The sequence below is a fragment of the Trichosurus vulpecula genome, chromosome 7 (assembly GCF_011100635.1).
Source record: "Trichosurus vulpecula isolate mTriVul1 chromosome 7, mTriVul1.pri, whole genome shotgun sequence".
NCBI classification, from domain to species: domain Eukaryota; kingdom Metazoa; phylum Chordata; class Mammalia; order Diprotodontia; family Phalangeridae; genus Trichosurus; species Trichosurus vulpecula.
Genome location: NC_050579.1, coordinates 273,207,336 through 273,351,027, shown reverse-complemented (window position 1 = coordinate 273,351,027; position 143,692 = coordinate 273,207,336). Strand labels below are relative to the sequence as shown.

At 45.6% G+C, this 143,692-nt stretch overlaps 3 protein-coding genes across 12 annotated transcripts in view; all 3 read right to left on the bottom strand.

Moving 5' to 3' along the window:
* PPARD (peroxisome proliferator activated receptor delta) overlaps nucleotides 1–58,449 on the bottom strand; it is a 64,652-nt gene extending 6,203 nt beyond the window's left edge. For 2 of the 9 annotated variants that reach the window (XM_036767877.1, XM_036767878.1), the window contains exons 1-3: nucleotides 58,355–58,439; nucleotides 9,291–9,521; nucleotides 1,584–1,735 (exon numbers count right to left, since the gene is read on the bottom strand). In XM_036767877.1, the coding sequence (XP_036623772.1) occupies nucleotides 1,584–1,735; nucleotides 9,291–9,420 (282 nt within the window). In that variant the 5' untranslated portion in view covers nucleotides 9,421–9,521; nucleotides 58,355–58,439. Of the gene's footprint in view, nucleotides 1–1,583; nucleotides 1,736–6,930; nucleotides 6,986–9,290; nucleotides 9,522–9,738; nucleotides 9,816–12,644; nucleotides 12,717–20,205; nucleotides 20,403–49,936; nucleotides 50,021–58,316 lie in introns of those variants that run through there. The other 7 variants (XM_036767879.1, XM_036767873.1, XM_036767874.1 and 4 more) reach the window with 7 other exon arrangements.
* A 7,803-nt stretch (nucleotides 58,450–66,252) lies between these two features.
* On the bottom strand, nucleotides 66,253–107,964 carry DEF6 (DEF6 guanine nucleotide exchange factor). The gene is made up of 11 exons (XM_036766110.1): nucleotides 107,750–107,964; nucleotides 96,446–96,586; nucleotides 95,621–95,806; nucleotides 76,786–77,013; nucleotides 76,547–76,693; nucleotides 74,619–74,727; nucleotides 73,620–73,918; nucleotides 70,915–71,081; nucleotides 68,675–68,873; nucleotides 67,219–67,309; nucleotides 66,253–66,843 (listed from the first exon to the last, which is right to left on the bottom strand). The coding sequence occupies exons 1-11, from the start codon at nucleotides 107,936–107,938 to the stop codon at nucleotides 66,617–66,619; spliced, it is 1,983 nt and encodes a 660-aa protein (XP_036622005.1). The 5' UTR covers nucleotides 107,939–107,964; the 3' UTR covers nucleotides 66,253–66,616.
* A 1,238-nt stretch (nucleotides 107,965–109,202) lies between these two features.
* ZNF76 (zinc finger protein 76) lies at nucleotides 109,203–140,518 on the bottom strand. 2 transcript variants are annotated; one of them, XM_036769151.1, is made up of 15 exons: nucleotides 140,406–140,518; nucleotides 129,527–129,696; nucleotides 120,198–120,278; nucleotides 119,955–120,032; nucleotides 119,276–119,475; nucleotides 118,119–118,187; nucleotides 117,655–117,771; nucleotides 115,703–115,778; nucleotides 114,686–114,811; nucleotides 114,236–114,415; nucleotides 113,114–113,347; nucleotides 112,814–112,974; nucleotides 111,597–111,758; nucleotides 111,060–111,173; nucleotides 109,203–110,104 (listed from the first exon to the last, which is right to left on the bottom strand). In XM_036769151.1, exons 2-15 carry the CDS (start codon nucleotides 129,597–129,599, stop codon nucleotides 110,000–110,002), a joined length of 1,776 nt encoding a protein of 591 aa, XP_036625046.1. In that variant the 5' UTR covers nucleotides 129,600–129,696; nucleotides 140,406–140,518; the 3' UTR covers nucleotides 109,203–109,999. The 2 variants fall into 2 exon arrangements, with proteins under 2 accessions (XP_036625046.1, XP_036625047.1); XM_036769152.1 differs by having other exon boundaries at nucleotides 140,277–140,460.
* Between the last annotated feature and the right edge of the window lie 3,174 nt (nucleotides 140,519–143,692).

The following is a 143,692-nucleotide window of genomic DNA, read 5'->3' as shown; positions in this document are numbered from 1 at the left end:
GACTCCCGGACTGCTAGCTGGTCAGTCCCCAGTCTCAGCCTTGTGCTCTGCCAGACTGGTCTGCTGAACTCTGGATTTTCATTTGTTACATTTGCCCTCTCCTTCCGAGCCCCAGCTCAGGTAACCGATGCTCTACAAAGCCACCCTCATTTCTCCCATCCCTTTTACTTTAACTTTTTTTTCAATTATTTTTTTTTCATTTACAACACTGTTCCACAAGTTTTTGAGTAACAAATTTTCTCCCCCTCCCTGTCCTCTCCCCACCAAGACGGCATGTAATCTGATACAGATTCTACATATACCCTCACATTAAACTTCTTTTCCCAATAATCAAATTGTAAAAAATTACAACCAATGAGATGAACCATGAGAAAGATGTGACAAAACCAAAAATAAAATTAAAAAAAGGGAGAGCAAATAGTTTGTCTGCATCTGCATTCTTTCTCTGGATGTGGAGCGCCTTTTCCATCACGAGTCTTTTGGAGATGTCTATCAAAGGCAGTCATCACAGAAGCAGTGTGTCTGTGGTTGTGTACAATATTCTCCTGGTTCTTTAACTTTTTCCTTAATGCTTGTTTGGGCCACACTCAAAGGCTCTGAGAGCACAGTTCTGGGCTTCTCTCTGCCCTCCTCGTATTCTACACAGTATTATATGTATCATACATGTCTCAAATCCTTTTCATCTTTATACTCCCAGCACCTACCATGGTGCCTGATACTGAATGTCTGCTGAATTGAACTGAATAAAATAGGTTCGATGAAAATGCTATGCCTGCCAGTGGCATGAACAGAAACATGAAATTTGTACAAGTTTTGAAATAGGGAAGAAAACTGGTTAGGATTTTGTTCTGTTTCTGGAGGGGGAAAATGGAATGGAAGAAAAAAAATTAAGGGTAATATATAAAATGCTTATTTTTAAAATCCCTTACAGTTCCAATTTACTTGGTTAATTTAGGAACACAAAGACGTATCATATTTAACTTGAGTCGCACATAAATGCGGTACGTTTAGTTTGTAAAAATCTCAGGAAAATGGAAACACATTTTCCTCCCTTTTGAGGGAAGGGGAAGGGATAAAAATAGGGCAGGCCTCAGAAAAGAACACTCCTAATTCTTTCCAACTTTTTCCAGGCTTTCAGATTTTTAGGCCGAAGAAGTCCAACTGAGTCACTAGCTCAGCAAGGGGGTCCCTGATGACATCTCTGCTGTCATTTCAGGTGAGGTCCCAAGGGGGGCGCTGGAAGCCCAGAAGGAGGCCAAAGGGAAAGGTCATAGAGGAAGGGACTGCCCGTGCCAAGGATGGCCAGCAGAGGGCAAGAAAAGGAGAACAGAGCTATCCTCGGCCCCTTCCCCTCCAGTGGGCTCCGCACCCACCTTCAGGAACGTTTGGCCCAGAGCTATAATCTTGAATCTGCCAACAGAACCTGGCAGGGTGTCCAGGGGTGCTACAGTCGGGATGAGGGCTGCATGAAGTGCAGGCAAAAGCCAGCAGCCGTCGGAGCCCCCCAGGCCGCTTGCTCTTTAATGACCCCCACCCTGTTTCTTCAACTGCTCCACTGGTAGGGTCTGAGCTCCCGGCCATACCTTGCAGCCCTCACACGCGTGAACGCCATAGTGGAACCCCGACGCCTTGTCCCCACAGACCCGGCATTCCATGTTAAGACTCCCGGAGGAAGCTCCATCACAGCCCATCTGGAGTTGATCCGACAGAGAAGGCGAGGAGCTCTGAGAGAGGTCTAAAATGGCAGGACACAAAACACACTGTTCATACCCTGCCAGCGTGGGCCTCCAAGGATGACTGATGCCCAGGACTAGGTTGTGACCCAGCGGGTGGGGGATGTTCCACTGCCTGCCTCATACAGCTGGTTTGGAGGGATAGGGGTTCTGTTGGAAGTGGTTGGTTCTGTTTGGGGAGGACGGGGGAGAGCTTTCAGACAAGGGCCCTGTTCCAGTGCCTCAGCTGCACGCGATCCTTAGAAAGTGGCTACTCCTTGTTTGGGGACGTGTGGCTTGCTTTCTGCAAGCCAGAGTCTGGTGGGGAAAGTCAGAGTCACATGGGCTACAGGGTTTGGGGAAAGAAAGATGACAACAGGCTGCAGGCTTTGCCTGCCTGCCCATGGGCTGTTTGGGGGCACACGACTCCTGTCTGCTGCTTAAATCAAATTAAACCCTATACCACAAGGAGTCCGCTAACAGCGTCTCTCATTCTCTGGCTGGGGCATTTCTAGTCAAGAGGCCCCTGCTTATCATCACAGGACCACAGCAAGCGAGTGCTGGGAGGAGCCTTAGAGATCATCTGCCTAAACTACCTTATTTTACTATATTTTTTACAGATAGGTCCACACAGCAGTTTATCCACTCAAGAGTGTGACACACTCCATCTGTAGGTGATAGACATGTGTGTCTCAATTCCACAGATGACGTGTGTGTGTAAGATTATCAACTATCTTTTTCTTTAGAATATTTTTTTGTTGCTGCCATAGTCAACTTCAAGTCTTACTTTATGGACCGTACAGAGCTTCTCCACCTTTGGCTGCAAAGTATATGTAATCAGTATGGTATACTGACCACAAGCGTGGTGACGTTCATGTGCAGAGTTGCCTTTTGGGTTGTTAAAAAGTGTTTGCTATGACCAGTGAGTTATCTTGACAAGATCCTATTGGTCTCTGCCCCGCTTCATTTTGTACTCCAAGGCCAAGCTTGCCTCTTACTCCAATTATCTTTTAATTTCCTAATTTAGGAATGTGACATCTTTTTTGGGTGTTATTTCTACATGTTGTAGGTCTTCAGCTTTGGCCCTTTTAGCATCGTGGTTGGAGCATAGATTTGGTTATTGTGACGGTGAATGGTCTTGTCTTGGATTTGAACAGATATTCTGCTTTTCTCACCCTTTCATGTATTCTTGGGCTCAAAGATCCCTGTAGACCGTGACTACGGCTATGAAGGAAGAAAGAAAAGCTATGGCAAGTCTGGAAAGCATGTTAAAAAGCAGAGACATCACTTTGCCCACAAAGATCCAGAGTCAAAGCTATAGTTTTTCCAGTAGCAGTGTATCGCTGAGTTGGACTGTAAGAAGAGCTCAGCATCACAGAACCAATGCTTTTGAATTGTGGGGCCAGAGAAGACAATTGAGAGTCTCTTTGTTCAGCAGGTATATAAGAAGGTTTACATTCACTTTTTGACAGTCTCTGAACAGCAGGGAGGTCAAATCGCTCACTACTTTAAAAAAAAATTAATTCAGGCTATTTACTGGAAGGTCAAATACTGAAGCTGAAGTTTAAATACTTTGGCCACATAATGAGAAGAGAGACTCACTGGAAAAGACCCTGCTGTTGAGAAAGACTGAAGGCTTGAAAAGGGGACAGCAGAAGATGAGATGGAAACAATGAATGAACATGAACTTGGGACAGACTTTAGGAGAAAATGGAAGACAGGAGGGTCACAAAGAGTAGGTCATGACTGAACGTCATCATCAACTACCTTATCTTACAGAGGAGGTAGCTGAGGTCCAGAGAGGAGAAGCAGTGGCAGGCTGACACCAGAACTGGGGTCTCCTGACTGCAGAACTTCACTCAGGAATCGGCAAGCTTCTAATTCTTTCCTACCACCCACAGTGGTTAATTAGAAGGGGCATGATACGCATCTACCCGTGTTTCTTCTTCCATCAGACGACTCATCTTGTCCAGAATGCTTATTAGCACCTGCCTAGGAAGCTAGCCAGCTGCGTGCACAGGTCTGTGTCAGTGTGCCATGCCACAAAGCCTACTCTAAGAACTCTGCAGCTGAAGATAAGGAGCTCTCCCCCAGCTTTTCCCCAGGATTAGATCCTCCTTGGATCCGCTCCACTCCTTGCTGCTTTAGTCCTGCTTACCTTGCGTTAGAGACCAACGAAGTAGAAAGGGGGCTGAGTATGACTGAGAAGGACGGGGAGACCCCAAGGGGCTCTTAGTATCTCAGTTCCCAGCCAGCTGCCCAGATATTGGTGGGAAGGCTGGATAAGATACAAAGGGGGCATTTCACACCATCATCAAAGGGGCCAGCAGTAATCTAAACTGGATCCTCAGAGCTTTTAGACAGAGATGGTCCCTGGTGCTAAATCTTGTTAGATGCTGTGAGAATCAAGAGAAGCCTGTAGTGATGTCTGACGGAGAGTGCCATGTTTATATTTCATTCTGTGAGGGTTTTACTTGAGGTGTGTTTTGGCCTTCTCTGAGAAGCTGGGGGAGGGATGGGAAGGAGGAGTCCGATGCATTTTCTGAAGAAAGGTTATTTCCATTCTCTCTTTAGTCACTGACCAAGCTTTACTGTTTATGTTGCATTGACAATGGAATCCCATTCTAACACTCCAAGAGATCTACGATCTCACCTGTGTGGACACTCCCTTCAACAATACAGATCCCAGCCCAACCAGGCTCACTTATTCTGTGAGATTCTTATCCCAGCCATAAATCTGCTGGGGCCCCTCTCTCATTCCTTTGACATCACCTTGATATTACATAGATACCAGTGGAGAACTCAGGCAGAAAGTAAATTAATTGCTACTGGCTTCTAAGTAATGACAAAAATAGAATCATTATTCCCGTGTGTGTGTGTGTGTTGTGTGTATTGTGGGAGGAAAGGCACTGAGGCATCAGGCTCTGGGTGTCCTTGAACTGTGACACCATTGGTATGGCTAACCTTGGTCCAGATTAACTTCTGCTTGGATGGTCGATTCTCAAGATTCTTCACCACCACCTAATCCTTAGCACTGCTGCCTTGAAAAATGGTCTCTGCCTCACGATGCTCATGCTAGATTTGGTCTGTTAAGCACAAGGAAAGAAGGATGGATTTGGAATTGGAGTCCCAGGGTTTGAGGTCCCCAATCTGCCCCTCACTTGACCTGTATAACCTTGGATAACTAGCTTTTCTGGCAAATGCAAAATGAGATCAGATAAGTCTAAGGTTGTTTCCAGCTCTAAATGCACAAGCTCTGCTGCTCAGCAGTAACAGTGCCTGCCACACAGCACATGCTAAACAAGGCCTGGATGACTTATCTATGAGCCTTCATCACTCTGCCCCCTCCTCTTCCTCTCCTCTCTGGCAGCTAGGTGGCACAGTGGGTAGAGCACCAGGCCTAGAGCAAGGAAGACTTGAATTCAAATCAGCCTCAGAACCAGCTCTGTGACCCTGGACAAGTCACTTGACTGCCTCAGTTTCTTCATCTCTAAAATGAGCTGGAACCCATATGAGGTCACAAAAGCTGGACACAATTGAAAAACGGCTGACCAACACTCTCCTGTCCATTTAATTTGCGTTTAATCAAAGAAAGCCATACAACCTCTTCTTCCTGCGAGTGTGCAGCGCTACCGCCCAAAGCGCCAATGTTCCGGACAGAGCGCTGGGCTGGGGAGACCTGGGTTCTCTGCAGCCAGCTAGCTTTGTGGGCTGGCAAGTCCCCTCCCTTTTAAGACTTCTGTTAGATGGGACACATCAAGCACGATACAAATGTCAACTAGCTTCCTTCTCTATGAAATGAGGGATCTTTAAAGCCCCTCAATCCTGACATTCCTCTACACCTAAGTTTTAATAATACCGGCAATAGTACTAGAAGCGACATAGTTCCTACTGTGTTCCAGGCACTGTGCTAAATGCTTTATAAATACTGTCTCGTAATCCTCACGACGACCCTGGGAGGTAGGCGTTATGATCCCCAGAGGTTAAGTGACTTGCCTACGGTCACATAGCCAGTGAGTATCTGAGGCCACATTTGAACTCGGGTCTTCTTAACTCCAGGCCCCAAACTCTATCCACTGAACCATCCAGCCACCATATCTCATATCCTTGAGCCTGTCATGTCTGCCTCCTACTACTTCTAAAGATCCTACCTCTACAAGGAAGCCTTCTCTAACTGAAACAGCAGAATTTACTGTAGCCTGGAATGTCCTCAGATAATGCATGAACTCCTCTGAGTTAATTGTGAACGTAAATGAGTCACCTCATAAACAGCCGGGTCTTACATGGCAAGGGTAAGCACGCAGCTACTTACTATGCCCTTTAATTGATGTATTTGTTTAATATACTCCTAATTATCTCTCTCCCCATCAGAGATGGGAGGGTTGTTTATTGTCGTAGCTTGGGAGTATGGACAGGGAATTCCTGCGTTTGTCTTGCTTTGTACAACCTCACATCCAAAGGCACCGAATAAAGGCTTTTGAGACTGAGCTCAGGTCAGAACACATCTCTACCAGTATATATAGCTGGATTACAGAAAAGTATCTTTCCATTACCTGGGGTCTTTAAACCAGACAGACAGGGCTCCACTTTAGCTTGGGGGTTAAGGGGTGGGGAAAGGAATCGCAGAGGGTCACCTGTACCTCTTCAAACTCAGGTTTAAGCTGTTGAAAATATTCATCCACAAAAAACTTTAGAGCTGGAAGGGACTACCTTGTTTTGGGAAGAAACAGAGGCTCATAAAAGGTTCATACAAATATAAATCCTCACCAATTAGTTCTGAAGGTTCTTTATCCCTGCTAGCAGACAATACTTCCCCATGCTGGAGCTGCTCTGGAAAGCCCCTTTTGTTTCTTACAGTCAGCAGATTATGCTTCAGCTACGTGCGGGCCTGGAAAGGCCATTTTGAGCCCTTCTGGCAAGGAGGGTAGTGGTGTGTGGGATAGAATAATCACCACACCAGAAATGGGGCAGATGGGGGAGATCTATAATAAAGGTAGTGATATACAAGGGAGAGGCTTGAGACAACGGGCTCTGAATCCCCAATAATGGGATGGGAAGGGTTAGGGTATAGATGTTTTCACAACCAAGGAGGCAGGACAACGGAGTCATTAGAAGAGAGAGTTGACAGTTCCTGCCAGTAGCCCAATGAGGGTAACAGCCTATCTCTTAGTCTGAGGCTGCCTGTAAGTAACTTATAAAAAGCAGAGGAATCCCTCACCTCTAGAATGGTGTTCTAGGCTGGCCCTTACGCCATAGCTGTAGCACTGATTGGGCTAGAATGAGAAAGCAGAGCCAGCTGAGACCTTTTAGCAGCAACAAAGGTGAGCCCTGGGCTAGTTATCTCAGTGGCTTTCCCCGTGTGTGTCCCTGGGAAAAGTCCTGAGCACTAAACTATGCTAGGGCTGCCTGGGGCACAGAGATCTGGGCAAAGCTGACTACGTGACAACATAAATGAGTTACATTCTTAACATTTTTTGAGCCCTCCTTATGCCTGAAAGGCCAAGGGACTAAATTAAAGAGAGGGGAGAGGGCTAAACAGTCAGATAGAACTGTGCTGGTTAAAGCCTGTAGGGTAACTGAGATTCTCTTTTGCATTGTCTTTTTACTGTACAATAAACACCTTCCTGTCTCTGTTCTGGACCAAAGAAAACTTTCAACCTGTGCCTGTCCCATTTCACTATTAATTCATTAATAAACAAGAATTTATTAAATTCACGGTACTGTAGGAGTAAGCAAGAAAGAAAGCATGGCCCAGGGTGGCATGTGACTCTCCCTATCCCAGTGGCCACCTGAAGGCACACTCATTGTCAGGGCTCTCAGCCTCCAGTTGTGACTTAGCCTAGCTTTCTGGCCTTCTCTTCCCCACCATTGCCAGCTCCAGCACAAACATGCCACTTTGACTCACAAGTGGCAAGTCTGTCTTTTAATTTAAGACCTAAGGGTGGTGGGCAGCATTCCCACTTGGGTGCCAGTGTGAACCGGAAGTGACACACCTCTGGACACCAGCTACTGTTTGCCTGAGCACAAATGAAGATGAACATGGCAAGCTCTAGGCAAAATTGCAAACGCAGATGAATTCGGTAGCCCTGGCTCCTATTTTCGATTCCTTCTTCTCCTGAGGAGGCATGCTGTCTGTAGATTACTCCAGGGCCACAATGTCTTCTGGCTTTCTAGCCTACTCCTCTTTATCAAATGAGGGAAGACTTGATTGTAGTCAGTAACATCTGGCCTGAAAGCCATTCACCAGCCCAATTTGTCCTGAAAAGACTTATCTAATTGTGAAATGAAAGGCTTACTGCTCCTCAGTTAAAGGAATTTAAGGAATCAGCCAACAGGTTGGAGCAGGGGGCTTGTCTTTGCCCTTGCAATCCAACTAGGCCTAAGACTAGCCACTCTTTGGTCACTTGGGGATAACTGGGATGAGAGGTACCAGACTGGGAGGAAGCCAAATGCCATTTCTACTCACCTGGGAAGCAGGAGCTGTTACACTCGATGACTCTCTATCCCTGGGGACATGCCAGATGTGAAGAGAAGTCTGCTCCACTTGGAACAGGTCCTCCTGACTGGGGGGCCGCCCTATCTTCTCATCCCTATGCTCGAAGACTCTCAATGACAGGAATCTAGAACTCATCCTAAACTGTTCTCCCCTCTTGTGCCCCCCCACCAATGGCCAGGATGTTCTATACCTGTTCACAAGTGAATGGTGATCAAATTGTCACCTTCCTTCCCCTCACCCTAGGACCTCAAGCAATCCCTAAATGGTAGAGTTCACAGTTCCTGCTACTTCAGCACCTTGGGGAGGAGGGCAAAAAGCAGGTGGATGTGGGACCATCTGGTGGCCAGGAGAGTGGCAACAGAAAGGAATGGCAGGAGAGGAATGAATGAAGGCATAGGGAATTTTTGGCCAGGAGTACTAGGGGGAAGGGCAGCCTGAGAGGCGAGTGAACTGCAACTAAGAATCACTGTCTTTTAATTTAACTGATGTTGTATCTCTAAGGATTAAATCGCAAGGTACTGCATCAGGGAGAACAAGACTGACACTGATCACAAGGTCTAGAGAAAGAAGGTAAAAAGAGAAAAGCAGTTGGTTTGGCTATGGGAGAATGGTACTGGATCACAGCCGCAGACCCGCACCTCTGAACATCCACGCACAACTGTCACGCTGCAATACCAGAGTTACCAATGTGTCAGATTAGCTGCTAGAAATTTTATTGTTATTTGATTATAACAATAAACTCTTCTCATGCACAGGGTCATCCTATGACCTTACTAAAGCAGCCCAGCTGTCCACTGACAACTTTTAAAAGAGCATCCATTGGTAGTACACACAGAAAGTGTTCAGGAAAGTCCAATAGCTAGAAATCTTCTCTCTGAGGTCTTCTTGAGCGGGGGCAGAAGGACAGAGCCAGGTTACCAGGCTCCTGGAACTGATTTCTGGAAATGTCCAAATGTTCCAGGCAGTGGAAAACTTGGTGGTAGGGCAAAGTGGCCTGACCCCTTGTTGTCCCCATCCCACTACGGCTCCCTTCCCTGCCTCTGGTTCATCTGTTGCCTAGGTTCTAGCCTCCTCCCCCTTACCTGAATAGCTGCTGGAAGGAAGTGAACTCTCCTGTCCCTCACTTTGGTCTGGAGCTCCTTCTGCCACTGCCACTTCCTTTTTCTCCTCCTTTTCCCTGATCTCAGGTACTTCCTTTTGTAGCTGCTCCATGGTTGATCACCCCTCAGTGCCACGCCTGCCGGCCCTGTCATAGTTCTGGCATCATCTGTATCTGTTCACAGGCGGACCTCTACAGGGGGCTTCCTGTTAGCCTGGGGAGAAGAAAAAGGGGAACAAGGTTACCAGAAGCCGGGCCGGGGTACGGGAGAGAGCCAAGGGTCCATTCTCAGTGGGTAGTGTCCTGAGAAACAGGGTAGATGGCTCAGGAAGAACAAAGACAAACCTCTTGCTCTTACTAAGGCATAAGAAAAAGCAGGACTAGACAGTCTTCTCAAACTTAGCCCTATGGTTACCACTCCTTCCACTCACACTGTCATTTCTGCCTGCTGATGGTTGAACTGGGGGCTGTGGGATTTAGGACGGCTTCTCTCCTGCCTCTCGAAGCACCTTGCCCATCCATCCACATGGGAATGTCAGGTGTCTACAGAGTTCAGTTCACGCTGAAAGTCAAAGCCTCTTGGAATCATTTGTTTGCCAGGGATCAAGGGCAGGCATTTCAAAGGATGAATGCAGGACTTCCTGAGAAGAATTTGTGGGATTCAAGGTCATGATAATTATTTCAATCTATTTAATATCTATTTTTTAAGTTCGGAAGGCTACCTGGAAACAAATAACACTGTTGTTACAACTAGCCTGTGAGGAAGGCAATATAAGCATTGTTATCCCCATCTGATAGGTGAGAAAAAAATGTGAGAGTCAGAATTTCAACCCAAGTCTCTCCTAACACCAACTCCAGTGTTTCTTCCACTTCACTATGCTCTCTCTCCATTTGGATACTCAACAAGATAGGAAGTTCAAGTTTCTCAAGGAGGAACCTACTGAACAAGTACCATTGACAGACATTGCTCTGAAACCAGGAGAGGGGGAGAAAGAAAGAGAGAGAGAGAAAGGGGGGGGGGAGAGGGAGGAAGAGGGAGGGAGAGAGAGACAGACAGAGAGGTACGTGTGTGTGTGTGTGTGTGTGTGTGTGTGTGTGTGTGTGTGTGTACAGTTCTCATAATAAAAAGAATGAAAAGAATGGAGAATACTGTTAGGTGCAAATTGATAGCTGCAAAACTGATCAGGATGGTGATAGGTGGTTATTTCTGTGGAATCTAGAAAAAGCTAGAGAACAAGAACTTAGCAGTTCATACTATACCGTCCAATACTTAATTTTTATCTCTTCTAAAGACGGCTCTTTGGTTTACTCACAACAACCCTGTGAGGCGAGTAGTCCAAGTGCTATGACCTTTTTTACAGAACTGAGAAAAAGAAAAGACGACTTGCCTACGTCATACAGCTAAATATTAGAACTAAAATTTGAACTCAAATCTTTCTGAATCTGAGGAAATTTGGGACAAAGGTATTAGGTCATTAGAAAGGTGTACTCCACAGTGGGGCTGTGTAGTTCATTAGATTTTATCATAGTTTAAATGATATATCCCTCAAGACCATCCGACATCCTTTTGTTCTGATTTCTCGATGGTTATATAGCTTTCTAATTACTAATTTAGTTTCCCAAGTAAATATCTTGATACTAGAGAAGGGACACACTGAATAGCAGGCTTGGGTATACTGGTTCCTGCAAAGTTTCACTCCCCACTTTCACTTTATTTCTCTTTTATTTGTAATTTTTTATACTCCCCACTTACAACCACCACCGCTTCAATAAATTAGTAAACTGGCTTTATGATTTATAACAAAGTTTCTTGCGAGTGTGGCTGGTGTGAATCAGCATCAGCCCAGGTGAAGCTAGATTTTCTGAACCTGCAAAGCTGAGAGTCAGACTTCAGGACAGTGATAACCCTGAGGTTCAGCTACTCCCAACAAAGTCCATTCTACAAAAACCATTACCCATCTTTAGGTTAGGAGGTCTAGACCAGAGCGTCGAACTCAAATAGAAACAAAACCCTGTGGGCCACACAATGATTTAGAAAACCACAAATTAACATGATATCTATGTTGCATTGTAGTTTTATTTCCTAATTACATTTTAATCTGGTTCAAGTCTAACTCTGGAGTTTTGCCCATCACATGAGTTTGATACCCGCTGGCCTAGATGACCTTGCTAGAGTACTGAGTATATCAGGCAAGAACATCTTTTAAAATTCATGTTTAGCAGTTTTAATCTGATCTGAGATTATTCTGAAAAGAAACTAAAGAACCAGAAAGAACTGGGATGATGCGACCTTTGAGCTGCCTTGGGTGGGATGGACTGGAAGTGGGAGAAGCCCCTGAGAAAGCTGTTGCAATATCCAGGTGTGAGGTAATTAGAGTATAAACTTGGGCAGTGGTTGTAGAATTGGAGAGGACCGATCTGAGAAATGTAATGAGGAAGAAGAAAACTGACAGGCACAGGCAGCAGCCTGGATGTGGGGCATGAACAAAAAACTACTTACAACGCCGCCTGACACATGGCTCCAAGTTAATGTGAGGCAGGGGCCACAGGGAAAGTGAAGCTGGGATGAGAGTAGAAATAATCACCTGGGCTCCAGATCATTTCAGTGTTAGGGGCTGGCAAGCATCTAAGTGGAAATGCCTGGTACACAGGTGAGGAAAATGGGCTGGGCAAAAAGACTGAACAGGTGACAACAAACTAAGTAAATGAAGTCCAGGAGGACACAGGTGGTGGAGGGGGATGGAAATCAAGACTCCCACCCAGGACGTGGCCTCATGAGGCAGTCACAGTTAAAAGACAGGAGCTCCCATTCTGAGGAATCACAAAGTGTCTTGTAAACACCAGTTTGCTATACATTTTAGGGCCATGGCTCAATCTATGGGCTCTGTGGTGGGAAACCAGTGCAGATCTGGCTCCTGGAGTGGTTCTGGGGCTTCTAGCTAAGAGTTTCAGCTCAGTGTCAGGACCGTGAAAGCCTGTTTTCCTCTCCAGATGTGGGTGTTTGTTCCAGCTGTGCTTCCTTGAAGTCTCTAGCACAACTGGGGAGATGGCTTAAGTCTGGGGGACAAAAACCCACAGACCTCGGGTTGCTTAAAACCTATATTTAACTGTCATGTTGCAACCAGTGTCTGGGTTTTGCCAAAGCTATTCGTTTTTATGTTGTCTTTATCGCTGCTCCACCAATGTCCACACAAATGAAGTGCACAATCTCACCCATGTCTCTAGCTTACTGACCCTAGACAAAGTCCCTCAAACTACCCAGCAACCAGATCCAAAGCCATACTCCCTCTCCCACAACTGAACCCCTCCCTCCACTTCCTCTCCTCAGCACACTCACCAAAAATACCAGGCCCTTGCACAAGCTTCGGCATAGCATGACTGAAAAGCCTCGGTCGCTGCTGCCTCCCACGAGGGCTCAGCACTGACTACACCTCCATTCTGCTTCGAGTTTCTACGCCCTCTCCCTGCCCCATAGCACCACTTGGTAGTCTGGTATCTCCTGATCGTGCAAGCCACACCCCCAGCGGCGGCTCCCTCCCTCCCTCAGAGTCAGCACAGGCCTGGGAGGACAGGCTGAGGGCTACCAGGCAGCCTGTCAGAACAGAGAGTGAGTTCTCCAAGGAAGGAATTTCCTGCAAAACAAACTCCCAGGCTGCCCCATTCCCCAAATACAATGAGGAATGAGAAGAACCATTGCTCTGGCCCAAGCTTCTGCCTCGCCTTTGCTTATGTTATTCTCTATGCCTAGAATTTCTCCCTGTTTCCTACCCCCTTCCCTTCTGTCCCCTAGTCAAATTAATCTTTAAAGTCCCATTCTTTAAAATTCTGAGAAATTAATTATTTCTCTCATTTAGTAACCATTAAATCAGTAATTTCCCTTTTTCTACTTCCTCATCCAGAAATCAACCAGTGTGGGATATCTCCTTGGAGATTTACCCAGGCCAAGATCTAATCAGACAGTAAAAGAAATTCTAAGTTTGAGCTAATGAGTGTACTCCTGCTCATTGTGTTGCTCTGACAGGTCTGGGAAAATGTTGATTCTCTCTATTATCAAGGCAGGTAATACGGAAATTGATGTCTCTTTGACCAAGATTGGGGTGACCTAAGTCACCAAGATTGCCCACCTCCCATTGTGTAAACCAATCAGAGTCGATCAGGCACCCCTTGGGAACACCTACTCTTCAAAGGGCATATAAACTGCGAGCCCACTGCCATTTGGTCTAAGAGAGACTGCCAAATGACCATCCTTTTAATAATAATGTGCTGGCCTTATTAATAAAATTATTAAATTACCCAGGAACTATGTCTCTCGAACATTTTTAATCGCCACAAAATCCCAACCTCTCCTAAAACCCTTTCTCTGACCCACTGTTGGCAATAACCTTCCTCCTCTTGGACCTCACACAGAATTGTTTATATAATATTTTGTATTATTTTTATTACAATTACATATAACATGTCACATCCCTCTATTAAACTCTAAGATCCTTGAGGGAAGGACTTGATTTTATCTAAACTCTGTATCTCCTTAAAGCCTAGCACAGCATTCCACATACAGGATGCACTCAATGTCTAATGAAATGACCTTCTAATCTTCTGAATGCTGCGAAGGCAGATAAAGGTCATAGACACAGCTCCTCTTATGCTACAGAGAGAAGGTGAAAAGATTCTCTTCCTCGTCCCTCATTACATTCCACCTTGGATCCACCCTCTACCCCCATCTCCCAAATTAGGCTGTAAGCTCCTTGAGGGCAAGTAGTATAGTTTTTCATACATCGCTTAATCCTGCCTCAGAGGTTTATAACCTAAGAGACAGTAAGAAAGTTGCAAACATTCTGGATTTCAGTTTCCACATCTGTAAAATAAGGGAGTTGGACTGGCTGACCAGGCCCCTTCAAGCTCTGTATCTAAGATCCTATAAATTGCTAAAGCCTAACCTGAGGGGCACCAGTGCCAGAGAAAGTAAGTAAACACAGATGTGCAAGCACACCGACAAACAAGGAGGAGAACATACAGCCAATGGCAGAGCTGGCCACCTCCATTCAGGGCCAGTGGGCCTCACCTGGGGCAGCTCAGTACCTCCCTGCATCTGGCACACCCAAAACTGTGAAGCACCAGCAGAGCGTCCCAGCTCAGGGGCAGACCGCAGACATAAGCAGAGTATAGCCTGAGCCTGCTATGGGGAGGGAGGCCAGGGATGAATGAATGCAAGGAGATAGCGACACAGTGCGTCAGCATTACAGGTCCTGCCAAAACCTGTCCCAAGGTTTCCGGGGAAGGGACTCTACCCCCAGGCACTGGGTTGGGGTTGGCTAGAGCAGTGTTAGGCCTGGGCCTTTCCAGTACTAAAAGTCTGAGGAGGGTTTGGAAGTCATGGAAGAATGGAATAAGCTTCAGGTTCTCATGGGGATGGTTTAGTACCAAGGACTGAGCACCTATCACATGTAAGGCCTTATGGGATGGCGCTGGGGAGGAACACACAAAGGAAGGCTGTGTGGAGAAGGCAGGAGAGAGATGAACTGGACCTCCAAGGATACACAGAATATCAATCCAGGGACAAGTGTGAAGGGCATTCAAGGCAGGAGGGGCAGCAGCTGGAATGGCACTGAGATAGATAAACTCATGTCATATTTTAACATCAGCCAAAAGATCTGTTTGGCTAGAAGGGAGAGTGTGTTAGGAGAGTAGTGAGAGGTAGACTGGATCAGGAAGAAGCATATGGTCTGAGCCAGTTTTGTGTCATAGGGTCAGAAGCAAGGATACCTTTTAAGTCTAGAATTAATTAAATTCATATTTATTAAGTGCCGACTACTTGCAAGATTCTAGGTCAGGCACTTGAGAGTACAAAGATGAAATAAGACAAAGTTCAAGGCGCTTATAACTAAAACTGGATGAAGGATAAGATATGCACCAAAATTAAGGCAAGGCACAATGCAAAGACCAAAGAAGTCCAGACAGTACTAAGAGAAAGGTGAGGAGCGAGACATCACTTGCAGCTGAGGGCTGGGGATAAAGAAAAGTCTTCATGGAAATGGCAACAGAGGTAGGCCCTGAGGACAGGGAAGGACTTTATCAGATGGTGAATGGATGGTCCAGGTGGCAGCAACACAATGTGTGAAAAAAGGAGGATGAGCCAAAACTGGAACTGAAGGTGGGAGCCAGTCTGCGGAGGGCCTCGAGTGCCAGGATCAGTCATTTATGCCATGTTCAGTAGTCAATGGGAGTCAAAGTTTCTGATTACAAAGGTAACGTAAAATAGCAGCACTGTGATGGGAATACTATCATGGGCACCGCCAAGCTGCCAACCCACTGTCGATCCAATTAGGGAGGCAGAAACGACAACACGCTTCAGGGGTGGCTGGGAGGTAGGAGGAGGACTTCCGCTTCACAAATGAAGGTATTTTCATGCCGGGCTGGCATTCAGCGCTTGCTTATCCTAGCCGTGTGCAACAGCTGATATTTAAGTGTACAACCTGATGACGGTGTTTTTACACATGGCATTTCATTCAATCCCCACACTCTTGTGAAAAATGAATTGCATTTTAAAGGGGAAACCAAGGCTCAGGGAGCTAAAGTCACTGCTCCTGGTTATAAGGAGTCAGGGCTGTGACTCGAACCCAGGTCTCTCTTGGCCGCTGCCTCTCTGGATGGATGCTCAAGTCAAGGACTTCACCTCAGGTGACCCAGGAAATGAAAGATTCCTTATCTCCCTATCAGTTGAGGTAACCAGTCAGGAATCTGCCGTCCAGAGCAGAGCTTCTCTTTTGGAGTAGGGTCCCAATTCTCCTTCCCTGCATAAGTTACTCTCCACTACCTCCCCTTGAAGTGGACTTGGTCACTGTCACTATCTTCCTTAGCCCAGCCCAGCTCAGTGGGTGACCTTCAAGCTTTGGTGAAAAGATGAAGGGAGGGGTGGCTATTGCTCTCCTAGGAGAGGGCGCCACCCTGATATTCCCACAGTCTCTCTCTTCCTTTCACCCTCTTTCTTTCAATCATTAATCCACGAGGCCGGACCCAGCGGTGTCCATCTAAGAAACATGTCCTAGTTTTTCCAGGCCAATGACTCTCGAGTGCTCTCGTCTCTACGTGCCAAAACAAGTCAACATCCTGCCGTCTCATCAGAGGCACAAGGTGCCTGTGACCTTTCTACATTCAGGATGAATCCATACCAATGTGGTTACATAACGATTCGCAATATCCTGGAAGCTTATGCTGTGTCATACTCAAAGTAAATCCAAAGAGGATGCGGGAGATGAGAAGATTTAGAGCTGGAATGATCCTCTAACCATTTTACAGACGAAAAACTCCAGGCCCGGTGAGGGAAAGTAGAGGGAACTCACAAGTTTCTACTGTCAAACCTAGTTCTGGACAAAAATCCCCTCTACAACCCAGATGACAAGTGGTCACCTAGCCTCTGGAAGACCTTCAATGAGGAGGAAGCCTTTTCCACTTTAGGAAATTTTCCCCTAAATTTGGCTCTTTTCCAACTTTTCCTCATTGCTCCTCCATGTGACAGTTCCTCAGATGCCTGGAGACAGCTATCAGTCTCTTCCTTCCTCCAATTCTTCTCTTTTTCAAGCTAAATACCTGCAGTTCTTTCATCTGATGCTCACATGGCATGGACTCACAGCCATTCACCACCTGGCTTCCTTTTACAACACATTCTCCCATTTTCCAGCTTACCAAAGTCCTTCCTAAACGCTGGCGCCCAGAACTGAACATGATCCTCCACTTGTGTGTGGTCTGACCAGGGTAAAGTACAGTGGGGCCAACAGCTCTGCCTCGCTCAATGCAGCCCAAGATCACACTGGCATTTTTGGTTTTTCTATCACAATGCTGGAACCTGCAGTCCACTAAACCCCAGATCTTCTTTTTCAGACAGACTGCTGTTCGTACCTACCTTTGCCATCCTGTACTTGTGAAGTTATTTGTTTGTTTTTTGACCCAAGTTAAAGGGTCGAGGAATTAAAAGTGTGAGGAAAAGATAAAGAAATCGGAGTATTTTAGCTCCTTATAATTAAATTCTATTTTACTGGCTTCAGCCTAATGTTCTGGCCTTTCCAGATGTTTTGGGATCCCAGTTCTGTCATCGTGTCCTAACTATTCTTCCCAACTTTGCGTCAATAGCAAATCTGGTCAAGATGGAGTCCATGCCTTTATACAAATATTGATAAAAATGCGAAACATTACAGGGCTGAACAGATCCGTGGGCTACTCCACTGAAGGTCTCCTTCTAAGATGACATGGAATGACTAAATACCATTCTCTGAGTCTAAATCCAAGGAAGCCTCTGGCTTTCTGTGACCCACTTACTCCTCGTTTGCCCTGAGCAGTGAGTAAGTTGGAGGATGGACACTGAGCAGGCTCCCACAACCTATTCTGGGGAAGGAGTCAGTAGCTCCCAGTTAGAAGTGATGTTGGAACTGAAAATAAAATTGAATTTGAAAAAATAATAACAGATTATATTAATAATATATTATTGTATATAATATTATGAACATAAAATAATTTAATATAATTAATACAATATATAGTAACAAATTGAAAAAATAATAAAAAATAATTTTAAAAAAGAAGTGATACTATTTTTGAGGCTTTGGCAAACCAAAGAGAGCTCTGCAGGCTGTGAAAGGCGGAGGGGATGAGGATTCTGTCAGGAGACTGGTGAGGCTGGCCCAGGATATACTGAGCTGAGGAATCCTGGGTGCCCGTGAGGCAAGAGCCCCACACTTGGAGCCAGTATTTGGTTGGGAGAGAAGAGACATTGCTCTTGGCTCAGAAGGAGGCTCACTGGCTGTACCACTAGGAAGTAGAGTATAGAACATCTTAAGGGAAGAAGAAACAATCCAGCCCACATTGGGGAAACCATACCACAAAAGTACCAAACCCAAAACTAAATGGCGATGCTCTAAGAACGGCATGGAGCTGTTAAGAATATCAGGAAAAGGTGGTAGAGAGCTCAGGAAGAGAAGAAAGACAGCTGCCTTCAGGGTTTGAGACAGGAAGAGGACTCAGTATAATTACCTAGAGGCCTGGAACAGTACAGACTTTGGAAGCAATGCTCTGACTCTACTCCCAGGAAAAGCTAGGCTGAGGGGCAGTGGGGACAAACTCTGAAGAGAGATCCCTTTGAGTCCTTTTCCTGCACATTAAGGAGTCATTCAGGTTTTCTGTTATCCTTGGCTTTCAGTTCCCAGAATGCTCAGAAAGGCAAGGCCAACTGAGGGGCAAAGTGACTAACTACCTGCCACCTTTACTCACTGACCTGAAAAAGGAAGATGGAAGCAGGAGCCCCAGAAAAATCTGCCATTAGAATGAGGGGAAGAAGAGAGGAAAAATCATTAGATAGAGGGATAACCGTACAACGGAACAAGCCTGAAGCTGGGCTGCCAGTCAGACATAAAAAGTGGAGACTGCATGATGTTGGGGACAGAACACTAGGGTTCTAGTCTCAACTTTGCCACTATGTGTTCCTAGGCAAATCACTTCCCATCTCTGGGCCTCAGTTTCCCCATCTGTAAAATGATGAGATTTGAGTGGATGGTTTTGGGTTCATGCCATGGAAGGACATGAAGATGTTTAGCCTTAAGAGGAGAAGGCTCCCGGAGACGAGTACCCAGGGGCTTTCATGAAGAAGGAGGATTTGTTTTTGTTCTCTTTCACCTCAGAGGACAGTACCATGATCTACAGAAAGAGGCAAATTTAGGTCTAATGTCAGGAAAACTCCCTAACACTGAGGGCTAACCAAAAGCGGAACGGAATGCCTCAGGAGGGAGTGGGCTTCCTCTCACTGGAGGACCCACTTGTGTGCTGTAGGGAGAATTTGTTTTCACAAAGGGTTGGGCCAACATGGCCGGTGACGTCCCTTCTAACTCTGAATTTCTGTGACTTAGTCTCTGAAGTTCCTTCTAGTTCCACCATTCGTAATTCTAATCTCCCAGAATTTTTTTAAAAAAAGCATTTATCATGTTTTGAAGGCTATGGCACCCAGACAGCCCACTGTTTTCCCCATGTTCCCCTAGAGCCTCTGATACACTGAATGGAGATCCAGTTTTATCTGGATTTTAAATTCCCAGAGGCTGAAGATATTAGCAGAGTTAAGTGGACTCAGAACTGGCAGATTCTTTTATATTATGTTCCAACCTATGACACCTCCCCTTCTACAGAAAAGGCTTTTTCTTAGATGGTTTAGCTAAGTCCTTCATTATTTGCTCTTCTCTGGACTTCATAAAGGGCTTCTTTTTTTCGCCTATCTGATGTACTTACATAACATTGTACATTATTGCTATCTGTCTCAACAGTGTCTTATCCTTCTATTAGAGGGTTGAGATCAGATCTTAATCTAAACTTTGGATTTCCCCCAGTACCCGCTCTGCACAGAGTAGGCACTTAATAAATACTGGCTGAGTATGGAGGTAGCATTTAAGCTGCGTGACTATATTTGCTTACTGAAAGTTCAGTTCTCCCTGGAGTCAGGGATATGGACTGAATAACGTAAGATCCCCCCCCCCCCAAGCAACCCACTAGCTCAGAATCATCCATCCGCCTCATTCTTCAAGTCACAACCCTCCCTCCCCTCAAATTACATCACATCCCTTAAGATTTTCCAAGAAGCCAGCCCATTACCAACCTAAACCAACCAGTGAGTAAAATGCAGGAGGGGTGATGGCAGTGGGGGTTGCTTCTCTTCCCTAAGATAATATAAAACCACTCTCTTGATATACTGACAAATATCTGGGAAACAGAGATCACAACTTGAAAACCTTCCATGGGAGAGTCAATTAGCATGGTAGGTTTAGCCAGAAACTGCCTGCCACCGAAGCAGTGACAATTAGAGTATTTCTGAACTCCTTCCACAATGACCCCTTCATGCCCATTCAGCGCTTCTGAACACTTACCTGAGCACAGAGGGTTAGAGCACATGCTGCTTCCACTTCTGTGGCATTTACAAACTCATCTCCCAGGGTGTGAGGCAGGCAAATTCTGAGTGTGGGGCCTCATCCTTGTTAACAATAACAGCAAAAACATAATCTGATATTTAAGGTTACACACATCACATCCCTAGGGCTCTGCAACTACACTATGAGGTAGGTATCATTAATTCCATTTTACAGATAAAGAAGCTGAGGATCAGAGAAATGCAATGATTTGTCTAAACTCACACAGCTGCTCAATGTCAAAGGCACAATCTGAACCATCTTCCTGATTCCGAATCCTGGGCTCTGTCCACTATGTCACGTTACCTCTTTATGGGGGTGGGGTACAGCAGGAAGTTGGGGAGCCCATCATTGGTTACTTACCAATCAGTGAAATGTGAAGGGAGAGGACAAAGAGCAAGGCCCCAAGAGCGGACAGGATTACTGAGAGGAACTGCAGTCCTCTGACCACCACCCCCCCCCGCCCCAACAGATCATGAATGGGGACTTAGGTTACAAATGGGAAAACATCAGTACTTCCTGACTTCCAGGAAAAGGGACAGGATAGGAGACGAGCCAAGAGCCAAAGCAGGATTACTACGACAGAGGGCGCACAACAGCGCTTCAAACAAAGAAAATGGCTCAATAATTCAAGGTCCTGGGACAGTGAGGCAAAGACCGAGAGTTTGGGGGGCTCATTTGTCCACGGGATTTCCTCACTAGGAGGAAACTGATCTCACCAGTCCATTGTAAAAAGCAGCTAAGAAATACAACTTGAAGCAAGGTCGTCAACATATATTGCCATAAAAATGCTGGGGACAAGGAAGGGAGGTGGGGAGTATTGAGGAAGCAGAGAGAAACAATCTCTCCAACATGAGGTGGAAGATTTATTGCGAGGGACACACCATAGGAATCAACCTGACAGCAGGTAATGAGGAAGAAGTCAAGTTCCTGCCTTCAAGGAGGGTACAACCCTGAGGAAGAACAGGTTGCACTGGCCTATCCTTCTAGCCTCCTGAGACCTGGTGACCATGATACAAGGCAGTATAGAGTGCTCTACGTACACTGGTGTTGGAAGGGAGAGGTGGCTATCTTCTCTGTAAAGGCTTTGTGAACAAGGTGGTAACTGGGCCAGTCTTCAAAAATATGTAGAATCTTGATGGAGATGGGTAACTCCAAGGAAAAGAAATGGTTTGAGAAAAGAGAAAGAGATGAGAATATGCAAGACATATTCAGAGAACAATGGTGAGGCGAGGTAGACTAGAGACAGGACTAGATTTCCAAGTTAAGTAAAAGCCTTTATTCTGCTGGCAATATGGAGTCTCTGAAGGGAGGGACAGATAATATTGGTATTTTAGGAATCAGTTAAGACCAACTATCAAGTAATAAAGGCCTCAAATAAGCTGGAGATAGTGGAAATGGGTAGGTGTAATTAAGGAATAATTTTTTCAGACTATCAGGGATAAGAAAAAAGGAAAAGAAAAAGAAATTACCCCATAATTTCAAGCCCTGGGGATCAGAATAGCAGAGCCATTGAAAGAAATATGGAAGTCATGAGAAAAAGCAGGCTTAAGAGGAAGGGTGGTGAGTTCAGTTTTAGACATGCTGGGTATGAGGTGCCAGTATGGCATCCAGGTAGAAATATCTAGCAGGCAGACTGGTACTTAAGATAGAGGTAAATTGTGGCTAAAGATTTGGGAGTCATCTCAACAGTGGTGATAGGTGAAACCACAGGAATAAATAGGATGTCCAAATTAAGAGTGTGGCAATAAAGAAAAGAGCTCCATGGGCCAAACTTTAAAGAACACCTACATATTTAAGAAGTGTGAAGGACAAGAGTCAGCAAAAGAAAGCAAAGGAACACTCAAAGAAGAGGGAGAACCATGATCACATCATAGAAACCAATGGAAAAGAAAGTCTCCAGAAGTGAGGGGCTGGTCAAGTGTCTTCGGGGAAGCATCCTCACATACAGGCTCTTAAGCTCTAAATCGTAGTTAGGGCATGTTCAGTACCCGTGCAGGGGTAACTTATTTCTTTTAAGGCTCCCAGAACACTTTATTGGCATTCATTCATGAACATTAACGTTACAAATGGGGTCACATCATACAACCCAGGAGCTGAAATGGAACATGGTCAATCCAGCCTCTCTCGCAATGCAAGAACCTTTTCCATATCACCTCTGATGGGCAGTTATTAGGCCTCTGCCTGAAAATGTCCAAGGATAGAAGGCTCCCTACTGCCCACAGTGGGAGAACTCTAATTGTGGGAAGTGTTCCCTTCTACTAACCAAAGTGTGCCTAACTTTTATCCTCTGGCCCTAAGGCTTTCCTTTTGTTGATAATCTCTTCCCAATTCTGTCATCCCAATGTTTTTGCTATCCTTCCCAGCTGTGTGCTATTCCCTAACCATGTACTTTTGTTTTTGACAAAGCCATTGGTGACAATGTTGAAAAAGACAAATCTAAGGACAGAGCCTTGCAAAAGGCCATTGTTTTTCAGGCAGAACTGGCCGATCGATTCTGAATCCACTGTCTACACTTCACCATCTTGGCTACAGTACCTTCACTTCGGCTTCACTGCTGACGACAGAAGCACTTTTCAAACCGTAATGCACTGTACAAGTGTGAACTACTACTGTTATTCTCTGTCTACAGCATTCCTGCCTTCCTTCCTATAAAGAAGAGAAAAGATTGTGTGACATAGCGGAAAAAAAAACAATTCAGCTGGGAGATTTGGTTTCTAGCCATGGCTGTCATTAATCTATTTGCTGCACTTGACTCTAGGTGAGTCCTGGGGCCTCAGTTTCCCTTCAGCCAGAAGCTGTGATTTTCCCCTACTGACAACATGACTTTGTGTTTTTTCGTAAGAATTTATAACTCCGGGGCAGCTAGGCGGCGCAGTGAGTAGAGCACCAGCCCTGGAGTCAGGAGTTCAAATCCAACTTCAGACACTTGACACACTTACTAGCTGTGTGACCTTGGGCAAGTCACTTAACCCCAATTGCCCTGCCTTCCCCCCTAAAAAAAAAAAGAATTTATAACCTCCCATCATATGGTATAGTTACTTGTGAACAGTCAATGACAGCACAGCATAGTACAAAAAGCACCAGGCTTGGAGTCAATAGAGGGTTTCCAGTTCTGGCTCTGACACATTAAAGCTTTGGGAACACAGGTGGGTCATTTAACCCAAGACTCAGTCTTCTCACCTGAAAAATGGGAATGACACTATTTATACGATTTACCTTTCAGAGTCATTACAAGAAAAGAAGCAATAAACCTGCAAATGCTGTTTAAACCTGAGTTATTACCTTAACAAATTCTGAACCAAAAAAGGACATTAGAGGATCTCATCTCGTCTAATCCTCTCATTTTTAGATGAAGTGTCTGAAAAGAGTTTTTAATCTCTCCATTATAAGAATGGTTTTGTTCATCTTTGTATCATCCTCAGAGTCCCTAGCACAGCACCTTGTATATGAGCTGAATTCAGAACAGTATTCCTGAAGCTCACATGGGAGAAGGCAGACCATGAATTAAGGACAAATATTTACAATACGATGGAAAATTCTGCCCTACTTTAGGAGCTGATAGATTTTCAAAAACATTTTAATGTTGGTTTTCAGTTCTTTCATTTCCACGCTGGCCTTCTCCTGGGTTGATTTTTAAGGTCCTAGATAGAGATCTTGGTCTACAAATATTTGAAAAACATAAACTCCCAAGGAAAGAAAGGGAAAACTAGGGTGGTGCAAAAGAGTAAAAGAACAAAGAAAACAGGATTTAATGGAGTCAAAGAAAGGGCAGTCTGAAATCAAGGAGGCTTCTTCATTGCACAGGCTGGGGTGGCTTTTGAGAGTGGAAAATTGCATATCCTTTTCAGAGATGGTTGATGTGTTTTGGTGGTTTTGCTGAACTGCTTTTTTTCCCCCTCTCAATTTTTGTTAAAAGGCTTCCTTTTACTGAGAAGAGGGGGAGCAAGGGGACATATTTGGAAATAAATTGATGTTAAAGAAAAAAGAATCAATAAAAAAAATGATAAGAATTCAGTCATGAAAAAAATCTCCAGGAGTCCTAACAGAATCAGGACACCACATGGTCTCCTAGCACAAGTCATATTTAAGTGACATTGAACTCAGTAGCTACTGGCATTTACACAGGTCTGACAACAGCGACTGAGGAGCAGCTGGCATACCTATTCAGTGACAGTGCTGGTAATTAAACCGGTGATCTCATTCTGAGGCTCCCAGAATCACAGAACAGAAAGGAGGAGGAACACTTAAGCTAATATGGACCAACTGGTGAAACTTGAAGTAATGAAGTGACTTAATGATGACAAGCCTGAAAATTTTGCCCAGTTTGGTAAAGAGTCTTTCTTACACATACCCTTCCCCAATCTCTTAATCACCAAGGTAAAAGAAAAAAACTTAAGACGTCTTGAGGAACTGCTGGTGTTTGCTGAATATTTAGAGAAAGCATTCAGTTTGTGCTTAAATACACATTTTCTCTTTAGGGCTCTGTTACTCCCCAAAGATACTTCATTCCTTAAGTCCCACACTATCTTCAAAATGACTACCCACTTTGCCGTCCAGAGCAACCACAGCTCAGCCACACCCACCTGCCCAGTAACCAAGGACACAAATGGTACAGAAAAAGCCAGAACGGAATGGCAACAGGTCTCTGAAAGAGATGAATGGGAACACCTCGTTTCGTCTCACTTCCTGAGAGCTGGACTGTAACACGGAGCACAGCACGCTCGCAATAGCTGCTTCCTTGTCCCAGGGCACACTCTGCTCCCCAACTGGGACCCTGGCTCTTGGCCTTTTAGAAAAAGCCAGGAATTCCAATCCTTTTCCTGGATGTCTATGAGGAATGACTGACCAGATAATTAAGGACTGAGAAAGCAGCTCAATCACCTTTAAAATGGCTTGCAAAGGAGCATTAAAACCTTCCAGGCCAGCTACTCCTCTCACTCTTCCTACCCACTAAGCTAACCTTCCACTACACAGGGACACCTGAGAATGAAGCCAGGATCTCTTCTGGCCAGTCACCTAGATAAGGACCTTGCTGTGAGGAAGAGTTAACAAGTATCTAATTTCTAAGGCAGAAACAACCAGCTGTGTAGAAGGCTGCTGCAGCTGAGCCAAACCCGATGCTGTCCTCCAGAATCCTGTCTCCCACATAAATGACTTTGGTGCAGTTATCTCAAGAGCTCTCCTCTGAAGAATCCCTGCTGAGGAGTCCTTTCAGCACCCACCAGGAAGTACTTCCCACCCACAGTAACCTGGCTGCCTAGCTCAGTTCTGAGGTTCTCTTCCCCTCCCAGTCCTCCTTGGCATACAGGTTGAGTGGGTACCTTTCTCCATTCAGGCTGCCCTCCTGGGTCGACAAAGCCAAGTCTGAGATTCCTTGGGCTGTGTCCCAAGCACTACAGGGCTTAGCTACAGTTTGAGGAGGTGCTTTCTAACACTTCCCTGTCTGGGCTGGGCCGGGCACTGGCATATTGACAATTCACCTTTGTAACACAGACAGCCGAGTAATTTATTCCAAAGATGGCCGGAGAAAATATGATCTGCCTGAAGAGGCTAGCAGCTTCCTAGAGGGGCCAGTGACAGAAAACTGAAAGACAGCTTTTTTCTCTTCCCGTTTATCAGATGAATTTCACATGGTCAGTGCTATTCTTCTTGGTTTCGAAGTATAGAAAATGTATAACAGTCAAAGTGTGGGAGGAGATAAGCTAATTTATAAAAATGTAAGCCCATGAAAGTACTATCAGATACTTGTAGATCTGTGTGCTTCCAACAAGGTATTTAACATTTTTCCCCTTCTGGAAAAAGTCTAATAAGAGTTAATAATTGTGACATGTCACAAGCTGCTTCTCAGATATTAACAATAGTTATACAAGCACTGCGTATGCCCTCTTCCTTCCTCCCACTCCATAAGCCACTCCTTCAACAGCTCTTCAATTTTACCATTAGGCAAAGTGTGGTGGACATAGCTGGGGCCTAGACTTGGGAGTCCAGTTTTTAGTCTAAGGTTGACAAATGAACTCAAATGATGAAATGATTCCTTCCTAAACTTGTCCCCCCAAAAAGTCAGTGAAAAGGCTCTTATAATATCCACATGTACAAAAGACAGTAAATGCTGGAGCTGTATTTAACCCAGGCCTGCTATCATTAAATCCAGCTATCTTTCCTCTACTTTGTGTTGCTTCCCTCTTTACAAATATTTAAACATAAGAGAGTTGTAATTTTAACAATGACTTCTGTGCTAAAGCAGTTAAAAAAAAAAAGACATCCTCAAGTACATACCCACAAGAACTAATGAACGAAGAAAGCAGAGCCAGGAAAACAAGAATCTAAGTTAATGCTAAAAGACAAAAGAATTCAGACCAAATGCAATGATTTCAGATGACTAATGGCTGAAACACATTTCTTTGTGCTGCTTCCTCTATGCCTACAAACACACCCATGTGTCCCACACCTTATCCACACATCCTCACTAGCTACCATTATTCTATATCTTTCTCAATCATGGATAAACTTGAGAAAACCACCTTCAATCAGTGTCTCCACTTTCCTCACTCTCTTAACTCTCTGTAATTGGCTTCCATTCTCATCATAAAACTGCTTTCTCCAAAGTTACCGGTGATCTCTTAACTGCCAGATCTATAGGCTTTTTCTCAAACCTCATCCTGCTTGATCTCTCTGGAACCTTTAATGATGGTAATAACCCTTTTCTCCAGGATACTGTCTTTTCTCTAGGTTTTGGTGGCAGTACTCTATTTAATTTGATTTTCACCTCTTTCTAGGCCCTATTCTTTTTTCTATGCTACTCTGCTTGGTGAAACAATTAGCTCCCTTTGATTCAATTCTCTCTATGCTGGTGATTCCCAGATCTACTTATCCAGCACTAAACTCTTTCCTATTCTCCACACGCACATCACCAACTGCCTACTGACATCTCAACCTGGGCATCACTATACACATCTTACACTCAACATCTCCAAAACAACTCATTATCTCTTCCTCAAAATCTTCCTCTCTTCCTAACTTCCCTATTACTGTCAAGGACACTGCCATCGTGCCAGTCGGCTAGGCTCATCAACTAGGTGTCATTTTCCACTTTCACATCCCCCCATCCTATCAGCTGCCAAGTCCCATTCTACCTTCTTAACATCTCTTGTAAATGCTCTCTGCTTTCTTCTGACAATGACCCCACCCTGAAGGCCTAGTCTGGTGTGGGGAACCTGTAGCCTTGAGGTCACATACGGCCCTCTAAGAGGCCCTCAAGTGTGGCCCTTGGACTGAATCTGTATAACTTGGACTCAGTCAAAATGCCACACCCAAGGACCTAGAAGGCCACAGGTTCCCCACCCCTGGCCCAGTACTTCATGACTTCACACCTGAACTATTGCAATGGTCTCGGGTTGGTCTCCTTGACTCACAAAGCTCTCCCCACTCCAGTCTCCCTTCCACTCAACTATCAAACCATATCATGTCACTGCCCCTATTCAATAAATTTGAGTGACTCCCTATTATCTCCAGAATTAACTACAAAACCCTCATTTTGACTTTTAAAGCTCTTCATAATATGGTCCTTTCTTATCTTTCCAGTCTCCTTACAACTTCTCCTTCTGTATCTGCTCTACAATCCAGTGGCACTGGCCTCTCTGCTATTATTCACAAAAGATACCCCATTCTGAGACTATTTTCACTGGCTGTCTCCCCCATACCTAGGAGGCTCTTCCAATTTGTTTCTACCTCTTGGCTTCCTTCAGGCCTCAATTAAAATCCCACTTTCTGCAAGAAGCACTTCCTGGTCTCCCCTGAAGCTAGTGCCTTCCCCCTGAGATTTTCTCCAGTTTATCCTACATATATAAATTATTTGTTCATAATTATTTGCATACTGTCCTCCCCATTAGACTGTAAGCTTCTTGAGGGCAGGGACTATTCTTGCCTTTCTTAATACCCAAAACATAGCACAGTACCTGGCACATAGTAGATGCTTAATCGATATTTGCTGACTTAACTTGATTCAGGAAGGAAACAAAGTGTTTGCTGGATGAAATAGTTTCCAGGCTTTTTTGGTCTTAGAGTGGTGACTGATTTACATAATTTCTTAGGAAACAGGAATAGCCTATATCAGTGCCTGTTCTTTCCCACTTTCTGTTGTTTGATGTCATTTCCCATTTTGGGGGGTTAATAGCTCATTTAAAGGAGGGCTGACAAGAGCTGCCTTTTCCATGCCGCCTCTCCTTTTCATCTCACTCTTCTAATTTGGTATTAATTTTGATCTCTGCTCTAACAGCTCAATGGCACACAGAAAGCCGAGTCAGAAATGATCTCCACATTGGTAACCACTTGTTTCCATATCATCTATCTCGGTTTTTTTGTCATACCAGTCATGTTCACCAAGTCCAACACCTTTCCACTTTGTGAATAATGTATTCATGAACTGTGAAGAGGCTTCTGGAGTAATCTTTGGTCTCCTTCATTCTTTTTTTTTTTTTGGAGGGGGGAAGGCAGGGCAATGGGGGTTAAGTGACTTGTCCAAGGTCACACAGCTAGTAAGTGTGTCAAGTGTCTGAGGCCACATTTGAACTCAGGTCCTCCTGACTCCAGGGCCGGTGCTCTACTCCCTGCACCACCTAACTGCCCCAGTCTCCTTCATTCTTTATTCCTGAACCATGTTATCCAACATATTTTTTGCCGTCCCCCACCATGTTCCAGTCCAGTCTCCACTAAGCTGTTTAACTGATCTTCCTAAAGCACAAATCTGACCATGTCAGCCCCTTTTCAATAAACCTGCAAGATAAAATATAAAATCCTTTGGCTTTCAAAGACCTTTATAACCCGGCCCTTTCTACCTTTCCAGTCTCCTTATACCTCACCCCCCTCCACATACTCTGTGATCCAGTGACACTGGCCTTGAACACCACAGTCCACGTGTGGCTATCCCCTATGCCTGGAACTCTCTCTGTCTTCACCTCCACCTCTTGGCTTCCTTTAAGTCTCAGCTATGTCTCACCTTCTTCACGAAGCCTGTCTCTCTCCTAAGCCCCTCTGAGACCATCCCCAATCTAAACTGTATGTATCTTGTTTGTACATAGCTCTTTGTATATGTTTTGTTTCCTCTATTGGATGGTGAGCTCCTTGAGAGGAGGGGTTGCTTCCCCCCCACCCCCCCTTATTTTTATACCCACTGCTTAGCCTGGTACCTGGCATAAGGCATTGCATAGTGAATGCTTGCTGACTTGACTGAACTTACGCTGAAGTCAGATGGTGTTACACTTATGTTGACTTAACTGGAGAATCTGAACTAGCTCTTTGGAGAATTTCTCTACCTCCTCACCTTCTGCCACGGATATTAGCGCCTCAGCTACAATTACATTATTCATGATGACCTCGTTAGTCATTTTCACCAGGGTCGCTGTAATACAAAATGACTAAATGGTCCAAACAAGTATTTTTTGTTGCCTTTAGACATACCATAAAACCAACTCCTTCAACTCTGTCATTTGACCCTCGAAGAGCCTGTAAGCCACCCTCTGTGACTTCTTTTTGACCTTACGTTTTATTTATAGTGAAAATGAGAAGATTAATACGATTCAATTTTTCAGGATGTGTATCTCACAAGCATGAAATCAATTCAATTAAAGCTTACAGATCGTCTGAAAACTATGATGCTGAACACCCTCTTGGTCCTCTTCTGCCATTCTACCAATGCTGCTGCAGAAGGGGAAGGGGACCATAGAGGTCCGAGAACCGTTTTGTATTTTCCTCTGTTTCATCAATCGCAGCGGTCAAAGACTTCATCAGTGACCAGTCTCTCTTCACTTGGCTAGGCCGGTTATTACACTGTTCCCCACCCCACCGCCTTCCCCCACTACTAGGAATATGCTTAAGAGTATGTGTGATCAGGAAAAGAGAGGCTTCAGAGGCGAGAGACAGCTCTGATGTTGCACTGGAAACGATGAACTATGAAGAGAATCAGATGAATTCCCCCAGTGTATTGGGTCAGATTTGTGAACAAGTTTCACATGAGACAAGGAGTGGATGGGCTGTGATCAATACTGAAATATACTGTATGAGATAGTATATGGTTGTGTCTGTTATTTTTGTATGACAAAATAAAAGAAACATTTAAAGGAAAGTACCACAGAGGGAAAATATTTGTGAAAAACCTAACTGATAAAGTTTGCTGTCCAAAACACATGTAGAACTGGTGCAATTACATAAGGTCAGTACTTAGATTTCACCCGTCAAGGAGTCAAAGGAAACGAGCCAATAAATTACATAGGAGTAAATGTCTCTTAGAAAAATGTTCAGCCTCATTAAAGTTTAAAGAAATGCAAATTATCACAACAATACGGCACTGTAATTAAGAGGCAAAAACAAACCAAAACCCAATGTTGGCAGGATTTATGGAAATGGATACTCTTATTCACTGCTGGTACCAGAGCAAGTTTGTTTAGTCTTCCTGGAGAACTATTTGGCAATACGAAATAAGATAAATTAAATTTGGGGCAAATAACCCCAAAGAAGCAAAAATGAGTTTGTTCAAATGTTCATATCAGCACCATCTAGAATTTCTAAAAAATTAAGAACTCAAGTGCCCAACATTAGGGTAGTGGTCAAGCAAATAACAGTATAAACAAAATACAGTACTACGTATGAAGTGTGTGAACTACGCTGATAAACTCATAAATGTATATGAAAGTATTAATTGAATAGTACATCTATAAATGATCGCAGCTTTATAAGATGCATATGTGTACATTACACAAAATTGTAAGAGAATTTGGAACATCGAGAGATTAATATTCGTTATATTCTCTTTTGTTTTTGCTTCATCCCAATTTTTAAAAATAATGAATAACAATAACGAGTGAGAAATAAAGTCTTTTTTCATGTCACTGGTTTTCCCTGGGCTCTGTTAATCCACTTTAGCTTTTAGTTTTTTTCTTAAACAAGGGCTAGCTAGGCTGTACAGTTTTTAAAGTTTCCTCCAGTTCTGAAGCCTATAACTCTATGATATTTATTTTAAGGATGAGGAAATAAAGGCCCAAAGAGGTTAACTAACTTACCCAAGGTCAAACACAGAGTGACCAAGTCGCCTGACTCCTGGTGTAGTGATCTTTTCACTGTATCAATGAGAAAGTTAGGTGAGCACCCCTGGTGCCCCTACTAACTTCCTACCTAGGTTTCACTTGGCTGAGATCTTTGTACTTCTTTATGGAGCTCAAAAGTAAATGGTACCGTGGAACTCACAACAGGACCGGAGTCCCAATAACCACCCAGGACAAGTTGGAAAGGGGTCACTGGCTATACCCTGAGTGAATGCTTACCCAGTCTGTGGAAGGGATGACACAGGGTATGTCAGTCTGAGAGAGGAACAGAGGCCAGGGAGAAAGAACCTGTAGATCAGGGAGAAAGGATCCCAGTTGAAACACTACTAAGTTGGCTTCAGTTTTTACTGATATTAAATCAACCCTAAAGAAAGCTGTAGCACGTGCAAGAGGCTTTCCATGGCATAGGCCCAGGCCCAGGTGCAGCCCCCTAAAAGCCAGACTCATTGCAAAAGACACCAAGGCAGAATTTCAACATGAGATACTGGCTATGAAAACAGGTTATTAGCTCATAGGGAGCATACCGCTGTGGGACCTGGCTGGGAGCAGCAACTAACAGAGTTGCAAGTGATGCGACTCTGTCTGCTAGTTTAATGAACCAAATACCAGGAGGGATTAATCTGGGAGTCCAAGAACATACAACAAAGCTCCTAGAATGCAGTCTGTTTCCCGATCGTAAACAGTGTGGCCAGGAACATATCTCTGCCGTTCAGATGGAGGGACTGGAATGGAATATAAATACAGAAGAGGCAAAACACTGATAATGCCGTGCCTCCCAAAAGCAACCGATTCCCCAGCAAGGTTCCCTGAACAAAAATGACATATAACCTTCCACTCTTCCCCAAGGTTTCACACTACAGAGGTTTAGAGCTTGTTGAAGGCCAAGAAATTAATAGAAAGGAACATCTAACAAAGTGGAAGAAAGAAGAGACTAACTGGGGAAGCACACGCAAACCAGTACCTCTCTTGCTAACTAACATAGCTGCCCATCATGGACTGTCAGGGCGACTCAGGTCCAAGTGTAACAACTGTCCCTTCCCCCAGAGTGAGATCAGTGTGCAGGGCTCCTGAGAACATATAGAAGGGCAGAACTCTCAACCTGCTAGTCTGAGTCTGGGTGGCACCATTTCAAACAGCTCCCTCTGTTAGTCTTAGTATTTTTCAGGAGACAAACCAGTGGGAACTGCTTCCCCCCTCCTACTCTGCGAGGAGTAGCATGAGTTTAGACATACTCCTAACTAACACTTTTGGCTGAGAGTAGGAAATAGATTAAGAGACACTTAATTCAACCAGGTTTTAAGGAAGACAAGATCCCTGCCCTAAAGCTTACAGTCTGGTTGGGCAAATACAACTAGGATGTACAAAAAAGAGTAAACCGACAATAAAATTGGTGCAATGGAAAGAGAAACAGTTTTGGCATTAAAAGACCTGGATCATCATTTATTGGCTTTTGTTAGTCTTGAGCTTTGGGGCTAGAAAGGACCTGAGCTATGATCTAGCTTATGAGCCTGGGGCCCAGAGGCAGAAGGTAACTTGCCCAAGTCACACAGGGAACAAGTGACAGTGGACTCTTGATTAAGTCTCTTAATTTCTCGGGGTGACATACATAACACATTAAAACTCCAATGCTTAGTCAGTTCATCTTCAAAAGGAATATTTACACTATCTACCTCGTGAGGTTGTAGGAGGATTCAATGAGACATTTGTAAAAGACTTAGCAACTTAAGAGTTCTATATAAATATGAGGCCTCATTATTATTATTACTAATAACCTTAATAATATATTATTTAGGGCCAAGCAAGCGGTCCAGTTAGGATAGCTAGGTGGTGCAGTGGACAGAGCTATGGGCCTGGAGTCAGGCAGACCTATGTAAATCTTTTTCTGTTCTTCTTTGTACATGAAAATGTTCATTTACTGGTGTTTGTCAAGTTCAGCACAAAAAAAACCAAAAATTACTTTTTAAAAATAGTAAGAACATTGTACTTGGAGGCAGAAGCTCCAGATTTAAGTCCCAGTTCTACAGGATTACTGGCATGTGCAGCGCAGTGACCGGCAGCAAGTGTCATCAGCTTTTTTGAGCCTCCCATGGATAATGATCATAGCTTGACTATCTATTCTATTACTCCAGCTGTTACTAATCTCCCCTTCCCTTAGATCTCCTATAGCATTTAGTCTGCCCCACAAAATTTAGCAACTGTTCTGAAATGTACAGACTTGTGAAAGTTGGCTGGGGCACTGAGGAGTTAAGTGACTTGCCCAAGATGTCACAGCCAGTCTAGATGGCTATTTTCCTCAACTAGGTTATAAGAATCTTGAATATAGCCACCTACAACATGTAGTAGAGAGCTGATCACGCATGATAAATGCTCAATAAATTATAAGGGACAGTTTGATGTTACCTAATCAATCCTACCTGGTTTCCCTCAAAGGAGGTATGCACGGGCATTCTGTTTTTCTTACAAAGACTAAATATTTTTAAGAGAATCTCAAACTGAAAACAGGAGAAAAGGAGGAGAAACATCCTAGCTCCATTTGCTATTGATTTAGAGGCTGTCTGCTCCTCTTTTTTTTGGCTAGTGAAATCTCAGTGGGTTGAGTACTGTTTACTCCCACCCTTCACCCAATTCAAAGTGTTGGGCACCTACACACAATACCCAGAATGAAACTGCTGAAACCCATAGTTCCTTTAAAGGCAGACCTTTTCTTCGCTAAGGCACCCACTCAGTCTGTTGATACTGCCAACTACCAAAGTAGTTTTGCTTTTGGCCTTATTCTCAAATTAAAGGCTCTAGTTTGCCTACTGGGAGCTAAAATCAGCTTGCGCTGGGCTTTTTGGCACTAAGGAAGGTCAGATTTCTGAACAAAAAGAAGGATCATGTGATTTTTGAGGCCAGAAGTCACTTGAATGTGGCACTTCTTCTAGTACTCATTGGGGAGGCTGGGGTTTCTACAGGCTTTTGGCATTCTTGGTGGGAAGCAACTGGGTGGCGGGGAGGGGGTAGAGAAGAGATTTCTCTTTCTCTGACACTGGGAGGCTCTGTGAGAATGCAGAGCCAGGATAAGAACTCTAGTGCTCTTGATTTGGGAGGCTGGATCCTTATCTACCACATCATCCTGTTTCTCTCCAATGCTTTTTCCACAAAACCAAGTTACTATCCAACCCATGAAGACATTAGATCTCCCCACAGTCTATTCAAGAGAATTCCAACTCCCTAGCCAAATGCTTCCTCCTAACTAAAGATCTAAGCTCACTAAAGCCTCTGAGCTCTTCAAAAGAAGAAGGTGTTTGAGGAACTAACATTATTCAGGGACTTATATAACTTTTCTTTCTCAAAGAGAAAAAAAACCCCTACACAGCCAGCCTAATCATAGTAACTTTCGTAAGGAACCTGTCACAGTGACAGGACGCGATAAACCATGAGGTAGCACCTCAAACCTCTATTCTAATGGTACTGCTCTGGTGTGAGAAGTGCCTGGGATGTGGTAATGACAATTCTTAAAAACCTGCGGTGTACCTGGCCTCAAGGTCCATGTCATGAGTGCTATCTAGAGTGCAGGACACACTGAACCAAAAAGACTCTTTCCCACGTGTATCCATTTGGTTAAGCAGATAGAAATCCTAAGGCAGAGAGAATGAAAACAGGAAATGGAAGTGAAAGGGTGTGCGGGTGTATACATACACATATATGCAAACACACACATATGTTTGAGAGCTCTTCCTGCCCCCAAGACACAGAGAAACACAGACACGTGCGCGTGTGCGTGAGCGCGCGCGCGCACACACACACACACACACACACACAAAACGTTGCCAAACCCTGGTCTTGAAATCCAACCCTAACTACAAGGTACATCTAAGTTAAAAAGAAAAATTAAAAGTCTCTCTAGACCACCAAAATCTCAGTGAGGACCCAGAACATTAATTTTAAAAATAAGCACCACACAACTCTTTTTGAAAGGAAGGGGAGCTGCATTGTGAAATCCAACAGCAGGTGTCACAACTCCCAAAAGATTGAGAGTCCCTGCCCTGGAGAGACCCAAGTTCCTAGTTCTGGGGCAAGAGTTCACTCCAGGTCTTTGACTTTTTATTGGGCAGCAATTCTTTTCTATGGGCTCCTGGCACCTCTGCCCAGGTGGGAAGATTTGAAAAGCAGTCATAATGAAGGTACCATAAGTTTTCCCATAGAGGGGTTTACGAAAATGAGTCAGCAATTCAGACTCAGACTCTTAGAACCGGAAAGGAAGAAGTGAAGTCCACAGAGGTTCCTGTAAGCAATTCTTTGTTTCTAATTTTTAAAAATGAACAACCTTCAGAAGAAAGAATTCTGAGGGAATGAAAAGTTCCATTCTGAGAAGGAAATAATTTTCTTCATAATATTTTACTAGCACGAAGTATCTTAAATGAGTTCCCCTGCTCCCCGCCCCAAATACACACACACAGCCACACCCTAAACTGACAATTGGAAGCAGAGAAAACTTAACGAGATTGCCAAGGGCATAGGTCAGGGCTCCCAGGTACACTGGCTCTCCTTGACTTGGGTTATCCAGTAAGAAAGAAGCCCTAAAAACAATCTGTGGATCAGCAGTGCCAGACAGAGGCAACCACCTCAGAAAAGAAAACACCCCAAAGGATGATGGGAAGTCTTTTTAAAGCGACCAGGTTATCCAAAGTTTTAAAATCCACCTCCTTAAGAGCACCCCAAGTTTGACAGAAGCGCAGAACTGAAAAAGTACAACTGATCTGGCCACTTAGAGATCCTCTGGGATTTTCTGTCAAATATCCAAGTCCATAAAAGGCACAAGGGACTTAAGGGTGTCTCTGAAAAGGAAAATCAAGAACTTCTTAGGAAGAATTTCTAGCAAATGGTGAAAGAGCCTTCACCCACACCACAAAGGGATTTACTTATCAAATCTAAGCCACCAAACAATAACAGAGCAGTAAAAGCTTAACAGCAGATTCGACTTCCAGAGCGCATTGGAGATTTTCTTACAATAACCCTGTGGAGTTTACGCGACTTTGTTAGCCCTGATTCACATATGAAGAAACTGATGTTCAGAGAGATTAAGTGACTGTCAATCATACAGCCAATGAGTGCTGAAGACCTGCCTGTGTGACTCAGTTGAGCCAGGCTGAGTCAGATGCTTCCTGGGATCTACCTGAAGGAATGACAGAAGGAATCACTCATGAGGGCTTGGCTGCCAAGGCACCTATCTGGAGTGGTCTGAATGTAGTTTTTCTTTGAGTTAAGAAGGTAAGTTCTCAATATCCCTCTAAGCTCTGGGACACGAGGAATAATTTAACATAGTGTCTGCTGAACCACACATGTTACAAAGATCACTAAGGACAGAGGGACTGCTTGAGAGGGAAACTCCAAGTACACTTATAATAGCAGAAACCGACAGTGAGGGAGGCCAGCTAACACAAAGGCATTTAGCAACATCCTAGTGGATCTTGACCAGTCAGATCCTGACATCTTGAGAAAGAAGCACGAGAAGATGCCTTTGGTTTCATCTTTGGGAGGACCTATGGGAAAAGTTCCAGAAAAGGTAAGATCTAAGCGATGGGAGTGACCTTGAGCATCATCTCAAATTGTAGTTTGGACCCAGGGTCCCTAAAAGGAGCTTTGACTTCATGAGGAAGATTCAGATTAAAATCTCAGACTGCTGCTACTTATGCCACACCAAGAGTCATTTGCAAACGGAGTTGAGATGGATCTCTAAGGCTGCTTCCTACTTAAATCTAAATATCTTCAACCAAATAAAGTGGCTAGCCCTGAGGCTGAGAGACTTACCCGCCAAAATAAGCCTTGTGCCTTGCATTTAGAAGACCACATGCTTTTCTCCAACAAGTTCAAAATGCCTTTTGGGTCTTAGTAATCCTCTCCCCTGTTGAACAAGGGCTCAAAGGCAGCAGTGATCTTGTCTTTAATATAAAGGACAGACATAATCGACCCTTTCTCTATGACAGAGAGGAGCCAATGGCAGCATGTTTCATCAACATATTATTGGCTCAGGAGGTGAAAACATTCTATGAATAAGGAGCCAGAAGTGAAATCAAGTCACCTTCACCCTCCAGTAGCATTCTACCCCCTTACCAGTTTGTAATGAGGGTCTGGGCCTCCACCCTTAAGACAGGAGTTCCTGCAGCCATTTCCTGGCTTTTTCTGGCCCCCATTTTATGTCTCCAGGAGACCAGGTGGAGGAGGCCAGTCAGACTCCTAAGAAACAACAATCATCTCAAATGTAATTCTAGGGACTGCAGTTACAGTATGTGCCAGCTGAGGGGTACAGTTTCATACAGAAACTTAATTATAGCTTGGGAGTGCCATAAGAGAACGGAACAGTGCAGACTTCAACAGGGAAGGCAGCAGGCTGTCCTGCTTCATAGCACCAGCTTGGGCCAGTAGTTTGATTCAAATCTGGAAAGTGGAAGGTACTCAAAAGGCAACTTAATCAGTACTGCTTTACCAACTAGGTCCCTAGGAGATCAAGTGGCAATGCACTTTGTAATCCTATTCCTTCGACTTGCCAAACTAAGATTTATAAACAAGAGCCATCAGTTTCACAGATTACACACAATGCAACAGATCAGGATGAACTCTGCTGGTCCTACGGAGGCAAAGCTCTGTGTCAAGGGGTCAAGCAAACCTAGAAAATGGATTAAAATCAAGGTTCGAAACACATTCGAATCAAAAAACTAATTAAATACCAGCTGGTGGAGATAGGACATTGAGATGAGACATGCTTCCCACCCCTCACAGAATTTAGGGCTTAGAGGAAAGTAAGACATAGGCAACTTTAACACATGATAAGAGTGCTTTGTGAAGTCAGAGGAGAAAGGCATCCAGGAAGGCTTTAAAGTCTGGGTAGGAAGGAAAACACTTAATAGCAGTACTTCTTGTACATTTTTGTACTGCTAAATAAAGGCCCATCAAATGGCAAATAGTTAAACAAATTTTGGGATGCAAAATAGATGTAACAGAATATCACCGTAATATCTGGAACAATAAATATGAGGGATGCAGAAAAAAAATTGGAACTTCTATGAGCTGCTACAAAGGGAAGTAAGTTGAACCAGGAAAACAAGACAGACAAGAATTACAACAATTAAACGGAAGAAACAATAAAATAAATCAAAACTGAACACCGGGTGAATAAGCTTGGCCTAGAAGACCTGTAGGAATGGGACTTCCTTTTGTCTTTTTATTAGTTGGATGTGCTGGTGACATAGCATGGATGAGGGTCAGCATCTAAGGCATGGCTTCCCCCTCACAGAACCACTGGCATGGGATATGTTAGCCTCCTTTTCTTTCTCTGGGTTGGCTCATGTGCCCAACCTGACCTGACAACAGTAAGTCTGTATTTCCCAAAGATAGACCACTTACCACCAAAGCTAAAACTACAATTCTCTCAGGGTAGGAGCAATACACTCTAACTTCTCATCACAAGTCTTCAACAACATGCTCCTCATTTATACAAACTCAATCACCATGATGACACCATTAACTCAAAGATAAAACATCGATTTAACAATGAGATGAAATCAATAATAGTTAAACATTAGTTACTAAAGATAATTGAAATATCAAAGCTCAAACATAAATCTAGGTCACAGACTTCCACAATACACTGGCAATGTCCTTGGGGAAGAGTGGACACGCACTTACAAAACCAAGCAGGGAGGGACATGAGCTAGGAAAATTCATTTGTTTGGGGGGGACTCGCGACCCTGGAGTGTACATCTTTTGTACTCGGCCTCTTCGTGACAATCTAATTCACACAAAACAGATGCTGTGTCCCGACTGCTCTAATGCTAGGCAAATCTACTTGCAAACTGGTGAAACAGTGACAAATTCTTTTAGCAAAAGGGAGCTGAGAAAGTATTTATGCTATTCCAGTGATGAGCAACTCCAGTAAGCCAGAGATCCGCAAAGCTTCTCAGGTTGGCTCTCTGGGGAAGGCAGAGAAGCTCAGTCAATTCTTCACTCAAGAGGATTCTGCATCAAATCCATCAATTTTCACCCTATACTCATAGCGAAGCAACTACATGGCCCCTCTTTTCCACCTCTGCTCTTCCCTCTCGATAGAGAGAGGCGACAGGAAGTGGTAAGGAGAGGATGACCAGGAACAGCCTTTGAGAGGCTGTACCTCTCTCAAACTAGAGAGAACGCTGAAGGGCAACAGCTGAAACCATATCAGAATTCCACTTTTGTCCAATCAGAAAGCTCCCCACTTTTTTTTTTTCAGCCATTCCACAAAGTAATGCTTCTCTTTCAGTCACTGGGTTTCCCAAGAACGGCAGCTGAAGTCTTCCTGTCATCTGATTGTTCCTTCTAGCATTTTGTCATTAGGTTCTTCACTGCTCCTAATGGCTAAAATAAGAACTTCCTAGTGGTCAGTGACCACCTTTCCCTTATGAGGTAAAATTCACAACACTCAACTTTTAGTCACTCATGAAACCAAGAGTCCTTTTTTAATCTTCTCATAGTCTGAAAACAATTATTTGATGTGCCATCTTACGAGTTTTAATCTCTCAAGCTCTAAAAATAGTCACAACATGCAAATGAGCTGAGGGACCACAATGCTTCATTCAGGTCCTCAAAGTTCTCTATTCAGTCCTCTTGTGTCTACCCTCACATTTTAATGGAAAAACTATGTCTTCACATGTGGATTTTAAGTTTTTCATGCAGAAAAGTTCTTTTTCTGTAGGCCACTAAAGTTGCTTTTAATCTTTTTCTTTACACAACAGTTCACTTTTTGTCCCTTTCAACAGCAAACTGCTCAAGGGTTTACAATTACTTCACAATTACAGTTAGATTTATCGAACTGCCTTTTTTCTTTTTTGATTCTGTCTTATTAGGGGTAGCTCTCTGAGCAGGGGAAGAAGGACCGTATCTAGGAAATGAACTAAAGATATCAATAACAATTCTCAGAAGTATTTGGGTAGGCATTCACTTGATGACGATGATATAACACCATGCAGCAAAGGGAAATAAACTTTCTGCCATAAAGTTCAGAGGAAAACAACAGACTGGAACAGAGGCAAGTTTGCTCATTCACCTCCAGGGCCCATTTTATTCTAGGAGGAAGATGAGCCACTACCTTGGAAACAAACCAACCAAATAGCATGCTTCATATTCATACTGTCTCATTAACTGAAAGCCAAGTCTTTCAGGAATGAGACCTGGGATGAGATACCAAGTTTGATCATCACCTGTGACATATACCCAGCAGAGGAAGTCCTGCATCTTGTCAACTCATCCCTGTAAGCTGAGCACCTCCCCTCCCCCAGCCTTTTAGAGGGCTTGACACTAAGCCAGGAATCTAGAACACAGTGCAGAACCACCAAGTGTTGTCAAACAACTCAGCCCCTGGGTTCTACTTAACACAAGGAACCAATGTGGGAACTGCAAGGGAGAAGAAACCAAATTAATACTCATTAAGATTGGAGGTCTAGAGCTGAAAGGGACCTCAATGGTCATTTAGTCTAACCCTCTCATTGTATAGACGAGGAAACTGAGGCCTAGAAAAGTTAAATAACTTGCTGAAGGTCCCAAAGCACTAAATGTCAGAGGTGAGATTTGAACCCAGGTCCTCAGACTCCAGAGCCACGGCCCTTTCCTCTTTTGACTATATCATGCTGGATCCCTAATGAGGAGGTGGAGAAAACCTCTTGGAGAGAAGAATGAAAAGAAGATGAACTGTATCTTCACAAGTACCCAACTTCGCACTGGAAGACCTAACTCCCCCCAGCTGTTTTCATCACCATTTCTAATTCCTTACCTCCAATCCTAATCCCCTATTCTTTAGTATTCCCAGCTAGCTGTCCATCCTTCTCTGCACAATAGCACTGTATCAATCTGTACTGTCCTCTAGCTCTGGTCTCAGGGTCTTCTGACCCTTGCTGCCTCTTTTTTCACTGCTCTCCAGGCCGGAGTCCACATTCAACCTCCTTGGGACCCTAGGGCAGGGGTGGCGAACCTGGGACCTTGAGGCCACATATGGCCTTCTAGGTCCTCAAGTGCAGTGCTTTGACTGAATCCAACTTCACAGAACAAATTCCCTTAATAAAAGGATTTGTTCTGTAAAACTTGGACTCAGACAAAAGGCCGCACCCAAGGACCTAGAAGCCTCTACTAGGCCCTACTCCTCGTTATCCTTCGAAGTATTACCCATAGTCTGCAGCATATGACCACATTTCTCTTATCTCTAGATGTAAGGGGCAGTGTGGTGAAAGAGAAAGAAGACTGGCTCAAATCCAAGCTTTGCTGATTGCTACCAGTGTGACCTGACTGATGGGGTATAGGCTCTGGGAGCCCCCTTGAGCCCTCCTTGAATCTTCCCACTAGATCTGGCCTTCACCTGAGGCTTAAGCCTTTCATTATTGCTCGGCCCCAAGCAATACCTAGCTTAGCCTTCTGTTGTCTGGCTACTTCCCACCCTGGATCCTATCAAACTATGACCAACTAACCTACCCCTACATAGTGCAGATTGTCGCCCACCCTTAATCCCATTGCTGGAGTCTGACCTCACCTCAGTCACTCCAGTCCCATCCTTAGACTCCTCCTCAAGACCTTCCCTAAACCCCTCCTCCCATCACCCCAGGACTACCCTGGATCCCTCCCACAATCTTTCTGTACATAAGCTCCATGAAGGTGCTTAGATTGAATCTGGATGGTGCGGCTCCTTAAGACTATACCCAATATGGCGAATCTTTAATAAACCTTTTCTTTGTGAGAAGTCTTGAGTTGAATTCATTCGAGCAGGACCCGGTGTGTTGGCATTTTGGGTTCTGGAAAACCCCTAAATCTAAACATATGGTTCCCTGACCTCATCAGTGACAGTGAAAAACATTAGAACTCTGATCCATGCAGTGACCAAAAATGACTTCAAAAGACTGGCAATGAGGCAGACCTCCCTGCTCCAGGCATTCTACAGGCATCCCAAGTGTTCACCAGGGGTGGAATGTCAGACATGGGCAAGGTGTCCATTTGTTTTGCTTGATGGTACTTCTTTGTTACAGGAGAAGATTCTATTGGGGGAGGTGGAGAGGAGAGTTGATGAGAAGCAAGAGTAACAAAAAGAACATAAAAGATTTTTTAAAGAGAAAAAGAAAACTGGAGAGTCTGTGCGCTGCTGAAGAATATCTACCTTCACAACTTCCTCTTCTCAAAACGAACCTTTATCCTTCAATAATGTCTTCTGCATGTTAGGCAGGAAAATCTAAACTTAATACTTCAGGTCAAAAAGGGAAACTGAGGAACACAGGAAAGTGATATGATGAAGGACCTTCCTCCTTTGTCAAAGATGACACATAGGATCAGCCTACTATCAGGAACGAACATACTCTTGGCTGCCAATTCCATATTCTCAGAAGAGATGGGTTCCCCTGTTCTGATTTCATAAATCTTACCAGTGTAAATGCTAAGCAAAAATTTTAGGAACAACGCTTTACCCTTTGTTAATTGCCAAGTAAAGAGACGACTAGTTAAAAGAGTGCCTATGCTTTCACAGACCCCTCGCCTCGCCTTACTTGGGCTGCTTGGGCAGTATTTGTTCTAGAGTTTCTCCTTCCTCCTCTCAGAGACAGCACAAAGAACACAAGAAGCCTCCTTGCAGATATTCCCACATCATCTCAGTTCTACAAAATGGAGCTGAGAGGCTGAGGTGCGGAAGAGAACCTAAGCCCCTCAGATTCTTCTAAACATCCCAGCCAAAGGCAGAGGTGGATAACATATGGTACAAGCCTAGAAGCAATTTCTCAGGAACTAGCAAAAAATCTTGGTCGAAGATTCCACTCCTACTAGAGCTGACATGAGTCAAAATGTAAATAACCACAGTGGGTGAGGGGCAGGAGAGAGGAGAGGAGGCGTAATAGGATTACTATTACCTTTCCTTTTAACTGTGGGGAAAAGCTCATTTAGGAAATAAAAACACAGACTTCTCTCCAAAGCTACATTCCTGGTTTTGGACACTCTGATGCCCTTGAATTTAGCCTGAGGAAGAACTAGTAAGTGAGGCTGCCTTGGTTCTTACCAAAAGGAATGCACATCCCCGGCTGAAGCTCCCATGAGTTATCACACACTAGCTCCTCTTTTATTTTCTTGTATCATCCAAGCAGTGCCCTAGTCAGGAAATGGAAACAGAAATAGAAAACACACTAAAAATAAACCAGAGATTGCAAGGTTCAAAGAAAGAAAGAAAATATAACAGAATTGTGGGTTTGATCAGAGAGAACAGATAATACTAATAGCATAGCTTAGAGTAAATATAGCACCAGTGATGTTCCAGATGCCAGTTCAAGGTTACATGGCATTAGAACCCAAGAATCCTAATCCTTTCTCAGTTGTTATTTACCACTGAGAGGACTACTATATTGACAAAGATCAACAGGACATCCCCTACTTTACAACCCCTAGCCCAGATTAAAGAACAAAAGACAGAACTGCTTGGAGATAGAAATCTGTGTTTTTCAAAACACTTTTGTTTTTATGTTTTTCTCAAATACATGCAAGTTATTTTTTTTTACCATTAAAAAAAATTCTGAGTTACAAATTCTCTCCCTCCTGTGAGAAGGCAAGCAATTTGATATAGATTATACATGTGCAGTCATGTAAAATATTTCCATATTAATCATTTTGCGAAAGAAAATGCAGACCAAAAAAACCCAAGAAAAAGAAAGTTTAAAAAATATGCTTTAATCTGCATTCGGATTGCATCAGTTGTTTCAGTGGATGTGAATAGCACTTTTTAATCATGAGTCCTTTGAAATTAATTGTCTTGGATCATTGTATTGCTGAGAATAGCTAAGTTATTCACAGCTGATGATCGTACCATACTGGTTCTGCTCACTTCACTTTGCAACAGTGCATGTAAATCTTCCCAGGTCTTCTGAAAGCATCTTATTCACCATTTCCTATAGCATCACAATCACACACCACAACTTTTTCAGCCATTCGGTAACTGATGGACATCCCTTCAATTTCCAATTCTTTTCCACCACAAGAAGAGCTTCTATAAATACTTTTGTACACATATGTCCTTTTTCTTTTTGTCTGATCTCTCTGGGATAGAGAACCAGTAGAGGTACTGCTGGGTCAATGGGTATGCACAGTTTCATAGCCCTTTAGGCATGGTACCAAAATGCTCTCCAGAATGGCTGGATCAGTTCACAATGCCACCAACAGATCATCAGTGTCCCTATTTTTCCACATCCCCTCCAATGCTGGTTATTTTCCTTTTCTGTCACATTAGCCAATTTGATAGGTGAGGTAATACCTGAGAGTTCTTTTAATTTGCATTTCTCTCATCAATAATGTTTTATAGCATTTTTATATGACTATAAATATCTTTGATTTATTCTGAAAACTGTTCATATCCTTTGATCATTTATCAAGGGGGGAATTACTCATATTCTTATAAATTTGACTCGCTCTCTATGTATTTGAGAAATGAGGTCTTTTTCAGAGAAACTTCCTATAAAAAATTTTCCCCCAGTTTCTTGCTTTCCTTCTAATCCTGGATGCACTGGTTTTGTTTGTGCAGAACCTTTTTAATTCTATGTAATCAAAATTATCCATTTTACATCTCATAATGCTCTCTACCTTGTTACAGATTCTTCCCTTACCCACAGATGTAACAGGTAAAATTTTCCATGCTCCCGTAATTTGCTTATGATATCACCCTTTATATCTAAATCATGAACCCATTTTGACCTTATCTTGGTATTCAGTATGAGATACTGAGTCAGGAAAAGTTGGACAGGCCTGAAAAGTGACTGAACAGCCACAAGAACAGATGACCACCACGACAAGAACGTCCTAACTCACACTGTGCCTTCATACTGTTTCTGGGCCTGTGTGACTTACAAGATGTACAGAATTACAAATGATACAAAAGAAACCAGGTGAAATAGTACTAGAAAACAGATCCAGATTAAAAAACTAAAGAATAAGGCCAGGTCAACACAGAGTCAGAGAACCTCTGGTACTGCCAATGCCGTCAGGCAGTCACTGAAGTCACAGAACCTCCTCATCTGTATCAAGGCTGAACTAGATGGCCTCTAAAGTCCCTTCCAGGAGTAGATATACAATCCCAAGATATCTTCAACTATCCCAGAGAATAATTTATCCTCTTAAGGGAAACCTCCCCCTTCAGAAAATTTAAAATTTTATTAAAATTTTAAAATTTATTAAAAATTTAAAAACATAGACAACTGAACAGCAAAGAACAGTAGTTATCCAGTTAATTTCCATTTCAAAGATCAAAGAACAGAAACCCCAGGAGCTCAGGGCCCAAGAAAACAAACAGCAGGGGTAGCTAGCCTGGGTCTCAGTTTCTTTCATCACCCCCTCTACGCAAGGCTCACTCTCCTCCAGTTTCTCTTATCTTTTTTGTATCTTTCCCAACTTCCTTTTCTTCCAGGAGCTGCTACCTCAGGAGCTCCAGAAGGGGACCAGTCCACCCACTGAGATCAGAGCTGGGCCTGGTCCACAGGAAAGAAGAGAAGAGAAAACACTAATTGTCTGTAAGGCCCTTTTGGGATTAGACCCACCTGGAATCGCCGGTGTCAACCCCCAAACCAACTACCCTAGGGTGAATTTTCACATCTTCCCAGCTACTGGGAGTTGGGCTTCACAGGACTCAACATCATCACCCACCAGAAGGTTAGGTTTTGAGGGAGGACCCTGAACAGTCTAAGTACCAGTCTCTCTCAATGATAACTTATCTCCAGTCACTGATAATCTGCCTGAACTCATCTTCAATGGTCAGCATAATGCCACCCAGTTGTACTACGCCCACCCTAGTGATTCTGAACCCCACTCCCATCATTGTACAAACCCGTTCCTCATCTCCACTACCCAGGTCCTTACTCTTATCCCTCCCTCAACTCTATCCCCTCAATTCCCTACTCCAGATTTACCTGCCCTCCTTTACTAGCAAACTTACTTTCATCTCAAACCTTTTCTTTTCTCTATCCTTACACCTTCTAGCACTCACCCGGCCTCCTCCTGATGACTCAGCATCCCTGGTCACCCTTTCTGGCACTGGCTGCACTTTCACTCATATTATCCACCCCTCCCCCAACGTAATCATGGAGTGAGAGGTTGGAATACTCCTTGCGCCTCAGTGCCACGTTCAGACTCCCTCCTCTTCTGAGGTTCACTCAATCCAAACTTATCACACAATCGATTCTGTTAGCTATTATCTACCAACCCCAAGGACACCCTCCTTCGTTCTTTTAGGAGTTCAGTGCTCGGCTGACGGTCTTTCTATGCCCAGTCCTACTCTCACACTAGAGAACTTTGAATATACATACTGATGCTACTTCCAACACCCCAACCTCCTGGTGTTTCAATTTACTATATTCTCTTCTACCTGGGGATATTTAGCCTAGAAAAGAAAAGCTGGCAGGGTAATGGGACAAGACAGTGGTTTTCAAGGATCTGAAGAACTGTCACGTGAAAGATAAGATTAGTTTGGCCTGACCCCAGAGGGCAGAACTAGAGAAGATGCGGAGGCTTGATATAAGGGAAAAATTCCTAAAAATGTCAAAAAAAATAAAACATGCAGAGAAGGGAGGTCCTGAGCTCCCTTTACCTAGGTCTTTTCTTTTCAAATGTTTTATTGATGCTCTCTTTTTAAACATCACCGTCACTTTCCAATGATTTCTCCAATCCCAACAGAACCTTCCCTGGTAACAAATATACAGTTAGGCAAAACAAATCAACACGTTGGCTGTCTATGCAAATTTACCCCTCATTCCACACCTATCTTCAGAGGAGAGGCAGATAGGTATGGAATGAGGCAGAGGAAAGATTTGCCCTCAGTCTTAAAGTCACATCTGGTCACTGAACTGACCAGAGTTCTTCACTAAGTCTTCAAGCAGCTGTCAGATGACCACTTACTGGGAGTGGTTAGATGACTCTAACTCAAATATTGCTTGGATTGGATAAAATCTGAAGTCTCCTGTCCAATTGATTCCATGCAACAAGCTTAAATTATGGCAGAAGGGTGGCCTCATAAGAATGTAAGCTTCTAGAGGGCAAGAAATGTCTTTGCTTTTTGGTTTGTATCCCTGGCTCTCAGCAAAGTGCTGGGCCCACAGGAAGCACTTAATAAAAGGTTTTTTCATTCATTCATTTAGGCTATCTGGAAGAACTTACTCATACCTGGTTTATTAAAATGCTGCCATTTCCTAATTAGTTTCCCTGCCTCAAAACTGTCTCTACCTACAATCAATTTTGCATCATCTTTTTATGACTCTGTTTTCATCATATCATGTCCCTCTCCCAGGTTTAAAAAAAAACCAAAACCACCTTCCATGGCTACCCACTGGATACTCAAACTCTTCAGCCTTCCACAATTCCAATCTGACCACCACCACCATCCATAACCAAAGGAGTTCACATTTCTACAGGGCTTTAGAGTTTATAAAGTTTTTTACTCTTCCAACAATACTATGAGACAGGCAGTGCAAGAATTAGTGCAAGACGAGGAAACAGAGGTACAGTGAAGTCCCCAATTGACAATCAATGGCAAAACTGAGCCGAATTCAGGCATTCTGACACTAGGTCTAATAACCTTTCCACTCCACTCCACTAAGAAGTTTCTAAGATCTTTAGAATGTTTCAACAATGAAACTGGCTATCTCAGGAGATGGTGAGCTCCTTGTCATTTAAAGCACTGAAACAGAGGATGAATGACTGTCTATCCAAGGTGCCAAAGAAGGAATAACAAGTTGCTCCAGATATGAGGCCCCTCCTACATCAAAAATTCTACTACTCTATTTCTCTAACTTCGTCTCCCAAGAATAATGAAAACAAACCAATCTCACTCGTAGTTCTGCATCAGAGATACCTATTTCTGCCGCTTACAAAACCCTTGCGGTCATAGACAGCAGTAGTAGTGGTGGCAGTGTGAAGAGATTAGTAATATGAATTCCAAATAAACTTGAAATTTTAATCTGAAGTCACTGTTTCGTATACATACTACATACATTCATTCTCTTATCTTCTCCCTGACAGCTTCCTCTTCGTTTTTCCAAGTCATACCCTTCCTTCATCACTTCACCCACAATCACTCTTTCCTTGGAGTACCTACAATTTTTGTCTGCACTGCTTACTTGACACTTAGCATATATTATTTCATTCAGTGGAGTCAGAGCAAAAAAAGGACCTTGGAGATAAAACAGTGCAATTCCCTCATTCTATAGATGAGAAATATGGAGGGGAAGTGACTTGTCCAAGGTCATGCAGGCAGTAAGTCACAAGCTATGATCAAAGCCAGACCTTGTGACTAAACTCAGGGCTCTATCATGCTGGCTGCCACTACCGGTTTTTGTTTTTATCTTCTAACTTGCACGTCCTAGCTCCCAGCCAGATTGTACAACTCTCAGGGCAAGCCTGACAACGTCTGAGTTTTTTACAAACCCAGTGTCACGCTTAATAGTTATTTGTTATTTTGATGACGGGAAAGAAGATGATCACTTCCCTAACAGACAGAATGTAAAGGTTGACTAAGATGTTGCAGACTACTTCCCTTTTCAGAAAAATCTAGGATTAGAGACAGGATACGAAGTAGAAGGAGACGCTAAGGGGCCCATTCCTAGAGGATGAAAAATTACTTCGACTGTCCAGCTGATGGTGATTCTAATGGAAAAAAAATTAAAAACCATCATTGAGCGGCCCCATGAGAAAAATCAAAATCTCGAGACACTTCATTCCTCATATATCTATGTATGTACATGTATATGTATATATATATGTGCATATATATATATTTATATTAGTCCTACCTCAATCCTTCTCAGTGAGCCTCAGTCACCCAAAGACCTCTTCCCTTCCTCACTATCATACCCCAGCCCAACAACGCCAAATTTCCTTTTGTAGAAGACTTAGATGGACCCCTGGCTGTGGTCTTTCTGCAAACTCTGTAAACAATTCTGCCCCAGCCCTTACCAACAGACATACTAGGCTCACTACCCTATTTAGCAACAGGAAAACCAAAATAATCTGAAAGACAGAGAAGGGAAAGGGAAGGTACTGATGAATTTCTGACAGTGAACAGCCTGATATTTCCCTCTGGCCCCAGCTAGAACCAGTCACTGCAACCAGATCTCCTGTGAACGTACTCTCTCATGTGTGCAGATAGAGAGCAGGACAATGAACATTACCTAACCCAAAGTTAGGATGCCATAAAACATCAGGTATCTTAAGAACAAGGACTGTTTGCTTTACAGAGAAGTGGCCCAAAAAAGATGGAAGAAACAATTTTGCGGACCACAGGCTGGAAGCTGTGGTGACTCCAGATATTTAGATCCTCATGGCAGCAGGAATATTGAAAGAAGAGAGCATGGAAGTCTTGGTTCTCCCAACAAAAATGCAATGACGCTGACATTCATTTATTTAGCCAACAAATACTTACCAAGCATCTACTCCGTGTAAGGAATTGTGCAGAAACAATGGCAGACAGTAGCAACCCAGGGGTTCTGTCATTTGGGACTCTGCCCCCACATGAACATCACCCAAGTCACCTTTCATGGTTCTATATTCAGTAATGGGAAATTCCAAGTTTACAAAAATGAGGTTACCTCTCTGGAGAATACCTCCTCATATGTCAGGGAGCAGTGATGGTCCTGGAAGTGCCACATACATGTCAAATACACCACAGAAAACTGGAGAGAGAAAAACAAACCCCCAAACGTTCAGCTAAAAGGAGCTGGAGTCAGGCAAGGAACTTTCCAAAGGGTTTCAATCTGAGAGCAAAGCACAAGATACAAGATACACCAACACAGGCTAGCTCCTCCTGCGTCCCCCTTTCTCTGACCTGAAATGTCATCGCTCTCTTGGGGTGAATCAGCAAATGTCTCTCATTCTTAAAAGCAACCTGCTTACTTCCACGGGCTTCACAAGAGAGTGCAGAGGCAGGGGGAAGGGAGAGGGCCAGGGAGTAGGGAAGACCAGCAATGTCAAGACTAGGCATCTATTATCTAAAAAAACAAAATGAAGGTGTGAGAAAGAAGAGTGCACTGGGAGAAGGAGAAAAGCAGAGGCAGAATGGGATAAATCACCTGACATAAAAGAAGCTTGAGAAGATTTTACAGTGGAGGAGAAGATGAGGGAAGTGGTGGGGGAGGGGAGCTCCGGGGCGGGGGAGGTGAACCATACTCTCATTGGAATCGGCTCAAAGAGGGAATACCATACACACTCAGTCGGGTGTAGAAGTCTATTCTTACCCTGCAGGAAAGTAGAAGCGGAAGTGGGTGGCAGGCACCGGGGAGGACTGAGGGAAGTAAAAGTCGGAAGCAAAATACATGAGAATGGAGAGGGTAAAAGGAGAGAGTAGGATAAACAGGAGGAAAATAGTATAGAGGGAAATTCATAGTGATTGTTACTGTGAAAAAAATTTTTTTATAGCATTTCTCTAATGAAGACCTTGTTTCTCAAACATACAGAAAACTGAGTCAAATTTATAGAAATAAAAGCCAATCCTCAACTGATAAATGGTCAAAGGCTATGACCGGCAGTTTTCAGACAAAGTAATCAAAGCTATGGTCCTAAGGAAAAATGCTCTAAATCACTACTGACTAGAGAAATGTAAACTAAAATAATTCTGAAGTATCACTACACATCCATCAGAAGGGCTAATATGACAGAAAAGGAAAATGACAAATATTGGAGGAGATGTGGGAAAATTAAAACAATTATGCACTTTTGGTAAAGTTGTAAACTGATCCAACCATTCTGGAGAGCAATTTGGAGCTATGCCCAAATGACTAGGAAACCATGCATACCCTTTGACCAAGCAATACCATGACACAGTCTGTATCCTCAAGAAATAAAAAGGAAAAGGACCGATATGTACAAAAAGATTTCTAGCAACTTTTTTAGTGGTGGCAAAGAACTGGAAGTTGAGGGGATGCTCATCAACTGGGGAACTGGATGAACAAGACGCACGATTATGATGGAACACTGTTGTGCAAACGATGAGCAAAAACACGGCAAGATTTACATGAACTGATGCAAAATGAGATGAGCAGAACCAGGAGAACATTGTACACGGTAAAAGTAATATTATACGATGACCTAATATGAATAACTTAGCTATTCTCAGCAACACACCAATCCAAGACAATTCTGAAGGACTATAAGGAAAGGTGCTGTCCATCTCCAGGGAAAACTAGTGGAACGTGAATGCAGACTCAAGATACTTTTTTTACTTTATTGTTCTTGGGGTTTTTTTGATTTATGTTTTCTTTCACAGCATATCTTACATGGAAATGTGTTTTACATGACTACACATGTATAACCTATATCAAAATGCTTGCCTTATCAATGAGGGGAGGGAAGGCGGCAAGAAAATTTTTAACCTAAGTGAACTCAGTGAAAAAAGAATGTTAAAATTGTTTCTATAAGGGCTGTATCCCAAAGCGATCACACAAGTGGGAAAAGGACCCATATGTACAAAAATATTTATAGTGGCTCTTTTTGTAGTAGCAAAGAACTGTAAATCAAGGGGATGCCCATCAATTGGGGAATGGCTGAACAAGATGTGGTATATGAAGGTAATGGAATACTACTATGCTATAAGAAATGGGGAAGATATGGACTTCATAATAACCTGGAAAGACCTACATGACATGATGCTGAGTGAATGGAGCAGAACCAGGAGAACACTGTACACAACCACAGATATATGGATTCTGTGATGACTAACCCTGATAGACTTGGAGCTTCTCAGTACTACAAGGTTCAAAGACAACTCCAAAGGACTCATGATGGAGAGAGCTATCTACATCCAGAGAAAGAACTATGGAGTCTGAATGCACATTGAGGCACACTGTTTGCTCTCCTTTTTTTCCCTTTGTTTTTTTTTTCTTTTTCTCTTTTGTTTTTGTTTTCGGTTTTTTTCTTTTTCGGTTTTGTTTCTCCTTTCTCCTGATTCATTCTACTGGTCATAATTCTTCTTCACAACTTGACTACTGTGTAAATAAGTTCAATGCGAAGTTATATGTAGAAGATATATCGGATTCCATGTCGTCTTGGGGGGGAGGGGGAGAGGGAGGGAAGAAAATCTGGAACTCAAAATCATGTGGAACTGAGTGTTGTAAACTAAAAGTAAAAAATCTTAATTAAAAAAGTTGTTTCTACATATACTTGGGGGGAAAATAAAATAGTAAATTAAAAAAAGACCAGACATCCAACACACAGAAATCCTACAAAATGCTAACACCCAGAGTCACATCTGATTCCATAGCCCCAAAGCCGCTTGGAGACAAATCCTAAGTCATATACGCGTTCCCAGTCATTATGAAAGCTGGGAGCCATCTGCCAATGAAGCAAGATTCACATGTCTGAAACTGGATGAGAGAAGTAATTCACTTCATGTTATTCTCAGATTAGATGTTCATCACAGGCTCTGACATACTGTAGCCCAGCCTAACTGGGGCAAGCTCCCAAAAATCCTTAGGGGCAACCCTCAGGTTCAGCCCTAGTTTCTAGCACACTATAGGCGCTTAATAAATGACTGTTGACTGATTAAATGACATTATATGACATGTCATGGACCTCATCAATCGCCTACAGTATTTCTGGGGGACAAGTAAGGAACAGACAAGGCGCTGGGAGATGTCAAGGTTGGCACTCTGGGCAGAGGAGCCCCTGGAGAGCAGATGGCACAACAGAATAGCTTAAGCAAGATAGTCCTCTTCTTCCACAAGTATATGGAATCTGGGAAAGGGACAGGTCCCAACTCCTCCTGGCTTGGGGAGTAGGGGGAGGGAAGGAGAAGGTGCCCAGGGGCTTGCAAAGCTCGAAAACATGCTGGGATCTGTAGGCCCTAACGACTGCATGCATAAAGAAAAGGACAGCTGCATTCTTGCCTAAATAATTCCAAATAAGAGCACCTGACAGGGCCCCTGGCTATAATTAATACTGGTGCTACTTGAGTCTATTCAGATGCCCTTGGGGAAGAGCCCTGAGTGCCTAGAACATTGGACAGGAAGCCTTAATAAGAGCAGATCTGTGATAGTGGATTCAGGAGATGCCCCATCTTCCAAAGTCTAGGAAGGCAAGCACAGGGGCTATCATATCAGCTCAATAAACCAGGTCAAGTTCATGTAACTAGATGTAAGATATTGATATGAGCAAATCAGCTACTAGACCTAATCTAGGAGGGTGTGAGGTACCTGTTAATCTCGTGCCTTTTAAAGACCAAAGAGAAAACACAGCCTTGAAATAGACTATCAAACAGAAACTAGCTGTTAGACTTGGAATTATAATATACTACTACTCCCTGCTCAGAAGAAACAGGAGGGAGCAAAGTATAAGAGATTCACTTGGCTGCAGCAACCAGAGGCTGAGCCCGCCTCAGTACCACCACTTGGAGTTATTATCAGGCAGCTTTAAGTCTTCTGAAATAACATCCCTCTGCCAGTTTAAATGAAAGAACTGGCAAACAATGGGGCAGATTGGTGAATAATGTCAGAATGAGGTAGATCTTAACTGCCTCGGATCGTATAGGCCAAATTTTGTTTCAAGGTTGGGGGCCAGAGATGACCACCAAAGGATCTCATTTACAACCTCCTCCAAATAAGCCCACAGAAATACGCAGTGATGTTCTTCATGAAGAGGAAGGGGCCAGCCTGACTTCAGACGAGTGATGGTGATGGTTTAATCAATGCCAAGTAGCATAATATACATCTCAGTCATGGCTGGACTAGACTTTATTACAAGGAAGGGTTCTTGGAGAGGGGGGTAGGGATCATAGGGAAATGACAGTGATGTAAAAAAAGGTGCATCAAGAAAATATTTTAAAAGAAAAACAAGAGGGTCATTCCATCTTTTGTGGTTTATGTGCATCTCAGGGCTAAGAGGTCCTCAGAGGAAAGAAAGATCATCAATCTCCACAAACTCACAAAGCGGGAAGGGCCTTCGGACAAGAAGAAAGACAAGTAGCCACTCAGAATCTGCCAGCAGAGCTTCAGTGACCTCTTGATGTTAAAGCTCGCTTGTGAGCCAGGATACTTGCTGAAAGTTTTTGCTTACATCAACCTTAAAGTTACGTCCCCTTTGTGAGGATCCTGGGGAACCTTAGAAACTGATTCCAACTCTGAGAATTTTGTTCCCTTTATATTTGCCAAGTGCAAACAAGTCAGTCTCTAAGATGAAACCCAAAGAATTCTATAAAACAAAATATCTAATTTTAAAAAGCCAGTCAAACTTTCAGGATCCTCCAAAATAAGCCAAGACATACATAGTGTTTTCTATCATCTAAATCAAAGTTTTTCAGAAGACCAGACCAGAATAAATAATCACCAACTGCCTTCAGGGAAATTAAATGACCAACTACTCAAACGGTAAGATCTCTCCTCTCTGAGGAATCTTTTAAGAACGAGGACATTCTTCTTGTATAGTTTAGGTATAGTGCTATACAAGAGGAGATGACCTCTGATTCTCTTTAAGCTTTTGGTCTGCTGCCCTATACCTCACAAAGCAGGCAGACCAGTGTCTGGCCACCAGTCACACAATTGGCCTGAGGGCCTCCCTGCAGCATGAAGAAAGAATCTGGAGCTCTAGGCTCCCTAATTTCTCCCTAGATCTCAGAAAGTAGGGAAATGGAATTCATCTTGCAGACACATGGGGTCAGAACTATGGAAAAAGGATAACGGTGCTGAACCACAAAAGATGAGACAGGTTTGGGTTTTTTTTAAAACTCACTGTGACTTCACTAATGCAGGGAATTTCAGGAGTGGAAATTCCCTCCTTGCAGTCCAGAAGGAGGGTACAGGATGGGGAAAGAGGCAGAGAAAGTCTGTCTTTGGGGGTAGACTGTCCAGGGTCAATAAGGTAAATGATTCGCTCAGGGTCACAGTACTAATATGTGGCAGAGGCTGGACCTGAATCCAGGTCATCCTGACTCCAAAACAGGTCTACTATCTACTTTACTCCACTCTCTCTCATCTAAAAGGGACGGGTGTCTGCAAATTCCAGGGCTCGTAAGACTAGAAATCTGGTCCTAAAACCAGAACTGGAGAATAATATTCTTAGGCTAAGGGACAGCAGGGACAAGCCTGAGGCCAACTGGTATCATGGGAAAATCCTTGTTTCGTGTGATGGAGCAATATGAAGGGAAGGGAAGAGAACCGTGAAGCAGAGCTAGGGAATCATCCTCAAGGTCTAGATCCTACTCAGCCGCCACATTCATATTCACATACACACGCTCACACTCTTCCTGGAAGGGAAAAAGCTGGAGGCCTCTAGCCACCCTTGGCCCACACCCAGTTCAGCTGCTCTTCATTCCCTGAAGGTTCCTGGAAGTCATCGGCCATAAAGAGGGAAATTTTAGAGTTGAGATTACAGAAAAATTTCCCCCTAATTGGAAAGCACGCTACTGCCTCTGTTCCCCTGCCCCCGCCCCCCAGCCCCCACTCTCCACAGTCGCATTCCTACCCCATCTCCCTCATGTTTGGCTCTTCAGGCACTTCAGCCAGGACCTTAAAACTCCTAAGGGAAAAGGTGGAGCTAATGATCCTTCACCAGGGCAAGGGGACAAAGATCCAGGAAGGATGACAGGGACTTGTATTGAATAAAAAACTGGGGGTAGGGAAGGAGAAGAGTGAAGTAGACAGACCCTAAAAACAGAGATGAAGCAACAGGGACCTAGGAGGATAAGTAGAGACAAGGACTGGGGAAGACACTTGGGAAGTAGATTAGGTCAGCAGTGTGAGAAGAAGTTGACGGGTTAAGGAGAAGCACTGACTTAAGTCAGGGATGGGGGGTGACAGAAAGCAACAGACACCAGGGGTGGGGACCCGCATTGAAAAGGGACACGGAGGGGGGCAGAAACAAAGGGAACACAAGGATGGAGAACGGAACACGGAAAGTTTGGAAAAGACATTGGAGAGGGCAGAAGACAACAAAGGGAAAGTGGAAGCAGGGATGAGGCCTCTGGGCTAATGGAGGGACTGGGATCAGAAAGGGGCAAGGTGGGAGGAAGGCAGAACTGGGGGAATGGGGAAAAGGATAAGAGGATTAACAGGGGGTGGGGGGAATGAGCCCAGAGAGACCGTACTGATGGATAAAGAGAACACAAGTAAGCGGGAAAGTGACAAGAAGTCAGAGCTGGGATGCCCGGTGGGGATGGAGTACCGTGAGAAGATGGGACTGGGTCTCCCCAGAACCATCCGCTCCAGAGGACTCAATGGCAAGACTTGTGGGGCAAACTGCAAAATGGGGCAGGGGGTGAGAGGGAAGAACAGGCACAAGGAGATGGTCCTGACACAAGGCTGGAAGGAGAGACTCGGAGGAAGAGCAGGATGGAAACGCTGGTAGAGGGGAACAAGGCAGAGCTCTGCAAGGATGAGGGGCAGGGAGAAGAAACAAGAAAAGAGATGGCGGAGAGGTGAGGACTGAGGAAGAAAGATGGCAAAGGACAAGGATGTGGGATAGAAGGATGGGGGGAGATGAGTAGGGAGAGAGAAGAGACAGGCAAGAGGGAGAGCGGACGGCAGAAATGGGGTAGGAGAAGGGGCTGAAGAGACGGGCAGGGAGAAGGAATGGCAGAGATGGGAAGGGAGAAGAGACAGGGAAGAAGAGGAGATGGGTGAGATGGAGAAAGGAAGGCAGAGATGGGCAGGGAGAAGGAATGGGAGGGAGGGAGAGGAAGAAGAGAGATTGGAGGGAGAAGAAATGTGGAAGGAAAAGGCATGGGGGAGATGGAGAGGAAGAAGGATGGCAGGGACAGGGTAAGAGGAGAGATGGGAAGGGAGAAGAGATAAGGAGGATGAAGAGACAGGGAGGGAGATGGGAAAGAGGAAGAAGGGACTGCAGAGATGAGAAGGGAGAAGAGAGAAGGGGGGTGTAGGAAGGGAGAGAAGAGATAGAGAAAGGAGAAGGGATGGGAGGGATGGAGAGGGAGGAGAACTGAGAGGAGAGGGAGAAGGGATGGGAGAGGGAGAAGAAACCGAGGAGACAGAGAAGAGATGAAGAGATGGAGAGGAGGAGAGATGAGATACGGGGAGCGACAAGAAATGGGTGAGATGGTGAGAGAAAGAGACACTGAGGGACGACAGACAGACAGGTAGGAGAGAGAGAAGGAAGAGACCAGGAGGGAGAGAAGAAGGGGAGGGGGAAAGAGAGATGGGAGGAGAAGAACCCAAGAGGGACAAAAGGTCAGAGACTTGGAGAGGGAGAAAAGATAGTAGGGGCAGGGGAAGAAAAGATGAGATATGGGGAGGAAGAAGAAATGGGAAAGATGTAGAGAGAGAAGATACCTGGAGGGAGGACACGTGAGAGATGGGGAGGGAGGACGGGTAAGGGACGGAGAGGGAGGACAGGTGAGGGACGGGGAGGGAGGACGGGTGAGGGACGAAGAAGGACAGGTGAGGGAGGACGGGTGAGAGACGGGGAGGGAGGACAGGTAAGGGACGGAGAGGGAGGACAGGTGAGGGACGGGGAGGGAGGACAGGTAAGGGACGGAGAGGGAGGACAGGTGAGGGACGGGGAGGGAGGACGGGTGAGGGACGGGGAGGGTGAACGGGTGAGGGACGAAGAAGGACAGGTGAGGGAGGACAGGTGAGAGATGGGGAGGGAGGACGGGTGAGGGACGAAGAGGGAGGACAGGTGAGGGACGGGGAGGGAGGACGGCGGGGAGGGAGGACGGGTGAGGGGCGGGGAGGGAGGACGGCTGAGGGACGGCGAGGGAGGACGCGTGAGGGGCGGGGAGGGAGGTTGGGTGAGGGACGAAGAAGGACAGGTGAGGGAGGACAGGTGAGGGATGGGGTGGGGGAGGAGGCTATGCAGACGTCACGCCAGGGGCACAAGGCACACAACTGGAGGGAGGGAGGGAGGGCAGAGCCGGCCCGGCCCGCGGCCTGCGCTCGGACTCCCGCTCGCGCCCCTCGGCCCGGGGCTGCCCCCGGCCCCGCTCAGCCCCCCTCGCCTTCCCGCGGGGCGCCCGCTCCCTCTCACCCGGGCCGAGGGTGGCCGCCTGAACGTCCCCGGCCTACCTGGCCCGGCTGCCGCCCGCTCGGGCCCCGCCTCCGTCGCCGCCTCCCGGACTCCTCGGGGTCCTCGTCCGGCCAAAACTTTTCCCATTAACCCCGGCTCGGCGGCGGAGGCGTCACGCGCTGCGCCGCCGGAAGGCCCCGCCCCTCGTTCGGTGACGTCACCACGCATCCTCCCCTCCCCCGCCCATCCTCCTCCCACCGGTCTCCCCCTGCCCCTCCCTCCGGCGTCCTCATCACGTAACCTTCCCCCGACTCAGTCTCTCACTCCCCCTTCGCCCCACCCCCGCTGTAGCCCTTGGCCTGTGGTTGGTCCTCACGTCTGGCCTCCCGCTGGGAGCCGCGCGCCGGCTGCTCTGGGCTCAGCTGCAGCGCCCCCTGGTGCCCAGTTGCGGGCATTAAAAAGGAGATGGGCGCGAGGCTGGCAGGTCGTGGGTTTTGGGGACAGTAACCGCCGCAGCATTAGCTGGAAGGAGGACCCCGCCCGATTGCTGGGGGCGCGGGGTGGGAGCGGGCCCTTTGCATCAAGTCCGGACGCATTGGGGGAGCGAGGGGGAGGTGTAGCCTGACCCCCCAAGAGGCCGGAGTCAGTGACCAAGCGTGCACTAACACTCCCCCGCCACGTGCCGGGCGTGACCCTGCGCTGAGCGCCTTACAGATGCCGCGTTCGATCGAAGGCCAGCGATGGGAGAGTGGCCGAAGATGACTCAGGCTCCCAGAATTTGGATGAGGTCACTCGAGGTCAAACCTTCTGACCTCATCTTCGCAGGAAAACCCCAAGGCGCGCAAGCAAGGGTCAGACGCGACCCCGTCCCGCAGCGTCACCGCCGCCACCGGTCCGCTCTTCTTACATCTCTGCACCAATGCTCCTCGATCCGGCCGGTCCGCAAATTAGACCCTCCGTGTCTTCACTCCAGGGATTTCCTTCGGTGGTCCTCAATGCGCACCGTGATCTCCACCTTCATCTCTGTGTCCTGGCTGCTCCTCTGGCGTCCCAACCAAAAGCCATTCTCGTGCAGGAAGCCTTCCCCAACCTCTATTCCTTCTGGCGCCTTCACTCTTTTACCATTTCCTAGTTTTCCTGCGTATATCTAATTCGTGCGCATGTTTGCCCGCCTTCTCCTCCGTTAGACTGGGAGCTTCTTGAGGGCGGGGACTGGTTTTTGCCTCTTTTTGTTTGCCTTGCACTTAGCACAGTCTGAAATACAGGAGGCAATTAATAAATGCTTACTGACTCATTGACTGGGGGAAGTGAGGCACACTAAGTGGCTATTGGTGACTGCAGAAGCGAGAAGTGAGGAGTGATGGAGGTTAGAAAGAAGAAAAGAAAAGAGCTTCAGCAAAACATTGAAAAAAGATACAGAAAAAAGGCAGTTGAAAAGACAAATAAGGCAATTTTATGACCACCTCGTTAAACTTAATGTAGTTGGAAATCATATGCAACAGTTTACAGTTTCAGATACAATCTTTTTTATTCTTTCTATATTAAAACGTTTGTACTTTTTGACGATTAAGGTTGTAACAAAAAAAAAAGAAAATTTTTAAAAGGAAAAAGAAAACAAGTTGAAAGTATACTAGAAAAGTGACTAAATTATTCCTACTTTTTGGCCAACTAATAAGTATATACTCTCAAAGATATGAAAGGCAACCAGAAAGGATCCATATATACCAAAATACTGATAGCTGCATTTTTAGTGGTAACCAAAAAGAAGGGAAACTAAGTGTGACCTGTCGATTTGGGGACAACTTAACAAATCATGACATATAAATGTCTTTTTCAATTTTATTTTTCTTTATTCTCAACTTCCCAAATAATAAATAAAATAAATATTTCCATGTACAAAGTAGAACAGAAAAAGAAGATTGTACATGAAACAATCTCTATTATGTACAGCTTGCTTTTCCTTTTCAGTGTATCATAAATTCAACATGTAACCTTGTCTTGCTTGTCTGGCTTTCCTTCTGTCTTCTTCTGTGCATTTAAAAATGCTTCAATTATCCTCTTTTCTTTTTTCTTTTTTTTTTTTTTTTGATATTTCTATTGCTAGACTCCCTCCCAAAATTTAAAGAGAAATAAAAGGAAGAAAAACAAACCCCTTGTAATGGTCAAGTAAAAACAAATTTCTTCAGTGACTGTGCCCCAAAATGTATGTCTTATTCTGAATCTTAAGTGTCCTCTCTAGCAGGAAGTGAGTAATGTTTCATCATTGTTCCTCTGCCATTGGTCATTCCATTTATCAGAGTTCTTATGTTTTTTGAATTGGTGGTGGTGGTGGTTCTCGGTGTTGTTATTGTATGTATCATTCTCCTGATTCTGCTCACTTCATGACATTGATCAAATTTTCTGGTTTTTAACCAGTACCAAATAGTTTGGATGATTACTATTTTGTAAAATAGCTTGAGATCTGGTACTGTGAGACCCCCTTCTTTTCCATCATTATTCATTATTTACCTTGAGATTCTTGGTCTTTAGTTTTTCCAAATGAAAATTATTTTTTCTATTTTTTTCTAGCTCTGTAAAGTCATCCTTTGCTTGTTTGATTAGTATAGTGGTGGATAAGTAAATTAATTTAGGCACTATTGTCATTTTATTAAATTGGCAGTCTAAGAATGTTATTGACATTTCTCCAACTACTTAAGTCTATATTTATTCTTGTGTAATGGAAGGACTGGTCAGGTTACATCTTAAATACATATGTTTAACTGTATTTGTATATGAATGAATTAGTGAATGAATGAACTGCATTTATTAAGCTTTTACTGTGCTAAGGATTGGGAAGGTTTCAAGTGTGTTTATTGTAAAAAAAAATGTATTATTGGATTCCACTTGCTTATCCATTCTGCTATCCTCTTCCATTTTATGGGTGAGTTCATCCCATTGACAATCAGTAACTATTGATAATTGTGTGGTTTACTCCATCCTCTTCTCATACTTTTTATTCTGTTTCCTGTCCCCTTTTAAAAATAATATTTTGTTCTCCCCCAGTTACATGTAAAATTATTTTTTTTAACATTCACTGCTTTTTTTTTAAGTTTTGAGTTCCAAATTCTATCCCTCATTCCCTATCCTCCCCCTTTCCTGAGACTGTAAGCAAGCTGATATAGGTTATACATGTGCAATCATGTAAAACATTTCCATATGAGTCATTTTGTGCAAGAAAAAGAAAAAAAACAAAAGAAAGACAATGAAAAATAGTATGCTTCAGCCTGTATTTAGACAACATCAGTTCTTTTTGTGGAGGCAGATAGCATTTTTCATCATAAGTCCTTTGGGATTATCTTGGATCATAGTATTGCAAAGTCATTCACAGTTGTTCATCGTACAATATTGCTGTCGTTATGTACAATGATTTCCTCATTCTGCTTACTTTCCTTTGTATTAGTTCATTTAAGGTTTTTCTGAAATTATCCTGCTCATCATTTCTTTCTTTCTTTCTTTCTCTCTTTCTTTGTTTCTTTGGAGGAGAAAGGCGAGGCAATCGGGGTTAAGTGACTTGCCCAAGGTCACACAGCTTAATAAGTGTCAAGTGTCTGAGGCTGGATTTGAACTCAGGTCCTCCTGACTCCAGAGCCAGTGCTCTACTCACTGCACCATCTAGCTGCCCCTCATCATTTCTTATAACACAATAATATTCCATTACAATTGTATCACAGCTTGTTCAGCCATTCCCCAACTGATGTCCTACCCCTTCTTTTTAAAGAAGAAAGAGTATGCTTAGCATTTCTGCTCCCTACCCCTTTCCTCTTTCCTTCATCCTACAACCAATCATAGGTCCTTATGCTTTCTTCCTTTTCTGCTCCTTGGGATCTATCCTCCTTAGAACTTACTTTACTTAGGATTAATCCCTCCCTTGATCCATTCTCCCTCTCATTCCTCTATCTTCCTTCTCCCCTTTCCCTCTTATTTCCCTGTTGAGTGAAATGTATTTTTGTACCCAACTCTGTGTATATGTGTGTATGCTCTTCCCTCCTTTGACCAGTTCAGATGAGAATCAGGTTCAAGGCTCACCTACTCCTCACTACTTCTCTTTTGTACAGACTTTTACTTATACACTCTTATTATGTAAGATAATTTTCCTCATTCTTCCTTTTCCTCCCTCTTCCCACTGTATTTCTCCTTTTCCATTTTTTATTTTAGGATCATCAAGACTTCTAAATTAGAACTATTCTAAGGTCTTCTGTTTAATTAGATACTCTCTCTATGACATCTGATAGGTTCTGAGGAGACACATGTATCATCTCCCCCATATTAGAATGTTCAGTCCCTTTGTTCAGTGCCGTCTGACTGTTTACTAATGTTTAACTTATGTTTCTCTTGACTCCTGTGTTTATACTTCACCTTTTTTTTTGTTTTTTGTTTCGCTTTTGTTTTATTTTTTGGAGGGGGGAAGGTAGGGCAATTGGGGTTAAGTGACTTGCCCAAGGTCACACACCTAGTGTGTCAAGTGTCTGAGTACAGATTTGAACTCAGGTCCTCCTGACTCCAAAGCAAGTGCTCTACTCACTGCGCCACCTAGCTGCCCCCTATACTTCACATTTTCTATGCATCTCTTGTCTTTTCATCAGCAATGCTTGGAAGTCTTCTATTTCATTAAATATCCATTTTTTTCCTGTAGGATTATACTCAAGTCTTTCTGGGTAAATTATTCTTGGTTGTAATGGTTGTATTATAGTTACAATATATGTAAAATATATATGTAAATATAAAATAATGATTGTAGCCTATATCCTTTGTCTTTGGGACTATCATATTTGAACCTCTCTACTCCTTTAAGATGCTTGCTGTTAAATCATGCATGATCCTAAGTATGACTTCTTGGTACTTGAATGCTTTCTTTCGGGCTGCTTACAATATTTCTTCTTTGACCTGGAAGCTCTGGCTACAATGTTCCTGGAAGTTTTCCCTTTTTTCTTTTCTTTCTTTTGGGATGTAACTGGTGGATTCTTTCTATTTTTGCTTTATTCACTCTATTTTGTTATATATTATTTTTATTATTTATTCATTCTGTTTTATTTCACTATATTTTCACCCTCTGATTCCAAAGGAACTAGGCAATTTTCTTCTATGATTTCTTGAAATATAATGTCTAGGCCCTCTCTTTTTTGGTCATGGCTTTCAGGTAGTCTATTTTTTCTTCAATTATCTCTCTGATCTCTTTCCCAGGTTGGTTGTTTTTGTTTTAAGATATATTATGTTTTCTTCTTTTTGGTCTTTTGACTTTATTGTAATATTTCTTTTTGTTTCATGATGTTATTGGCTTCTATTTGGTTTATTTTAATATTCAGGGAGTTTGTTTCTTGAGCCAAGTTTTGTACTTCTTATGCCAACTTTGTTTTCTTTAGTGGGACCTCCGGTGTCAAGCTAGTGAGGGTCATAGTTGGCAAGGCCACTGTTAAGACCATTTTACTGTGCCCTTTAACTTTGTGCAATACGAAATCCACTTCAGGGGTACATGCTTTTTGATACCTTCTACTTAGGAGCATATATACATATATAATAACTAATAATTAGTTAGCTAATTAACTAACAAAATAATAACTAATATATATAATAACTAATAATTTCATTCTTGGGAACAGCTGGGTGGTACAGTAGATTAAAGTGCCAGGAGACTCATCTTCCTGAGTTCAAATCTGGCCTCGGACACTTACTAGCTGTGTGACCCTGGGCGAGTCATTTAACCCTGTTTGCCTCAGTTCCTTATCTATACGATGAACTAGAGAAGGAAATAGCAAACCACTCCAATATCTCTGCCAAGAAGACTCCAAATGGGGTCATAAAGCTGTTACACCCAAATGAAGCCCACCATTAATCCCCTTTGAGCCCACCATTAATCCCCTTTATATTTTTGTCTTTGTCTCTGTCCACACTCTGTAATGGCTTGAACCAGTTTAAGGCACAGTTCTGGGTAGATTGCCCAAGGCTAGTCCCCTGACCCCCCCTTTCTCCTGAATCAGCATTCTGTATATTCTCTCTACATCGACATTATGTGCAAGGATCAGTTTCAGGGTAGGGTATAAGTTTATCTTAAGGAAGGACCACCCTGTTACCAAATACGGTCCCCACACCCTAGGTTATGCTGCAACTATTCTGCTGACCACCCTGGGAGGGCCACCCATTCTAGGAAGCTGGCCACCCTGTGTCACAGGATGGTCGCACCCCTGTATCCTTGCGCCATATTCCCAAAATTAGCCCTGAGCTATGAATCTAACCAATGGCTGATCTTTGCTTCTGTAAGTCCTTGCGTCTGCTAGCGACCCTCCATAATTGTGTAATTGTGGTTTTTGCCTTTATAAGCCTGTAAGTCCCTCAGTTTGGGACTGCCTGCTTTGAGTATGAATTCCAGGTAGTTGCGAGCTCGTTCAATAAATCCACACTCTAAATTTACCATGGACCCAGGTCTCATCTTGCTGTTATTTTCTACACAACAAAGCATCAGACATGACTCAGAAACTACCGAACAACAGCAAACTCATTCTTAAAACACACTGCCTCCTGATAATAGTACAGCTTTGAATTTAAATTACTTTTTAAAAATTTACCTGTAAATAACCTTCATTCAATATAGATCTAAACCAACAATATTTTCTTTCCATTGGATTACTAAGAGGACATTAAGCATTCCAGGCAACTGGATATCTAGTTTCTGTTGGAGCACTTCCAGTGAGAGGAATTCACAATCTATCTAGTGAAACAGCCCACTTTATTTTCACACTTCAACTGCTTAGGTCTTACTGTCTTCATTAGTAAAAGGAGTTAACCACCAACTTGCTTTCTTGCTCTATGATTCCATGATGAAACTTGAGATGGCATCCCCCCAATTCAAGTTTTTTAAGGATTTGATGACAAAAATGTTTGAGCTTAATCCACATCCTTGGTTATCACAGAGCCATAATGTAAGGTTCTAATCATTTTGGTTTTCTTTTATATGTAAACTGTTCCATCCCCTTGGTTATCTTGGAAACTTTCCCCAAGATCATTTCTAGCTTCATCATATTTCTCGTAAACCAAACTCTTGTGAACTTAAGCAACTTATATCTGCAGTTTCACTTTGAGATAAAATCTGTTTATATCATTCCAAAATACTTTTATGTTGAGGATGCCAATAAGGATTAGAACTATAATTTCACTGATACGTGAAACTCCACCTACCATGCAAGCCAGCATGGTCTTTGCAGTTGTAGACTTAGAGAGTTTCCTGGATCAGTGAAAGGTTAAATTACCTGTCAAGACTTACGCTGCCAGTCTCAGAGTCTGTCTCAGTCTCTGTTATCAGAGACAGAACTTGAACTCAGGCCTTTGTAGCTCCAAGGCCAGCTCTTTCTCTACTGCACCATAGGTACCTTTCCCTCTTCTAATAAAAACTGAGGATCTTCCCCCACCCCCCACCCTAGATTGATTCTTTTGTGAAAGCAAACTAGGCCATCTTTTGCCTCAATTCTTACCTAGCCTCTAATTACTGAATGGGCATTGCTTCAGACAAACTGAGACCTGGGAAAGATCTTAGCTTAAAAAGGTCAAGGTCTCTCACTGCATCCTGGGCCATTGGTAGTCATCTTGACCTATGTCTTGCCAATGGACCCCCATGACTCTGGAGCAGGCAGTGAGGCTGATGACTCTACACGGTTCTGCCTCGCTTAAATCCATTTCACTTGTAAGTCGAGACATCTCCCTCCTGACATCATTGGTCCTCTTCAAGAACGAAGGACCAACAACAACATGAGTCAGGGCCCATGCCTTGTCCTATTTCTGTATCCTACACAGAGATCAGGACAGCACCAGGCACACAGGAGGGATTAGTAAATACATGTCGAATGAATGATTAACATATTTTCTAAGTGACTGACAGATAAGCCAACCTGGGGTACCAAGAAAAGATAGACAAACCTTACATCATCTATGAATTCTAAGGATATGTTTTATTTAGAATTGTACATGAACAAATCCATCATATTGACAGCCTGGAGGAATGAAGTAGGTGGATAGGAGGGGGCAGAGAGCTCCTGGCTCCCCGCTCTGGTCCCCTGTCTCAGCTTTCATTGGCAGGCTCTTAGGGTTAAGTCAAAGATCAGTATCCTGAGGGCCCTCAATTGTCTGAGGCCAGAAGCCACATGGAAAAGGTGTACCTGAACCTTCTGTGGACTGGTAGAGAATTTGAGGGCATAGAAGCCCTGGACATCCTGGCCTCAATGATTTCTTCTAGCAGATGGCTGGTTTCATCAACAGTCCAGCTGTGTAAGCCATGGCAGAGGGTCTTCAGGAGGCTAGTTGGTCGATTCCAAATTGAGCCGCTCTTCTTCCTGAGAGGTGGGGGCAAGGGTAGAGGATTTATCCCCTTTATTCAGGGGATCCTGGGTCTCACAACTGTTGGTTGTGGGTGTCTCACTATCCCGGGATCCCCAACGGGACAGGCGCTTCAGAGAGGAGTCTTGCCGGGCTAGCAGTGGAGGCTGGAAGCCAGGGAAGGAGCTGCTGGTGGGAGGACGCTTGTCTGTTGAGAAAGAAGGGGAGAAAACAAAGGGAGGGTGCATAAGGAGAGAGACGGTACCAGTTTTCCCCCACCCTACGCTATTATTCCCTCTATGTTTCCAACCCTCCAGAGCAGAAGGAATGGAACCTCAGAGAGCTGGCCAATGCTTATAGCAGTTCTGTCCGAAATACTGTAGTAATAACCTTTCCCTTCACCTGATTTCATATGACTTCCCCTCACGCACTCTATAGTTCAAGCCATCCCATGCCTAGAATGCTGTCTTTCTACACTCTGTCTTCATCCTGGGATCTTGCTCTGGCTGCCTTTCCCTAGCTGTTTATCCAGAGGCCTGTGGAAGCCTCTGGCTCAGTAGTCCCAGGCACTAACCCCTCTCACCTCCAGGCCGGATCGGGTGCATGAGTCGGCTCATCTGAACATTCCAGTGCTTGACATTGGTGCTGGCCTGGCGAAGCTTCCGCTGGGCCGCCTGCCAGGAAATGAAAAGCTGTTAGAGGGTCCGGGGCCGAGAAGGGCCCAAAAGAGGGAGAAGCGTGGCAAGACTGGCTCCCGGCAGAGGACCACCTTTACCAGTGAGCTGTACTGGCTGGTGGTGGATATGAGGGGCTGCCATTAAGCCCAGGGTAGAGCCTTCCTTCTTGGAATCTCCCATAAACACCTTGTTTCTACCTCTTCTAAGCACTTAATTTGTTCAGTGTTGCCACAGTTATTTTTGTATATATAACTCTACCTATTCAGCTCCAGGAGGGTAAGGTCAGTGTCTTATTGAGCTCTGTATTTCTCCCAACACCAACTCTGTTATCTGTGAACAGTAAGTGCTTAATAAATGTGCATTGAATAGAATGGAATTAAACAATTAACATTATGGCACAGTGGGAAAAAAAATCACTGGCTCTGGAGTAAGAGGATCTGGGTTCAAATCCTGTATCCACTCCTTACTGCCTGTGTGACCTTGGGCAAATATCCTTTCTGGGCCTCAGTTCCTTCATCTGTAAAATCCAGGAGTTGGACTAGATGGCCTCTGAGGTCCCTTTTAACTCCAAATATGATTCTATGATGTTGGGGATCTCCAATAATGGGCAGGTGCCAAGGAGAAAGGGGTATGAGAACGCACCCTGGACTGGCACAAAATCTAACAGGCAGGATAGTAAAGAGGTACTACACACACACACACACACACATCCCTTATTGTGCCAAACCATTCATCTGACATTTACTTAACAGTGCCCGGGCAGGTCAGTGACCTTTTCAAGTATATGGTTTCAACCAGGAAACTTGCTGAGAGAAATGTCCCCAAATATTCCCAGCCACCGCCATTGTTAAATTGCAAAGGCTTTGAGCTGGGGCTCCCGGGTTCCACTTTGAAAAAAACAACCAAACTCTTGTCCCACTAAAATGTGATACAGCGAGTAAAAGGGTAGGGTGGTTGTGCTAATAACCATTAACTCACCAGAGAAGTGGATGCTAAAAAAAACAAACCAAAACCAAAACCACACACACACACACACACACACACACACACACACACATATAAAAAAATTTTTTTTTTTTGCTAAGCTCAGCCCTTTCAGTCTTTGGTGAATCCCATTATGACCTCCATAAAATCTTCAAGAAAAAACAAAGCATGTGGGTTCACTCCCCTGCCTGTAGCTCATAAACGTGTTGAGGGTAAGGACAATTCCATACGCTTCTCCTATATGCCCTAACCACAGGGACACAGGAGATGCTCGATGCTGTTACATTTGGAGGGAAGGGTGCCCAGCTCAGGTGGATAGAACGCCGATCCCCTGGGTGACGACACCTAAAGGAGCAGATCCGGGATCCTGGCTCTCACCTCCACGTCCTCGTCCGCCCGCTGCCGGTTCTGCCGCACCTGCTCCAGCTGCTGCTGGGCCTGCTGCAAAGAGCGACTCTGGATCTCCATCTCCTGCTGCAATTCTTGCTTCTCCTGTTGAGCCTGCTCGATATAACGCTCCTGCTCCTCCTTCAGCCGCACCAGCTGCCGCAGCTTCTCCTCTTCCTCCTCCAAAAGCCTGTCCGGGGGTTGGGAGGTTAATAAGGAGGAGTATAGCCTAACATTGGGCAGCTAAGTGGCGCCATAGTGCCCAGAGCGCTGGGCCTGCAGCGAGGAAGACACCTTCCAGAGTTCAAATCTGGCCTCAGACACTGACTAGCTGTGTGACCCTGGGCAAGTCACTTCACCCTGTTTACCTCAGTTTTCCTCGTCTGTAAAATGGGCTAGAGAAGGAAATGGCAAACCAGCAGTATCATCGCCAAAAAACAAACAAACAAACAAAACCAGATGGGGTCATGAAGAATAGGACATGACTGAACAACAACACAGCCTGACATCATAGTCCTTTGACAGCTGAGAGGGTGGAGGAAGTGTGGCCAGAACGAGAGGTGGTGAAGCATAAAAGACAGACCAGCATACATGGAATCAGAGGACCCGATTCTCAGTTTCGGCCCTGCCCTTCCTAGCTGTGTGACCCCGAGCAAATTACTTCCCCAATTTGGGCTTTAGTTTCCTCTTCTGTAAAATGGAGTAGAAAGTAAAAAGCGCCAGTATGGTTTCTGGCACTGCCTAACTCACCGATGTGGAAGCATATTAAAGTCTCCTTTTTAGTTCAACTGGAAATATTAAAGATTTTATCTGGTCTGAAGTCCTTTTCAAACTTGGCTGAAAGGAGGAGGCCTTATCAGCACTTCAACTTTGTTTGGAAACAGCTGCCCTCCACTAAATCCCTTTCCCCGTTGTTCTCTGAGGACTCACCTCTGTCTTTCAGGACAGTATTTAAAAAGTCAAGTTATTAAAAAACTAAGGCCCTAGAAAATGGATCAAGGCTGACGTTTGCTCCAGATGAGGTTCTCTTGGCAAATGGGTCGCCATCTCCTTTTCCAGCTCATTTTGCAGATGAGGAAACTGAGGCAAACAGGGTGAAGTGACTTGCCCAGGGTCACACAGCTGGTAAGTGATGGAGGCCAGATTTGAACTCAGGAAGATGAGTCATACTGGGCCTGAAAGAGCCACTTGTTAAATCTCACCCAGAAAGTGAGCATTTGCACCTCGGAAACTGGCAAAGAGCAGATGCTACAAGCCAGGGCTTGACTTGTTGTTTTGTTGATTGTCTTGACTTAAGAAACTGAAGGAGAAAATATTAAAAATGCAGATTAAACTTAAAAGCCTGTGTTTCTGTGTTAAACATTCACCCCTGACTAGGCATACCTCCTGTCTAGTTAAGATGTGTTGGAAGATAAGTTAAAGATCATGGCTTTTTCCTGGGCCCTGAAGGAGTTAAGGTGAGGATCAGAGAGAAGTTTCTGTTCGCCTTTGATGAGATGAAGGGGAAAACCCTTGAAGGGAACTAGTCAGAGGCCTGAGTGGTTTTAGAAAAATGGCCAAAGTTACGCCAAAAGAGCCAGTGAGCCAAGCAGAACACTGATTAGATTTATATTAAGCTAAAATTAATTTTAAAAAATTGTTTCTGGCAGGTTACAACCCAGATTATAGCAGGTTTTTTTTTTTTTTTTTAGTATTTTATAGTATTATTTTTTTCTTCTACATAGGGCTGTTCTGAGAAATCCAAGATAAGGTAGGTGAAGAGCTTTGTAAATAGCAAAGTTCTTTTATACATGAATCATTATTGTTATTTATTATCAGTAAGGTCTACTGGAGCAGCTGGGTGGTGCAGTGGATAGGGTAGCACACCTGGAGTCAGGAAGATCTGAATTCAAATCTAGCCTCAGACACTTCCTAGTTGTGTGACCTGGGTAAGTCACTTAACCCTGTTTGCCTCAGTTTCCTCATGTGTCAAGCTGGAGAAGGAAAAGGCAAACCACTCCAGTATCTTTGCCAAGAAAACTCCAAATGGGGTCATGAAGAGTCGGACACAACTGAACAATGATGGTCTATCTACTGGAGGTAAGGATGGGGCAGGGATGAAAGTGGGATAGGATGAGGTCTACAGAATAGTTGGGGTTGAATAAGTCTCAGTAGATCCAGGGAAAGGATTAAGAAAGGGCTTGATTAGAGGGAAGATCAGGGCATCCTGGTCGTTTGCAGGCGCGACCTACCTGGTCTGGGCATAGCGCATGGACTCCTCATCCCGGCGAGCCTTCACCTCCAGCTGCAGAGCCTCCTGTAGCCTCTGCTGCATCTCCTCCAGCTCAGAGATACGCTGTCGCTGCCTGATAGCCTCTTCTTCCTTCATCTCCATCTCTGCCTGCATGGAGGCTCGGGCCTGATCCAGAGGAGGAAGCACAGGGTCACTGAGGGTGCAGCAGAACCAGTACACAATGGGACAGAATTTCCGAGGGCATCGAATCAGAAGACCAATCTCATAATAGCCAATCTACTGACTGATTGTTCAATAGGCATTTATTAAGCACCTACTATATGTGTTAAGCACAAAGAGAAAAGTGCACACAATCTCTGCCCTCAAAGAACCTGGCTGGGGAAGACATCATGTACATATATAGAAATCTGAGGCTGCAGAGGCAAAATGATTTTAGGGAAAAGATTTTAGCCGCTGGAGAGGATGATGTAGAAGGTGGTGTTTGAGCTGACCCTTAAAGAAGAGAAGGAATTCTGAGAAGCAGAGATGAGGAAGGATTTCGTTCTAGGCCTGTGCCATAATAATCTTCTGCAGAAGTTCTCCTGAGATGTCTTATGGTGACATGGAGGAGATCCCAACATCCCAGATTCTTTTTTTTTTTAACATATTCTAATTTGTTTCATTAAATATTTCCAATTACATGTAAAAAATTTTTAACATTTATTTTGTAAAGTTTTCAGTTCCAAATTCTCTCCTTTCCTCCTACCCTTCCCCACTCCTTGAGCAGGCAAGCAATTTTATATTGATTATATATGTGAAGTCATGCAAAACATATTTCTATATTAGCCATGTTGCAAAAGAAAAGGCAGACAAAAAAAAACCCAAACAACTCAAGAAAAACAAAGAAAGTTAAAAAAAGTTTCAATCTGAATTCAGAACTCTTCATCTGGAGGTGGACAGCATTTTTCATCTTGGGTCCTTTGGAATTGTCTTAGATCATTCTCTTGATCAGAGTCACTAAATCTTTCATGGCAAGTCATCCCTACAATCTTGTTCTTACTGTATACGATGTTCTCCAGGTCCTGCTTACTTCACTTTACATCAGTTCATAAAACTCTTCCCAGGTTTTTCTGAAACCATATGCTCCTCATTTCTTATAGAACAAAAGTATTCCATCACAATCACATACCGCAACTTGTTTAGCCATTCCCCAGTTGATGGGCATCCCTTCAGTTTCCAGTTCTTGGCCACCACAAAGAGCTGCTATAAATATTTTTGTACAAATGGGTCCTTTTCCCTTTACTTTGGTGATCCCAGATTCGTGAAGGCTATGTCAGTGGAGGGTAAGCCCAGGTCGAAGTACATCTCCTTGTCTTTTATCCCCCGGTATCTGTATACTCTGTGTACGTCTATGTGATGTCCTTCCCCTAGCCCCAGACTGTAAGGTCCTTGAGGGCAGAGACTATTTTCACTTTCATCTTTACATCCCCAATACTTATTCAGCACAGGCCAGGCATAAAGTAGGGGCTCAGCAAATTCATTCAGACTGGAAAGGCTTTGGAGGCAGTCCTAGCAAGCAACACTGTGTTATTTGGAGAACAGTCCAAGAACCAATCTAGCTGAGTTTAGAAGGGTTCGTTGGTTCCCTCTGAGCTTTGTCCATAAGGGTCTGGTCCCCAGCAGCTAATTAAATCATCTCCTCAAGCACAAAGCGGCTGCAATCTGCATCGGTGAAAGGAAAGTCCACAACAATAGAATCACAGATCCTTGAAATATCGAAGTACTAGTAATAACAATCATAATTCTTCATATATACTGTATACGGTAAACTAAATTCACTGAATTGAGTCGAAAAAACACTTGGTTGGTGCCTACCAAGACGGGCAGCTAGGTGGCGCAGTGGGTAGAGTGCCGGGTCTAGAATCAGGAAGACTCATCTTTCTTCTAATTTTAAGATCTGGTCTCAGACACTTACTAGCTGTGTGACCCTGGACAAGTCATTTAACCCTATCTGCCTCAGTTTCCTCATCTGTAAAAGGACCTGGAGAAGGAAATTGCAAACTACGCCAGTACCTTGCCAAGAAGACCCCAAATGGGGTCACGAATAGTCGAACACGACTCAACAACAACTATGAGGGGCAGCTTGGCACTGAAGAGGAAGGACGGGTCCTGGAAGGAGCGCTTCATCTGCAGGCAGAGGACCTCGGGTCGCATCCCACTCACTACCTGCGTACCTTTGGACAAATGTCTTAGCCTCTCCGGGCCTCAGTGTCTTCACTTGTCAAATGAGGCTGTTAGACCACAGCAGCGGCGTCAAACTCAAATAGAAATGGGGGGGGGGGGTGGCACTAGACCACAGATGGGGATCCCTGGTGGCCCCCACATTGAGTCAGAAAACCCAAATTGACATTATCTATGTTTAATTGCATTTGGATTTATTCTGTTAAGTATTTCCCAATTCCATTTTAATCTGGACTACAAAATCTCCGAAGTTCCTTTTGGGAAGGAAGACAGCTCAGCACTCTAGACCCCGACAGACTGCTCTCGGGGGCTCTGCGCCCTCGGCCATGTGGCCGGGTATTGGACAGCTCCGACGCAGTCAGGCTCCACCTTGGACAGAGGACACCGAGGCTCCCCCTGCCCCAAGTCAGCCAGGAGGTGTGAGAGCCGGGAGTCGCCCCCGGCTCCGGTGACTCCGACCCCTGCGCCCAGCCCGGGGCTCACCTGCTCCGCCTCGCGCAGCTGCTCCTCCAGGGCTTGCTGCAGCTCGCGGTGCTGGCTGCGCCTCCGCTCCCCCTCCTCCTGCAGCAGCCGCTCGGCCTGCCTCTGCGCCTCCTGCAGCAGCTCCAGCTCCTGCAGCTTCCTCTCCTTCTCCTCCTGCAGATGCTGCAGCCGCAGCATCTCCTCCTCCTTGGCCAGCCGGCGCCGCTCCCGCTGCTCGCGCTGCTCCCTGCGCTTCTGCTTCAGGTCCTTGTGCAGGGAGGTCTTTCCCTCGGCCTGCAGCCGGATGGCCGTCTGGATGGCTGGGGGGCGGGGGGGGGGGGCAGTGAGAGGCCGGTGAGGGACGGAGGGACCGGCGGGGGACCCGGCACAAGGCTCCGGATGGGGACTAGGGCTGAGCGGCCGGGGAGCCGGGATCGGGAGGCAGGCAGGCTGAGAGGGATGCTCGGAGGGGAGCTAGGGAAAGGGGCCTCGAGACATCACCCTACACAGAGAGGCAGGCGAGCGCGGCGACGGGTAGAGGGCTAGACCTGGAAGCGTGAGGACTCGGGTTCAGATCTGGCCTCTGCCGCTTAGAAGCCAGTGACCCTGGGCAGGGCACTTAATCCCTCTGGCTCAGTTTCCCCACCTGCACAATGGGGGTGATAACAGCACCTACCCGCCAGGGCGTCCTTAGAATAAAGGCAGGTATTTGTAAGATGCCCCGCAGGCCTTGGAGGGCTATATAAATGCAGTACAGTGGTGGTAGTGGTGGTAGTAGTAGTATGATGGTGGCAGTGGTGGTCGTAACGGTAATAGCGATATATAAATGTTAGCTATCCCCATTACTATCCGATCCGCCCCCTCCTTTGAACCAATCAAAGCCTTGCGACACACACCCATTTCACAGACGAGGGGCCGACGCCCACAGAGGTCACACTGGCAGGACTGAGGCCAGAACTCCAGCTTCCTTACCGCTAGAAGGAGTGAGCGCTTCCCCCGTGGTTACCTCACAGAACTGACCTGCGGTCCACTCCTGGCGCTGGCGGGTGTCCGCAGCGCTCATCTCATACGTGCGCGTCGCCGTCTTCACGCAGAACATGCAGCGTTTCCCGTCCCGGTCCGGCAGCACCTGGTTGGGGGAGATGGATCATCCCTCCTCCCATCACCCCGGTCTGACTGGCCACCCTGGGCTGGTCCTTGGCCAAGGTGAAGACCGTCTTGGCCAGCACAGCCCGCAGGGATCTCCATCTCTTCTGAGCGCCTACAGCACCGCACAATCGGCGCTTACACGTCATCTCTGCACGTTCGCAGGCTCTCACATCTGGAGCAGAGGCTTACAGACTTTTGGGGGCGCTTGGATCCCCAAGTCTCCCCATCTGCACAATGCGGGTGAGAATAGCCAACTTCGGCAGTCTGGCGGAACCTACGGCTCCCTTCTCAGAATGATGTTTTTAAATGCACAACATCGAGTATGGAGGATTACGAAGGAAATCAAGGACGTTGAAACAGTTATCAAAATAATAATTTTTTAAAAGTTCACCAACCCAGGTGAAGAACCCCTCGTTTCTAGCTTGCTTGGAGGCCCAGATAGGGGAAGTGATTCGCCCAAGGTCACCTAGCTAGTAAGCGTCAGAAGATCAACCCAGGTCCTCTGACTTCTTTCCTTGTCCTATGCTGCCGGGGTGTCCATAAAATCCGTGTGCAATTTAAAGTTACAACTAATTGCTAATTGCACACGGACTTCATGGACACCCTGTATAATAAGAGCTCGTGTTCCTATGGCACTTTATGAAAAAGGATGAACTTCTTCCTCCCTCTCCTCCCCTAACAGCTTTGTGAGCTAAGTCATAGAATTATCTCTATTTTTTATTAACTTCATTCCACATATGAAGGAATAGGCATAGAAAGGTTACATCACTTTCCCCAGGGTCACACAGCTAGTAAATGTCGCTCAGAATTTGAACTCAAGTCTTCCTGTGAAAGACCAGAGCCCGTTTCCACCATTAATCAACCCATCAGCATTTATTGAGCACTAGCGTGTGCCAGGCCCTGCGCTTAAGTACTGAAGATACGAAGAGGGCAAAAGACAGGCCCTGTCCTCAAGAAGCTTGCCATCTAAGGGGAGAGGTAACAAACATGTATGCACACACCACATACAAGAAAAATGAGAACTAAGTAAACAAAGAAAGGCGCATACCAAACACTCCCCAGACAGTTTGGCTTATGAGCTTCATGAGAGCTGGGACAGGATCTTACACTGCTCTGTATGTGCCACACACAGTGTGCACAGCGCTGGCCACACAGTCAGTACTCTAAGTGGGTCCTCGGTTCACACTGAACTGGGACACCAAAGGGTTGGTAGCCTTGCCTGTTCTAGGCTTCTTCCTGGTCCTGGTCCTCAGACACTGATTTAGCCCCCTGCTTCACAGTACTAAAGGCAGCTAGGTGACTCAGTGGACAGAGTGTCAGACCTGGAGTCAGGAAGACCCAAGTTCAAATCTAGTCTCAGGCACTGACTAGCTATGTGACCCTGGGCCAATCACTTAACCCTGTTTGCCTCAGTTTCTCCATCTATGAAATGAGCTGGAGATGGAAATGGCAAAACCACTCCAGTATCTTTGCCCAGAAAAGCCCACGTGGGGCCATAGTCAGACAAGACTGAACCATCACAGTACTAAGATATCCCCAAATCCTCTTCATTCCTCTGCCTCTTAGTCCACCCATCAGCTGTGCCCATTCCCCCATTCCTACCCCGATCACCCAATTCCTGTGGGTAACCCCCTTGCCTCCATGTTGATGCTGAAGCTCAGACAGTCTCTAGAAATTTATGTAGAAGGCAGAATCAGAGTCCTGGAAAGGATCTTAGAGGCCATCTATTCCAGTCCTCTCCTTTGACAGAAGAGGAAACTTGAGGTCCAGATTCCCCTTTTTTCCTGCTGGCTCCTCACCTCCACACAGCACTGGGTGTCCAAGAGAATAGTACCCCTCTTTTCCTTACACTCCTCACTCCCATAGTAACATAGGCTGCCTGGCAATAGCTGGAACCACCGCTCCGCCCAGTTGCGCCTCAGATGGCCCCTCTTCCACAGGTAACCCTGCACGGGGAATAGGGAAGCTGTTGAGGCCTTGTTCTCTGCCCCCCTCGCCAGCCCCTCCCTGGTCAGTACCCTTCCCCTCCCTGTCTCACCTGCTTAAGCACATCTTGGATGAGCTCCTGGTAGACCTCATGGATGGCCATGCTGAGCGTGTCTTGGGCCACACCACGCAGGCAGCGGCCCGAGTTGATGAGTTCCAGGAACTGCCAGACACTCAGCCCACCTGGAGATTGGCCCTCCTGGGTCAGCAGCTCTTCTAGCTCCCCAAATCCCAGCTCTAGGCTCATGCTGCTGTGGACCTTCTTCAGGAGGTATTCTACCTGGGAGGGTGGGAGAACCAATGAGAGGGCAATCAGGCCAGAGGATGCAGCAGGGCACCAGGGACTCAGTGAACCAAGGGCTTAAAGTGGAAAGGAGATGCTGAGATTGCTAAGGGCCGGGGACTATTCCTGTGTATGAAGTATGGATTCATGCTTCATCAAGATAGATAGAACACTGGACCTTGGGTCAGGAAGACCTTAACTCAAAACCTGCCTCCAATTCTTACTGGTTATGTGACCCTGGGCAAGTCTATCTCAGACCCTGTCCCCTCAATTTCCCCATCTGTAAAATGGGCTGAATGGCAGAATCTACCTCCCCGGAATAATTGTGAGGATCAAGCGTGATATTTATAAAGTACTTAGTAAGCCTTAAAGCACTATGTAGAGGCTGGCTATGATCATTATTATCATTAATAATTATTATCAAGGGGAGGGGTTGGACTAAATCATAGGATTGTTCAATTCAGTTGTTTCTCAGTCTTGTCCAACTCTCTGAGACCCCATTTGGGGTTTTCTTGCTAAAGATACCGGAGTTTTTGGTTTGCCATTTCCTTTTCCGGCTCATTTTAAATTCGAGGAAACTGAGGCAAATAGGGTTGAGTGACTTGCCCAGGGTCACACAGTTAGAAAGTGTCTGAGGCCAGACTGGAACTCAGGAAGATGAATCTTCCTGTCTCCAGGCCTGGCACCTAGCTGCCCTAAAATAATAGGATTATTGGTTTACAAATTGGGAGGGACCTCAGAGGCCAAGCACTTCATTTTACAGGTAAGAAAACCAGGGAACTTAAGAGATTTTCCCAAGATCACACAGGTAGAAGGGATCACAAGCGATATTTGAAGCCAGGTCCGGCGACATCAGACCCAGTGTTCTTTCTATTACACCACAGTATGCCCAGTTCTAAGGTTCCTCTGACAATCCAGGATTCTGTGACTAGTGAGACCCTCCAGAAGACCCAACCCTTTTCAGAGCTCTAGCCAATCCCCATGCACTTCAACTTGCATTTCTTTCCTTTCTGCTTAAAGAAATAATAATGATAAATAGCTGGGGGTACCAGGAAAGGCCTAATGTGGGAGGTAGGATGCGAGCTAAGTCTTAAAGGAAGTCAGGAGTCCTGAGAGGGGGAAGCAGGGAAGGGAGCATTCTTGACATGGGGCACAGCCAGTGCAAACACATGGAGATGAGAGATGAAATGCTGTATGGGAGGAAGCGTGTCAATACTGCTGCATAGGAACATACACCACAACCTGTTCAGCCATTTTGACTATTAACTACAAAGGACCTGTGAGGAAAGATGCCATCTGCATCCAGAGAAAGAACTGATAAATAGAAGTATGTATAGGACTTACACATACATACATATATGTGTCTAATGGTAATCATCTATGGGGGGGAGAAAGAAAAGAAAGTTACACAATAACTTATCATATACTTAAAAGGAACAGCAAGTGGTACATAATAGATTTGTGCTCTGATGTGCAATCTTTTTAAAATTATGCTGGGTTATGGAAATGCTTGCATTATTTCATAAATTACAATTTTTTAATAAAGGTATCATGTTGTGGCTAGAATCTCCACTTCCACCAAACTAAAAACACAGAAAGCATCGAGGGATGCCAGAAAATAGTTCTGGTTTACTTCTTTAAGAATAAACGAAAGATATCCATTTAAAAAATTACTGCTGTATAAGAGAACACAAATGGAAGCCAGTAATGTGTAGGACAGGAAGTTGTCCTAGCTGGAGCCAAGAAGACTGGACTTCAGATACCTGTGACCCTGGGGAAGTCACTTCACCTTTCTCAGCCTCAGTTTTCTCATCTCTGAAACGGGGATAGTAATAGCCTCTACCTCCCAGGTTAGTCAGGGGGGTCCAATGAGATGATATAGGGAAACAGCTTTGTAAACCGTAGAGCACTGAGCTAGTGTTAGCCATGATGATGATGGTGGTGAAGATGATGACGATGATGAAGAACTGTAAAGGCCCTGAAATGGAGTTTATATTTGATCCTAGAAGCAGCGGGGTTTTATTGCATCAGGGAGAGGGGAAAATGGTCAGACGAGTTTTACGATAATCATTCTGGTGGCTGGGTGGCATTTATATTGGAGAGAGGGGATACTTGAAGAAGAGGAAAGAGTTAGGAGGCTATCGTGAAAATTTATAACCCAACCTTTCCACTCTGGCAATCTGGTTTTCCATCCCCAGCACTCTCCTGAAATTGCCATCCTCAGGGTCCCCGCTGACGTCCTCGTTGCCATCTAACAGCCTTTTTGTTCAGCGCCCGTTCTCCTGTTGCATCTGGCTCTACGTCCCCTCCTTCTGAAATAATCTCTCCTTCCCTCTGAGAGGCTCTCCAATTTATCCCATTTATGTGTCTTATTTATACATAGTGGTTTGTATATTGTCTCCCTATTACACTGTGATTTCCTTGAGAACGGGAACCATTTTTTGCCTTTCATCGTGACTCTGGCACTTAGCACAGTGCTGGGCACATAGGAGGCCCCTCATAAGTGCTTGCTGGCTTGACTTATCAGGCATGCTTTAATACAAAAGTGCTGCTGTCCCCACCCTTAACTCTGACTAATCTTTCTCTGTTTCCATTCCCCTCGGATTCCTCAAGTGTGAGTAACCCTCAACCCTCTATTGGTGGACATCTTCACTTCTCTTTTGGTAACCTCAACCACACCCAGGCTTCAGTGATCACCTCTGTGAAGATGACAGTGGGCAGCCAGGTGGCTAGTTGCATAAAATGCTGGGCCCTGGAGTCAGGAAGACTCATCCTTCAAATCTGGTCTCAGACACTTGATAGCTATATGGCCTTGGGTAAGTCACTTCACCTCGTTTGCCTCAGTTTCTTCATCTGAAGAACAAACTGGAGAAGGAAATGGCAAACTGATCCAGCATCTCTGCCAAGAAAACCCCCAATGGGGCTCTGCAGAGTCAGACACAACTGAAACCACTGAACACCAGCATGCTGCTTCCACAATGGGCAGGGACTAGTTCATTTCACCCTCGAGTCCTCAGGGGTTCGTGGCTGACGCCACAGCTGATGGTCAGCCAGGCAGTCACAAGCATCTATGAAGCACCGATAACATAGGAGACACTGTGCTTAGCACTGGGGACACAAAGAAGGCTGAAAACAGCCCTGCCCTCAAAGAGCTTACATTCTGTCCGGGAGACAGACACGAAAATAAATAAGGCTGTACATGATATGTACAGAGTGGATGGAAAGCCATCTCAGAGGAAACAGCGAAGGTCTCCTGCAGAAGGTGGGATTGGAGCTGAGTCTTAAAGAAAGCAGAAACTAAGAGGCAGAGGTGAGGAGGGAGATCATACCAGGAGGAGAGGCCAGCCATGACAAAGGCGAGGAGGCTGGAGACGAAGCATAGAGTATGAGGAAAGCAAACAGGTCAGTGTTTTTGGATTGTTGTAAAATGCAGTGAGAGGAGTGAGGTAGCAAAAGTTTGGAAAGGCAGGAGGAAGTAGGCTTTTATTATTTTTTTCCCTTTCCAAAAATGTATTATTATTTATTTATTTTAAACATCCTTCTTTTTTTTATTTTAATTCCAAATTCTCTCCTTCCCTATAGTGCTTCCCCCACCCACTGAGAAGGCAAGCAAGGAATAGGGCATGTGAAAACATGCAAAACAGGAAGTAGGTTTTTAATAAATATATGTTAAATTATTAAAAGTTAGAACTGGAAAGGGCCTTAGAGATCCTATAGTCTGACCCCCTCATGTTACAGGGAAGGAAACTGAGTCCCTTAAAGGGGAAGTGACTTGCCCAAGGTCACACAACAGAGCCTGGGACAGCTGGGACGACAGGGCAAGTCTCTTTTTCCATTACATCAATCTACCACTGGGAGGGAAAATGAGGGGACTGGGGGTGGGAGGGGAGGGAGGGTGGGGCACAGGACCGGGCCAAGAAAGCCTCCCCGCAGAGGAACAGGAAGTGGTTGGGCTACACGCATCCTGCTGCTGACGACTTCGGGGCAGGTCATAGAGAGCCACTTACTATCTTCAGTGAAGGCTCTTTCTACAGGCAGTTCCAGTCCACAGTGTTTGACTGAAAACCCACCTTGCTCCTTTCAAACCTAGCCTAACACACAGGCCCGTTTATCTCCTCTGCCTGCCTCCCACCTGTGACCTGTCTAGTGCCTTTTGGTAGAAACATAACGACAGAGATACAGTAGAAAAAAATTATGGATTGGGGAGATTAGGCCACTAATTACATGTCAGGCAGTCAGTAAGCACTTATTAAGGGCCTACTGTGTGCAGGGTACTGTGCTGGGCACTGGGGATACAAAGAAAGGCTGAAGACAGTCCCTGCTCTCAAGGCCCTCACAGTCTAACTAGGGAGACAATCTGAAAACAACACGTACAAGTAAGATAGAGCTGGGATTAATTGGAGATAATAGAGGGAAAGCACTAGCATTAAAGACAATCAGGACAGGCTTCCCGTACAAGTTGGATTTTAGCTAGAACTTGGAAGAAGCCAGGAGGTGGAGATGAGGAGGGAGGGCATTCCAGGCATGGAGCACAGCTGGAGAAAATGCCTGGAGTCTGGAGATGGGAGGAACATGGGAGGAACACCAAGGAGGTCATTGCTGCTGGATGTCAGAGTATATGGGGGTGAGTAAGGTGTAGGAAGCCTGGAAAAAGTATGAGGGGGCCAAGGTATGAAGGGCTTTGAATACAAAACGAAGGATTTTCTATTGGATCCCAGAGGTGAGAGGGAGTCACTGAAGCTCACTGAATAGTGGGATGACACGGTCAGATCTGGGCTTTGGGACAATTATTCTGACTGCTGAGTGGCAGATGGATTGGAGTGGGGAGAGACTTGAGGCAGAGGCCTTCTGGGCAGGTCAGCTCATTAAGCACCGATAATGTGCCTGGCACCAAAAAAGGTGGGGGGTAAAAACACCCCTCTCTCAAGGAGCTTGGACTCTGTCTGGAGGAGATAGACATGAAAACAAATGAAGAAATGCACAATATGTGCAGAGCGGATGGAAAGCCATCTCAGAGGGAAAGGCATTACTAACACCAGAAGGTGAGATTTGAACTGAGTCTTGAAGAAAGCCAGGGAAACTAAGAGGCAGAGGTGAGGAAGGGGAGCATACCAGGTGTCGGGGACAGCCAGGACAAAGGTGTGGAGACTGGAGATGAAGCGTGGACTGTGAGGAAAGCAAATAGGCCAGTTCTTTTTTTTTTTTTCCAGGGGGAAGGCAGGGCAATTGGGGTTAAGTGACTTGCCCAAGGTCACACAGCTAGTAAGTATGTCAAGTGTCTGAGGTTGGATTTGAACTCAGGTCCTCCTGACTCCAGGGCCGGTGTGCTACCTAGCTGCCCCTAGGATCTTATCTTTTATGTAGAACCTCACATGGTGGGGTGGGGGGGGGGGTGGCAAATGGTCTCTAAGGCCCCTTTAAACATTCTAGGATTTGAAGAGCATTAAATAATTTAACGGTAGCTAGGTGGCGCCATATGCATAGAACCCCAGGCTTGGTGTCGGAAAGACTCATGTTCCGCAGTTCAAATCTGCCCTCAGACACTTGTCAGCTGTGTGAGCCTAGACGAGTCACTTAACTCTGTTTGCCTCAGCTCCCTCGTCTATAAGGGGTTGTTGCTTGTCCTTCATTCTCAAAGAGGAAGATGAGGCCACGACTCGCGAGTGAATGGGGAGGCCGTGCAAGGCCCCCAGCCTTACTCTCTCCTCCAGAGCCATCCGGGTCCAGGGGCCAAACGTGGATCAGGATGACTGGGGATGGCCTCACCTCATGTAGAAAACGAGCTGAAGAAGGAAACGTCAAACCACTTCACCATCTTTGCCAAGAAAACCCCGAAAGGGGTCACCGTGTCAGACAAGACTGAGAAACGGCTAAACAAAGGAAACTAAAGGCTCGTCTCACGAAAAGGGAATCAGACTTATTTTGTGAGACAGAAGGCAGAGCAAGAAGCAACAGGGGGAAGTCACAGGGAAGCAGATATTACAAACAGCTGTGAAGACAATTTTTTTTCTAAAGAGCAGCTCTGACCAGTCCCCCCTCTTCTCAATAAACTGCAGTGCTTGCCTAGTACCTCTAAGATCACAGTAAACTCCTCTGTTTGGCATTTAAAGTCTTGGTTTCGGACCTTATCACCCATCTAAAACCACTCTCTCCAAAGTCACCAACCATTTCCTGACTGCCAAATACGATGGGGTGTTTCTCCCCTCGGGCCTCATCCTTCTCCATCTGTCTGATCACTCTCTCCTGGATACCCTCCTCCCTTTGGGTTTTCCCGCTACCGTGCTATCTGTTTGACCTTCCTTTTCGGCCTCCCCTGCTGGCTTCCTCATCCATATCATGCCCCCCAACTGTGGGTATTCCCCAAGGCTCTGTCCTGGGTCCTCTTCTCTATCCTTCCCGGCTCTCAGTAACCTTTTCATATCTTGTGACTTTAACTATTGCAGGGTGTCATGGGGGACTGGCCCATTTGGGGGTGGGGGTAGGCAGGCCCAGTCCTTAGAATATTTTAAATAGGCTCTGCCCGCTGCCAACGCGCTTGGGGGGATGGCGGTTGGTGAGCCTGGTTCTGGAAGTGTGTGATAGAGGGGCCTGCTCTGTTTCAAAGCATGCGCAGGTATTCTGTGATTATTTCTGGTCTGCTTACTATGTGATTAAAAACCAAACGAACAAACCAAACAAGTCTTGTAATTGGCTGCCAAGCTACAGCCAGCCCACTGTCTCTTTCCTTCCTGGTGGTGACTGAGGAAAGACGAGTTATAGGGCTCCAGGTGGGGAGAGAGGCTTCGGGCCCTTACCTCCCCACATGGGGTTACCATGGGGGTGGAAACACGTAGCGCCTTCTTCTTTGTCTCTTTGCACGTGTTCTTCTTTCTCTTAGGTGAATGAGTGCTGGAGAAGTAAAGGACTAGGCTACATCCTTGTGAGCTTCACAAGGTTAAAAGAGCCATCAGAGGTACCCAGAACTGGAGCCTACCAAGAGTCCAATGATGGCTGAGTCTATGAGACATTCAGCCCCACAGTGGACCAATGTGGTAGACCAGATGATTTGTCCTGCGGTGTCCTCATCCATGCCATGCCTGGAGGTGACCTTGGTGGGGCTTCAGGAGATTTTCAGATCTACTTGGGGGCCAAAGGATATGCTATTATCTCTGTGCAGATGATTCACCTACAGAATATCCAGCCTCGGTTTCTCCTCTAGACTTCAGTCTCTCCCTCAGCACCACTTGTCTATCGGACCCTTCCAAGTGAATTTTCCGCTGTCGTCTTAACTTTACCATGTCCAAGTTGAAGGTCATTATCTCTTCCCCTAAAACCTTCCCTCTTCCAAACTTCCTTATTTTCCTGTCAAAAGTACCACCATCCTCATAGTCACAGAGGTTCATAAACTTTGCTTCCTCGTTCTCTCTCGCCCCTTCCCCTCACACATAATTAGATACCAAATCTTGCAGTTTCTACCTTCACAACACACCTCACTTCTGACCCCTTCTCTCTACTCACACAGCCAGGGCAGGGCATCACCCCTTGCCTGCTTTTCTGCAACAACCTAGTCTCTTCGTGGGTCTCCCTGCCTAGATTCTCCCCACTCCAGTCCAGCCTATACAGCTGTCAATCGCAGATCTGACCATGTGACTCCTCTACTCCATCTCCTCCATTGGTTTCTATTGTCTCTAGGATCAAATATCGGGTTCCTCTGTTTTGCTTTTAGGGCCCTATACCACCTGGCCCCAATCTATCCCTCCAGCCTCATTTCCAGAAAGACACGCTCCCTCTCTTGTAGTCAGCAATCTAGACAACTGGCCTTTTCTCCATTTCACACACACACACACACACACCACATCACACTCCATCTCCAGTCTCTGTCTCTGTACTAGCTGTCCCAGGTGCTTTCTTACTTTTGCCTTAGAATCCCTTCCTTCCTTTAAGACCTAGATCAAGAGGCAGCTGGGTGGCGCAGTGCATAGAGCACCTGCCCTGGAGTGAAGAGAACCTGAGTTCAAATGGGCCTCAGATACTTGACACGTATTAACTGTGTGACCCTGGACAAGTCACTAAATCCCCATTACCTAGCCAAAACAAAGAGCAACTTAGTTCAGTCACATATTTTTTATAAAGCTTTTCTTGATCCACCCAACTGCTAGTACATCTAAGCAACTGTGTGTATGTAATATATGTTACATGTGTGTGTTTGTGTGCGTAGCAGCTAAGTGGCATAGTGGATAGAGTGCCTAGCATGGAGTCAGGAACACTCAGCTTCTTGAGTTCAAATCTTGCCTTAGACACACATATATATATTACATTATATGAACCATATCACATATCATATCATATTATCTATGCATGTGTACATATGGCAGCTAAGTGGAGCGCTGGATAGAGTGCGGGGCCGGGAGTCAAGAAGACTCAACTTCCTGAGTTCAAATCTGGTCTCAAACTTTTAACAGCGGTGTGACCCTGGGTAAGTCACTTCACCCTGCTTGCCTCAGTTTCCTCATCTGTAAAGCAATCTGGAGAAGGAAATGGCAAACCGCTCCAGCATCTTTGCCAAGAGAACCCCAAATGGTGCCAGGAAGAGTTGGACATGACTGAAGATGACTGAACAGCCATGACAACACGTACCAGGTAGTGGTCTGGGTGCTATGTATACAAAGAAAGCCAAAAGACAACGTATAAGCAACTATGCATGCACATGCACAAACACACACCACACACACACACACACACATATGCACAGATACGTGTGTGTGTGTGTGTGTGTGTGTGTGTGTGTATTTAAAAATTATTTTGGAGGTAGTCTCAGAGAGGTAACTCAAGGAATTAAGACAGCAAGCCGTTAATTGTGCGAATTGAGTAAACCGCACTGACTCCATCTGGTGACAATTCTGGAACGAGCTCAGTTCCCTTTCTACTAATTAGACTATGAGTCTAATCAAATTTCTGTCCTGTGAGAAAACTATTCACTCGTGGAAATTGGAGGAGAACTTACTGTACTGTTTGAACCTAGTTCTGTGGGGTGGGAAACTGGAGCCCCTCTCTCTGCTGCTTAAAGACCAGCAACTTGGGCAGATCCAAAGGTCGATGCAAGGAGTTTTCTCGCAATTGTACACCTTAAGTAACCCTTGTGTCTTATGCCCCACGCTGATCAGGCAGTATTGTTCCTGCGTCCCTTTGATTGTTTACGGATGCTTGGGGAGAGTGGGTCACCTTTTCTTCTGAATTCAGGGAACTGGATCCTTTTACCGCCCCCCCAACTTAGAAAGTCCCTGATCTTTCAGCCAATTAGAAATCAGATTACCTAATGTTGTATTGTTTCCTCTTAACTTATTGGCCTTGTTTAATTATCTTTAGTACATAAAAGTCAGTCTCCCCTTGCATTCGTGGTCAAGCCCTAAGCTGAGGAAGACGCCTAGTCCCAGTGTGTTGGGCAATCGGCATGCCTTGCTTAATAAGTTGATATGCTCGGAAGACTGCACCTGCTTTCCTCAATCATTTCATCTTCTACTCGCCACAGATTAAGAACTGGGAAAGCCTTTGTGCAAAAGGTAGGGCTGTGGTTGAGACTTGAAGGAAGCCAGGGAAGCCTGCAGAAGGAGATGAGGAGGGAGGGCATTCCAGGCAACAGTACAGTCAGGGAAAATGGCCTGAGTCAGCACTGGAGCGTCAGGTAAGGGGGACAACCAGGAGGCTAGTGTCACTGGATGGGGGCTAAGGTGCGAGAAGACTGGCTGAGTTAGGAAGGGCTTCAAATGCCAAGAAGAACATTTTGTATTTGATCCTGGAAGCAATAGGGAGCCACTGGCATTTGCTGACTAAGGGAGAGGGGGAGGTATGGTCAGACCTATATTTTAGGAAGATAATTTGACAGCTGAGTAGAAGACCTATAGAAGAGATTCTGTGACTTATCTCACCTAGGGGCAAGGATTTGTAGCTAATGTAGAAGCCAGGACTTCCTGACTCTAAGACCAGCTCTCTAACCATGAGGACATACTACCTTTCTACCATAGGATCACAGATTTAGAGCTGAAAGGAACCTCCGAAGCCACCTATCCCATACCTCCCTCTATTTTATGGATCAGTAAAACGAGGTTCGACTGCTTGCCCAGTATCACACATCTAGAAAGTGTCTACGGCAGGATGTGAACCTAGGTCCTCCAGATTTCAAGTTTAGCACTCTATTCACCAGAAAATGCTCGATAAACTTGTATTTTCTACTTTTAAAAATTAAATTACATTTTATTTTCACAAAGATCTATTGTCTCTCTCTCCCACCTTCTCTCCACTTCCCACTAAAAAAGAAATAAAAGCAAAACCTGCTATAAAACATGTATAGTCAAGTAAAACAAATCCCTATTAGGCCATGTCCACAAAAATATGTCTCAGTCTGCACTTCGAGTCCATCACCTCACTATCAGGATACATCCTGCATTTTCCAAGGGACCAATTGACCACCCCATGTTCATTCTCCCCTCCCCCTTCCTGCTCCTGCAGATACTCGTTCAGAGGGCCCTCTCCCCTGGAATGCCCTTTCTCATCTTTCCCACCCTCACCTCTATCAGGTGAAATCTCATACCACCGAAATCCTTCCAATGCCCCTTCCTCCACAAACACTCTCTTGATCCCCTCAACTAGAAGTGAATGTTCTCCCTTCTGGGCTCCCCCACCCTTTGTCTAATAGCTAGCCATAGCATTTTTGAGTTTTACTCAAAAAGCAATTTCCTCAATGGTACCAGAGAGAATCAGTGGCTTTCCCACCTGGCCACCCAGGTGGCAAAAATGTGTTGGAGTCTTATCTGAACCCAGATCTATTGCTACCACACCAGGATGCCTAGCCTACTCTCCTGTGCATATAAAACGTCCAAATTTACAGCACAGTTCTTTGTGGAGCTGGCTCACTTCCTCATGGACAACCCATGTCTAATTTATCTCTGGATCTCTTGAGATGCTTTGCATATCATAAGTGACCAACCAATGATGAAGCCTGATTTTTAATCAGTTATTGAGAGAAGGGGAAAATTTTTAAGAGGGAGAAACAGATGGGACAGAGAGACAGGGTGAGGCTAGCACAAGACAGAGAGAATCGGAAGCCATCGACAATTCCTTCTTTGTTATCCTATATAAATCAGGGAATGATTTCCTAGACAAGAGATCCTTCTCTGGAGCCGGGTGATTCTTGAGAAGAGCAGGGACCTATTCTACACACAGGGGACACCGTATGAGAATCCAGATTCTCTACCAGGGCTCATCTGTCTGTCCTCATTCCAAATGTGGTTTATAATAAACATCATCATTGTTGTTTTAGGGTGGACCTGTGGTTTAATTGGCACAGTGAAGAGTAGGGGAGAAAACCCATCTTACCAATGCAGATGAGTCCCTACAGGGAAACCGAGAGTCTTAGAAAGTTGCCTGGGCATTAAGAGGCCAAGTGACTTTCCCAGGGTCATACGGATAGTATGTATGTATATGTGTGTGTGTATGTACATGTGCATATGTAGATATGTATATGGACACGTGTGTATGTACATAGATACATGTGGGTGTCTATGTACGTGTTATGTGTGTATGTATACACATATATATGGAGGGAGGTATGTACGTGTACATCCATGTATATATACATGCATGTATATGTGTGTGTGTGCGTGTGCGTGCGTGATAGGATATAACATATCAGGGCTGTCCAACCTTAGGTTTTTATTGAAACAATAGACAACGTATTTTCTTTTGCCATTTTAGCGAGAGCTCTGCAGTGGCTCGGCTTCGTTTACTAAAGCATTTAGGGAAATTTCTATGCTTGTAGGTGGGCCGCATTTTAGACAGCCCTGTGATATATAATCAGAGGTAGAAATTGAACTCAGGTCTTCCTGACTCCAAGGCCACTCTTTATCCACTCCAGAAGCCGGCTCTCACGCCCTCATGCCCGGACTACTGTGGCAGCCTTTTGGTTGGTTTGGCGGCCGTAAGCCTTTCCCCACTCTAGTCCTTCCTCCGTTCAGCCGTCAAATTAATCCATGTCCCGCTCTGAGATAATAAATTCCACTGACGGCCTCTTTACCTCTAGGATTAAATATATAATCCTGTAGCAGCTAAGTAATATAAAGTACTGGATCTGGGGTCAAGAAGACCTGAGTTTAAATCTTGTCTCTGACACTTATTAGTTATGAGACCCTGGGCAAGTCACTTAACCTCTGTCTACCTGCTTCTTGAAATTCCTTTTTTAAAAATTTTTTTAAATTTTATTTTTTTTAGAGGGGAGAAGGCAGGGTAATTGGGGTTAAGTGACTTGCCCAAGGTCACACAGCTAGTAAATGTGTCGAGTGTCTCAGGCCGGATTTGAACTCAGGTCCTCCTGACTCCAGGGCCGGTGCTCTATTCACTGCCCTACCTAGCTGCCCCTACCTGCTTCTTTATCCGTAAAATGGGAATAAGGATAGAATCTCCCTGCCAGGATTGTTGTGAGGATAAAACAGGTAATATTTGTAAAGTGCTTTGCATGCCTTAAAGTGGTATTTATCGTTTATATACAATAAGGTGATGTTGTTGTTGTTAGGGGCAGCTAGGTGGTACAAAGAAGTCAGGAAGATCTGAGTTCAAATCCGGCCTCAGACACTCACTTGCTGTGTGACCCTGGGCCAGTCTTTGTTGTGACTCTGTGGTTTCTGTCATGTCCGACTCCCTGTGACCCATTTGGGGTTTTCCTCGCAGAGACACTACAGTGGTTTGCCATTTCCTTCTCCAGCTCGTTTTACAGATTAGGAAATGAGGCCCAAAGGGTTGAGTAATTTGCTCAAGGTCACACAGCCAGTAAGTTTCTGAGACCGGATTTGAATTCGGGAAGATGGGTCTTCCTGATGCCGGGCCTGACGCTCTATCCACTGTACCGATTAGCTGCCCCGGTCAAGTCCCTTGACTCCTATTTGTCTCAGTTCCTCATCTGTACGATGGGGATGCATTGGAGAAGGAAACGGCAAACCACTCCAATGACTCTGCCAAGAAGACCCCATGTGTACATGGAGTCTTGTAGAGCCGGACACAACTGAGGAAGAACATTGTCGTCATCGTCATCACCTTCATCCTGACCTTGGAATCAGGAAGCGCTTTATAACCTGACCTCCTCCTACCTTTCCAGTCTTCTTCCACCTCGCCCCCAGGTGATCCAGTGACCCCAGCCCTTTTGCTGTTTTTCACACCAGTGACTCCTAACTCTGGGCATTTTCACTGGTTGTCCCTCGTGCCTGGAATCCTTTCCCTCCATAACTCCACCCTCCTAGCTTCCCTGATTTCTTTCAAACCTCAGCTAAACTCTCACCTTCTACAAGAAGTCTTTCCAATCCCCTTTAAATGCTGATGCCTCCCCCTCTGCTGATTATTTCCAGTTTATCCTGTTTATAGCTTGTTTGCACATCCTTATTTACATGTGAGCACAATGAAATTTGCTTTTTTTTTGTACAACATTCCCAGTGCTTGGCAGTGTCTGGCATACAGGAAGTGCCTAATAGATGCTTGTTAACTGACTGACTTTCTATGAACATTATAGAACATTGACTAAATGTCATTTGGAAAAGTTCTCTATTTGAGTCTCTTCCAGGAACTTTTAAATTAAAAAAAGCTTTCTCATTAATATTTATGAGGAAGGCTAGAATCCATGGTGTTGTAGAAAAAGTGCTAGATGGAGAAGTCAGGAGAGACATGAGTTTAAATCCCACCTCTGACATTTACCAGCTGTGTGACCCTGGGCAAGTCACTTATCCCTCTGAGCCTCATATTCCTCATCTATAAGATGGCACTTTTTTTAGAGGTTGTTATGAAGGTGGCACAGTGGATAGAGCTCAGATCTGGAGTCAGGAAGCCCTGAGTTCAAATCTGCCCTCAGTCACTTACTAGCTGTGTGACCCTGGGCAAGTCACTTAACCCAGATTGCCTCAAAAGACAATAGCAACAACAAGAAATTGAATGATATTTAAAATATTTTGTGAACCTTAGATCGCTATGTAAACGTCACCCATGTCAACTACCCTACTTTACTTTCTAAGGAGGAAAGGACAGCAGGAGGAATATGTATGCCATCTATAATAAAATGAAAATTTCTTTCCTAATCTTTTGAATCCTTTCCCTTTCTTTCCTTATCTGGTTCCTCGGCCTCTTTAGTCAAAATCATTTAGAAGGCTTTACCTCTCCTCACTTTGTCTGTGATAGGACTAATATCTACCAGCATTTCCCCACAACATGGCTTGGGTCCTCTCTTCCGCCTTTCCTCCTGGGACAGGAATTAGTTTTTCCTGAAAGGAAACGGCAGCTAGGTGGTGAAGCAGATAAAGCAGAGTCAGGAAGACTTAAAATCTTTATGAGTTCAAATCTGGCCTCAGACACTTACTAGCTGTGCGACCCCGGGCAGCTCGATTAACCCTGTTTGCCTCAGTTTCCTTATCTGCAAAATGAGCTGGGGAAGGAAAGAACAAACCATGCCAGTGTCTCTGCCAAGAGAACCAGGGAAGAGCTGGACATACCTCCACAACAACAACAACCAAAGGAAATTAATCCATCCCAGGACCTGATTGGCCCCAGATTCCCTGGTGAAACTTCCTGGGTTACCTACGGGCATAAAAGTCTCTGCCATCTAAAGTTGGGGCCTCCTTTGAGTCGGTGCATTTATGAAGGCCACTTGAGTGCGTATGCCCTTCATCGCATCTTGCTCTCATAACTAGATTTTTTTTCCATATAGAGATGAAGGGGACCTCTCATAGAGAAATTAAGTGTCACTGCTTCCTTACTGCCTACCCTCGCTGTGTTAGGGCAAAGCAAACATCTTTTTGTTAACTGTTTGATGACTCTTGAGTGCTTCATTCCGTCCAAGCATTGAATCCAAACTAACTGGCATTAGAACCACCTCCAACATCGGTCCTACCGTACATGCCCCATAAATCGTCTTACTCATCCTCTTCTGTAATTCTAGACCAGCTTTTTTGTATCTGGTCCTCTCTCCAGTAAGTATTCCACTCCTTCATCCCCTTTGCTATTTCCTAACTTTTCTGCATAAATGAATCAAGCTGTTTGGTGAGATGAGAGATAAAAGGATTCTATAGAGGACGCTTACTCCAAAAGGAAGAGGTAGGTTCAAATCTGGGCTGGGCTACTACCCTACCTCTGTGACCTTGGGCAAGCCACTTAATTTATCTGAGCCTCAGTTTCCTCATTTGTAAAGTGATGATCTCTCAGGTCTCTTCTAATTCTCAGTCCCATGATGCTATACTCCTAGAACATAACTGAACAAAAAAATTCACAGCTGCTTTACTGGAAAGGCAAGAAGGTACCAGGTTGTGAAGGGCTTTAAATGGCAGAAGTAATAGGGCAGGTAGGTGGCCTGAAGTCAGGAAGATTTATCTTTGTGAGTTCAAATCTGACCTCAAACACTTACTAGCTGTGTGACCCTGGGCTGGTCACTTACCTCTGTGTGCCTCAGTTTCCTCATCTGTAAAATGAACTAGAGAAGGAAATGGCAAACCCCTCCAGTACCTTCACCAAGAGAACCCCAAAGGGGGCCACAGAGGGTCAGACTTGACTGAAACGACCGAATGACAGTAAGAGAAGTAACAGGAAGCCATTGGAGTTGATTCGTGTAGAGAAATGACGTGGTTAATCCTGGGCTTTAGAAAAATCATTTGGGTAACTGAGTAGAAGGTGGACTAGAGCGCGTTTGCAAGCAAGCAAACCGGGAACAACTCATATTTCTAACAATTAAAGAATGGGTGGATAAAGGCTGGCATATTAACATAATGGTATATTATTGCTTTGTAAAAATTAGCAAATATGAAAAATACAAAGATGTGTAGAAGAAAGACATAGGAACAGACGTGGATCGAAGAAAGAGGAATTAGAAGACATACACGCAGACAGACTATACACAAAATAGCCAAAGACTACTAATGCAATAATCATATTAATATGATATAATTAAGATAAGACTTTTAAAAGTACATAGCTGAAAAAATGATCAGAAAGGATCACGGGATCTTGGATTTGGAGCTAGAAGGGACCACTGAGGCCAACGATCTCGTTTTACAGACGAGAAAAGTATATGCCTTCTTAGACACTTGCGAGCTGTGTGAGTTCAGACAAATTACTTAACTTCCCTGTGCCTTAATTTTTTTATCTGTAAAGTAAAGGAAGTAGATGGCCTCTGAGGTCCCTTCCAGCTCTGAAACTGTCATCTAATCCTGGTCCCAAGGGCACTCTTGGCTTGATAGGGTTCACTTATAGATCTTTATACGTGTATATTATCACATGGCTTGCCCAGGGTTACATGGCAAAATACAAATCGTTTACAGCTTGAGGTTTTATTGGAGACGGTATTCCTGATTTTATTTGAAACTGTATGGTGCTCTGTAAATGTGAGTTAAATTGTTACAATTGGTATTAAATTTATAAGGAAAATAATTTAAAGAAATGCCCCAGGCCAAAGACAGCTGTGTTGCCTAAACGGCATGATCTGACTGGTCCAGCGTGGGCCTCCCTGGCTCCCAAATACCTCCCTCCCAGCCTGCCAGCACCAAGTGCCAGAAATTCCGATGGCTACCATTCATTCCTTTGGGGGAAGGGCCTCTCCAGGTAACCGCTGGGACCCAGGTTAACCCTTTAACAACAATAATAATTGACATTTAGGCTTGCAAAAACACTCGACTCGGGTCATCTCCTTTCAGCCTCACAACAGCTCAGTAAGGTATCATTATCCTCATTTCACAGATAGGGAAACTTGTGAAGTGACTTTGGATCATCCTGCTAGTACGTGACAGAGGTGAGGTTTGGCCCAAGACCTTCCTGATTTCAAGTTCTAGCACTCTCAGCGATGTCACCGTGTGAAGGAAAGAAAGGAGCATTTATTAAGCACTACTGTGTGCCGGGCACCGTGCTGAGTGCTTTACAAACATTCTCATCTGATCCTCTCGATAACCCTGGGAGATAGGTGCTGTCACCATTCCCATTTTACAGCTGAGGAAACTGAGGCAGGCAGACATTAAGTGACTTGCCCAGGGTCATAATACAGATGGTTGGTATCTCCAGGCCCGCTGCTCCATCCACTGTGCCACCTTCAGAGTTCTGTTTGGTGACAGCAGAGGACTGGAAAGGGATGATTCTGGAGCTCCAACCTCCCCAGTGAGTCTTTTCCAGACCTCTCCACCTGCTACTGCTTTTTCTTCCCCTTCAAAAAAGAAAAGGGGAAAAAACAAAGGTGGCCTTGAATTTGCTTTGAGTATCTTTTATAGATGTGGTGGAACCAATAGAGAGCTGGCCTCCAAACCAGGAGGGCCAGAGTTTCTACCTCGCACATCCTGGGAAAGTCACTGGACCCCTCATTGTCCCAAGCAGCTCTTTTTTGTTGTTCTCCTCCAACTTGTATCAATAGACCATACGTCCTCACTGGGGAGTTTTCCCTGTACCACCAAAATCCAGACTCTTATCTCTGATGCACACGATGTCTCCTCCATAGAATGTAAGCTCTTTGAAGGTAGAACTTTTCATTTTTGTCTTTGTAACTTCAGTACTGAGCACATAGTTGGCACTTGAGAAAAGCTTGTTGAAGGAAAATGGTAAATGTTGGAGAAGATGTGGGAAAGTTGGAACACTAATTCATTGTTGGTGGAGCTGTGAGCTGATCCAACCATTCTGGAGAGCAATCTGGAACTATGCCCAAAGGGCTATAAAAATGTGCGTACCCTTTGACCCAGCAATACCACTCCTAGAGCTATACCCCAAAGAGATCACACAAGTGGGAAAGGGACCCGTATATACAAAAATATTTATAACAGCTCTTTTTGTGGTAGCAAAGAACTGGAAATCAAGGGGATGCCCATCAACTGGGCATGAACAAGTGAACTGGGCTGAACAAGTTGTGGTATATGAATGTAACGAAATACTATTGTGCTGTAAGAAATGATTTCAGAAAAAACTTGGAAGGACTTATATGAACTGACGCTGAGTGAAGTGAGCAGAACCAGGAGAGCATTGTACACAGTAACAGTCATAGTGTGTGATGACTGACTTTGATAGACTTAGCCCTTCTCAGTAAGGCAAGGGCCTAAAACAAATCTAAAGGACTCATGACGGAAAATGTCATCCACATCCAGAAAAAGAAATATGGAAGCTAAATGCAGAATAAAGCAGACTATTTTCTTTTTTCTTCATTTGGTTGGTTTTTTTCCTCATGGTTCCTCTCATTTGTTCTATTTCTTCTATACAACATGACTAATGTGAAAATATGTTTAATAGGAATGTCTATATAGAGCTTATATTAGATTGAGGAGGGAGGAGGAGAGGGAGGAAGAGAAAATTTAAAACTTATGGAAGTGAATGTTGAAAACTAAAAATAAATAAATTAACTTTAAAAAAAGAAATGCTTGTTAATTGATTCTTTGAAGAAATCATGCCTTCAGGGGTAGTTTTAAGTGGCTAGCACCAGGCATCTGGGAAGGGGTGGGCATCAGGATGAGGAAAGGAAAGAAAGAAAAAAGGGAAGAGCTCAATGCCCTCTTAGGGGTCAGTCCTCCTTGGAACTATCAATGACCTAACCTGACTATTCCCTGAGCCCCTCTTCCTGCCCTTTCCATCCCCTTACCTCATCGGGTACCATGACGAGGGGATACTTGTCCTCAGACAGGAAGTTGAAGAGGCACCAGAGTCGGAAAGCATCCTGATTGGATAATGTGCTATTCCCGTTTCGGTTGGGCTGATAGTTCTTCTTAGCCGTCAGAGTCCAGCACAGCTCATCAAAATGTTCCTTGACAAAAGCCCCCTCTTCCACCTGGGATCAGAGCCAAGACGTTGGTCCAGTTTCGTGATCCCAAACTTGGTCTCAACTTGATTTACCCTGCGAGGCCCTTAGAGTATCAGAGCTCTAGGTCTGGAGACACCTGAGCTGATTTGAAGTCAGCCTGGCTGGGTCCAAACCCTGCCAACTGAGAAGCCCCATCCCAGCCAAGGGGAGAGAGAAGACAAAACTCAGGGCAACTCGGGATTCGAGGGGAAGCAGAGGATGGAGGCATAGTAACAAGATGTGGGTAAAACTGGGTAGGGAGAAGAGGTAACTGGATTCAGCTTGGTGAAGGTGCATATGTAGCAGTCAAGGTAGATGAGCAAGGTTTGGGGTAGTGGGTTAGGAGAAGTAAGATATAGATTTGAGTAGTGAGGAAAGTTAGGAATGGTAGTTTGGCAGCCAAAGTAACCTGGATTAGGTTGAAGGATAAGGAAGAAATGTCAAGGGAATTGGAAGGTGGGAAGTGGGGGGGATTCAGGAAGTGGCAGGTTGGAAACCAGGGCAATGGGGTAGGGTCAATGAGAGACAGAGATAGATGGAGGTGGCAGTTAGGTGGGGAGAGGTTCAAAGATGGCTAAAAGAGGTGGGTACAAGGGTAGGGATTGGGGGTCCAGGCTTGGTTCTCACCTTGTCCAGGATGTACTTGTTGAGATAGGGCATGTAACCCTGGCTGGAGACTGGGCCATCGTCATCATCCCGAAAGTGCTCCTCCAGTGCCACGGGGTCATGAGGGATGTGGAGCACCGTGTACAAGTTGTGGGACAAGACCTGGGAAAAGGGTCATTGTTTTAATCCTCCAGTCCCCAAACAAAACCTTGCCAAAGATTCTTGTTCCAGCTCATTGTCCACAGGCCTGTCTTTGCCAAGTGTGGGAAAGGCCCTCCTTCCCTCAAGTTCTGGCAAGGGCTACCAAGGTCCCAGGGCCACTTGGATGAGAACACCTTTTATGCTTAGAAGATCATAGATTCCTAGGATAACAGGCTGAAGGGACCTAGGTGGGGCCTCAGTCCCCACAGTGGAGCAGAGCCCCCAGACTTAGCCTGGTTTCCATCAAACACTCATTGTTCCTCCAGCAATGTTTCCACACCCAGGTGCGTCTGTACCTGGAATTCTATCAGGTTGGTGCACCTCCAGAAAGACCTAAAGGTGAATACAGGAGAAAGTCCAGGGAAGCACACTGCAAAAAATCAAAGGTCAGGCTTCGGAGACGGCCCTATGAGAACAAACCATGAAAGGCATTTTGATGCAGTGGGGAAAGCAATGGTGCTATCGTTGTGTCATTATGTGACCTTGGGCTATGATGTCCTCTCTGATCCTGCCATTGTGTGACTTTAGGCAAGTCAAGTCATTTCCCCTTTGGGGCACAGCCATTGTGTGACCTTGGACAAATCACCCCCCCTCTCTCATCTGGCCATTGTGTGACTTTGGGCAAGTCACTTCCTCTTTGGTTTCCCCATATGAAGAATGAAGGCATTGAACTGAACAATCTCTGTGACCTCCCATCCACAGAAAGCCTGTTGTGATTGAAGCACATTCTGTGCCTTCCCCCTTAACACAGAGGTCGGGAAGGTGACCTGACTTGTGTTTTCATAGATACAGAGAACTCCTGGGAGACTCAACTGAATCTAGCAAAGGGAGGAAGCCTTCACCTTCTCTGCCCCTCCCGGTCTCAGTGAGAGGTTAAATGACATGCCCAGGGTCACACAGCAAGTTAGAAGCCAAATCTTCTCAGCTTTTAGAGACCAGCTGTCTCTCCACTAATCCACACTGCTTCTCAGCAGCACAAAGGCAGCAGTGTTAATAACTTGCCCTTCTTAGCATATTGTTCTGTTAAATGATTTTCAAGATATCTCATGTTTGTACATGTGCCCTAAGTGACTTAACTAACCACTCCAGGCATTTGTTTCGTCATCTGTGAAATGAAGGGGTTTGGAGTGGGTGTTCTCAAAGGTCCCCTCCAGCTGGCTGGGTGACCCCGGACAAGTCAGTTAGTCTTTCTTGGCCTCTCTTGTAAAACTGAAGAGGATGCACGTGTCCTCTGAGGTTCTGTCCAGCTCTAAAGAGATGATCCTGTGATATTCTATATCGTATGTTTTTAAAATACTGAGAAGGGGTCAGATGGAAGTTTATAAAATCATGACGGGAACGGGCAGGAGAAACACTGGCTCGTCTGAGAAATCCTGGCCGTCTGAGAACAAGAGGGCCCCTTGAAGCTCAAGAGGCAAAAGTTTCTGGTAAAGAAGAGTGAGTGCTGCCTTGTGCACTTGAAGTCAGGTGCTGGCAGCCTGTCAGAGCCAACAGCCAAGGTTTCATTTATTCATGGCCACGCAAATGAGTACAGGGAGGCGTGACTAGGCGTTTGCTAGAGGAATGTGACCCCAAGCTCTGCCCCCCAACTAACAATAACTGATCCTTGTGTAGCCCCTTAATACTTAGGATTTTTCCTTGCCCTGTTAGAGTCTCACAACCCCCCTGCTGAGGTAGGGGCTAAAATGACCATTTTACCGATGAGTATCAGAGAGGTCGAATAACTCGCCCAGAGTCACACCACTGATAAGTGCTGGAGGTGGTAAGTGTTAGCTTTAAACCCGGGTCTCTCAGACTCTAAATCAAGGGTTCTTAACCTTTGAAGTGCTATGGACCCCTTTTGGCAATCCCATAAAGTCTATGGGCCCCTTCTCAGAATAATTTCTTTTAAAAGATTCCTAATTGAAGGAAATGCTACATTTCAGTTTGTCGTCGTTCAGTCGTGTGTGACTCTTCATGACCCCTTTGGGGTGTTCTTAGCCAACATACCAGAGTGGTTTGCTATTTCCTTCTCTAGCTCATTTTACAGATGAGAAAACTGAGACAAACGGGGTTCAGTGACTTGCCCAGATTCACACAGCTAATGTGCCTCTGAGCTCAGATTTGAACTCAGGAAGATAAGCCATCATGACACCAGGTCTGGCACTACCTACCTGCCCAAAATTTCAGTTAGAGATTAATGAAAATTCAGATATGATGTTTTTCCTGTCCAAACTCATGGACCCTCCCTCAGTTCTATCCATGGACCTCTTAGGGACCTGTGGAGCCCATGTTAAGAACCCCTGATCGAAGACAGACAAGAGGTAAGGGGCAGTGTCAGGGGATGGACTCCTCCCTCTTCTCTGTACACAGCTGGGTCTTGCTCTATAGCCTTGACACTATGACTTCATAACCTCCAACATATGCCTCCAACACTTGACCTATGGGGTGTTAGAATGAATTAGGTCAAGAAAGATTCCAGAAAATCCGTGAATGATACGTACAGAGAAGATTACTAAAAGATGTCTGGGGATTGTGAGGGTGATGTTAGGGAGGACACCTACCATATACTCTTCTTCCTCCTGCCCTTGAATGTAATGATTGAAGCCGGGGCTGGGAGGAATAGGGCTTGCTGAGTGTGGGCAATCCCATGGACTGATGGGTAGAGCTAGGCAGCATCCTCGAAGAATGGCTGCCTCAGCCCAATTCACAGGACGAAAGCCAAAACAAGGCAAGTAAAGACAAGGCAGGAAGAATTCACGCATCAGAGTGATACACATATGTACACACACATATACGTACAGATAAACACATATGTACATATACATACAAATCTGAGGCCAGATTTAAACTAAGGAAAAACTATATAGTGTGTGTGTGTGTGTGTGTGTGTGTGTGTGTGTGTGTGTGTGTGTTGGGGGGGGGAGTCCACACCTGTGAATGTAGGGAAATGCTTCCACTCATGCTGACTGGGAGACTGAGAGTCCCCTTCACTTCTAGTGCTTTTTCCTGTCTACAGGCAGCAAAGTGGTGCAGTGCATAGAGTGCCAGGCCTGGAATCAGGAGAACTCTTCCTAAGTTCAAAATCCAGCCTCAGGCACTTACTCCCTGGGCAAGTCGCTCAACCCTGTTTGCCTCAGTTTCTTTATCTGTAAAGTGATCAAGAGAAGGAAATGACAAACCACTCTAGTATCTTTGCCAAGAAAGCCCCAAATGAGGTCATGACTGAATAATTTACATACGCTTGCTTTCTTTCAAAACCTGGCTAAACAATAAACTAAAAACATCGCCCTCCTCTTTCTCCAGAAAACCTTTTCTAATTAACCTCAAACAAACGATTGTGCCTCCCTTCCTCACACCAAGGCAGCCGGCTCTGTATGATCCTTCCTGAGCTGTCTCAGGTTTGTACACGTACGCTACGTTCCTCCAGAACAAGACTCCTGCTTTCTTCTTCCTCCGTGAATGACACTCACAGCACAGTAGGACATCACAAATACCCTGGCCAGATTTCCTCAAGTCTCACCCAAAGCCTCCCTGCTGCCTCTTAGGCCTCCCTCTTCTTGTTCCATTCTGGGTAGAAGGAAAGACAGCTAGCTGTACGAGTGTGGTTAAGCCACATTCCCTTCTCTCAGAAATTGTTTCCTCGTTGATTAAAATGAGAGAGTAGGCCTAACATTTTTTGTGTTCCAGATCTTTTGGAAATCTGGTAAGCCCTTCTCAGAATGCTTTTTAAATGCACAAAATAAAATACCCAGGACAATGATGGAAACGAATTATGTGGGAATATAGCTTTATTTTTAATGTTTTGTGGCGGTTGTTTTTTTTTGTCTGAACCCTAGGACTAGAAGATCTCTAACTAACGTCCCTGGTTCCTCTTCAGAGTCTTTCTCTATCCATGTATGGGCAGTTCCTCAGTCCCCACCTTACTCTAATCACACCAGCCATCTCCTCAGAGCCCAATTTAACAACCAGTTTCTTCATCTCTCTTTCTGGCCACGGCCCTTCCCCAGGCAGGGCCCACGCAAGTCCGAGGCTGGAGGAAGGGCTAGTACTAATAGATTCCAGGGCTGTGGTTATCAGTGTGGGCCCAAATACCCTTGTGGGGTATTAGGATGATGAGAAAGGGAGGGCTCCAGGAAGCCAGGGACTCAGAGCCTGTCCCCAGACAGAGAGGCTGGCAAACCTCAGAGAGCTATGGCTTCCTGAATAGGGTGTGCTCTGGCTAACGCAGCTGGGGTCAGGAAAGGGGTGTGGCCACCTTGGAGTGTTATAGCTGGGACCTAGGGATTCCAAGGATGGTGAGCAATGCAGGGCCAATCTGAGGTACCAGAGAAGCCCCAAGTTGGGATGTATGTTTCCTCTAGTCTCCCTAGGGAAACATAGAATAGAACTATAACCCTTTAGAGCTAGAAGGACCCCTAGAGGTCATCTATTCCCATCACTTTATGGAGAAGAAAACTAAGGTACAGAGTGACTTGGCCAAGACCACACAGCTCAGGAGGGGTAGAGTCAGGACTACACTTCGGGTCTTCTGACTCCTAGCCTATTACTAATTACCATCATTCCTAATAGCTAGCATTTATATACTGCCTACTATGTGCCAGGCATTGCTAAGTAATTTATAATGATCTCATTTGAGCCTCACAACAACTCTGCTTTTTCTTATCAGAGGCAAACAGAAGTTAAGAAACTTGCCCAAGGTCACACAGCTCATAAGTGTGTGAGGCTGCAGTTGGACTCAGGTCTTCCTGACTCTAGGCCCAGGGCTCTATCCACTAACCAATCTTCTCATGCTCCTATGTCCAAGTCTGGGATGTATAACAGCTGGAGTAAGCCCTGGCTCAGGAGAAGGGTAGCAAACTCAGCCCCCACCCCCAACCCCCCAAGGAAGAGGGGCAGAACAAAGACTTGTGGGGCAGCTAGGTGACGAAGTGAGTAGAGTACTGGCCCCGCAGTCAGGAGGACTTGAGTTCAAATCTGGCCTCAGACACTTGACACACTTACTAGCTGTGTGACCTTGGGCAAGTCACTTAACCCCAATTGCCCTGCCTTCCCCACTCCAAAAAGAACAAAGACTTGTACTAAGTGGGAATGTTTTGGCTAAGAATTGCTCACTGACTCCCTTTTCACTACTAACATGACTTTCCCTATTCTCCTTCCTCCCTCTCCAAGTAGGATTTCTCCTTGTGTTTCCCCTGGATTGGACAGAACACTTTGGGTTCACTCCAGCCCCATCTTGGAACCCCTCCCCTGGCACAGGGGCTGGCCACCGTGTTATTCCACCCTCAGGTGGGGTGGAGGTGATGTTGGGTATTAAATTAAATTAGCGCAGGTATCAAAGCTGCTACTGGGCGCCGGGGCTGGATCTGGGGCAACGTGTTAAACCAAAGGTGTCAAACACCAGGCGGAGATGAACCAGATCAAAATATAATTGGGAAACACTTCACAGAATACATAAAAATACAACCGAACATAGATAATGTTACTTTCTGTTTGAGTTTGACACTATGGCTGTAAAAAACTTTAGGAGGAGAAAGCAGTGTTTATTAAGCACCTACTGCATGCTTTAATCACACCAGCTATCTCCTCAGAGCCCAATTTAATAGCCGGTTTCTTCATTTCTCTTTCTTGGCACATGGATAGAGGGCCGGGTCTGGAGTTAGGAAGACTCTTCTTCCTGAGTTCCAATCTGGCCTCAGATGCTTACTAGCCCTGTGACCCTGGACAAGTCATTTAATCCTATCTACCTCAGTTTCCTGACCTGTAAAATGAGCTATAGAAGGAAATAGCAAACCACTCCAGTATCTTTGCCAAGAAAACCCCAAATGGGGTCACAGCTGAACAACAGTAACAAAACGTGTGAGGCACCGTGCTTATCACTGAGGATACAAATAAAAAATGAACCTGACCCTGCCCTCAGGAAGCTTACATCCAACCAGGGGACATAACACAGACCCATGAGGAATATATTCAAAACACATACAAGATACTTTGTGGATAGCGGCACTGGGAGCTGGGGTGAGAGAGGAGGTAGAATCAGGACAGGCTTCATGTAGGAGATAGTGCTGGAGTTGAGACTCGAAGGAACAAGGGATGCTAAGAAATGGAGGTGAGGAAGGAGTGAATTACATGCATGGGAAACAACCAGCAGGGAGTCATGAAGATGGGAGATGGAACATCCAGTGGAGAACAGCAAGAAAGCCAAGCAAAGAAAGCCTTGATTGGATTGTAGCGTACAGAGGCCAGAGGATGGAGCACACGGTGGGAGAATTCTTAAGGGACCAGGTTTAAAGGCCAAACAGAAGAGTTTAGATTTGATCCTAAAGTTAAAGAGGGCTGCCAGCATTCACTGGTGATAGAGCGATGTCATCAGACCCATACCTAGAGAAAGGGCACCAACTAGGGAGCGAGGAAACCTCACTGACTGTCAGATGCTCCATCCCACCCTCTGAGGGAAATGCTTTGTAGGAGGGAGGCCAAGCTCTCTCTGTTCAGGGTTGTTTGACTTGCCTATGCTTATTTGTAACAAATGTTTTGTTTTGTTTTCTTTCTTTTTTTCAATCAGGTGGGAAGGAGAGAAAATAATTTTTTGTCAACTGCAAAAAATAAAATTAAAATTAAAAAACTTTCAAGGTTCTTTCTCCATGATGGCACTGAAGGAAGGGAAGGACGTATTTGTTTTCCTGAAACAGAAAGGCTTGAAGGACAAGTAGGCAGTGTTGAAGGGTGTACATGAGAGTAAAACTCAAACATCCCTCACCCTCTGGTGACTCAAAGACACTTTGGCTTTGCAGATAGCCCACGAACCCTTGGAAAAGTGCTCCTAGCAGGAACAACACAGCTTTTAGCACGGTGCCTGGCACACAGTAGGCCATCATCAAATTTTCCTTGACCACTAATCCGCTATGAACAAGACAACGGAACCCTGGTATTCATTGTGGAGGCCAAGGCTAATAAATATGAAATGAAACAGGCTGTAAAGGTAATCGTCAATGTCCTCTCAGGGGTCAATGCACCGATCTGGCTTAATGGAATTAAGAAGGCCCATGTCTAACTTGCCCAAGACTATGATGCTTTGGGTGTTTCCAACCAAATCAGAATGATCTATGCTACATTCAGCTAGCCTTCTCCATATAACAATAAAGTTATCAACTCTTAGAAACAAATCAAATAAAAACAAAAAAACTCCTTACAGCTCTCAGATTTGGAGAAGCCATGCATATCGAGCCTTAACCCATGCTGCTACAGCTCAAGACCCTTTCTTCTCGTTCTAGTCTCCCTATAAATGGACAAAAGGACATTTTCCACCTTCTGTAAGTAACCTTTGAAAAAGCAAAAGAATTCTTTGGTGCCTTCTCAGCTTTCTTTTTTCCTCAGTCGAATAATCCCTGCTCATTCAGCCTTTCCTAAAAAACCAGGTTTTCCTTCTTTCTTCTCATGATCTCTCCATGGTCAAAAGCACTCGAGGCAGGGTCAACCCCAGGCTGAGGACAAGGGAAGGTCCATACTCCCCAGAAACACCCTTAGGAAGTAAGGAGAGGGAGAAGAGGTGGAGAAGAAGAAAGGAAGGGAAGAATTCCTTCTCCATTTTGGCCATCTGGTGTTGGCACTACTTATCTCCCTTCCTAACATCTTCCTCTGTCTTCTGACCACTTCTCTATTGCTCTTTTGCCCCTTCCGGCCTCCCTGGCCTGAGCATTACTTCCTCCCATTTCAGTTCCCTTGTCTCCAATGAAGGGACTTCTTCAGGCTTTCCTTGGTCCTCTTCCTCCCTCCCACATCCTGTGATGCTGGCCATCGACCACTCCACTTTCCCCCTGGCTCTTCGTCATTGAGACAGTGAATCCCAGAGGTTTAATTTAAAGTTAGAGAATATCTATAAGAAGGTAGGCTAGAGATCACTTAGCCTAACCCCCTCATTTTGTAGGACACTCTACCAATGTCGTATGTGTGATCAAAGTATCATAATATCATAGAGTTGGAAGAGAGCTTAAGAGACATCTAATCCAACCCCCTCATTTTACAGGTGAGTAAACTGAGACCCGGGAAAATGGAGCAACTTGACCAGGGTCACAAGTGATGCTCAGCTTGACTCCCATCCAACTTAAGATGTAGCTGGAAAGAGTCATGGGCAGCTATTAGACCCCCATGGTCATAAAGAAACATAAAGCAAATGACCTAACCTCCTAGTATACCCTTCCCTGGAGCGTGCACTGTCTCTAAATGCTTCAAGGAACGAAAGGGTGGGCCTAGACATGGGTCTGGACTGGGTTGGCCTCCCTGGCTGACTATGCAGCTAGAATGGGAGGGCCATAAACTGGTTTGGAGCCCCTGTGTATAGGGGGCACAGGGAACATGGAGAAAACCTCCAGGGTTCCCTGGAGATGGAGGGCAAATCGATGGTACCTAGAAACTAAAGGGGTTGGGGAGAGATGAAAGTGTTGGGTAAAGGGAGGACAACTCCGGAGGACACCGACTAACAGACTTCAGTTTCTGGAGGGGGTTAGTGTTTAGGCGATGGAATCAAAACTACCTATTTCTGCAGCAAAAGGGATTCAGGAATAAAAGGCAAAAAAATCTGTCTGAGACCTGTAGATATTCCAGGACATTAATCAGGAGGCCATGCAATCTCCTCCCTTGGATGTCTGTTACCTTTAAATTTCAGTGGTTCTGGCTAGGGAAAAAACTGCCCTCGTTATGGGGCAGTGATAGGAGGTCTAGGAGACCTCCTCCCAGATCCTCCACTAAAAGTGGGGTCCCGTGACTTCAATATTCCCCCCTGCTGGGTGGTTTCTGTTTGTTTAGTCATTTTCAGTCATGTCTAACTCTCTGTGACCCCATTTGGGTTTTCTTGGCAAAGATACTGGAGTGGTTTGCCATTTTCTTCTCCAGCTCGTTTTACAGGCAAACAGGGTAAAGTGACTTGCCCAGGGTCACATAGCTAGTAAGTCTCTGAGGCTGGATTCTAATCCAAGTCTTCCTGACTCCAGACTGGGCCCTCTATCCACTATGCCACCCTGCTGCCCATGCAGGGTACAGTTTCTTATTATGTGTTGTCTTCCCCCATTAGATTGTGAGCTCCTTGAGGGCAAGGATTATCTTCCCTTTCTTTGTATCCCCAGCACTTAGCACAGTACCTGGCACGTAGTGGGTGCTTAATAAATGTTTATTGACTGAGGGTGATTTGTAAAGGGCCCTGCCAGCCAGAGACATTTGACAATCCTAAAGGCAGATTTTCAGGATAGAGTTAACTGGGGTTGTGAGTGCAGGCTTGAATGGGGCTGTGAAATAGTCAAGACAAAAAGTTACGCTGTGGCTCTCCCAGCCTTCCTGGATCAGGGGTGTGGGGGTGCGGGGTGTGGGTGGTGGTTCTAGCCCAGCCACCTGGGGAAAGCTTAGAGCTCTGTGCCACTGGGTGGATGGGGAGGAGAGAGAACCAGGCTGGGAAACAGGCTAACTTGCTCTGACTTGCAGTGACTGATCAGACTGCCAGGAATTAGTCCCTGGGTACTCCTTTGAGGGATCGATGGAATAACGAGAGTCCCAAGGGCTCCAACTCTTCCTTGTAAATTGGCCCCAGGATCCAGGGAGGCAGAAGTTGGGTGGGATATAAGCACTCCTTTTATCCAATTATTCCACAGCTCAATTCATCTCTGGGGTTTCGTTTTTTTTTTTCTCACCTGTAAAATGCAGGATTTGGACTAGGGGGCCTCTGAGGTTCTTTCCAGTTCTAGGTCCATGATCCTCTGATGGACTGTTTTTTACCTTTAACCCCTTTAGCCACAACCTTAGAGAACTCTTGTCCTTACGGTCAAATACAAACCTCTGTTTGGCATTTAAAACCCTTCACAATTTGGCTCTATTTTTCTAAGCTTATTACATGTTAGCACCATATGGTTCAACTAAATGGGCTTTCTTTCAGATTCTAACAAATGCCACTCTATTCCCCATCTCCATCCCTTTGCACAAGGAAAGCACTCCTTCCTCATCTTTGCCTCCTAAAATCCGTGGAGCTTTCTTTGGCTTGAGAACTGCTTCTTCCATGAGGCTCTCTCCCTAGTTTCTCCAGTCGCTAGTGCCCTTTAGCTGGACGTTTATACACTTTATATGCTGACTTACTAGATGGAATGTAAGTTCCTTGAGGCTGAGACTTATTTCATTTTGGGGGATTATTATATCATATGTTTCACCACTATGGGGATTATTTCATTTTTGGCTTTGCAACCCCAGTGCCTAGCACAGTGCCCAATGTTTGAAAAGCCTCCCTCTTGGATGCCAAGTTGGTGAAGCCTTTCAAGAATCGGCGGGTTGGGTCTATCATGGCCCAATTTGCAGGGCAACTGCATCCCTGCTTGCCTCTTAGCCAGACCTGTTCCAAGCATGGACAGAAGGCAGGAGATCCTGCAGCCTATGGTCACGCAGGTGGCAGCTTTCTCTTGGGCAGTTGCCTTTCAAGACAGCACAGGCACACCCCTTGCTAGCTATACCCCACGGCCCCAAGCAGCAGTTCTTCAACCTAAGTGTCTGACAGGGAGGGCCCAGCAGTGCTCCAGTGGAGGAGGGAGGGGTGTTAGGGGGAGCTTCTCTCCTGTGTCCTGGGTGGGAATTGTCTGACTGACTCTACATGGGCTGGGGGCAGGGGAGATGCAGCCCCTAGGCCCTGGGAGGAAGTGACTGAAGAGCTTTCTAACTGTCTCCTTTCAAAGCCACCAGAGGAAATGAGGCAGGAAGATGCTGGCTACACGTCCTGGTATGACCGAGGGGAGGGTGTAGGGTCGGGGGCGGGGGGGGGGGGGGGCCCATGTGCGCGGAGTCTCAGTTTGGAACTCTCTAGCCTGCTCACATCTTCTGAAGCTCCACGATCTCCCCTCATGCCCTTGCTAGTCCCTGGCCCATGGCCGGGGCTTTGTTGGAGCTGTCCCAAACTTAACGAGAGCCTCCCACCAGGATATCCCATTGGCCCCTCCAGTCATGGCTCCCAAGCTCCTTTGGAAGGGCTCTGGGTACCTGTACTCCCACGCGGGTGCTCTCCTGGGGCAGGGCAGCAGCAAGCCCAGCTAGAGGCAGGGGTGGCAAAAGGCGGCTCTCCCCTGGTTTCTAGTCCCTGCCTCCCAGCCCGACCCCTGCGGGGGGCCTCTGCCTTACCTTGAGCTGGGACTTGGAGACCTTGCCGCTCTTCTCCACATCCAGGGCTGTGAAGGCGTACCAGATGGATTTGAGCAGCTCCTTACGGAGGGCCATGGCCGAGAAGCCTGGGACCCGGAGGCTGCTCTGACACCCAGGAGATCCGGTTTCAGGAAATGCAAACGGCTTTGAGAACCGCAGAGGGGCCATACTACAGAACACTAGCTCCACCTGCCTGCTCTGAAGCACTCTAGGTTCCTCCTCGCAAGGAGGGGGGGTGGGGTGGGTATCCAAGATGAATAGGAACTGGCCTTAGTTACCTGGCCCCTGAAAGCACAGACCTCACCAGACTCCTTTGGCCTGAAGAGGTGGTAGAGGCGGTTCTTAAGATCACCCCAGTGACTGAGCCACTCTTTGGTTCACAGACTTTGGCGATTGCATAGAGGAAGGGGTGGAAGATGCTTGTCCCCAGATGTTACATGGGTATGCTTCTCAAGCCAGTGCCACCACTGTGGAGCTCTCACCTCCTCTCAGGTAGGGATGGGGTAGAGGGGGGAAAGCCCCTCTCCTCTTTTCTTCCTATGAAATTATTGAAAACCTTTCCCTTTTCCCAGCTTACCCCCCTTCTCCCCCAACAACCATCTACGGATGTGTTTCTCCGGGGAATTCAGGGCACGATCCCATCCAAACCTCATCAGATCTTAACTCAGGTCCTTCTTGCTCCACATGGGAGACACACCCAATCCAACTTTAGGGGAGTCAGACTCCAGATGCTTCCAAGAAGCTGGAGAGAGGGCAGGGCTCCCCAAATGCAAAGCTCAATTTGTTTATCATCATATGCTGTGGAGAAACAGGGCCGTTCCCATCTCTACTGTGTTCTCCTTGGGCATTTCTGGCCACACGTACAGACCCAAGGAGGAATGTCCTCTAAGTATGGTTGTTACCACTTTGTAGATGAATGAAAAAGCTCAACTTCAGGAGAGATTAAATCATTTGTCTGTGTCACCCAGTTGGTGGGGACTCAGACCGAGGTGATCTTGTTGGACAGCCAGTCCAATGGTACCTCCATGACACCACGTAAAAGGCTTGTCTGCAGCCACAGGGCATTGCCAGCTAGGTCTAGGCCATGCTGCACAATAAGAAAGTTTCATGGTGAAAGCTCTCAGAAGGGACATGAATGTGGGGCTGAAATTCTCTTAGAGTCTGGAAGCTGCAGGTAGCAAAGGAAGTCTGGCATTCTTGAGAAGGGCAGAGGGATTGAAAAGATGGGACCCAATGGACCTGCCATCTATGACCCCACACCACAAAATGCCAAAGCTTTTGTGCCGATTTGTCTCCTCACCCTCATCCCATCATCCCACCCCCAGCACTTCATCCCAGTCAAAGCTAGAGAAACACAGGGCTCCCTTGGCTCCAAGTGGGGGCTCAGAGTTACTGCGGTCAGCGTCTTGCTGCTGGTTTCTATCACAAAGGGTGAATGACTGACCCATACAGAAATTTGGGACTTTTATTAAATAAGCATCCACCCACTCACCACCATCACCCTTAGCAGAAAAAAAAATTATAAAAATGGAATTAAAAAACAAACAAAAACCACACACACACACAAATTCCAAACCCAGCAATCTAAGTGCAGGGACCACTCTGCTCCAGCCACAGTATGAATGGCTGGGAGTGGGCTGAGGGAGACTGCTTCTTTCCTCCTGTCTGCCATAGTCCCCTCAGGAAATCCTTGCCATTTGCCTGGACATCTTGGCCCCCCTCTGCCATAGTTATTGCTGTATGTGGCTTGAGGGGCTCCAGAATATCCTCTGGTGGAGCCAGGTGCTCCCCCCTCCCCTGCCTCTGCCAGGGCCTCCCACATAGTGGGTAGCAACTACCTGAGGGCAGAAGGCCAGCCCCAAAGGCATCCTTGACCTCTACTCACTGTCCTAAGAAAAGGGGTAAGGGGCAACAGGGTGTTCTCAAGAGGAAGAGGAGCACCCGGGCAGGCTTCAGTGGGAGCCCCAGGGCAGTCTAGTGACCCAATGGGTCCTTCTCACCTTCTGAGAATGTCTAGAACTCCCCCATTTTGGCTGTCACCCTTATTGATGGCAAAACCATTCCCTTTCCCCCAACTATGCTGCTCTCAACGCTGCTTTCTCTGGCTCAGCGACCTCTACGTGGCCACCTTCCGCGGTTCATCCACAGTCTGGACGCTTGGAGACAGTGATGCCTGTACCACAAGGCATCTTCTTTGCCACTGTGTGGGACCCAGCTTGCCCTAGGGTCTCAACAGCCACTCTCTGATATAGATGTCTCTAGGGTCACGGCCCCCTGCTGCATGGCGGCAGTAGCCATGCTAATGGCCTCCTCCAAAGTCTGCTGCTCCTCCAGCTACAAACGGATGAGAGGGAAAGAGAATGAGAATCATGGTAGGCAAGAAGCAGGTGCTAGTCGTACCTCAACTAATGCTTGCTGACTGGCTGATACATGAGAGAATAAACACAGTCAAGGAGATGGGGAGAGGTAATGGGCCTGGATCATTTCCTAGGGGAAAAGGAGTCAAGATCATAGCAGCACAGAACTCTTGGGCTAGACAGGATCTTAGGGATGATCTAAAGTCTCCCTCTTCTTCCTCCTTTGATGAGATTACGAATTGAAAACTCAGAGAGCAGACATTTCCAAGGCGACACAGCTACCTACTCTGTCCAGCCTAAGTTAGACCAGTCAGCCTTTGGAGTCTCTTCCAACACTCAGATGTCATGAATCTGTAATTCATTACTGGCAGACTAAGGTCTCCTGGTGTTGCCCAGTGTCTTTCCTGCCGCTCCAGACTGAGGAGAAGACGCTGCCAGGGTAGAAAGCAGCTGTGGCACAGTGGACAGCACACTGATTTTGGACTCAGAAAGCCTGTGCTATGGTCCTGGTATTTCTGACACCAAACCTTGGGTCACTGCATTTGTAAAGTGGGAATCATAAAATTTGCATTAACCATCCCTCAGAGCTTTCTGGATGAGCAGATACAACGAGGTGTGTAAAGCTCTTTGTAAACAGGACACACAGCTGTTCTCTGGGAGGTCAAGCTCACCAGAAGGGCGCATGGCAAAGACACAGAGTGCCGGTGAACAGGGCCACAGAAAGGACGCTTCGGGAATGGGTCCGTCACGTTTGGTCCTCTGTTCACAAGCCCAGCTGGGGAGACCCCTGATGCTTATCATTCTACTGTGGTCTGAGAGAAGCCGCACAATCAGCTGCTCTGAAACAGGTTCTTTCTAAAAATCCATTTCAGATTTGTTTTTTCTCTGGAATCCCGTAATCTCCCCTTTCTGCTTCCCTACAGTGCACATACCTGCACTGCAATGTGAGTTCCATTGGCTGTGGCCAACAGCGCCACCTGCTGGTGATGAAGGGATGCTACCGCTGAATCCTCGGTCACCATGGCCCCAGAGGTTATGATGGTAACCTGAAACACAGAAAGGTGGTTTGTCCTCCCAGCACACTTCCAGGCATCTTGGAATAAGGATCTTACAGAGACCAAGGAAAGAATGGAGAAGATCCTGATGCTCAGGGCTAAGTGAGACTCGTCTTTCTCCAGAGTCTAACCTGGCCCACGAGTTCCAAATCACAGAATTTTAGAACACTATAAAGAACCTTGGAGCTCACTCGGTCCCCCCTCCCACAGCCACAGAGAGGAAAGGCAGGTGACTGGGACTGACGGTCCCCCGACTGCAGATCCCTTAGCCTTTAAGATGATATTCATATCGACTTAAGGAATCCCTCTTGGGGGGAGAGTCATTAGAGCAGTAACAGGTGTTGAGTAACTCCAGCTACGGTTGAATGTCTCTACTGAGAAGGACAGAGAGAGAACAAAAACCCTTGGTCATACTGGCTGTGTCTCGGTGCCGTCGGCGCTGACCATGGTGACAGTATGTGTGCTGGAGGTGGCAAGGTCTTCAGGGCTAGGGATGGCGAGGGTAGTGCCACCATGCTGGGTCACCATGCTAATGGCACTTCCTAGGGCCTGCAAGTCTTCAGGGGACAGACTGACCTGTAGGTAAGAGGTAAGAGAAGATTGTCCTGGCTATGGGTTAAAACCCTGGATGCCCTTTGTTAGCTGTTTATCAAACCTTTCCTGCAGGGATTTAAGGACATAACCTGAGCCTGCTCTGTTCATAATTCAACAAACATTTATTAAAGTAATTCTTGACAACTTACAACACATCGTACTAGGCACTGAGGGAGCTACACAAATGAATAAGAAGGAGACAACCCCTATCATCCAGATTATACACCAGTCACTAAGGACCAAATGAGGCTGATCTGGGATGGAGGACACTGACAGAGCGAGGGAGCGTGACAAGAAAAAACATGAAATTTGGGCATCAGAAGACATGGACTGGAACCTAAGCTCTGCTACTGACTTTGCGTATAATTTTGGGCAAGTCACTGCCCCTCTCTGAGGTTCGGCTCCCTCATCTGTAAAATGAGGAGGGTGGATCAGGTCATCTCTAAGGACTAAGATCTATGATCCTGGACCCACCGCTAACTCTTAGAATCCTGTAAATATCACCAATATTAACGACTTGCATTTGCACAATGACACGTGTAAGGAATATAACTGAATCTTCATTAATAACAAATGAAGTAATAAAGGAGATATTATCATCTCCTTCTGACAGATGAGGGAACTGAGGCAGAGTGAAGGGACTTGCCGCAGGTTATCAGTGTAGGCAACTAAGGTCAGAAGTGAGTCTGTGGCAAAGGCCTAGCCCCGAAGCATTCTGCTGCCTCTTCTGCGCTATGTCCCTCTGTCTTGTTCAGACAGTTACATGCCCCGTTTCCCTAGAGGAGTGGAATCAGTGCTACTGGGGCTGTCTGCCCAGAACTCACAAGGACTGAGGTATCCGTCCAAGTCTCAGACCTGGCTGGGCTACTCTCTGGGACTGGGTGGCCCTAACTCCTGCTGCCTCCTACAAGTCTGGGGGCCATTACAGACACACAGACATAAGTCCTGTTGATGACAACCTCTCCTTCTACAATAACCGTGTGATTTTGTCTGCAATAGGAAAGCTCCTCCCTCACCCTGAGCTCTAGAGCCTGTACCTGTTGGGTGCCGTCCTGGGTGATCAGGGCCACCTGGGGAGCCCCGTCCTCCTCTGTCACCATGGTCACCTGTGCTGGGATGTCCCCCTCCTCTTTCACCTCCGATAGGAAAGTGATGTGAGACCTTTTGGGCGGGGGGCTCTCCTCAGCTGCAGAAGCAGCTGGGGGAGGGAGGAAAGGCACAGGTTAGTTCCTGATCAGCGCCCCAAAGTTTGTTATTTCCATGTCCCCGGAGCGTCCCGGCCTTGCCTCCTGGAGATGCTGGGGCCAAGGGTGTGTGGGAAGCCCCCCACCCCTCACCTTCCAGCTGCTGCTGCTCATAAAGGGCCTGTTCGCTCTCCTCAGTGGCCTCCAGCTCGCCATGGGCGCTGCGCTTGTGCATGGCCAGGGTGGAGGTCTGCCGGTAGGTCTTGCCACAGCTGCTGCAGGTGTAGGGCTTGCAGTGTGTGTGCACCACGTGGTGCTTGTACAGGCTTGAGTACTCAGTGAAGCGCTTGCCGCAACCCGGCACGGTGCAGACGTACGGCTTCTCCCCTGGGGACACTGGGCTGTGAGGGGGGTGGGGACTAGGGCTGGCAAGGGGGGAACTAGGGGGACAGAGAGGGGAGGATGGGGCTGGTGAGCGAGGAACTGGGGGGATAGAGGTGGTGAGAGGAGAACTAGGGGGACCGAGCAAGGAGATGGGACTGTGAGAGGGGAGCTAGGGGGACAAAGGGTGGAGGGATGGGGCTGTGAATGGGGACACAGGGCCTGGTCCAGAGTGCTAGAGTTGATAAGGGAAGAGTAGGTGGGACAGAGGAAGAGATGTAGCCATCAAGTGGAACATGGGATAAATGCTTGCTTGTGCACTTGACATGGGGATGAGAGAGAGGATGTGCACTGAGGGGACAACATGAAGCCAATGAAGGGGAGGGTATACAAAGTTCTGGGGAAGTGACATGCAAGGCTAAGGGTGTGGGCCCTGAAACCAGGAGATGGGGAAAATAACGTGAGGGGGGCGGTATGTACAAGAGTTCCATGGCAGGTGGATGGGGGGAGGACAAGGGGAACATTACAATCTACCTTTCCCCCACCTGTTCCCATCTTAGTTTCTGTTCTGGGGCTATAGCTAGAGGAAAGGACTTGGTATCTATAGGAGAGGCGCAGGGAACTGAGAGTTACCTTAATGGGACCTGGGTCTGCCAACCCAGTCAGAATGGGGAGGCCCATGAACAACAAAAATTGCCAAACTCAAGGTGCTGATTCAGCCAGAACACTAACCTTCCTGCCCATCATGGAGTACCCAACAGGGAAAGGTTGTCAGATTGTGAAATGAGAAAATTGCTTAAGTCAAGAGCAGATGGAGTCCCTGGAAGTGGGGACAGGGTGAGGAAGGGTCCTGGGCTAGAGCTGGGGAGGGTTCTTGGGTGCCAGCTGTCCCACCTGTGTGAATGCGCACGTGGTTCTTGTAGTTGGTGGCACTGGTGAAGCCACGGCCACAGTGGGGCTCCGGGCAGGTGTAGGGCCTCTCCCCTGTGTGAGTGCGGACATGTACCTTTCGGATGTTAGATGTAGTGAAAGATCGGCCACAGCCCTCAAAGGGGCACCGGAATGGGCGTTCACCTGTAGGAGACCAGGACAGATGAGGGCAGCATGGGAGAACTTGTGCAGAGGTAGGCAGAGGGGACTGTGAGGGAAACATTTTGTGCCCAGGGCTCCCAGAACAAGAGCGCTCTATGTTTGAGGAGATGGTAAGAGCTGGGACGGGGGTAGCTTCCTTTGAGAATGTACTCATGCTTGGAAGGAATGGGGAAACGTGAAGGGGGGGAATTAGAGGTTGCTGTGTCAGAGAGCAAAGAGGACTGAAATGACAGTAGAGGGCAGAAGGCCCACCAGTGTGGGTGCGGACGTGCTTCTGCAGATCTCCTGATGTCTTGAATGCCTTGTTGCACAGCTCCTCGGGGCACTTGTATGGCTTTTCACCAGTATGGGTGCGCACGTGGCTCTTCAGACCGTACCCTGTGGGAGGGGAGAAGTGGGTATCAACCGGAACTTCCTCTCACAGAGATTTCCTCCACCACCCACTTCCCTTCTCAACATGGACATAATCATCCATTCCGAAGGCCCAAGACCTTTAGGTGCTCCTAGCTCCAGTCTTCCCCAACCTCAAGTCCGGCCCTTTGAGTTCTTGACTTCTGCCCCCTCAACTTGAGAAGCCTGTGTCCTTCTCCAATCTATTCTAAATCAGAGTCACAAAGGGACTCCAGGGGACAATCCTACCTTTCTCCTCTCAGGCTAATCTGAGCCACTGAGAGAATTACAGAGTTGGGAGAGATCTTAAGAGATAATCTCAGCCCGTGGTCCTAATTTCATAGAAGAGAAAACTGAGGCTCAGAGACAGAAAGTGATTTCTCCAAAGTAACAGCTAGAACGTGGCATGTGCAAGACAAGAACCTAGTTCTCTTGATTCTTAATAGAGTGTTCTTGCCAATAGACTACACTACCCCTTTCTCCTGAAAAGAGGAATTCTCCAACCAAAAAAGCCCCACCAGGTGAAAGCTTGTTTCTGGACAGGTCCAGATCTCAGATTAGGGCAGCTAGGTGGTGCAGTGGTTAGAGTGCAGAGCCTGGGGTCAGGAAGCCCAGCCTCAGACACTTCCTAGCTGTGTGACCCTGGGCAAGTCACTTAACTCTGTTTGCCTCAGCTTCCTCATCTGTAAAATGAACTGAAAAGGAAACGGCAAACCACTCTAGTATCTTTGCCAAGAAAACCCCAGAAGGGGTCATGAAGAGTCAGAAATGCCTGAACAGTAAGAAGCATCTTGGATTTCCCCCAGCTCTTCTCCAGTGACCTGGTGAAGCTGCTCCGCCCCATTTGTAGTCCTCCCAGCCCCTCCCTGATTGTTTTACCTGTGGCAAAGGCCTTTCCACAGCTGGCAAAGTCACATCTGTACGGCCGATCACCTGTGTGGGCTCGTTCGTGTACCTGGGAGGTCAGGAGAGAAGTGGGCTTGAGAGGGATGTAACCAGTGACCTGGGCTATGTGCTCTTCCTTAGGGCCAAGGGCCCCAGAACCCAGGCTCCCTGACTGCCTGCCTGCCTGCCTGCCTGCCTGCCCCCCTGCCCCTTCTGCCAGTCACCACAAGAAGTAAAAGGTTTTCAAACTGACATCAATAGTGAGGAAGGAATCAGACAAGAACTCCGAAGGTTATCTCCAAATAGTCTTCAAAGGGCCAATAAATTCCTATCTGCAGCCTGGCTTCACAAAAAGATGCCCCTCCCAAGATCCAGCCTTGGATACTACCTCCCTCAGCCTCCTCTCCCCTCAGACTGGAGGGCTGAAAGGTGGAGTCCCAAACTCCTCCCAATGCAGACTTTGGTCCTCCCGATCACTCTGTTCTGCAAAAGGAAGTCTGCAGGGTATCGGCTCCACGGAACAAGATGTCTCCCAACTCCTGCCCCCCCTTTCTAGCTTCCTTTTGTTTGCTGTCTTCCCCCATTAGACTGCAAGCTCTTTGAGGGCAGGGACTGTCTCTTTTTCTTCTCTTCCTTATTTGTGTCCCCAGTACACAGCGCCCAGCACACAGTAGGTGCTTAATAAATGTCGACTGAATTAAATATCCTATTTCAGATATGAGATATTTGGAATGGTGGTGTGGTACCACGCGGTATCATGGAGGGAGCCCTAGAATTGGAGTCAGAAGACCTGCATTAAAACCAAGAACCTCTCTTGGCTTTGGTTTCTTCACCTGAGAAATGGGGACAAGTTCTTTCGCAGGGTAATTGTGCCAGTGGAAGCATGCCAAGTCCTTCGTAAGCAAAGTGCTACGGAAGGAAGTCGGAGCTCATCCCTCCTCTAGCCCCAAAGACAAAGGTGACATCACCTAGAGATGCCTGGGGAGGGAAGGATGAGAGACACCTGGCAACGAGAAGTCTGACAGACGCACACCAAGCCAGAGAATGGAAGGGGATACATGTCATGAGCACACACGCCAGGGAGGCGGCGGCAAAGCAGACGATGGTATGTTGGACTCGGAGCCAGAAAGACCTGTGTTCAAATCTGTCCATGCCCACAGTACTCTGCCTCTGCAGAGAAGGGAGGGAGAGGCATTTTCTCCTTTCTCCTTGGGGGTCACGCTTCAGCATTGCAATTATAGCGTTCAGGTCTCTGCTAATGGCAGTTTTTATTCACATTCACTTATTGACTCCATGGAAATCCAGAAGAGGCATTTTTAAAAGATGTAGAAGATCTCAAGGCAGCCTTACTTATGTTCACGCCTCTCAGTCTTTTGTAGACCACCCGACTCGAAGGAAAACCAGAACCGATGGGTGGATACTGCCAAAAGGCTGAATTGGGCTCAAAGTGAAGAAGAACTTTTTAATAAAATGATACCTTTCAAGAATATAACAGGTTGCTTCCAGAAATGCTAAGTTCCTATCACTGGAGGTATTCAAGCAGAAGTTGGGTGCATAGTTGTCAGAATTTGGGACTATAAAAAAGGAAGGTTACATGAGGTAGAGGAGTAAGGGGTGCATTTTCTTTTATAGAAAAAAAGAAACTATTGGCTCTTAGAGGCCAGCTAGGGCTAGAGAAGGGCTCTGAGCCCCCTGGCAGCTCCCAATGCTAGAGGGCCCCTCTCAAGTGTCTCTTCTATCACCTTGAATAGAGACTTCTCTTTCTATGAGCCCTGTGTGCCTAGCCTCCTGTTCTTATATTAGGTCCTTACCATCTCGAGTAGGGTCTTGAATAGTAAGTATGAATGTATGGGGCGGGGTGGGGGGGAGCCCCATTTTGGCTAGACTGGAAGGACTGAGTTATAGCTCCAGGAATGGCACACCAAGCCACCTACTGGCAGACTTACTTTCAAGTGATGAGCGGTGGTGTAAAGGCGACCACAGCCCTTGTACCCGCAGCGAAATGCTCTATCTCCAACCTGCTGTCCTTTGCCATTGTGAGGGGGCTGGCTATTGTGCAGGACCTGCAAAAGAGAAATGGAGATCCTCACTCCCATCCTCCTGTCTGAGGGGAATGGAAGACAAATGGGGCAGAACAAAATAGTTCAAGCCTAAGAAATGGGGTTTGGCCTGCTAGGGAACCCTGGGTGAGGCGAGTGTCCACTAGGGAGACAGACAGACAGAGGCAGATCTGTTGTGGGGCATGCTGCAAAAGAAAGGAGTAGCTACATTTACTCTGGGGTGATTGAGGCAGAATAGACACAAAGGAGATCCATTCTCAGGCAGCCACATGAGCTGCAAACTGCTGGTACGGCCATAGCTGGGCTAAGAGAGCTCCCTAGTCCCAGACTTCCACCCGAACGGCACATACCTGGGGAGCAGCAACCCCGGACTCATCCATCTTCAGCTGAGAATTGACACCCTCCTCCACATCGGACACCTGTGGGTGGAAGAAGTATGAATGTGGGTGTTCCCTACTGTGTACAAGTACACTAACTGATCCCGAAGCTTCTGAGAAAACTTAAGACCAATAAATGAAAATGGGGCGGCCAGGCGGCGCAGTGAGTAGAATCAGGAGGACCTGAGTTCAAATTCGGCCTCAGACACTTGACATGCTTCCTAGCTGAGTGACCCTGGGCAAGTCACTTAACCCCAATTGCCCTGCCTCCCCCCTCCAAAAAAACCCCCAAAACAATAAATAAAAGTAACACCCCTTCACGTTTTAATAGCACATCCAAAGCCTTTTCTTTTAATATTGGGAAACTGAGGCCCAAAAAGGGAAAATAGCTTGCTCAAGGACATATAATCAGTGGGAGAGCTGAGACTAGAGCCCGGGTTTCCAGATTCTCCGTCTGCGGTTCTTTCCCCTGCACTCAAGAAAGGCACTTCTGCTCCCCTGGACTTCAGACAAATGGGCCAGACAACCAGGCCCAGAAGAAACATAATTTAGTGACCTTCAGGTATAGAATAAGCTTCACCCCTTACACAGATGTGCCACGGCTGTGACTATTATTATGTCCTAAAGTGCTGTGGCTAGTTTAGACTACCTGACCTGATCCCTGGCCATGGAGATGACTTTCCCAAAGAGCCATGAGTTGGGGGGGAGGGGGGAAAAGAGAGCGAGCGAGCACGAAGGGAAGGAAAGTAGAAAGTCTGCTGACTTAAGTGGCCATCACAAAGAACATGAACATCTGTCTAGTCCTTCTCAGACATGAAGACAGTTAAGCTACACTCAGCCCCAACCCCGCTGGATAATACAGCCTCCTATGCGGTCAGGGCAGATGAGGCAGTGTGCAAACAACTGTTGACCAGCAGTGACTTGTCAGCCCGTACCATCTGAGGAGGGGGAGAGGGAGGCCCTGGTAGAGGTTCCCAGGCCTGAAGGCTTGCTCCCTTCAGTGCCCACCACCCCTCACTCCCCTGGAGGCTGCCATATCCTGAGGGAGGAGAGAAGGGGAAGGGGATGACACCAAAAGATGCCATGGAGCCGAGTGGCTGGCTTTCCTCAGCTGCCAGCTACCATCCTACCTTGCTGGCATACTGCTCCAGGGCCACCACGGCATCTGCGCTGAAGGTTTCATCGTCCTCTGCTGCCAGGTCCTCCAGGCCCACTTCTGTCTGTACAGCCAGGACGGTACTCTCAGAGGGCACGGCCACTGGGTGGTGGATGTAGGCAGTGGAGCCATCTTCCAGCTGGACGGCTTCCAGGGCATTAGGGTCATAGCCCTCTGTGGAGAAGGCAAAAAGGGGCACAGTTGGCACACAGTAGCAACCACTGCTTTAACATCAGCATGCATCGTCTCAGTTGGAAGGGTCTCTTTCTCCTATGAGGATTTTCCAAGGCCCATGGATGGCTTTCATTCTCCCTAGAGCTAAAGGACATAGGATTTCCTGCCCACGGATTGCCCCTTTCTCAGGACAAGGTCTCGTAAAGAACCTTGCTGGGTAAGTGAACATTGTCGGTGATTTCTAAACCTCACCTCCCTGGAGAGCAATGATCCGACAACAAGCCAGAGGGAGTATAAGATCAGACCCTGTCCCAGTTAGATATGCAGGGAGACTGTTGTTTTGCAACAATAAAGATCTTGTGGGATCTTGCCACCCGTTATGCCCACACTTACCCTAGCCCCCTGCAAACTCCTAGGAGTGAAGATAGTGTTTGGCTCTACATCACCCCCTTTCCCTCCAGTCCCCCGCTGACATGCACCTTTGGGTGTGCGGTGTATATAGGCCATGCTGCCATCTTCCAGCTGTACAGGCTGTCCATCTTCAAAGGAAAGAGATTCTATAAAAGCCAACAAACAAACAAAAGAAAGGTGACCAATGACTCCCTTGCCCCAGGTCTTTTTTCACATCTACCTTCCAGGGCAGTTGTCTCTGGGCCTCAGGAAAGTCTTTGCTTTGGAGTCTGTTCCAGGCTGTCCTAAGCACAAGGAAGGCCTTCCCTCACCTTTCTCGACTGTCACTTGATGGATATAAGCTGTGGTTCCATCCTCGAGCTGAATCACTTGCCCTTCAAGTAATTTCTCTCCTGTAACAATGGAAACGAAGAGATGTTGATCGGAGACTAAGAAATGGCTGGCCTAATAATGACACCAGCAAGGAGCCACTTCTGTTTCCAGCCCTTTTCCTCACCAGTACGGGGCAAGGCACTCATGCTCATTTCTCTCCCCACACCACAGCTCCAGCTTGTGGGAATGGAGAAACCTGGAATGGAGACTGTTCATGAAACGGGAGCTCTGAGACTCCTCATATCACTCTCTCTGCCCATGACCTCCCAGGTTACCAGCACGAAGGGAAGGACAGGGCGACCAAAAGTTAATGAAATAATTGAGGAGGGGGGAAGAGAAAATAAACTCTAATAGCTAGAAGTTCATATTAACTCAATTAAAGTTAGACAAACATTTATTAAGTACCTACTATGTGCCAGGGACTATGCTAGGTGCTGGAGATACAAACACAAAAATGAAAGAGTATCTGCCCCCAAGGAGCCTAATTTTGGGGCAGGGGAAAAGTACTACCAAATGGGCAGGTTAGGAAAAGACTCCCGTAACAAACAACACTTGAGCTTGGCCTTGGATGGACCTATGGGTAAAGGTGAAGAGAGAGAATACTGCAGGTTTGGGGAATGGGGGGAGATGAAAAATAGCAAGATGGTTAGTTTGGTTGGTACGTGAGAGGTGGTAACATAAAAAAAAAGTGGAAAAATAAACTGAAGTCAGATTGGGATAGGCTTTAACTTTATCTTATGGGCAATAGGGAGCTACTGAAGCTTTTTGAGCAGAGGACATATGATGTGCATAGTCAAATTGGTCCTTCGGCAATATCAACCTGGCAATCATATAGAGGGTGTATTGCAGAGAGGAGACAATGGAAATATGGATACTAACTAGAAGACTATTAAAATAGTCCAAGTGAGAGGTGGTGAGGGACTGAACCGGGATGGCGGCCCTGTGCCAAAGATGGGGAGGCAGAAAGACTTGTCAATCAAATGGATATTGGAAGTGAAAAAGAAAGGGCAGTTGAGGATGATTCGAGAGTCTCAAATCTGGAGAGCCAGAAGCATGGTGGTGCCCTTGAAAGAAATGAGGCAGTTACAAGGAGGGGGGAGGTTGGGGGAGAGATAATATGGTCCATTTTAGACACACCGAGTTTGAGATGCTTATGCGATACCCAGGTAAATCGCTATTAAGCAGCGAGTGATACAAGAATGGAATTCAGGAGAGAGACAATGGTTGGACTGGTACATTTCAGAGCCTTGTACATAGAGACGATGAGATTGCTTAGAAAAACAGAGGGTCCAGGAAAGAAACCCAGGGTGAACCCATTCATAGGAGTACCCAAATAAAGTCCAACTATTTAAATTGTTAGTTGTCATATTTACTTATAGGATTTTCCCTTTTTATCCACTGCAATTTTAACTCTAAGTTAAAGAAGGGTTATGTGACTAACTTGGTTTTGGTCAACTGCCATCCTTCATAATTTTCCTAAGTCTTTGGTATTCTCATCCCAACACACCTTAAAGGGGAGTAAATTTCATACTATCACATAGCAAGCAGTGGAAAAATTAATCAGAGTCTAAGTTTCTTAAAATTCTTGCTTTCTTTTGTCTCAGTCCATTCCAAAAATGTTACTTTAAGCCAAAGTTTAAAAGAAGACAGAGAGAAAGAGAGATTGTGTGTGTGTGTGTGTGTGTGTGTGTGTGTGTGTGTGTAGAAGTGTCGTGTTTCAATAAGAGAAGGAAAATGATTACTAGGAAACTGAAGGGTACCATTTACATTCAGGATTTGCTTTCTTTTTAAGTTTCAGATTTAGAACTTCAGTACCTTTCAACCAGGAAAATAAAGGGTCAGGTAGTTAATGCAAGGTGGGAGGTAGAGTGTAACCCCAAAGAAGTGCTTTTGTCTGGAGCAAGGGGAGAGAGTTTGCAGAAAGAAGCTGAGTGCAAAAGTAGGATGGGCTGCCCTGAGAGGCAATCAAGCAAATGGTGGGGGAATCACCTTTTACAACTGAACGTTGCAAAGAGATTCCTATGCAGTTATGGTTTGGAATAAAAGACCCGTAGGGCGCATCCCAACTCTGAAATGGTGGCCACTGTGTGACTCTGCCCTCTCTTCCACCCTAGAAGGCAGCTCGATGTTCTTTTCATTTTGACCCCGCCTGTCTTTGCAAGTACAAAATGTGTTTTGCTAATTGTTTCAAAAGCCCCTGAGAAGTCTCTGCGGGTAGATGAAAGTTACAATTTCAAAATAACAGAAAAGTGTTGGGGTAAACGGGGTAAGTAGTTTTCCCCCCAGATTTTCTTCTAAAAACAAGAAGAACAGAATCCATGAAGAGGAAATGAATAACTAAAAGACGGAAATCTAAGAAGTTTGAAATAACACTTCAGAAGCGCTGGTAGTGAAACGATGTTCATGTCTTTCCTGAGAGCGCACGGAAGTGAGACACTGCAGAACCTCTCACTGTTCTAGAGAATCAGATTCAACCCAGGCTTCAGAAAAAAGCCTTACATGGCCAACAGATACACAAGATGGAAATATTTACTTGGCTGCTCGCAGTACTGTGACCTGGGTATGTGCATCAGAGTGAAGAGAAAAAAGGATACGTGGGCAGAAAAGAATAAACAAAAAAGGGGGGATGAGAAGAAGGAGACAGAGATCGAGAGAGACAGAATGAAGACACTAGGAAGGTAATAAAGGAGTGAAAACACATAAATTTCCCAAGCAAAGTAATTAGTCTATTACATAGGAGAAGACTGGACCATGAGACCAATGTTTAATATGGAACTGGTTTGTGATACGAAATATTGTGCTGGAAACAGTCCCTAAGCTTTTCCACTGTATTTTCAATAGAGGGGAAAGATGTCAGGGGGTTATTGTTGCACAGGCTATCACATGACAACCCCCTTCCCCCATGCCTGGAATGTACTCTCTCTTCACCTCTTCTTGCAAGGCTCAGTTTGGGTGTCATCTTCCATAGAAAGCTTTTCTTCATGACCCTGGCTCAGTGTTCTCTCTCCCCTCCAAATAATTTGCATTTATTTATCTGTTTATATATTGTATTTTTCCAGTAAAATTTAAGCTCTTGGAGGGCAGGGATGATTTAATTTTTCTTTGTATTCCAAGGACCAAGCACAATGCCTTGCACATAGTAGGTGCAACTAGGCACCACAGTGGATAGAGCACTGGGCCTGGAATCAGAAAGACTCATCTTCCTCAGTTAAAATCCAGCTGTGGACACTTACTAGCTGTGTGACCCTGGGCAAGTCACTTAACCCTGTTTATTTCCATTTCCTCATTTGTAAAATGAGCTGCAGTATCTTTGCCAAGAAAATCCCAAATGGGGTCATGAAGAGTTGGACATGAATGAAAAACAACACAATAAATCCTTATGGAACTGAATTAAATATTCTTAGTTAGAAAGAGACTCCTTTTGTAATCAAGGCTAGATACTTTTTTTCTTGGAGTCAGATATGTAATTTCCCTGGACAGGGAATTCCCAATGAGGAAGATGAGTACCTGCTCTGTCCATCCAGGGTCACAAACCTCTGTGACACACAGTATGCCATAAAAGTGGGACCTGAACATACACCTTCCTGCTTCAAACCAGTCTATCAATTACACTACGCTGCCTCTTTAGATGATGTTGTCTCAAAACAAGATGAATGCCTAAATCTAGAGGCAATGTCGTGAAATATGCTTTCAAAAGGTTCAGAGAAAAGAAAGGCAGGATCCCACGGATTAACATGCTTCAGAGGAAGTTAATCCAGAAAGGAAGGGAGATGCCCAATAATTACAATCTGAAGACTCAAATGAAAACAATTTCAATGAAGAAGAAAAATGGAATTTATACGAAGAGGTGGATATGGATACACAGGGAAGTCACCAACCAACTGAGATTTCTTATACAGAAAACAAAAGCAAGATCAGACAACAGAAGATGACTTTAAGAGTGTGGTATGGCTCTGTAAAAAACAGTGTCAGAACTGCTTAAGCACAGAACAAGTTGGGCTGGCAAGGGAAGCTATGGAGAACAAGAAAGGTTTCTTTAAAGTTATACTGGCAGAGTGGTTGTCGTCCTTTGTTCTCAAAGAGGACCAAAGTGACATCACTACGTTGGGGTCAAAGTACAATATGTACCTTGACTGTGGCTGATCTGATGAATACAAGCTTGGAAGGCTTTATCACAGGTTGGGCACAAATAGTTCACATGCCCATTTGAAGCAGAAATATCTCTAAATCTGCACATCTGATGTTTCCTTTGAGCTGTTTCAATTCTGCTTTGCTCATACAGCACAGTGCCTTCTCTGATGCGGACACGCCATGCTGGGCAAGCCCATGCCAGTGTCTTCCATGTCGCACAGCTGATTCCAAAGTTCTTCAGAGAGACCTTGAGAGTGTCCTTATCGTGCTTCTTCTGACCTTCATGTGAGCACCTGCCTTATGTGAGTTCTTTGTAAAATAATCGGTTAGGCAAACAGACTTTTGACATTTGAACCATGTGGCCAGCCCAGGGGAGCTACACTCCCTGCAGGAGAGTCTGAATGCTCAGCAGTTCAGTTTGTGAAAGGACCTCGGTGTTCGGTGACTCGTCCTGCCAGGTGATCTTCAGGAGCTTCCTAAGACATCTCACACGGAAGTGATTTAGTTTCCCGGCGTGGCGCTGGTACACTGTCCAGGTTTCACAGACGTACAACAATGGGTCAGCACAGTGGCTCTGTAGACCTTCAGGCTGGTAGTCAATCTAACATCTCTTCTCTCCCATACTTTCCTTCGGAGCCTCCCAAACACTGAGCTAGCTCTGGCCACACGTGCGTCAACCTCATTATCAACGTGTACACCCCCGGAAAGTACACTACACCAAGGCAAGTTAACTTATCCAAAGCATTAAAAAATTCTCCATTTGCAGTAACCAATGATTCCATGTATGGATGGTGTGGGGCTGGCTGGTAGAGAGCCTGTGTTTTTTTGGTATGAATTGTTAGGCCAAAATCAGCACAAGTAGCGGAGAATCAATCCGTACCATGTTAGCCTCAGAAGCTACAATGAGTACAAAAAATCACACACCGACTCTTCCACTTTAGTCTTGGTTTGTAGCCTTTTCAAGTGAAATAATTTACCGTTAAGGTGGTAGATGATCTTGACGCCGTGTTCTTCCTCATGGAAGTCATCTCACAACATTGCTGAAAACATCATACCAAAAGACATGGGAGCAAGCCACGGCCTCGCCTCCCCCCACTGGTGATGAGGAAACGTGGGAGCATTGTTCAGCATCCAGAACCCAGACAAGTGAGCCATTGTGAGACTGATGCACGATGAGGAGGAACTTCTCTGGGCAACCAAATTTTGCCCTAATTTTCCACAAGCCCTCATGACGAACAGTATTAAAAACTGTGGTGAGACTGAGCTCTGTCCTACTCCTGGCATTTCTTTTTCTACCAGTATGTCTTTCTTTGTTTTTAAATGAAATACTGGTAAATCAAAAAAAAAAAAAAAGAACAATCAAGGAAGGAAGAGGACCTTCACTTGAAGTGGACAGGACCGTGATCACTGATCACAGAGAAGAAGCAGAGGTGCTGAATTCTTACTTTGCTCCTGTCTTTTCTGCAAAGGAAATGGAAATGACAGAACACAAATGACTTACAGGGTTGAAACCCAAGACAAGCAAGGAGATAATCATCTAGCGCCTGGTTGCCTTTGATCAATTTAAGGCACTCGGCCCAGATGAACAACCACCTTGAATCTTGAAAGAGCTGGAAGATGGGATGGCTAGGCCATTGTCTTGGGTATTTGAAAGATCGTGGAAAAACAGGAGAGGTACCACAGGATTAGAGAAGGATAAATGTTGTCCTAATTTTCAAAAGGGGGAAGAGAAGATAATCTGCAAACAAGAGGCCAGTGAACATGATCCTGATTCCTGGGAAAACTCTAGAAGAGGTCATTAAAGAGATAGTTGGCAAATATCTATAAAGGAACCAGTGATGACAGGGCGAGTCCAGCTTCATCAAGAATAGGTCTGGCCAAATTAACCTCCTTTCTGTTTTAGATAGGGTTACTAAATCAGTAGATAAGGGGAATGCTGTTCATATAATTCACCTATATTGGAGCAAAGGTTTTGATAAAGCATCTCACTATTTTTGTGAAAATGGAGATTAGACAGCAATTCAATCAGAGAGATTCAGAAAGGGGAAGACAGGCAGAGTCAAAGGGCTGTTAAAGATTCAGTGAGTGTCAGTGCGGCAGCAGGTCTTCAATGGAGGACCCCAGGGTCTGTGGTTAACCCCATGCTGCTTGGCAGTTTTTGTCTATGACTTGGATAAAGGTATAGATGGTATGTCCATCAAATCTAAAGATGACACAAAGATAGGAAGAGATGGCTAGCTAGTGACTGACAGAGTTAGGACTCAAAAGGATCTTGACAGGCTAGAGTATTGGGCAGAATCTAGTAAGATGAAATTAAATAGGAATAAATGGAGTCTTACACTTGGGTATAAAAAAATCAACTTTATAAGTATAAGATAAAGGAGGCATAATGGTTAGACAGCATTTTTCTAATAAAAAAAAGATCTGGGGGTTGTAGTGGACTTCAAGCTCAGTATGAGTGAACAGTGTGACGATGTAGCAGTAAAAAAAAAAAAAAGGATAATGCAATCTTGAGCTGCATTAAGAGAGGCAGGTTCCAAGAATGGGGAGGTAATAATTCCACTGTATTCTGCTCTTTTAAGACCTCAACTAGCAGATGTGTTCACTTCTGGGAGCCACAGAACTGATGGCTGGGTTCCCCATTCTTGGAGGTCTTCAAGCAGAGGCAGGATAATCCTTTGGTTATTTCTTTGGCATGTGGGTTGGTCTAGGCCAGGGGTGGGCAACCTGTGGCCTTGAGGCCACATGTGGCCTTCTAGGTCCTGGGGTGCAGCCTTTTGACTGAGTCCAAGTCTTACAGAACAAATCCTTTTATTAAGGGGATTTGTTCTGTGAAGTTTGGATTCAGTCAAAGGGCGGCACTCGAGGACCTAGAGGGCCACATGTGGCCTTGAGATCACAGGTTCCCCATCCCTGGTCTAGGCTGATAAGAGTTTAAACTCTTATCTTCTGTAATGTCACTCTTAAATTAAATTTAACAAGTATCCATCCACACACATCATGGATTAGATTGGTTGTTTACAAGAAACTTATTCAAAAGAGATTTATCCCAAATTATGGTTTAGAAAAATGTTTTTTATCTACATTTTAGCTTTTCAAAGTGTCTAATTTTTAGATGATGAATTTTTACTGATGAATACAAATGTAGTTTGTTTAGTATCACTTAACCATTAGGAACACTGTAAAATTGTTCAAATAGCATCCCGTCTTGCACTGGTACCTTTGTGTACAGTTATAGCCAAAGGTCACCTCAGAAGGATAAAAAAAAACCAACCCCCCAAAACCCTAAAACATGAAGGATCCCTGCTGCTCAGAATTTCCATTTACACAATTCCATCTCTATCTCCCCAAAAAATATTTCAGTTCTCTGGTGGCAGTTATGAAGAATTAATTTCAGCCTGTTGTGAACATCCAGGCTCTTGGATTTAAGTGGTCCTGTTGATAAGACAAACACGGTCCTACTTAGTCATTCTCTTTCCTTCAAGAAATTATGGCCCAAACCTTCAATAAACTCAGTGCGCTCAGTGGCTCCCAAGTGCAAAGTTCCTGAGCTTTCTTGGTTCCCTACAGAAACATCAAGATCTGAAGAAGCAGATATTTAAGGCTGTCACATTTGCTCTCAGTTATTCCAACCCGGATCCTCAGCTATGCTTCTGCACTGTTTTCAAATCCATTCCACCCTTCTCCACAGAACTAAGAGCCCATCTTTTGAAGCTTAGCTCAAGACTCCCTTCTTCTGTGAAGCCTTTACTGAGTCCATCACTTCACAGTGATCCTGACCTCTCCTGCACTCCCACAGAAATCAGCATCCCCTGTCTTGTAATACTAGTTATCATTTTAGTCACATATGATGTAACTCTTGGGTAATGAGCTCTCTCTCAGTAAACCACACAGGAGATCAGCCTCAATACTAACTACGTAGTAATACCTTCTAGCTGATCTTCTCACGCATTCTGTGAGCTCTTTGACACCAGGGATTAAGGAGCAAGACCTATATTTCTTTGTACCCTCCTCCCCCCAACTTTCTTGGCCCAGCACATAGCAGAACTCAACAAACACATTTTCACTAATCAATTTCTTTTAAAACTTAAAAGCTAAAACTTAAATACAAAATAAGAAAAGGAAAAAAAAAGCATTGCCATGTACACAGCAGAATGTAAGAGAAGACTCCAAATACAGCAATAATTTCCATTTCAAGAAAGCCTATATAATAAATACCACACATTGTGTTCAGAGCTGCCCATCTTTGCTTCCTTGTAAGTTTTCTTTTGTTCTCTGCTGTACGTTTTCTTTTTAAAAATTTTATTTATTCATTTTTAGCTTTTAACATTCGCTTTCATAAGATTCTGAGTTCTAAATTTTTCTGCCTCCCTCTTCTCCCTCCTCCCCAAGACGGCCTGAAATCTGATATAGGCTATGACCCATGTTTCCACATTTTGACTGATCAATCTTAGAACGCAGGGTCCTGAGACGCTTCATGAGAATACTGAAATGAGGAGTATATACACAAGGAAAGATGCTGTAGTCGGAAGGACACTGGAACAGGACTTGGAGGCCATGTGTTGGAATCCTGGTTCTGCCCCTTGGATGTGTCTCACCCTCTGTTTTCTCCTATTTAAAACAAGAGGACTGGATGAGACTATCTCTAAGGTCCCTTCCAGATCTAAATGTTATGATCCTATGGTTACAAAGCACAGTGGAAAAGACTTGGAGTCGAGAAGACCTAGGTTCAAATTTCCCTTCTAATACTAGATATATAACCTTGGACAAGTCACTTGAGCTCTTTCGGCCTCATTTTCTCATCTGTGAACGGGGGATAATAATGCCTGTACTACTCACCTTACACGGTTATTGTTAGAACTGTTACTGTCATATTGTTGTAAAGAGATAATAAAGTTAAACGCTTAAACACTAGTTAAGTGTCAGCTATTGTGATTATGCTGAGTGAAGACAGAGGTCCGACAGCATGTTGAGAATGAGAACTAACCAACAGCAGATCCTGCTTCCAGCACCTGAGAGGATCTGAGGATTAGCAGTTAGGATGTGGGACCCACATATGTAGCTCTTCTCCAGGTGACTGCAGCGCCCCACGGTTGATGGGCTGTTAGGTTTGGGGGGCATTCCTAAAAACCTTTACCTTTGACAGCTTGTTGGATGAAGGCTGTTGTCCCATCACTGAGGGTCACTGTCTGCAGTCCCAAGTTCTCCATGGCACACTGCCTCTTGCACTCTCAGGCATGAATTTTGGTTTGAGGTAGCCCTGGAAGCCACAGCTGGGTGAAGAAGTCTTCCTTTTAGGTCACAAATCTGACGAGAGAACAACGACACACTGTCAATCACACAGTTCTGTTCTGCTGAAAGGCATTTAGGAAGGAGCAGCCGAGGCCTAGAAAGGAAAGTGGGCAAACCATTTCAGTATAATCATCAGAATTTTCAATAAACATGTTGAATAATTGATCAAAATGGAGAATACAAATGAAATACAGGCATTATGGTCATAAGACTTGGAAAGTAAGAGTTAATTTATCAAAGCCCATTTTCCAATGGAATGCTATGCTAAAGAGGGGCATAATGGAGGGCAGGCAGCTGATAATTCTTACTGCTGCTACTTTTCAGGGTCCATGAGGACAAGAGCGGGAGATCACTGATTGTCAAGATCAAGGCCCCAAAGGCCTAACCTCTATCTATGCTGTAAATAGGAGTTGTTGTCACCTGTAGAGCGGTGCCTCTCTGAAGCTGCAAGGACATACATGCTTGTGAACCCTTGCCTAGCTACACTCCACAGAGAGCATAAACCAGGGCAAAGAGCGGAGGTCTGCTGCCCCAGCCTTAGGAGGCACAACTCTTGCTGTCTGCTGATAGTGCTTCTTGACCCTAAACCCAGTCTGCCTCCTTGGATACTTGTAACCTACCTGCGCTGATCTCCTAGGCTGATTCTGGACCTAGACCCTTCACCTGGATTTATATGCCCCTATCTACTTCAAAGTACCTCCCAGAACTGATGTCTAATTTGTCTCATCAGACTCCTGGTCAAGGCCTGTTCTGTCCCGCATGGGCACCATCCAGATCTCCTCTAAAGGAAGGGCTTGATAAAAAGCCCATCTTTCCACCCAAATGCCAACCCCGCCAAACAGCCACGCAGGCATCACTGGTTCAATAGAAACCTGTGAGTCAGACTGCCAAGAGAGGTCAGGTCTTCCTCATCGGGAGTAACCGCTTACTTTGATTCGTCTGAACACAGACTGCGCTTCCTGCCCTGTACAAAACCTCAGTGGGGCATACAGTCACATTCTCGGTACAGCAAACACTTACTGAACGCTTACCGATCGGTAGCTGGAGAAGAATGATGATGAAAGGGCTGAAGATGAAGAGAACAGGGATGATAATGACAACAACAAAATATGGATTTGAAAGGTAAATATACACAAATTTTAATGATAAATTTGTATCTTTTGCTGTATGCATATATGTGTGTGTGTGTATGTGTGTGTGTGTGTGTGTGTATACACACACACATACATACATTTTTTCCTTTCAAAGAAACTGGTTTTAGGGGTGAAGCCTATATTTTGGAAGGGCAACATGGTATTGTAGATTGGACTGCAGTTAGATAGATTTGGGTTCAAATTCCTCCTCTGATGCTTGTGTGACCGTGGGCCAATCACTTAACTTGCCTGTCTCAGTTTTCTAATTTGTAAAATGGGGTGATACTTGTAGTATCGTTCTCAAAGGGTTAAGAGAAAATGCGTGTCAAATGCTTTTGAAACTTTAAAGCACTAAAGTATCAGTAGAGAGACAGCATGGTACGATGGAGGCCGAGCGGGCCTCAGGCAGGAAGGCCTGGGTTGAGTCATGTCTCTGCGATCCTCAGAGTCTCACTCAACCCCTCAAGGCCACACATATGTCTCACAAACCGTAAGCTGCACATCAGTGACCATCTATATTGGTAGAAGTTTCCTGATTGAAAATTCCCTATGCTAACAACATTATAGTTCTGGAATAGAATGGAAATAATCCTTTATATAGTTAAGTCAATTCTTACCTCCTAGTGCTTGCTCCAAATTAACCCTAACACATTTAATATTTAGTCTCATCTGTTTATAAACTTTTAACAATTTTTATTGCTTTTCTCCATTATTTCACATATGTGTTATATATATATATATAAATCTGTGTATATATATACATAAAATTAAAAAAAAAAGAACTTTAAATAAAGCCTAGCTAATACTGAATATAGTGGACTGTTTTTCAGTTCCCAGATATCATTATATTCCATCTAATATGTATCATTGTCATCTTTTAAAGTCCCACCACAATCATCACGGTGTTGGGGGGAGCCTGTTTTCACAGCCCTATGTCAGGGCAAGCGCTGACAGGCCCTACCAAGGTACTAAGGAATCCCAGATGGGCCTGGAAATGGACTATGGAGCTCTTAGCCCAGCTACGTTCAAAGACATTCCACTCCAGAAGACAGGCAATTAATTGCAGAAATCCGCATATGCATAATATACAAATTAAAGGCCCACCTAAATCATCTCACAGCAATGGCACCGATTGACTTTTAAAATTCTAATCAGCTTTTTAGTATGGTTCCAACTCAGCTGCTAGAAATCTACACACATGATCTGCATCAGACCTGTGAGGAAGATTAGGTAAAGTGGATTAGGGAATGTTTGGGGCCACAGCAACTCATGAGAATGTTTAAGGCATGTCTACTGGGGTTTGGCTTCTGTACCAGTGGAAAGAGTACTCATACAGGTGAAATGATGGATCTTTAATTCAAAGAAGAACACAGCAACCAGTGTCACAATTTTTCTTAAAACATCATATTTGGTTTCAGCCTGTGGTCATGTGTTAAGACATGGAAGGAGTTGTGATCTTCATCTGTGGAGGGGACATCCACTCAGATGAAATCATCAAGCTGTGATGTATTAAAGCAAATGCTAAGGCAGTCACTGACTTTAGGCATAAGTCAAAGCAGACAGTCTGGGGAATACTGAAAATTGTTCCCTATCCTGTCCCGCAATGAAATGGTGGGTACTCCAAAATATTCTTGCTCTGCCGTGTCCCAGGTTTATGGGAATTAGGCAGTTGCTATGGCACGGTTCACTGCTGTAGTTTCTCCCCCAAAGTGCTAATGGTGTACTGGGAATTCAAACCACACAGATGATGAGAGAAGGATATGAGCAGTCAGGTAAGGAGTCGGATTTACTCTACCTTTAAGTGTCTGTCTATTCCGACACAAGCAATTGATTCTATGTAATAACTGCTCATTAATGTAAACATGGTAAAAAAAAAATATTAGGAAAAGTTTTTCGCTCCTTCTCTAGCTATAAAATGGACCATTCATATTAATACTTTACACAAACTCCAAAGTAGAAAAATAAAGGTGTATTGGGGATTGGGAATTATGTGGGGAAAAAAACCCCTCATTTTTTCTTGATATTCTTTTCAATGATAGGTGGAGGGGGGAAGAGAGGTAGAGACAGGGCAGGAAATAGAAGAATAGATACTGTATTTGTCTCTTTGATTTGTTTTAGTTGAGTTCTAAACGGATCCACACTCCAGCCTAGGGTCATCTTTAACCAAATACACCTGTTCTCTATCCCATCACAAGGGCCACTGAGAATACCACCGAACATTTGGAACAAAGCTGTCTGTGCTCTTCCCGATCCACAGAGAAAGTGAATCCAGAAGCTAAGTAAGCAAACAAATCTAGTTTGCTTAGAGAGGAAAAAAATGGAGGATGGTTTCATTTTGATATGAAATTTAAGACAATATCCATGAAGAAAACTTCACAGCCAAAAACAAAATCATAGACTCTTACAACTGAGTTTTGTCATCCAGTCTAACTCCCTCCTTTTTTGGATGGGCAAATTGAGCCCCTCAGATGAGAAGTGACTTACCCAAGGTCATTCAGGGAGTCGATGTCAGAATTAGAATTCAGATCCTGATTTCCTTCCCTATGCTTCCCTTTTACACTAGGAAAACTGGCAGGACTAATGGTAAGTGACAATTAAAAAATGAGCTTTGAGAACATGCTATAAAATGATTTAAGTGTTTGTTATTTTGTGGGATGATATATTTCTGCCCCCCCCCATTGTAGTTTAAAAAATTGGCTCCGGGGGCTTCTACAAAGCAAAAACCAAATGGAAAACAGGAAATTAATTACAGAAAACTGCCATTAATGTAGTACACAAATTAAAGGCATATCTAAAGGAACTCACAGCAACGGTACAAACTGATTTTAAGATCCCAAGTAGCTTTTTAATATGATTTAAACTCAGCTGCTAGAAATCTACACACATGATCTGCATTAGAGCCACGAAGATTAGGAAAAGCAGATTGTTCTCCATTCCAAAGGACATTCAACATGCTGAATTTTACAACAAACTGCCATCTGTTTAGCCAAAACAAATACTTTTAAAAATCACATTTTTATCCACAGGTTCAAAACCATTTTAATACATCACTTGTGTACGAGTACCTAACATGATAACAATGGCTAAGTTTAAAATCAAACTTCAGCAATGAAGGAAAAGCTGAGGCAAAGATATTTTAGAATATAAGGATCTTAAGGGTCCGTTTACACAGTAGTGAATAAGTAAATTTAAATTTGAAATTCTCCATCTTGTTTCTTTATTTTTGTTATGACACACAAATAAGGTGAATTTACTCTTGTTGTATGAAAATAATTTACTACTGGCTGAGGTACCACAAGCCAGGCAAAAGCTGATGATGGTTGCATCTTATTGAGAAATATCACTCCTGAAGACAAGTTTGCATGTAGGATTTTGGATCTCATAAGCTTACCAAAAAGTTCCCAAGTTCATCTTTAATCCCAGTGTCATGGGCTAAATGTTTTTTCTCCCTATAGCCTGTTTTCCGTATGCCTCCCTGCTGACATTCCAGTTACTTTGAATGACTGACGGAGGTGTGACCCCACTGCTGGAGGATCCCTCCAACGATGCCAGTCACAACCCATCTGCACCATTTGGTCCTGTGAGCCTCTACTGAAAATCTCTCATTGGGGGAGCCACGCAACATGCTGGAGGTCATCCTCGAGGTCGGCTGACATAGGAATACCATCACAGCTATCTCTGGGTGAACTCTCATTCTTACTCTATGACAGGACCCTGCTGTTTTCCCATCACACCACTCTCTGATGACATCCTTTGCTCAGCTTCTCCTGGGCAGTTCCTCTGGTTTCAGTTAGCATGAGTATGGCGGCTGGTCTGAGTCAGTTCATCTACTGGTATGTCCACCTGTTTGCCACTAGACAGAGCTCCCACATTTAGAGTACCAATATTTACATTATCCTGAGTCCCCCCTATACCTCAGTCTACCTCCTTTCTACCGCTCCACTACCATTATACAAGCAAGGGCTGGGGGTGGGCGTAGTCACACAGCACAGAAAATCATTTTGTCTTTTTCTGTTTCACGCATGCAGCTGGCAAAGATTTTATTGTCAAGTGTCTAGCCTATTGGTGACTGGATTTCTGAAGCTAGCTAGGCTATTCCTAAGAAAGAAGACTAAGGTCGTTGCTGGGACCACACTGAAAGTCTCACTAGCATAGTACTAGGCATTCCACTGGCATATCCTTGGAGAACCCAGGATGATTTCCCCTGTAACCATCAAGAGGACTTTGTGAAGGAGAGCTTCTAAGTCAGCATCTGTCAGACCACTGTAACAGCCTTCTTAAAAGTCTTCTCACTTCCACTCTCTTTCCTCCAATCTGTCCTTCACACAGCTGCCACAGTAATCTTTCTTGTACACAGATGTGCATCATATTACTCAAAGATCTCAAACGGCTCCCTACTGGCCACAGAGAAAAGGACCACTCAAGGCCCTTCGTGCTCTGGTACCACTTCACTTTTCCAGCCTTATCTCGTGTTACTCCCTCCTATTCATGCTATATGCCATCCCCAAAGCACATCTTGGTCTCATATATCTAAGTCTGTTCACTCTGTTCCCTAAGCCTGAAATGTCTTCCTTCACCCACTTTACATTAGGGAATAACCAAAGATTTCTGAGCAGAGAAGTGACATGACCAGATGTATGTATAAGAAGGGCAGGACCAAGAAAGATTCAATGTTTTCTTAATTGGATATATATTTTTAGGTTTTATTGATGCCTTTTGTTTATTTCCAGATACATTCCTCCCCCACCTTAGCAAGAGAGCCTTCCTTGTAATAAAAGGGAAAACAACCCTTAATCTGCTATTCTTCAAACAGCTGGACCACACTGTGGTACATCATGTGCTGCGTGGGGGCGCATTTTCACTGCTGACTGCTATGAATAAGGGCAGATATCACATGTCCTTAAGACTGCCTTTAGGGAATCTTGGTAACACTTAAAGGAATGCTCCAGAACATGCTTTGCTCCAGACAATTCTAAGGTCCTCTGTTCATGAGATATATTGCTGGTTCAGTGAAATTGTGGCTACGTTTCTGGAGCACGATTAGGCTCAGAATTTTATACTGACAGTTCATGTGTTTTTCTTAGAATTACATGTGAAACTGGCCAAACTTAATGAGGCACCATCCACACGTCACAACTATAACAATGGGCGAGTCTCACAGATATCCATTCACATTCTGATTTTGATCTTAACACTGTGTCCTCTCTGGTTTGGATTTGGGGGACCCGGGTTTCTACAAGTGGTATTACTGTGAACCAAGCACTCAACATCCTCAGAATTTCAGTTCTCTCATCCGTAAAACGAAAAAAAATACTCATTTTACACTTCTCCAAGAACTGCCAGGAAAGTGCTTAGCAAACCTTAAAGGGAAATACACACATACCTCTACGTGTTATTTTATTAAAATTATTCTCTTTCAACGGTAACATGCTACCAAACAAAATAATCGATTTGCCAAAATAACAAGTTAGTTGTAACTTTCAGTGGAAGAGTTATCTAACTGCTTGACGGATGCTGCAATGTATGTCACACCGACAGCACAGGAGAGAAAGCACCCAGGTTTTCTGGGATTGGTTAGTTGGACCAAAGTGACATCCAGTCTTGGCTAACCCATTTACTTTGATCATGGAGTACAATTACGTAGTCCCTAGCAGGCCCAGAGATGATCTTGGATAGCTGCTGTCAGTACCTTGTTTCTGCTATAAAAGCACTGACTGCATTTTTGTCTTGCTCATATACCTCGGTTTTTATCTACATTAAAAGCACAAGGGCCAGGGTACAGCTGGATGATGTTAGCAGGTCCAACGAAAAGCACCTGAAGGCCAATCCCACTGATCCCTTCACTCATTTGTTGGAGTGTATACACGGCATCCTGCTAGTGAATTATCTCTTTCTCATCCAATTCTCACATTCAGAAGGGCTAATTTTTCTTGCCAATGGGGAGTGAGAGAACACAATCCATATGCATGTGGGCTTTAAATGACTCCGGCCAGTGACCAGCCAATCAGGATGAGAATGGGTGTCTAAGACTACCAGGGAGATGAATAAATGGACTCTTCCCATGAGATGAAGAGCAAACCTTAAAACAACAAACTGAAAATAACCGTAAGGGAATGGGCTTCCAGACCCTGATGTGTACCGACCCTGTTCTTTACTATCCTTGAAGAGTTTAAGGAAATATGTCTACATAGGAAACTCTCAATTAAGTATTTGTCAAATAAAAAGTGTATATACTTATCATATCACAAGCTCTGGGAGTAAGGGTAATAATAACTCACATACAGTAGGCACTTAATCAATGTTTGCAGAATTAACTACTGTCAAGAAGCTTTACTACTGTTTAGTAATTAAAATCTTAACAAAGCATGGGCCCACAGCGAAGGAATGAATGACAAGTAACATTGTATCTCAGTTTCAAACCAAGCTCACAAAACCCAATTTGAATCCAGAACCCAGGGCTCCTTTATGCCTTCTATCCCTTATTACTTGTTGGGATAGGATCTAAACTTACCACTGAGTCTAGCCTTCTTAACTACCATCAATTAGCCTCCCTCTCCCAGTTATCCGATCTGAAGACATTTTACTCCCAAGTTAATCCTCTGTGGAAGCCAGGCTAGTCACCTTACTATCTCTGTTCCTGCCTCCACTCATCGTTTTTCCCATCTTGCTTCCAGAAGCTTTCTGATCCACAGGCACAAGGTCCTTCGAGAACCAGCTCAAGACAAAGCCTTCCTCGCAAAGCCTGCTCCCCCTCAAATCACTTCCTAGCTTACAGAGGCAGCCAGACAACCAGGTGGTCTCTGAACGTCCCTTCCTGATCTACTGAAATACTGAATTTGAAGTCATCACTATCGCACTTTAGTTTTCAAACGCTTAGAGACACAGTCTTTCGCTGGATCCATACACGGTCTTAATCAACGCCTGTGAGCGTGAACTGCAGTTGCTTCATGGAATTGTGCCTGCCTTTTCTGTACTGCCTGTGCCCTCCGGGCCTCCAAGTTCTCTGAAGCACTCCGAGGAAGGACCAGAAACTGAGGGTTACCAGACAGCCTTCCCAGTGACTCTGGTCTTTCCCAGCCCTAGTCCCTAAGATCCATTGCCTCACTAGGCTCTTAGCCCTAGCCCCACTCCCTCCCCCTCCTCACTAATGGAAGCTGCCAGATGGTAGCAAGAGCTGTAGTGTAAGAGTCAGTGGGCGAGAGTTGACCTCGGAGGAGAGCCAGGGCAGGGCACTTAATGACACGCTTAGTGACAGGGCTGAACAAAGCATGGAACAAAAGGAAAACACCCAAACAAGCAGATGAATTAATGGCGCTGGGGTGTTGACTTTCGTTATCGGTGTACTAATGTCTCTTGGACAGAGGAAGCCAGGTTTGAGGGCTGAGATACCATCTCCTTGAGCTACATAAACATGACTCGGGCGAGCACAGGGCACTTTTCCTCAGTAGTGCTGACCGAGGCCCACACACTCTGATCTAAATACATGCTCGTCTTCAGTACCAGAAATAGTGAGGGGCCAAAGACTAACGCTCAGCATGGCGTTTAACATGAGGGATTGAATCTCTGCCCTTGGAGGGGCACGTTCATCCAATGTACGTAGAAGCCAGCGCCAGCAGCAGGCACCTCTCCTACTAGTATTCCTGACTGTGGATCGAACCCTTGGCTTCTCCCTCTGCTTCTCCTCCCTGCATGTGCTCATCTCCGGGTTTGGGGCCGCAACAGCTGAGGGCTGTAAAAGCCATCTTGGGACCAACTCTGCCAGCCACAGAGAGATGCTGTGACTGAGCTGAGAACCGGGCATTTCAACGGCACCTTAACTCTGGCTCAGGCTCTGCCTCCTTTCAGCCTGAGAAGCCTGGATTAGAGTGCAGCAGGACAGAGTCGTGGGCAAACCTCGGGGCAGCGTCGGCACTGAAGGACAAAGCATCCTGTGTGTGTGGCGGGGTCACGCACGTTTATGCTTCATAAACACTGGTAGGGCAGTAACATGTGCTTCCAAGGGGAACGCAGCTTCGGCCACTTGGAACCGGGAGCGAGAGAGCTCGGTGACTGAACTGCTGTCAGGAGCCTCAGATCCCTGACAGTCCCGAAGGGTGATGGGGGACGGACAGACGCCTCATGGTCAGAATGTCTGGGGCTCAAGGAGAAAGAAGGGGGCCTCAGGAAGCAGGAGGTCCTTGCTGAAATGCATTTGTTAGGAAGGTGGGCATGGAGTCGGATGAATGGGGACTAGTGGGGCGGGAGGTGAAGAGGAGAAGACATCCGTGAGAACTCGGGGCTGGGGATCTGAAGGGAGGGACAGGGCAGGATGGATGCGGTCCTAACCTAGGAAGCTTGGGGGGGGGGGGTTATGGTTACTGGGAATCAGAATCATTGTGGGGAAGGGGGTGGGCACTTTCACATAAAATAGGATCTTAGGCCAATGGGGGGCATTTTGGGGAGGGGTATTAGTCAGTGGGTCAAGGAGCATTTATTAAGCACTTACTGTGTGCCAGGCACTGTCTGAAGGCTGAAGACTAGCCCTGGGGGCACCAAGAGCAGGAGAGGTGTTAGGAAAAGGAGAGTCATGGGACCAAAATGAGTGACTAGGGGTATTATGGGATAAGGAGGTTCTAGAGGAGGTTCCGGGAATCGGCCATGGAGTCAAACTACCCTGACACCTGCAGAAGAAAACGGTATTATTAACTTCCCTGGATCCTTTTGGGGCAGCCGGGGGTCAAGATGGACCCGAGTTTAAGGTTGGACCCCGGGCAAGTCCCTTAAACGCTATCTCCCTCAGGTTCCTCAACTGTAAATACAGGGAAATCACAGCACCTACCTCCCGGCGTGGTTGTGAGGATCAAATGAGGTAATGTGTGTACACAGTCCTTTGCACAGTGCCTGGCAAACAGTAGGTGCTTAATAAATGCTCGTTTCCCTTCCCTCGGGGATCATCGGAACCAAGGGCCGTGGAGTGTGAGGCCCCAGAAGCTCTTATCTTGTGCCTCTCACGTGGCAGCACCTCTAGGGCCGGAAGGGATCCCAGGGGTCCAACCCCAGCATCCCATGGCCGGGGAAGCCGAGGCCGGGCGGGTTAAAGGACCGGCCCAAGGTAAAGCCTCACAGCGTGGGCACGTGCTGTTGACTGACAGCTTGACGTTGGGTGCAGCGTGGCCCTGACCCGAGGTGCCGGGGATACCTCTGGGGCACAGGCTGAGGGAGGGGGTCACGGGGCACAAGGCCCAGGAGGCGTCTGGACTGAACCGGCAGACGTGGGGAGGGGGGGACGGGTGGGTCCAGGTGAAGAGGGGGCAGAGTGCAAAGGTCACGAGGTCAGCGGCGGGGGGGGGCGGGGAGGACGCCTGATCACGCGCGGTGGGGGCGGGTCACGGGAGGCGGGATGGGGGTGGGGGGGGGGCCCGGACCCTGCTCTGGGGAGGGGGCGCTCTGAAGAGGAGCCGGGTCGGCTCAGGCCGGGCCTACCTTCCTTCCCGCCCGGATGTCCCATTTGGGCTGGAGAAGGTTGGGCATGCCGGACTCGGGGCCTCCTATCCCCCTAGAGCCCCGAGCCCGCCCGGGGACGGCAGCCCCGCTTTCCCCGCAGCCACCGACCTGACAGCCCCCGAGGCCGACTCCGCCGACGGACCGCCATGCACCGGGCTTCTCTACCAGCGCCGGCCCCGCAACCCGCCTGCGCCATAGCCCTCCCGCCCGCGCGCTGTGCTGCCTCGCCTGAAATACAGGTTCCGGGGCCAGAGTCCCTACCCCACCCACCCGCCCGACGGCCGCGCCCCTATAGCCACCCCGGAACCTGCATGCCTACAGCACAGCGCGCCCGGCTTCCGCCCCCTGGGGAGGCGATTCTTCTGCTTATCCTGGTTCCGGGGCCACCAGGGCTCTGGTCCGAGTCTCTCCGAGGCTCCCTCCCTGCCCCCGCCTCGCCCCTCCCCCCTCGAGGGCTGACGCCAAGGTAGAGGGGCCCGGGGGAACTTAGAGCTAGGGGGCGTGATGGCGTCATGACGCCGCGCCGGGGAGGTGTTCCTGATGTTAGGCGTCGCTATGGCAACCGGGCGACCCGCCGCCTCTCTTACCTTCCGGTCTGGATAAATCCTTTTACTCTTCTCCTAAGGGGTTTGGGAGGCGTGCGGGACGCCCGGAGGGGACTGAAAGAAGCCGGCCAGGACCCAAGTGCCGGCTGCCACCACCCTGGCGGGCCGGGGTGCCGTCAGGACGGAAGTGCTGTCGCGACCCGGGGAGCCTGTCGGGACAGGTGTGGGGAGAAGATGGGCAGTTCAGGGGTTCGCTAGCCAATGATGCGGGCAGTTTTGTCTCCGTGTGTTCAGGCCTTGCCCCAGTACCTGCTTATCAAATATTTGTTGAAATGAAATTGAGCGAAGGAAGGCCGGAAAGAGTCCTGGCGGCTCAGCCCAGCGCCGTAGGCACGGAGGAAGTGCTTAATAAATGCTTATCATTGTAATTGGGAAGTGGCTCTGGGGCCCTCCTTGGCCCCTGCTCTGTGTCCTCCCAATTCCCCCATTAGAATGTCAGCTGCTTTTTAAAAAATGTATATATGTTATATAGTTTATTTTTAGTTTTCAACATTCACATCCATAAGTTTTAAATGTTCCCCCCCTCCCAAGACAGCATGCCGTCTGACGCAGGCTCTACATAGACAGTCGTGTTAAACATTTTCACATTGGTCATATTGTATAGAAGAATTAGAACGCATGGCCGGAACCATGAGGAAGGAAAAAACAGAGCAATACCAAAAAAGAAAATGTGCATTCAGACTCCATAGGTCTTTCTCTGGGTGTGGATGGCATTTTCCATTATTTTAGGTCTTTGCCTGACTGAGATGGGCTAAGCCTATCAAAGTCAGTCCTCACACGCTGTGGCTCTGTGGCTGTTACTTCCTACCATGGCCTCCTGGTTCTGCTCATTTCACTCAGCATCAGTTCGGGTAAGTCTTCCCAGGTTTTTCTGGAGTCCAATGTGAGTTTCTTGAGAGCCAGTGCTGTCCAGCTTCTATTTGTATCCACAGCACCCAGCACGGTGCTTGGCACATTCGTTGTTGTTCACACGTTTCAGTCGTGTCCGACTCTTCATTACCCTGTTTGGGTTTTCTTGGCAAAGATGCTGGAGTGGTTTGCCATGTCCTTCTCCAGCTCATTTTACAGAGGATCTGAGGCGTTTGCCCAGGGTCGCACGGCTAGTAAGTGTCAGAGGCAGGTTTGAACTCATGAAGAGGAGTCTTCTTGACTTCAGGCTGGCACTTTATCCACCTAGCTGACCCCTAACTTTGCTTGGTAAGTGTTTAATAAATGCTTCATTCATTCACTCGTTTATTCATTCGATGCCCCCATGCAGTCCTTTGGCTACCCTCTTAAGACAGATGGAAACCACTGCTTTGGCGCTTTCTCCTACCTCCTAAAAACCAACAACAACAAAAAATTAGTCACCTTCTGTGACTAATCCCCCTAGGGCCTCGTTCCTTCATTTAGGAAACATTTATTAAGCTGTTTAGTATATTCAGAAGACTAGGTATTGCTTGGGGCAGTGCAAAGAGCCTTACATTTTAGAGTTGGAAAACTTGGGTTGAAACCCTAGCTCTGTAGCTGGGTGCCACTGCCACTTTTTCCTCTCTGGGCCTCAGTGACTTCACTGTTCCTGCAATCACCAAATCCTGTGACCCTGTGAGAGATTTGAAATTTTGGTTCCTGACCCAAGGAGGTTACAGTCTAGCAGGTCAATTGATGCTTAAAGTATTAATGGTTGATAATAACTTGGCAATTGGTCTTCATATTTAGCTATTTAAAAGTGAATCCTTCAAAATATGACATAAGTACAAAAAAAAACTGTAATGATAATGTTTTAGGCATATTGGCAAAGATGATACTTTTGGCTCGGGGGATCTTTTCCTCCCTCTGTGGGTGACCCTGACTATGCAATGTATTGGAGCACTAATTAATGCAAGCTTTTAGGAAAAAAAGCAAGGGAAGTGGTCGGTAGCCTTGGAGTCAACGTGGTCAAGTGAATCGAGCACCGAATTTGGAGTGAGACTTTGGCTTTGAGTTCTAACTCTACCGAAACTATTAACTGTGTGACTCTGGGCAAGTTCTTTTACCTTACTTTTCTCAGCTGTATGTCTAGGATAGTAATTGCATTATTTGCCTTGCAGGGTTATTAAGGTGGCCAGATGAGATCGTGCATGTAAAGCATTTTGTAAAGATTAACGTGATGTGTGAAAGCGCTAGTATTTTGTGATTCTAATTCAGTAATCCCTCAGTGTTCAGAGGAAGCCTGTAAGGAATTATGCTAGCAGTGGGGATCTCAGGAATGTGGCAGATTGGTGACAGATTTTTAGGCAGACTTTTTCTATCCCACAAACAGCGCCACATAGCCACAGCACGCAATGTAGTAACACCGGACGCAGCATGGTACGGAAGAATCGATAACACCATAACTTTGTAGCTCAGAACTCGCATCAGACTCCTAATTTCTTAGGGTGTGGTCATATTGCCTGTTTCTTTGTACAGGGGGGGGGGGGGGGGGGGGGCTTTGTCAGAGTTTGTTCTTTGTGGTGTAAATTGTGCTAATTCAGTCAACAGATACTTCCCAAGTTGTAGTAACAGGGTTAAATGACTAGCCCGCAGTCGCACAGATTTGAACTCATGGAAATGAGTATTCTTGACCTCAGGCATGACATTCTGTCCATTGGGCTACCCAGTTGCTTCACGGTATCTGCTATCAGAAAATATCCTCAAATGGGTCTGTGGTCTCATCTGCTGGGACATTCCATCCACTTAGGTAAAACAACCCATTCACGCCTGTCTGTCCTGTGTGATTCTTGTGCACGTCATTTGTTGGGGACCTTCCGTAGCTTCTCCTGACTTTGCAGC

Excerpts from the sequence above, each read along its gene's own strand:
- ZNF76 (XM_036769151.1), bottom strand. The coding sequence starts at position 129,599 with ATGGAGAACTTGGGACTGCAGACAGTGACCCTCAGTGATGGGACAACA. Across the intron at positions 120,279-129,526 it reads CATCCAACAAGCTGTCAAAG|GAGAGAAATTACTTGAAGGG; the intron begins GTAAAGGTTTTT and ends CCATTGTTACAG. Across the intron at positions 119,476-119,954 it reads TATACACCGCACACCCAAAG|AGGGCTATGACCCTAATGCC; the intron begins GTGCATGTCAGC and ends CCTTCTCCACAG.
- DEF6 (XM_036766110.1), bottom strand. The coding sequence starts at position 107,938 with ATGGCCCCTCTGCGGTTCTCAAAGCCGTTTGCATTTCCTGAAACCGGA. Across the intron at positions 74,728-76,546 it reads ACACCCAGTGCTGTGTGGAG|GTGCTGCCGGACCGGGACGG; the intron begins GTGAGGAGCCAG and ends TCCCCCAACCAG. Across the intron at positions 68,874-70,914 it reads ATGCGCTATGCCCAGACCAG|GCTTTTGGAGGAGGAAGAGG; the intron begins GTAGGTCGCGCC and ends ACCCCCGGACAG.